Source organism: Ziziphus jujuba, chromosome 12 (genome assembly GCF_031755915.1).
Source record: "Ziziphus jujuba cultivar Dongzao chromosome 12, ASM3175591v1".
Classification (NCBI taxonomy): Eukaryota; Viridiplantae; Streptophyta; class Magnoliopsida; order Rosales; family Rhamnaceae; genus Ziziphus; species Ziziphus jujuba.
This window is the reverse complement of record NC_083390.1, coordinates 5,647,593-5,788,775: the sequence shown is the minus strand read 5'-3', so window position 1 is coordinate 5,788,775 and position 141,183 is coordinate 5,647,593. Positions and strand designations below refer to the sequence as shown.

The 141,183-nt window shown below is 32.9% G+C and overlaps 15 protein-coding genes and 1 pseudogene across 23 annotated transcripts; 11 read left to right on the top strand and 5 right to left on the bottom strand.

Annotated features, from left to right (window-relative positions):
• The first annotated feature begins 3,791 nt into the window (after positions 1 to 3,791).
• On the top strand, positions 3,792 to 9,956 carry LOC107428568 (uncharacterized). Of its 2 annotated transcripts, none has more exons than XM_016039120.4 (13): positions 3,792 to 3,980; positions 4,287 to 4,427; positions 4,534 to 4,666; positions 4,894 to 4,978; positions 5,084 to 5,180; positions 5,898 to 6,000; positions 6,145 to 6,278; positions 7,098 to 7,275; positions 7,504 to 7,658; positions 8,297 to 8,506; positions 8,703 to 9,050; positions 9,149 to 9,275; positions 9,507 to 9,956. In XM_016039120.4, exons 2-13 carry the CDS (start codon positions 4,287 to 4,289, stop codon positions 9,656 to 9,658), a joined length of 1,863 nt encoding a protein of 620 aa, XP_015894606.3. In that variant the 5' UTR covers positions 3,792 to 3,980; the 3' UTR covers positions 9,659 to 9,956. The 2 variants fall into 2 exon arrangements, with proteins under 2 accessions (XP_015894606.3, XP_015894605.3); XM_016039119.4 differs by having other exon boundaries at positions 3,793 to 3,980; positions 4,282 to 4,427.
• A 5,310-nt stretch (positions 9,957 to 15,266) lies between these two features.
• On the top strand, positions 15,267 to 19,373 carry LOC107428571 (2-carboxy-1,4-naphthoquinone phytyltransferase, chloroplastic). 4 transcript variants are annotated; one of them, XM_025077887.3, is made up of 12 exons: positions 15,269 to 15,454; positions 15,600 to 15,706; positions 16,340 to 16,586; positions 16,871 to 16,974; positions 17,252 to 17,323; positions 17,409 to 17,547; positions 17,809 to 17,915; positions 17,999 to 18,098; positions 18,215 to 18,253; positions 18,348 to 18,458; positions 18,544 to 18,609; positions 19,069 to 19,373. In XM_025077887.3, exons 2-12 carry the CDS (start codon positions 15,621 to 15,623, stop codon positions 19,201 to 19,203), a joined length of 1,206 nt encoding a protein of 401 aa, XP_024933655.3. In that variant the 5' UTR covers positions 15,269 to 15,454; positions 15,600 to 15,620; the 3' UTR covers positions 19,204 to 19,373. The 4 variants fall into 4 exon arrangements, with proteins under 4 accessions (XP_048319305.2, XP_024933655.3, XP_015894608.3 ...); XM_016039122.4 differs by having other exon boundaries at positions 15,269 to 15,498; XM_025077886.3 differs by having other exon boundaries at positions 15,270 to 15,471.
• Positions 19,374 to 22,916: 3,543 nt separating this feature from the next.
• On the top strand, positions 22,917 to 25,663 carry LOC107428577 (2-phytyl-1,4-beta-naphthoquinone methyltransferase, chloroplastic). Its single transcript, XM_016039133.4, has 8 exons — positions 22,917 to 23,088; positions 23,208 to 23,272; positions 23,432 to 23,522; positions 23,889 to 23,977; positions 24,192 to 24,325; positions 24,415 to 24,476; positions 24,873 to 24,972; positions 25,421 to 25,663. The coding sequence occupies exons 1-8, from the start codon at positions 22,960 to 22,962 to the stop codon at positions 25,519 to 25,521; spliced, it is 771 nt and encodes a 256-aa protein (XP_015894619.3). The 5' UTR covers positions 22,917 to 22,959; the 3' UTR covers positions 25,522 to 25,663.
• Positions 25,664 to 25,673: 10 nt separating this feature from the next.
• On the bottom strand, positions 25,674 to 30,795 carry LOC107428576 (cysteine-rich receptor-like protein kinase 2). Of its 3 annotated transcripts, none has more exons than XM_048462472.2 (9): positions 30,599 to 30,795; positions 29,398 to 30,184; positions 28,301 to 29,156; positions 28,075 to 28,188; positions 27,759 to 27,898; positions 27,394 to 27,604; positions 27,077 to 27,311; positions 26,737 to 26,887; positions 25,674 to 26,578 (listed from the first exon to the last, which is right to left on the bottom strand). In XM_048462472.2, the coding sequence occupies exons 3-9, from the start codon at positions 29,064 to 29,066 to the stop codon at positions 26,237 to 26,239; spliced, it is 1,959 nt and encodes a 652-aa protein (XP_048318429.2). In that variant the 5' UTR covers positions 29,067 to 29,156; positions 29,398 to 30,184; positions 30,599 to 30,795; the 3' UTR covers positions 25,674 to 26,236. The 3 variants fall into 3 exon arrangements, with proteins under 3 accessions (XP_048318429.2, XP_015894614.2, XP_015894616.2); XM_016039128.4 differs by having other exon boundaries at positions 30,090 to 30,184; XM_016039130.4 differs by lacking the exon at positions 29,398 to 30,184.
• Positions 30,796 to 33,814: 3,019 nt separating this feature from the next.
• Positions 33,815 to 37,424, bottom strand: LOC107428567 (cysteine-rich receptor-like protein kinase 3). The gene is made up of 7 exons (XM_016039118.4): positions 36,543 to 37,424; positions 35,872 to 35,985; positions 35,649 to 35,788; positions 35,331 to 35,544; positions 34,992 to 35,223; positions 34,653 to 34,797; positions 33,815 to 34,534 (listed from the first exon to the last, which is right to left on the bottom strand). Exons 1-7 carry the CDS (start codon positions 37,309 to 37,311, stop codon positions 34,205 to 34,207), a joined length of 1,944 nt encoding a protein of 647 aa, XP_015894604.3. The 5' UTR covers positions 37,312 to 37,424; the 3' UTR covers positions 33,815 to 34,204.
• Positions 37,425 to 44,652: 7,228 nt separating this feature from the next.
• Positions 44,653 to 47,675, top strand: LOC107428574 (polygalacturonase At1g48100). The gene is made up of 8 exons (XM_060813707.1): positions 44,653 to 44,969; positions 45,067 to 45,195; positions 45,290 to 45,441; positions 45,544 to 45,595; positions 45,682 to 45,889; positions 46,362 to 46,443; positions 46,918 to 47,026; positions 47,146 to 47,675. Exons 1-8 carry the CDS (start codon positions 44,700 to 44,702, stop codon positions 47,545 to 47,547), a joined length of 1,404 nt encoding a protein of 467 aa, XP_060669690.1. The 5' UTR covers positions 44,653 to 44,699; the 3' UTR covers positions 47,548 to 47,675.
• Positions 47,676 to 50,970: 3,295 nt separating this feature from the next.
• Positions 50,971 to 53,847, bottom strand: LOC107428580 (high affinity nitrate transporter 2.5). The gene is made up of 2 exons (XM_016039140.4): positions 52,246 to 53,847; positions 50,971 to 51,503 (listed from the first exon to the last, which is right to left on the bottom strand). Exons 1-2 carry the CDS (start codon positions 53,388 to 53,390, stop codon positions 51,140 to 51,142), a joined length of 1,509 nt encoding a protein of 502 aa, XP_015894626.1. The 5' UTR covers positions 53,391 to 53,847; the 3' UTR covers positions 50,971 to 51,139.
• Positions 53,848 to 63,931: 10,084 nt separating this feature from the next.
• Positions 63,932 to 64,995, top strand: LOC107428573 (putative invertase inhibitor). The gene has a single exon (XM_016039126.4). It carries the CDS (start codon positions 64,065 to 64,067, stop codon positions 64,569 to 64,571), a length of 507 nt encoding a protein of 168 aa, XP_015894612.1. The 5' UTR covers positions 63,932 to 64,064; the 3' UTR covers positions 64,572 to 64,995.
• An 835-nt stretch (positions 64,996 to 65,830) lies between these two features.
• On the top strand, positions 65,831 to 66,889 carry LOC112493073 (uncharacterized). The gene has a single exon (XM_025077921.3). It carries the CDS (start codon positions 66,084 to 66,086, stop codon positions 66,576 to 66,578), a length of 495 nt encoding a protein of 164 aa, XP_024933689.2. The 5' UTR covers positions 65,831 to 66,083; the 3' UTR covers positions 66,579 to 66,889.
• A 3,493-nt stretch (positions 66,890 to 70,382) lies between these two features.
• On the top strand, positions 70,383 to 83,402 carry LOC107428564 (alpha-glucan water dikinase, chloroplastic). Of its 3 annotated transcripts, none has more exons than XM_048462207.2 (34): positions 70,383 to 70,565; positions 71,133 to 71,410; positions 72,091 to 72,132; positions 72,290 to 72,399; positions 72,518 to 72,596; positions 72,717 to 72,808; positions 72,901 to 73,054; positions 73,849 to 74,070; positions 74,253 to 74,591; positions 74,675 to 74,785; positions 74,947 to 75,036; positions 75,146 to 75,286; positions 75,406 to 75,494; positions 75,817 to 75,951; positions 76,244 to 76,406; positions 76,524 to 76,613; positions 76,689 to 76,874; positions 77,146 to 77,208; positions 77,290 to 77,352; positions 77,440 to 77,499; positions 77,587 to 77,739; positions 77,963 to 78,046; positions 78,377 to 78,553; positions 78,641 to 78,747; positions 78,973 to 79,186; positions 79,274 to 79,377; positions 79,604 to 79,739; positions 79,958 to 80,083; positions 80,237 to 80,347; positions 80,751 to 80,849; positions 81,437 to 81,610; positions 81,722 to 81,814; positions 82,064 to 82,179; positions 82,653 to 83,402. In XM_048462207.2, the coding sequence occupies exons 2-34, from the start codon at positions 71,156 to 71,158 to the stop codon at positions 82,855 to 82,857; spliced, it is 4,383 nt and encodes a 1,460-aa protein (XP_048318164.2). In that variant the 5' UTR covers positions 70,383 to 70,565; positions 71,133 to 71,155; the 3' UTR covers positions 82,858 to 83,402. The 3 variants fall into 3 exon arrangements, with proteins under 3 accessions (XP_048318164.2, XP_048318163.2, XP_048318165.2); XM_048462206.2 differs by having other exon boundaries at positions 70,384 to 70,582; XM_048462208.2 differs by lacking the exon at positions 70,383 to 70,565 and having other exon boundaries at positions 71,112 to 71,410.
• On the bottom strand, positions 82,778 to 84,865 carry LOC107428572 (uncharacterized). Its single transcript, XM_016039123.4, has 2 exons — positions 84,605 to 84,865; positions 82,778 to 84,209 (listed from the first exon to the last, which is right to left on the bottom strand). Exons 1-2 carry the CDS (start codon positions 84,820 to 84,822, stop codon positions 83,771 to 83,773), a joined length of 657 nt encoding a protein of 218 aa, XP_015894609.3. The 5' UTR covers positions 84,823 to 84,865; the 3' UTR covers positions 82,778 to 83,770.
• Positions 84,866 to 99,078: 14,213 nt separating this feature from the next.
• On the top strand, positions 99,079 to 100,856 carry LOC112493074 (linoleate 13S-lipoxygenase 2-1, chloroplastic-like; annotated as a pseudogene).
• An 8,282-nt stretch (positions 100,857 to 109,138) lies between these two features.
• LOC107428566 (protein neprosin) lies at positions 109,139 to 114,087 on the top strand. Its single transcript, XM_016039117.4, has 7 exons — positions 109,139 to 110,097; positions 110,244 to 110,330; positions 110,435 to 110,650; positions 111,327 to 111,491; positions 112,337 to 112,390; positions 112,533 to 112,679; positions 113,376 to 114,087. Exons 1-7 carry the CDS (start codon positions 109,723 to 109,725, stop codon positions 113,751 to 113,753), a joined length of 1,422 nt encoding a protein of 473 aa, XP_015894603.3. The 5' UTR covers positions 109,139 to 109,722; the 3' UTR covers positions 113,754 to 114,087.
• Positions 114,088 to 115,989: 1,902 nt separating this feature from the next.
• Positions 115,990 to 117,006, top strand: LOC107428565 (uncharacterized protein At4g02000-like). Its single transcript, XM_016039116.3, has 2 exons — positions 115,990 to 116,419; positions 116,678 to 117,006. Exons 1-2 carry the CDS (start codon positions 115,990 to 115,992, stop codon positions 117,004 to 117,006), a joined length of 759 nt encoding a protein of 252 aa, XP_015894602.3.
• Positions 117,007 to 123,921: 6,915 nt separating this feature from the next.
• On the bottom strand, positions 123,922 to 126,411 carry LOC107407484 (large ribosomal subunit protein mL101 (rPPR4)). The gene is made up of 2 exons (XM_016014768.4): positions 125,719 to 126,411; positions 123,922 to 125,353 (listed from the first exon to the last, which is right to left on the bottom strand). The coding sequence occupies exons 1-2, from the start codon at positions 125,941 to 125,943 to the stop codon at positions 124,109 to 124,111; spliced, it is 1,470 nt and encodes a 489-aa protein (XP_015870254.3). The 5' UTR covers positions 125,944 to 126,411; the 3' UTR covers positions 123,922 to 124,108.
• Positions 126,412 to 129,321: 2,910 nt separating this feature from the next.
• Positions 129,322 to 132,968, top strand: LOC107407485 (uncharacterized). The gene is made up of 8 exons (XM_016014769.4): positions 129,322 to 129,980; positions 130,134 to 130,228; positions 130,373 to 130,476; positions 130,589 to 130,689; positions 130,777 to 130,880; positions 131,230 to 131,667; positions 131,756 to 131,887; positions 132,495 to 132,968. Exons 1-8 carry the CDS (start codon positions 129,729 to 129,731, stop codon positions 132,652 to 132,654), a joined length of 1,386 nt encoding a protein of 461 aa, XP_015870255.1. The 5' UTR covers positions 129,322 to 129,728; the 3' UTR covers positions 132,655 to 132,968.
• The last annotated feature ends 8,215 nt before the right edge of the window (positions 132,969 to 141,183 follow it).

Sequence of the window (141,183 nt, the reverse complement as noted above, 5' to 3'; positions counted from 1 at the left end):
AGATAAAGTGAAATATTGAAATGACTGGAGAGGAAGTAGTCAATTCACCCAAAAAGAAAAACAAGAAAGTGAAGTATAGAGATGGAAAACTACATAGAAGCTACGCAACAGATAGATTGTTATAAGCCAATCAAAAGTAGTCCTTAGACTATATATATACATATCATATTCATGTTATATTTAATTATTTCTTAACATACAATATATGTCTAAAAAATGTGCATAGAAAGTTGCAGACTATAATATGAACATATAGGTTAAGTTGAACTACAACATGTCCACCATTTCTATATGAGTATGTCAACTAATATAGCTACATCTCTTCCCCATACTGCTTGTGTTTAACCTGATTTGGTTATAAAAGCTCAAACCTACTGACACCTATATATGCTATACAAATCATTCACTTTATATTTATTTTATCTGTATAATTAGTTTAGGGTCAAGGATTTATCTGTATACAAATAATAAAAGAAAAATAATTAGTTTCTTAAGGGTCAAGTACATTTTTATAAAAATTCTTCTTTTCAACCCACAAAAGTAGTTTTCTAGACAGAGTTTGAGTATCATTTACTAGTGAGATAACACCTTTAACTTTAGGATTTATACTTCGATCAGGGTAAAAATCCTTATATCCCTAAGTTGTAACAAATATATATATACATATATTATGTTTATTTATTACAAACTAATATTATTCTTTATCAAATTCATTGATTTCCCTGCCTTCATCCTTTATTTATTTTCCATGCTCAGGGATGTCGATGGAACCAAAAAAAAAAAAAAATTAAAAATTTAAAAAATTAAAAAACGACTTGTCGTTTGGGTGTCGTTCCTCCCAGATGGCATGTCGTTCGCTCCATCTTCAACCTTTAGCCAAGTTGACCCGAACCCGCTTGAATAGGTCCCGATCCGATTTTTGACCCGGTTATTTCTCCCACCTCTGGCCACTGTTTAAGGCCAAACCGGTCTCCTTTTTTTCATCTCTTCATTTCCTACTGATACCCAGTATCAATCTATCCTAAAACCTAGGTTATAATCTCTTCCATACAAAAACCTAAATTTCAAATAAATTTCAAAAATTTCACATTTTTAACCGGTTCTAAACACAAATCAAAAGTTTCAATGTATCAGATCGTACTAAATTTGTAAGTATTTAATGGTAAGGCAACAAATAAACACAAAAAAAAAAAAACCCACACAAATCCACGGCAAGGCAACAAATAAACACAAAAACAAATTCACAGGGTCACGGCAAGGCAAAAAATTAACACAAAAACAAACCCACACCAGTCCACGGCAACAAATAAACAAAAATATTAAAACAATTACCTCAAACGTTCAAGGGTGCTGAGATGAGATGAAGTTTTATTTTTTTGTTTTTTCTTTGTATTTTTAAGAGTGCTGAGATGAAGCTTCCTTTGTTTTTTCCACGGCAAATTTTGTTTTTTTGTATTTTTGTGTATTCTTATAAAAACAATTACTTTATGTACTTTGTTTTTTTTTTTTTTTTATAAAAAGTAGATTTTTGTTCTTTGTTTGTTTAAAACATAAAAGGATCTGAGTTTTTTTTTTTTTTTTGTTTTAAGCAAAACCAATGTGGAGTGGAATTGATTGATACCCAAGTCATTTTTTATTGTTTTAAAATTAAAATAGATATTGAAGGATAGAAAAAAAATAATAGCAAATGAAGGAACAAATATCATTAAGGTCATCCTGAAAGGGATATTGGGCCAAATTCCCCTTTCCTAAATGCAATGTTCATGGCTCCCAAGCACAGGAACATCCAACTCAACGGCTTCATGACTTACAGTCAAGCAGTACCATTACATGTTTGTAATTTCTAGAATTTTAATATAAAACATAATAAAATTAAATATTTTAATTATAATTTATTATCTAAAATGGATGTGATCATTGTCATATATTTAGGTATATATATGGTTTTCATAAATTTTTTCACATCTCCTCCAAATTATCACGTTGTGCCATTTTATTCCAATCAAGTATTTTTAATGGATGAATTTGATGAAATTAATTTAACTGGAAGAATTTGATGAGATTAACTTAACTCTTGTACCTTCGTTTATAAACAATTTTGTTATATTTTACTTTTGCGTAGCGTGTTTGATTATTTTGGCCTAATTTACTAGAGAAAATTGCATATATTAAAACAAAAAGTGATAAAAAACAATAATACAGAGACATTGTAAGGAAAAATCTATAATTTAAGGACAAATTGAAAAATATATCATAGAACTAAGATTTTGCAAAATGCAGCTGCCATTAATACCCAATGCGATATTATCTACGAGAAGCAAACAATTAAGTTTTAATCCTATTGCAAAACATCTAAATTTTGAAGAAACTTGCACAAACATTGTCAAAGAAAAAGTAAAGCACCAAAATATATTAGCCATAATTTATAGAAGGGCACAAATTCGAAGGAATTTGATCTGAGTCTGTCAATTGAGCAACAACAATTATGCACAAAATTAGTCATAATTTTTAGCAACTGAGGTTATGATAGGCCATATGACATTATCACTTCAATACCTTCTTTCCGTTTAAGGAAAAAAACAAAAATAAATAATAAAAATTATTTTTCAAATATTAGTAAGGGGTGTTAGGCTTTGTTTTTACTAGAAAAACTTTTGAAAAATAAGTTGTTTTATGATTCCAAAAATAGAAAAATAGCATAAAAGTTGCTTTTCTGCAGAGCTGTTTTCAATTACTCTGAACAATTTGTTATTAGAGTATCTCTCATGCTTGAATTACTAAAGGTGTGCTTGGAAATGCTTTTTAATAAGTATTTATTTTTGAAAGCACTTATTTTTGTAAGATTTTTACTGATAAAACTTCATAAAATAAATAGTACAATGTTTAACTATGCATAATGAAAAATATTTTTAAATTAATTTTTGATATTTTTATGTTTTAATTAATGCATTTAATGTTTATTTTTTTAAATCCTAAGCATTCATTTGAAAAAGTACCATTGTGCTTCTACTTAATTTTTTTGGCAGGAAGTACTTTTCATTATTTTTTGTCAAATATGATCACATGTATTTTTTTTTTTTTTTTTTTTTTGGCGGCTCTTGAAAGCACTTGTTGGAACTCTAAAAACACATTATTTTTTCCCACATAAAAAATATGGAAAAAGGCTTGTAGAAGCATACAGCATTTTGGCCAATCTTAGAAGGTTAAATAATTTTTTTTTAAAAAAAAAGTCCTAAGATGCTATATAAATTCATAAAACTATAAAAAAAAAATGTTCTTCATTATCTATCTTTCAAGGAATGAAAACAGTAACTTATAGTTTCATTCCTTTTAAGTTACTGTCAATCCAATTTCATTAGAATTTTATGGAAAAACTTGTATGGCGATCTACATTTTGGATGACACATTTTATTTAAATAAAATTTTAAAATTTTTGTTTTAAAAGTAAATTCCAAATAAAAGAAAAGCCTATCCATAAAATTTATAATAATATTTTAGTGGTTGATTGAAGGGGGGAAAACAAATATTGAAATTTCTTTTCCAACCTTATTCGTTGGTTATAATTGACATAAATTTTATGTCGATTATAGATAGTGCAAAAATAAAATTTGCAACTCTGTGATTTGGGATTGGCCCCTTGAGAAATTTGCTTAACTATCTGTAGAAACATGCTTTTTTTCTTTTTTCTTTTTTCTTTTTTTTTGAATTTTGTTGCTGGTGATCAGTAATATTCATTATTTATATAAAACGAAACTTCGTCTTGTTCATTTTTTCGTAATACTGTCTCTCTCACTACCCAACCCAAGTTTATATTATATTTGTAATTGACCTTCATTTTGACTTTTTAGACCCTCACAGCGCCGCATAAAAGCCTTTGGTTCGTTTATCAAACTTCGGGTACTCACCGACTCTGATTCTCATTCACCCACTCACTCCCTTTGTCTCGGACGAGCTCTCTCTTCAACGGTGACGTTTTTCAGGTATTTCTCCATTTCTCTTACACCCCTGTGTATCTTTCTTTCACTCATTCATTTTAACAGGCACTTAATCTCTCATACTCTCATTTTCAAAAAAGTTTGGATGTTCGGAATAGATACTAAGATTAAAAATCCTCTTTTAAGAACTTTATTCAGTTTTATTGTAATATTGGAACCCCAATTTATTATTGATATGGTAAAGAAATCCAGGACTATTTTTAAGGTATTAATTCAATCTTTGCTGAAATGAACTTGTATGTTTTCTTTTTGGTTATGGTGAATAAACATAATTTGCTCAACAAAGAAAAGATGCTTGGTTTGACGGCTGCTCATGGGACCAACTTAGTTAAGACTAGACATTCTTTTACTCGGAAGACAGAGACTGACCTGTTGCTCTTCTCTGAAAACCAAGGAAGGCCCAATTGTTTTTGTTCTTCTTATACTTTTGCGGTAATTTCCTATCTATATTCACCCTTTTTTCAATCCCTTCTCTTTTACATCTGTTGTTCATGTATTTTTATCATTTAAGGTTTATGTTCTTGTTTATGGCATGTAGTCTTGCTCAGTTAAGTACACATCGTTGATACCTTCAAGTAGTTGTTCAATCAAAAGTATGGATGCTAAGGCCGCAGCAGCAGCAGCAGAGACTCATTTTGCTCCGAAGCCTGACTCTGAATCCCCATCCTCTAGTATGACTTGTTGTCTTGGATTTACAGTTTTCCATATTGATACACGCTTTTGTTTAAAAAAAAAAAAAATGAAAGTTGATATTTTCCCCCATGTTGTGGTGCCAAATAATAGCTAATTGTTCCATGTTTTGGACCACATGAACGAGCTTCTCATTAATTTTAAACATCTATTTTCCTCACCGTTTAAATAGTTTCACTGGTTTACACAATTTTGTTCTTCATTTCAGGTAATAAGCCTAATAAGCAGGTACTAATATCAGTATCAGACAAGAAAGATCTCCTTTTCTTGGGAAAAGGGCTTCAAGAATTGGGGTAAGTTTGCATGCATAATTTTTATTGTCAAAATGCTAACATCTCATCTAAATTAACATAGGAGGATCACTAGATAACTACAGTACATTATCTGTTATCCTGTAGATATAATATTATTTCAACTGGAGGAACAGCTTCTGCTTTGGAAAGTGCTGGAATATCTGTTACTAAAGTGGAACAACTTACCGGTTTTCCAGAGATGGTAAGTTCATCTTTTTATCTATTGTAGCGTGGTGTCCTTAGATCTTTATAATTTACAGAAAGCACCAGTCCATAGATGCTTTCATGACTTGTTTTTATCAAGCTAAATCGTAGCATATTTTGACAATCATAACCCTGAAAAGTTTATTATAACATTTTCAAAAATATGGACTTTATTTCTCTATGAAGTCTCAAATACTTCTGTTATTAAGTGGAAGAGTTTTGATCTTCATTTTTATTGTCACTGCATTAAAAGCTACGATTTACCCACCTGCTGTTTTATATGTAGCCAATTTTGCATGCACTTCTTTGACTGTTTTGGTGTCGATGTGTAAATCAAATCTGATTAATATTCATGTTGCAGCCTCCTTAGAGTAGTTCATTAAATCTCGTCACTATTCCCCCATGTACAGTTAAATAGATTCTTCAAATCTTGTGTATTTAATAATTTACATTATTGGATTATCCAATTTTTGGTTAATGTAAAATTTTTAGGTTAAAGCATTTTAAAATATAGTAGCTAGTTTTGGATAGTCTGAAGTCTTATGATGAGATACATTTTTAGTCCCTTCACCTCCAAATAGCCCCATCCCCTAAGAGAGGTAGAGAGAAGGCAGGATTTTTCTCTGCTGGATAAACTCTTATAAAGAAACCTTGAGATTCAGCTTATTAGCTCTATTCCGTGAATTATAAACATAATTTGGTTGTTTTACTGCAGCTTGATGGTCGTGTAAAAACTTTACATCCTCACATACATGGTGGTATTTTGGCTGAAAGAGACAAAAAGCATCACATTGATGCTCTTAATGAGCATGGAATTGGTGAGCTATGCGATAAACTCTTTTAGCATGTTGCATGAATCTCTTTTTCGTCTTCTTCCCTCCCTGTTCCTGTATCCTTCCTTCCCTATTTCTTGCAGTGAGTAAACATGTTCTATAGCTGACTTTGTTAAAATAAATGTACAGGTACATTTGACGTCGTGGTTGCAAATTTGTACCCTTTTTACAATAAAGTTACTTCAACTGAAGGAATTGAGTTTGAAGATGGAATTGAGAACATTGATATTGGTGGTCCTGCCATGATAAGAGCTGCTGCAAAGGTATCTGCCAGCACTGCTGTTGTACTGTTGCTCAGCTAATTCTAGAATCAATAGGGTTCTTTGAACATATGGCATATAGGCACTAGTTTTCCTCAATCATCATTGAAACTAGTAGTTACAAAAACATCTTTTGGCTGATCTTTCGATTTTGAGGGGGAAACAACACAAAAAGCCGGATATTGGACCTGTTTGGTTTAAAAACAGTTTTTGAAAATCATGAAATGTGAGAACATGGTGAAAATACACTACAAAACTAGTTTTCTAAGGAAGGAATAGAAAAATCAAAATCAAGCTGGAAATTATGAAATATTAGTGTGACGTTTTCAATTTTTCCTTTCTGCTATCAATAAATAAATTATGGAAAAACTGGAAGACAATGTATTTGTTTCTTTTTCAGCTATTGGGATTGAAGAAAGGTTAGACATATTCATTTTACTTTACTCCTATATTTTTGCACCATTATTTTTATTTTCTGCTTGTATGTGTGCATGTTGTGCTCCTGCTTCTGTTAGTCTTTTTTTACAAGTACTTATTACTCATCCGAAAAAAGAAGAAGCAATTTTTAGTTTATTTCAAGCTTTATTTTGAACTGCATTTGGCTTTGTCAAGAATATAAGACAATTTACTGAATATGGCTTCCTTTGCGAATTGTGTTGTACTGCATATAGCATGATTAAGAAACTTGAAGCTTTTTGAATTGTTGTCGAATCCTGTGGAATAAGGCTACCCATTAGTGCATAAGCCACAGTGTTCTGAAAGGCATCACAACCAAACAAATTACTATACTCATATTACAACTGAAATATAGTTTTCAAACAGAATCACAAGGATGTCCTGGTGGTTGTTGATCCAGAAGATTATCCTGCAGTCCTAGAATTTCTTAAAGGAAACCAAGATGATAAAAAAATTCGTAGAAAACTTGCATCAAAGGCCTATCAACTTTCTACTTTCTATGATTCTGCAGTTTCGGAGTGGTTGTGGAAGCAAACTGAGGGAGGTATGCATTTACTATAACTACATATTAATATATTATGGGAATGTAGTAGTCTAAGAATGCCAAGGAATGGTGTAGATTATGCAGTCTTTTGAATAACCATTTTGATGTTTAAGGAATGGAAAGGGTGACCAAGAGGGATTCTTAAAAAATTAAAATTACTTTATGTGTGTTCCTAGCACTTTTATTATGATGAGCTCTTAGATTAACTGCCTACTTGTCTGTTGGTAGACGAATTCCCTCCAAGATTAACAGTGCCTCTGACAATAAAAAGTCCCCTGCGTTACGGTGAAAATCCTCATCAAAAGGCTGCTGTTTATGTTGATAAGAGACTTGCTGAGTTCAATGCTGGTGGTATTGCAAATGCCATCCAACACCATGGAAAAGTGAGTAATGTTTCAAACTGAAATTTATGTTCATTGGTTTGCTATTCAGAATTCAATTTGTTTATTGTTTGTGGAGGATATTTTCCTTTGGCTATTGGATTTGACTGGAATTTAGGTTTTCTTGGGGATAAGCATCTATCTTTGTTTTTATATATGTAGTGACTTGGTGTATCTTGTATTGTAATGAAGAAACTTTAATTTTTGTATTGGAAATATAAAAGTTGAAATGCTTTGGATCACAAATTATTGTGTTTGGACCTGTCTCGTGGCATGTTTACCAAGTAAACGGGGGAATAAATGATGCCTGCAAGTGTCAAAGGGACCTGCAATCTCAAATCATATTATTACCTCCAATAAACTTCCTACTCAGAAATTACTTGTGCCTTGTTTTAGCATTTTTAGTTTGAAGTTGATCTTTAATTAATACAATGTTAATTATCTAAACTTTTTTTAAGGAAAAAAAAAAGTTTGGCTATCTTTTATCTATTGGGATTGGTTGGTATTCATGAATTGCATTTGCACATCAAATGAATGTATTAATTTCTGTGTTACGTTAACAAATAAACTTTCTTTGTTGGTATATACATCAGCTAAACCAAATTGTTCTTTTCTGTTGCACTTTTGCTTTTTGAGTGCAGGAGATGTCGTATAATAACTACTTGGATGCTGATGCAGCTTGGAATTGTGTTTCAGAGTTTAAAAATCCTACATGTGTGATCGTAAAGCATACAAATCCCTGTGGTGTAGCTTCACGTGATGATGTACTTCAAGCATATAGGCTTGCTGTGAAAGCAGACCCAGTGAGTGCATTTGGTGGTATTGTAGCCTTCAATGTAGAGGTTGATGAGGTGAGTTGTTGGAGATTTTCGAAAGCCATCTTTGATATCTTTGATGAGTTCAGTTTTAGGGAGTACTCATTAAATAATGTTCAAGTGTTTTGAGCATTTACTCTGCTTTTCATTTTTTTTTTTTTTTTTTCCTTTCTCCCTAAAAAAAGAAGGAAAAGAAAATTGAAATTGATGGTTACATTTTTGGCTTTCGTAGGCTCTTGCTAAAGAAATCAGAGAGTTTAGAAGCCCAACAGATGGTGAAACTAGAATGTTTTATGAGATTGTGGTTGCTCCTAAGTACTCGAAGAAAGGGCTTGAGATCCTCCGTGGAAAATCAAAGTCATTAAGAATCCTTGAAGCCCAAAAACATAAGAAAGGAAAGTCTTCATTTACACAGATTGGTGGTGGGTTTCTAATGCAGGAATCGGATGAATTGACTCCTGAAGATATCAAATTTAATGTTGTTTCTGACAAGGCCCCACAAGAAAGTGAGCTTCGCGATGCAGAGTTTGCATGGTTGTGTGTTAAGCATATCAAGAGTAACTCTATTGTAATAGCCAAGGTTGTTTTCCTTAATTTCTTTTTCCATATTATATATAATATTATTTCAATAATTGATTCATTTTCTGGAAAATGACCTGATCTTTGTCATTTGGACAGAATAACTGTATGTTGGGTATGGGAAGTGGGCAGCCAAACCGCCGGGAGAGTTTAAGGATAGCCTTGAGGAAAGCTGGAGATGAAGCAAAGGGAGCAGCTTTGGCTAGTGATGCCTTCTTCCCATTCGGTAATTACAAACCTATAATGCATGCATCTTTGTATATTCCTTATGCAACTTCAATTTTATATACTTAGCATGGTAGTATTTGGAGATGAAATCTAAAAATTACATTTCACCGGTTTTTGATCCTCAATGTTAAAGACCTTGAGTTGTTTTGAGTTTTCAGTCTTATAAATTGCAATTGCTCAATAGGTAATAGAGCCTTTACATTAATAATGATAATTGTTTTGAGATCAGCTTGGAAAGATGCTGTGGAAGAAGCATGTGAGAGTGGAATTGGTACTATTGCAGAGCCTGGAGGGAGCATCAGAGATGGGGATGCCATAGACTGCTGCAACAAGTATGGAGTTTCACTTCTTTTCACAAATGTGAGGCACTTTAAGCATTGATGTGCAATTTTCGATGCATTTTTCTTGGAGATTTAAGACTCGGCGTTGTGCCTTCGCGTTAGCTCTAGAGGTGGAATGAGAATAACTTGAAGGTTGAAAAATGAGTGTTCCTTTATTATTAGTGTTTTGTCTTTCGGTAGTCATGTTTTATGTTGGTTTGAACTATAGATTGAGACAATACGATTTCGAATATTTTTTCAATGGTATGATTTAGATGTTTAGTTTAAAAATTTTGTGTTAATTTTGAAGTATTTGGATATAGTTTTCATTTAATTTATTATAAATGTCATTTTTTTTTTTTTTGGTGGTTTCTGTTACAATATTAAGTCGTGTCAAAAAAAACAAAATAAAGAAAAAAAGAAAAAAAAAAAGGAAAAAACTAATTAGCACATATCCGACATAAAATTGTACGTGTATGATAATTTGTTACCAATTTGTGTTAACGATTATTTAACCCCCAAAAAAAAAATTGTGTTAATGAGATTTTACATTAATTTAGTAAATATGTTTGAGATTAGTATTTCAATTGATTAGCTGAATAAGTCGTATTTGGATTGAAAAAAATGAAAGAATTTCAACACGATCAAGATTAAGGTTTAAAAAATTGAAACTATTAAGGTTTAAAAAATCAAAACTATCTTTGATATATTTGTTTTTTTGTGGAATAAAAACGAAATTTAAGTTTCAAATAAAAATGAAATAATATTTCCATAATATGCATTGAAATTTTTGAAATTTATTTATAATTTTTATGAAAATTTTGATTAAAATATCCATATCAAATTTTTAATAATTTGATTAAAAGATCTATAATTTCCATGAAAATTTTTATCGAAATGCCAAAAATATCCATGGAATTTTTAAATTTTATTGAATTTTTTCAAAAATATATATAAATATTATTGATATTTAGTAAAAAATTTTATCAAATTAATTTCATTGATAGTTTTTTTAATCTTTTAATTACCTTTTAAACATTTAGTTATATAAACAAAATAAAATGAATTAAATTGAATAACATTAATAAGTTATATTTATTGAATATTGATAAAGTAAAAATATGACTTGAAGAAGAAAATCATTAAGACTTGGATCCAATAATAATATTTGAAACTATAATGGAAGATGATGATGAAGAGGGCAACCAAATGTACCAATGGATTAGAGATATTTATTTAGATGATCATGAAGGGAATTCTAATCCAAAAATTGCTCAATAAATTGAAAAAAAGTTAATAAATGTTCAAAAAGTAATTGTTGAAAAATTAAATTCTAACAGTGGTTATTCATTTCAGAGGCTTGTGAGATAGTCAACTAGAACTACTAGTGCTTGAGCTTGATAAGGTGATACGCATTCACAATTTGAGACTCTTAGTCACTCTAGCTTAAGTGGTGATAAGAGAATTTCAATAAATTATCTAGATTAGAAGTTTGAAAAGGTAGTGGTCAAAAGGAATTACTAAGTTGAGAAGTTTGATGAAGCCCATTTACTGGTGAATAATATTACACACATGCAACACAAGATGAAGATCATGGGAGTAGAGATGTAGGTCAAGAAATCGATGCTGTTGAAAAAAATTATATACGTAAAGAGAAATCTATAATGCAAATGTCACAACAAGAAGATGATTTGATTTCTATGAATTTTGAATCAATGAGGGTTGGAAGTCATTTTCATAACCCTTAATCAATGGATAATTATGAAATGTCATTAAGTAGCAACTCATGTGTACCATCTCAAATTTACCCATCAGATAGTAGTAGTTATGCATATAGTCAACCAATAATGTAAGATCCATATAGTTGATATATTAATAATTATATACAAAATTATCAGGGAGATACATCTTTTTATAAGTATTTTTCATATTTCACATTTCAAAATCAAAATGAGGAAGAGACCGATGATTTTCAACCACCCAGAAGTACTATGTGGTATTAAGATGATATTTATAAAATACAATGTAATTGTAATAATTTTTTTATATATTTTAGTTAATAAATAATTTTATCAAATATATATTTTTGACATATTTTTATTAATAATAATTTATCTATGGTTCTTAATTATTATTATAAATCAATTAACTAAGAAGAATATTATATCCATTTAATATTTTAGCAAGTTTTATAATCAATTTGATAATTGATAGATTAAATAAGCTAATTCTAAAGTTTAAATAAAAAATTTTATTTTTTAAAATAATTTTCATTATTTTTTATAATTTTTTTATCGATATTCAATATTTTTCGATATTTTCATGAAAATTTTTATATTTTAAATTCTGGATATTTTTCATCGATATCAATTTTTTGAACCTTTATCATGATACAATATAAATTCGTTTCCATGCAAAATGCCATTAGGCTTAGAAAAGTACACTTGTATAGGTCTAGCAACGTATCGTGTTAAATCGTGTTCGTGGCGTATTGTGTAGTATTCGTGTGGAATTAAATTAAATCAAATACAATTCGTTAAGTTTTCGTGTGAAAATAGATAGATCCGAACCCATTCGATAAATTATCGTGTAACCCGTTACCCAACCTGTTAACCTATTAACGATAAATATAAATTTAAAAATTTAAATTTCACTTAATTTTGAAATAATAAGATAATATTTTTTAAAAAAATTACAAAAATTCTTGATTGTTTTGAGATTTTTTAAAAATTAAACTAAAAAAAAAAACAAATTAATACATATTTAATAATAAATAAAGTAATTTTAATATTATAAAACTTATATAATTATCAAAATATTCTTCTTTAATGATCTAATAGGTTTATCGTATTTCGTATATTAAAAATATTAATTTATTAAATTTTATTGGATAATATTGATATAAACATAATATGTTGTCAATCTAAATTTATAAATTATCGTATGAATTTGTGTCGTGTAAAATTTTACTATGCCTACACTTGTACCTTCTCGATTTTGTGATTTTTGTACTTCTGCCTTTATAAGTGTAGAAAACTACGATTCCCAAGATTGCAGTATTTCGTTTTGATTTCGGCATTTTAGACAATTTTATTTCTTTTGTAATATTCGACATTTCTACTTTGTACACGGTTCTTAAAATTTTTTACATGGAGAGTTTCATATTTCGATATAAATACTATCAATCAATCTGTAATTAAGCAAATATATATTATATATATATACATATTAAAACGGTAAATATAAGAAATACTATTTATCATCGTTTAGAGCATTGATAAAAAAAAAAAAAATCTTTTTTTAATCATTAATAATAGAGCATAGTGATTTAACAATTTAATTGACTTTAATTGACTGACAGAGTATATTAATTTCACATGCCATTTCATAATTTAATTAAGTAATAATTAAACTTATTTATTTCACAGATTCAGATCATATTCTTTTATTTATTACTTATTTTTTTCTTTAATGACTATTGGTGGATTCCCTTCTTTGTGGAAGATATGAAGGTATAAACACAATTTAATTTTTCTTTTCAATAAAGTTTCATCCAAATTATTAATTCTGTTACCAATTGAAAACAATAATAATTCTATCAATTTTTTACACCTCACTAAAATTCAGGTTTTTGAAAAAGAAAGATCAAATGGTTACTATAGAGCTAGTGCATTTGTGACAGGAAACACATTTTCAGCCTTGCCATAAATGCTAGTCATTTCAATTGATTCCTGGATCATTATCGTATTACGTTCATGGGCTTCAAAAGGGATATCAACATTTCTGATACTTTGTTTGTGTGTTATTTGCTTGAATGATGTTGGTTGAGAGCTTGATGATGATTATAGCTAGTCTTGTGCCAGATTTTCTTATGGAAATAATAGCAGGAGCTGTGGAGTTCAAGCACTTATGATTTTGGGTGGTAGATTTTTCAGATTGCCAAAAGATCTTCCTGATATCTTTTGGAGATATCCTCTGTTTTACAGGGCTTTCCACAAGCATGCCTACCAAGGAATGTTCAAAAATGAGTTTGAAGGTTTAGTAAACCTTAATGATCATGTTGGATCAGGACAAACTACTATAAGTGGTGAAGAAATTTTGAATAATAAATGGCAAGTGGAACAGAGTCAACTCAAAGTTGACCTTGCTATTTTGCATGGGATGGTTCTTTTATATAGAATTTTGTTTTTGATGATCATTAAGATAAAGGAGAAAATCAAGACCGGTAGAATGACTTTCAGGGCAGTTACTCCTAAGCCAGACCGTACAGGTTATGGAGAATCCCATTGCTATAGAGATTAAACAATGGAAATAACATTATTATATAAAGGGAATGTATGTAATACATAAATTAAGCAGTGAAAAGTTTAGTTATTACTTATAATATATCAAATATGGAATGTAATATATAGGATAGTGCTTATGGTTCTGTCGATAACTCAATATCTATTTTCAAAATTGAGTTGTATTAAGGTTATTAAACCAAAAAGAACACACTACTGTGCAGGCCAAATTTTCTTGTTTGAACATAAAATTTACATGCTTTATAATGCCTTTGAAGTCTTATAAACATTATTTTGAATCTAAGTAAATTACAAATGGATATTCTTATATAATATTGATAAGTTTAAGAAATGTGTGTAACCCTTTTGTAGGTCCAGAAAGATAATATGATAATGCCTTATGAATTTTGTCACTGTTCATAAAATTCAAGAAACTGATGCTCCCAAAAAAAAAAAAAAATTAAGTGCAAATTCTATAAAAATTTTAAAATGATATTAGATAAATAATAATAATAATAAAACAGCTAGTTCTGAAAAAGTTACAGTACATATCAATATTCTACTAAAAAAAAAAAAAAATCTATTTCTTAAAAAAAAGATGAAATATTATAGAAAATCTTGAATCACTTTTTAATAATGTTCTAAAAAACGTTGTCTAACCTAAATATACTGCGTCTAGATAAAGTCTTGCATGATAATAAAATTAAAAAAAAAACTGTCAATATTGTGTTGATTGCTTAATGAGTGCCAAGGAGCCAAAAGGCACAAGTCTTTTTTTCAATTTTTATAAAAAAATTTTAAGATTATTTTTTTAGAGAAAAGTAAAAATTCATAAAAAAATTAGAAAAAAAAATAAAAAATAAAAAATAATGTTAGAAATGGAAACTGGAATCCAATAAAAAATTAAACAAGAATTATTTGGATTATATATATATATATATATATATATATTAATTAATTAGACTACAATGATAACTAAAATATATATTAATCTAAAGTATTTATTAATTTAAAATTTATTAAATAATTATAAAATTATAATATATACTGTTAAAATTAATTTCTGTTGAAAACTTATACTTGTTAATTTGTATTTATTGAACATATAATAGCGGTATAAGTTTATACATATTTTAATATTCAAACTATAAATTATTTTGTTTTTTTAATAGTTATATAATAATTAAAATTATAATATAATAGTAAAATGCATTTCTTATGCCTGGGTTTAGACTTTAGATAAACACGTAGACTCATAAGATTTATTATTAACCTCCCCGACTTGCGACAGCTTGGGATGCGGGACCCATGATCATGTTATGTGGCATCTCATATGAGGAAACACATCTTATCTAAAAACTGTTCGGACAGAGAGAGAGAGACACTTGCACAACGAAGTAGAGTTTTCACTGAAAAAAAAAAAAAAAAAAATGAATATCAACCATGGCGAAGAGTTATGATTCATTTTGCCTTAACCCACCACCACTCTCATATTCTTCTTCTTCTTGTTTTAGCATATAATTGTTGTCACTGTTCACAGGCACAGATGAATTTCTTCGTTTTTGTGCTCTTCAGTTATGACTAATTTGGGGTGCTTCTTCACTTTTTCATTGACAATGTTTGCTCAATTTTTTTATTTTTATTATTATTTTTGGAGTTTTTAAGTGTCAATACCTTATGTTCACGCCAGGTTTAAACCTTTTTCTTGGTTTCTTGTAGATAATATTGTATTTGATATCAATGGCTGCTGCAATCTGCGCTCTTAGTTCAGGTTCTGGCCTGAAGAAACTGGATGAGTTCCTCCTGAAGCAGAGTATTTTAACAAGGCAAGCTGAAGTTCCCATTATTTTTTTCTATGTTTCCAACATTACCGGTATATGGGTTTTTGTTCTGGTTTTCATAATGGGGTTTAACAAAAATTTGAGAAATTTGGCAATTTTTACTTTTTCATTTCTTGCTAAATGGTGAAGGTCCTCTTTTGAGTTGGAATTTTTAGTTTCTGAACACACATGATCGTTGTTTTTATTTCTGAAGGAATCAACAATACGTATATACGAGTTCAATTTCCATTTTGGCATTATTGATTTCGGTCATATAATGTTTACTAATATGAAATAGATATTTGGTCCAATAAGCGTTTCTTGGACAGTATTAACTTATGCAGAAAATTCATAAGGGTTATAAAAGTGTTACAATTCAGTATTAAATTCTTTGATATGTTTGGTTAATCGTCGAGCCAAAGCACACTAACAAATGAAAATCATTGTCAAGCTTCAAATTCTGTCAAAAAATGGTACTGCAATCGAATCATCGTTGAAGCTGAAGTTATGTTGCCTTCTTGTCCAATTTGGTGTTGATTTATAACAACAATTTGCCTTACTTTTGGTGTGATTATGAAGACGGAAAAAGAAAATAAATGGTCTGTTCTTCTGAAATTACTGCCGCTTTTTGTCCCCCAGGCCTTATCTTGGCTCAAAACCCTCATCGTGTCTTTGCAATTATGCTCAACATGGTCTTAGTAGCACATATAGAAGACAACTAGAGGTCAAGCAATGGAACCCTGGCCGACGAGTTTGTTATGTTAGTAACGAGACAGATTATTCTGATACTATTCAGGAGGACAAAGAGGAGGATATTTCTAAGGTGACCTTGATATGGAGGGCGATTAAATTGCCAATATACTCCGTTGCATTGATTCCTCTCACAGTGAGTATATTGTATTTTCTAAATGTTTCTACCAAAATTGTTTGAGAATTCTCATTCTGTTATGAAAAGATCATTGTTAACCTCATAAAGGATGGTGAATCTTATTTGTTTTTCTTCTAAGCATACAAGCTTTGTAACTTTTAATCTTGAACTTCAACTGTATTGGATTTCAATTGTGGTTTTCCTTTTTAGTTTAAGTTAATGGATGGCATACAAACATTCTCTCTGTGTTCACTGATTTACAGTTCTTTTGTAACTTACACTTCAAAAGTTTTGATAATCAGGTAGGTAGTGCAGCTGCTTATTTGCAGACAGGCATATTTTCAGCTGGGCGTTACATTTTTGTTCTTATTTCATCCGTTCTTATTATTACATGGCTAAATTTAAGGTAAAAATTATGCCTAATTTTGTTCTTATGTACATGCTGAATCTGAGAAACCCAAGTGAAGATCTTTTATATAGTGACTTTATGTGTAGAAGATTGATTACTCCCTTTATTTTTTTCGTTTTTCTGGATTCCTTTCTGCTTTAGATTTCCTTTAGTATCTAATTTCGCCATTTGAAGACTATTCAAATTTGTTAATCCCTGCTGCTATCCGTTGAATCATTAAAATTCTTTTGTGCTGTCTAAAACCTGAAAACTCTTATATGTTGTCCACTTGCAGCAATGATGTCTACGATTTTGATACAGGAGCAGATAAGAATAAAAAAGAATCAGTTGTAAACCTTGTTGGCAGGTAAGTTTAATTCCTATCTCAATTTTCTGTATTCATAATTCGTTTTATTTCTACTTTTTTATTTGTGTTATTTGTATTTTATAAGCCGTACAGGGACCTTTGTAGCTGCCTACTCATTCCTTGCTCTTGGCTTCATATTGCTCATTCGGGCGTCCATTGAGGCAGGAAATAAACGTGCAATATTATTACTTGCATGTGCAATCATTTCTGGTTATATATATCAGGTAAGAGGAATGAACTTTCTTTCTTGTTCGGTTTGCTTTAGAATCTAAAATTTTGAACTTGCTTTCTTGACAAAGTCATTTGGTTAGCCTACGTTACTATGAGAATCACTGCTAGAGGATGCAACCCACTTTCCAATAGAGTTTAAGCCGAAAGGCTCAGTCACAATAACATTGAATTTATATTGTGCGAAAAATAAATTTACCTATCCTGGTTTTCATGGGAAATACTGTGTTTAATATCTGTTCTAATGCTAAGTGCAGTGCCCACCATTCCGGTTAAGTTATCAAGGATTGGGAGAGCCTCTATGTTTTGCAGCATTTGGTCCATTTGCAACAACAGCTTTTTACTTATTGCAGGGCAGCTCGAGGTGAAATAAGCTGATTGAACTATTGCACTAGTTTTATATTTCAGTTTTCTAAGTACAGCATTTAATTCCTATTATTTCAACAGTGGGACGAACAATCTTCCCTTGAGCGGTTCAATTCTTTCTGCATCTTTCCTTGTTGGCCTCACAACATCCTTAATTCTTTTCTGTAGTCACTTTCATCAGGTAGATTTGTTATTTATCCTTTTCTTATATTGTGTGAGTGTTAACATACAACAATTTTAGCTATTCTAGATCAATGTGTATCCGTGTGTCAACTAATACAAATGTTTGCAACTCAGATTGAAGGAGATAAGGCTGTCGGGAAAATGTCTCCTTTGGTAAATAAATATGCTTGGCCAAGCTCTTAAGTTGTTTAAACTTAACCAGAAAAGACTGATACAGTTGTTTTATTTGTCTTTGATTGGAATGTAGGTTAGAATTGGTACACAAAGAGGTTCAGGTGTAGTGAAGTTGGCAGTCATAGCACTATATATTCTTTTGTTTACTTGTGGTCTATTCAGCGCTCTTCCTCTTACATGCATGGTAAGTCATTCACAAATGTTGAAGTTGATGCTGTTGATGAATTAGACTTATTTCCATTCTCTATTTTGATTTTTATTTACTTCAGTTTCTCTGCGCACTGACCATGCCCATGGCAAAATTGGCGGTTAGCTTTGTTGAAGAGAACCACAAGGTTAGTATTAGACCTCTGTATGATAGATGCCTCAGCATTGCTTTTTCCTTTTGTTCATATCAAGTTAATAATATTTGATAACATGGCTCATGACTCATGAAACGAGATAGGTCCACTTTTTACTCCGAAGTGCAATGAAATGTATCTGAAAAAAGAATAATTTCTTGAAGTATTGTGTAACTAGTAATAATCCTGCAATTAGGTCCGCTGTTTCTAACAGCAAAATGGTTTTTCAAATTGATAAAATTAAACATTTTATATTAACGATAGCGGAAACTGATGAATTTTCAATACATGTAATTATGCCAAAAATTAAGGAGGTCAATGATATTTTTTTCCCTACGAAAAATAAACAGAGAAACTTGAAATTACTGGAAATTCAGATTCTAATCTTTTTGCATGCATTAGTATTTCTACATACTGTTTTCTAACCTTGCCTGTTGATGATTTACTTGACAGGACAAGCAGAAGATTTTTATGGCAAAGTATTACTGTGTTAGACTGCATACTTTGTTTGGAGCAGCATTGGCTGCTGGACTTGTGGTAGCTAGATTGGTTCCTCAAAGATATATGCCACAGACTATATTTTCTTAGAATTTATCTCCACGGATGACCAAATATTGGGTAATTATTAGAAAGATTTAGAATGTAGAGAAAGGGATACATAAATAAAACTAGTGAATTAAATGCATGCTATGGCACTGAAGCATGGCATAAGTTATAATTCTGTGGATCTTGAAAAAAAAAGATCACCTTTGGTTGTCTGGAATGGAGTGGAACATACAAATGAAATTAATGTTGGAATGCAAAAGCACAATCTATCAAACCAAACTTTTAGACAACAAACCACTAACGACTTTATTTGCGTTTTTATTTTTTGTTTATTTTAATGAAAACTGAAAGCGAAAAGCCGAACAGCTCAAAATTTTTTTTTTTTTAACGAAAGCAAATTTATTTTCTAGTTTCCAAAAAGGCTGAAGAACAAAACCTTAAAACCTTGAAACCAAAACCAAAAACAACACAACCAAATGGGAATTTTAACAGATATAACATAATTTATTCAGTTTACTGCTTTGCACATCTTCTCTGGTTTGTCCCTATTTATCCATGTAAAAGAAAATTGGATTCCGAATTTTAAATCCAAAAATGTTTTAAAAAGGGGGAAAAAGAAAAATCCAATACTGATAGCACTAAAATATATTTGTATACACCTAATTTTATAATAGATATAAATATATTTATATATGGTAAACCAAGGCTCCCATTTAAAAGGTTTACAAATGATTATTAGAAGTATTTTAAAATAAAAAATGAAAGTAATAACATTTATGTGAGTTTTTTAATATTAATTTATTTTTATCTTTTTTAATAAGGTTAATATTTATATGATTTGATGAAATAGATTTATAGATGATGAAATTTGGTGGATTAATTTCAACAAGTCCTGAAAAAATAAAATTGCAATAAACGCATTAATGGTTTGTCCAACCTAATTTGTTGGCAAATAATTGTTAATGACTTTAATGTATTTTCCAGTTTTTCCTTTAATAATTAAGAATATATATTTTCATTAAAAAAAAACAAATTGATATCTCTTTTTCTTTTGATGTAACATGAAAAATACTTCTGAAAATTAAAAAAATCTTCATTATATTCAAAGGTTTTTTTTTTTAAATATTATATTCAAAATAAATTGAGAATTTAATATATTGCATTGTAGTCTTTTTTATTTTTTCTCTCAACTTCTGATATGAATTATAATTTTATTTTATATATTTTTATAAAATATTTAATGTATAATTATTTTTTTAATAAATATTTTAATGTTAAACACTAAAACAACATTGAGTATAAAAATAAACTTTATATGAGTTGATGAAATAGATTTATAAATAATAAATTGGTGGATTAATTTCAACAAGTCTTGAAAAAATAAAATTGCAATAAATGCATTAATAATTTGTGCAATCTAATTTGTTGGCAAATAATTGTTAATTACTTTAATGCATTTTTCAATTTTTTCTTGAATAATTAAGAATATATATTTTCATTAAAAAAAACAAATTGGTATCTCTTTCTTTTTTGATGTAACATAAAAAATACTTCTAAAAATTAAAAAAAAAAAAAAACCTTCATTATATTCAAAAAAAATTTTTTTAAAAAAACAAAATATTATATTCAAAATAAATTGAGAATTTAATATATTACATTATAGTATTTTCTATTTCTTCTCTCATTTTCTGAAATAGAATTATAATTTTATTTTATATATTTTTATAAGATATTTAATGTATATTTGTTTTTTTGAATAAACACTTTAGTGTTAAATACTAAAACAACATTGAGTATAAAAATAAACAATACATATATATATATATATATACACGAATTCCTATGAGGCCCTATCTTCCTTTCTTGCCAAAGGCCCCATGTAAGCGTCAGCCAGCCCTGAACATGACTCTCTGTCGAGGAAAACAATGAACTTTGCCCAATATTCAAAGGAATATATGTCACATATCTATAAATTGGTTAATATCAATATCTAAAGGATAAGATTTTCCAAATTAATAATGTTTAATAAATCGAACAAGTCACGTGCCAAAAAAAAAGAAAAAAAAAAGAAAAAAAAAGGGGAGATAGGCACTTTTTTGACCTTCGAGAATTGAGATGACCCTTTTGCCTCAACCGATTGATTACATTGTTTGGCTTCGGATATTATTTACATATACACATATACATATATACAGAAATTCTATGGTGAGGACGGTCAGTATAAGGACAGCAGTATTAGTGATGATTTTTTATAGTATTAACGACGGTTTTTTAAAAAATCGTCATCAATACTATGAAAAACCGTCACAATACTGTAGTCCGCATGAGAACCGTCCGCACTATGAACGAACTGTACATATATATATATATATGAGTATTTTTATAATATACGCTATGTATATTATATATGTTGTATATATTATACAGTAAAAATCAATGTTCTTTTTGTAAAAGCTTTAGTTTAAGTATGATCTGCACTATAAAATATTTTTATATATATATTTTTTTTGCTCGAATTTTATTTCTAAAGATTGTTTATGGCTAAAGTCATCGATTCAGTCACATTCTTTTGTCGTCTGCAATATTATCCTCCATGTATTTTTAAAACTAGGTAGTCAACCTGCTTTCTTATTTTTTTATCTGTTTTTTCTTTCTTTTTATTTATTTATCATTTTTTGGTCAACCTTTTCTTTTTTCTTTTTCTTTTTTATTTTACCTGGGATCTTTTTTTATTTTGAACGTTAAGGATTTAGACAGTTTGGTCCCTGACATCTTCTAAGGATTGGTAGTATGATTTTTATTTTAATCACAAGGGAAAAGTTCATCTATACTTTTCGGTGGTCTATGACATCATCTAAGGATTAGTAGTTTGATTTCATTTTATTCACAAGGGAAAATTCCATCTATAGTTCAAGATTTGATAAAATTCATCGACACTTTTGAAATCTAAAAGATCATCTTTTACATTTTGAAATTTGAAAAAAATCATCATTTACCATCTTTAAAGTTGATTTTTAAGAAAAAATCATTTATGCAAATTCTATTTTGCCACTTAATTTAAAGATAAACATCAAAACTTTATTTTATAATCTTTTTTTATATGGTAATATATATTAAAAATTATAATTTATTTATCATATTTTAATTATATCAATAAGGTTAGACTTATGAAATGTTCACCAATTATATTATATAAATGAAATTTATGGTAGCTGATAATTTTTAATAAACCCTATTATAAAAGTAAAAGATAAAACAATAATGTAATATTTATTTTGACACATAAATATAAAATAGACTTTCTATAAATTAAATTTTATCAGAAATCAACTTCTAGGGTGGTAAGTGATAATTGCACAAGATTAAACGATGATTTTTTAAACCTGATGTATAAATGAATTTTCATCAAACCTCCAAAGTATAGAGTAATCACAAAAATACTATTTACTATTATTAATAACAAAATAATTGAAATTTAATTTTTAATTTTCTCTGATGGTACCTGAAAATATTTAGAAGGGTTGGAATATGCTGATATAATTTATATATATTTATATTTATATGAGGAAAATTAATCGTTGGGATGGGAGTAGGGAGGAAAGAGCCGAAAGCTAAAAAAGCCCATGGGTTTGATATGGGTCGTAGAGATAGATAGTATTGGATCGGACTCCATCGGGTTAATAATACTTGTTTGGGTATTTGGGCCAAAGAGGGAAAACCCATTTACAATGTGGCATCGTGGCGCTATGTTCATTATTACAGTCATCTGTAGGCAGTGGGATAGAGCCAGTGGCTTCAATGGAGCTTTCTCTTACATTATCATACGCTCTACCACGTCGACCAACTTACCGGTTCATTCACCGGCCGGTTCAATGCTCTACCCAACGCCGTGACCTCTTTAACCGCATTGCTCCTATTTACGATAACGTCGGCCTCGCCTCCCACTTCATTTTTTTTTTCTTTTTTTTCCATATTTGAATTTTTAGTCTCCACTTTAAACTCAGCTGAATCTTAATTTTACATTTTCTTTTTTATGGGTATTAAAGTTAAATGATCTGTTAAGCTTGGGTCAGCATCGAGTATGGAAAAGAATGGCAGTGTCATGGAGTGGGTATGTCAGCTGCTTCTACTTTTTTTTTTTTTTTTTGGTCTTTTTCTTTTTTTTCCCCTCTCTAATCCTTGAAATTTCTAAATTTTTGGGTTTTTTTTTTTTTAATATTTTATTTTATGAGTGGGCTATTCATATTTGATGTTTTAAACTGTGGAACAGAGCAAAAATGGGAGATTGTGTACTGGATTTGTGTTGTGGAAGTGGGGATTTGGCGTTTCTTTTGTCTGAGAAAGTTGGATCTCAGGGCAAGGTTTGTTCTGTCTTTCTCTTATAACTATGCTGTATTGTCTTTTTTTTTGTTTGTATTTTTTTTTTTTTTTTTTTAAGGATTTGTACTCGTTTAGTGCAGTAGTGGTATAATTGGAGAATGTGTTAGACTATAGTTATGGACTTGAAGTTACTCATACAACAATATGGTCTTCAAGTATGATGTTTTAAACCATAAAGGAACCATTTTATAAATGAACCAAGCTAGTTATTAGTTTGGTTCTCCAACAAAATAATTTTTCAGTGTGTATTAAACTCTAGCATACTAAAGTCATAATGTTCGTATTTGTTTTAACAAAGAAATTTAGTGGTGTTTTATTTTATTCAATTTTTTGGTCACAATTTGCAGGTGACGGGTCTAGATTTCTCAAAGGAGCCGTTGTCAATTGCATCATCGAGGCAACAATTGCTCTTTAAACCGTGTTACAAGAATATTGAGTGAGCATTGGTAAATCTTGTGGTTAATTTACTGCGTATTTTAATACTCCAATTGTGAATGAAAATTTTTTCTCTTGTCGTTTATTGTAGAAGTGCTCCTTAAAATTTTCACCATGCATTTTGTTGATTCATTTATCATATGCTCCTTGGTATCCTGGGAAACTAGTTATAACCAACATTTTAATGGCAATGGCTCAATTGTATTGCATTGAAGGTGGGTTGAAGGCGATGCACTTGATTTACCATTTTCTGATGGTTACTTTGATGCCATCACTATGGGTTATGGACTGAGAAACGTAGTAGATAAGCGTAAGGCCATGCAGGAAATCTTTAGAGTTCTGAAAGAAGGTTCCTTGATCTGTCTCTCTTAATAACTCTTGTGGTTTTATGTTGTTGTAAATGTACTTTGCTCATAGTTTCCTGTATTTCTTGTTCAGGTTCTAGAGTATCTATCCTTGACTTTAATAAAAGCACTGTACCATTTACTGCCTTAGTTCAGGTACTAAGTGATATTCTGATTTCTAATATGTTTGGAACTTTTTTTTTTTTTTTGGTTTAATACTTCTGTTCGTACTTAGAGCTTGTTATGTTTAAAGAAATCTAGTTTTCTAGAGGTGGTCCTGGGGTGAAGGGATAAAAGAACCATGAAATTTTAATTCACAGGTTACCAATCATTCTGTATTTGTTTTTTACATGGAAAATATGTTCTTTTGTCTTGGTTTTCATTAGCACTTGAACTTTAAGTGCTGCTCTTGTCCTTTATTTAGTTGAATACCAGTCCAACAATATTAGTTGATGTCTTATCTCACTACTGTATGACATAATCTCTAAAATTGTTTTATATATGTTGCAAACATGAGAATTTAAAAGTTTTGACCGACTCCACTTTCTCTAGGAATGGATGATTGACAATGTTGTCGTCCCAGTGGCTGCTAGTTATGGCCTTGCAGACGAGTACAGATATTTGAAAAGCTCAATCAATGAATTTTTAACAGGTTTGTTCTCCTAAATTAACTTATATTGGTTCATGCTTTTCTCAGCAGATTGATTGAGCATATTCTAGAATAAAAAATCAGGAAATCGATTTTAATCAACCTTGTTGAGAATTGCAAGTGCATGTTTTATATGGTTATTGCTTTTACACTATAAAGAATAAAAGGACTTTCAAATATTAGGTTTCCATAGGTAAATTCTGGTTGTATGTAGATTTATGTCTTACAAATGGAAGCCAACGAATATTCTGGAAAAGCTTCACCATTTTTATGTTGTCTTGTTAATGGATTATGATTCAGATTAATTTTAAAATATTTGTTAGATGGAAGGATGGCACCAGTATTAAAGGACTGGTTTTGGAATAGGGCAGAAGCAGTATGTAATGCTGCCCTAGACTTTTCTTTCTTTTTCTTTTTTGAGTTGGTGATCACAAATGTTATTTCTGTACAGGTAAGGAACTGGAGAGGCTTGCTTTGGAAGTAGGTTTCTCTAAAGCCAGACATTATGAGATTAGCGGTGGACTCATGGGAAACTTAGTAGCCACACGCTAAAATTCCGCTTATTATTTTCTTTGCAAGTTTCAAATTTTCTAAAGGAGTAGGAAGAATGTTCTAGAGATATGAAGGGCTGATATAATCAACAACCTAACATCTCCCCTCTTTTCTCTTCTTTAATAAATACACTTTGGCATCCCACCTGTAGATTAGTAATTAAATTAATAAATATATTGAACTTATGAAGATCGATTCACATAAAAAAATTGTCATACTAGAAAGTAAAAATATTCACAGAGACTAGCCAACAATTTTAAGAAATGAAATGGCATGGGGTTTATGCTTTTGCTCTGATGCCATAGAAGCTTAGACATTGGCTTGACTGCCCTGAGAAACATATATTGAACTTATGAAGATTAATGCACATTAAAAAAACTGCCATACTAGACAATAAAAATATTCACAGACTAGCCAACGATTTGAAGAAATGAAATGGCATGGGTTTATTCTTTTCATCTGAAGCCATAGAATCTGAGACATTGGCTCAACTGCCCTCAGAAACATATCTTCGAATCCCTACATGCCTTTCTGACTTATTCTCAGCTCTTCAAAAGTTCAAAACACCCATCATAAAATGGCTGTGAAACGCCTGCAATAGCGGAAGCAAGGTTGTGGAAAGATGAGTATGCTCATTTGCCAGAAAACCATACTGCATACCCAGCACCAGATTTTCTACAAAACTTTTCTTTTTCTACTTTTTTGGCCCCTGTGGTCATCTGGGATAGAAAGAACTGTGAGTGACATTGGCAATGGAAGCAAAAGTATCTCCATCGAGGGGGTAACATGGATCCTCGCACGTGTCATTGAGTTCCATTGTCCTTTCATCTATGAAAGGTGGGTTGGTTGGTGCGGGGAGGGTCTCTTCCTTCTTTGTTAGCATCTGGAGTGCCTTTGACATTGTTGGTCGCAATGAGGCAATTTCTTGGGTGCACAGAAGTCCTATATGCACCACTCTCAAAATTTCGTTCTTTATGTAATTGTCTTTCTGGTTCTGCAACATTAGGTTTGGATCAAACAGTTCTTCCACAGTCCTTGATTGAAAATGCTTCCATGTCTGTTTTGGAACAGGAACACAGGAAAAAGGGCAAAGAAAGAAGATAAGTAAAGAAAAAAAAAATAAAACAAGATGCTGCATTCTTCTGTAAATAAGATTAGTTCAGAATGAAGCTTAAATTATGAGAAACTCAAACAAGAGTTTCTTTCAGAACTTACAATTGTGACTAGGCTGTCTGAGTACTCTGAAGCTTTGCTTCTGTTGTTCTGTCTTCCAGTTACTATCTCTAATATGAGCACACCAAAACTATAGACATCAGCTTTTTCCGTTAATTGGCCATGAGCTAGGTACTCTGGAGCCATGTATCCCCTATGGGTAAATCAAAGGGAATCGTTGCTTAGTCTAATATCACATCATCGTCGATATAATAAGTAATCTATTTAGAAATAACCATGTTGTGATTTGGCTAATATTTTGCTGAAATCCCCTTTGTAATGTTTCTTCAAACAGTTTTTTTTTTTTTTTTTTTTAAATTAAATTCAGCGAGATTAAACTTACAATGTTCCTGCAATGGCCGTGCTGATGTGACTCTTATCTTCCTGGAAAGATCTGGCCAATCCAAAATCTGCAATTTTGGCACGAAGCCTAGAATCTAACAGGATATTGCTGGCCTTTATGTCTCTATGGATAATCCTGATATTTGAGTTTTCATGAAGATAAACTAAACCTTCTGCAGTTCCAATGATTATATCGTATCTCTTTTCCCAGTTTAGTGCTTTACCTCTTGTTTGATCTGCCAAATGTGTTAAAGGAAATGAAAAATTGTTCACAAAATTATATCTGTAGTATTGCTTGAAGAAGAATCTCGTAATTACCAAAGATGAAGCGATCGAGACTCTTATTTGGCAGGTATTCATAGATAAGAAGGCTTTCAGGTCCTGAACAACTGCAACCAAGCAACCTGACTAAGTTTTTGTGTTCCACACTGCTTATCATGTTGACTTCATTGTAGAAATCTGCCGCTCTATGTCTATTGTTGAAGAAAAGCCTCTTCACGGCAATCTCTCTTCCATCAGGTAGAACTCCCTGTAATGGAGGTAACTAATTAATTTTTGCAAAAATATAATCATCACACGCACACAGGGACAGAGATCAATGGCCAAGGCTATGTTTCTCAAATGTTTATTCTTACATGAAAATGGTTATTTGAAAAAAATAAAGCAAAATGGAGAGAGATTACCTTGTAAACAGTACCAAATCCTCCTTGACCAAGCTTGTTGGAACTGTCAAAAGCTCCGGTAGCCTTTTCAATGGTAGAGTACTTGAATTTCAAGCTACTGTCATTCAGCATCTTGGACAACTTTTCTGCATCATTTGAACCTGCAAAACCATAGTAACATAAGCGAAAATTCAACACTTCATATTTGTTGTTAAATTCTGTATGTTCCCATCCTCTACAAGCTTCAGAATGCCAAATTTAGAGGCTCCACGAAGCATCTACATCCAAGAAACTCGAAAGACTTGTATAAAGCAAAAAACTAGTATGAGCCCTTTACCTTTTCGCTTCTTCTGTATATATCTGTTCTTCCAAATGTGGTGTCCAATAACTGCCCCAACTACCAGAACAACCACGGAACTCGCAACTGAGACTGCAATCACTATTTTTGTAGCTGTGGAAAATGTCAAAACAATGCACGATCAAGCCAAGCTTAAATTATAGTTATTATTTTATCCCTAAAACATAACATTGAAGCAAGACTAGAAGAAAAATACATGTCTCACCTCGTGAATTCCCATTTCCTGGTTTCTTGTTGAGGAAGTCTCTATCTGAGTACCTCATGAAGCAACCAGTGTTTAAAGCCCGTCCTTCCGACCAAGGCAAGCATCCCAATATAGAAGCAGAAGCATTCTGCAAACAAGCACTGCAAGAGCTTTGATTCAAATTCCTCCAACAATTAGCCAGAACATAAACTGATTCATTACTCATCCCCGCCACAACCATTTGAGCCCTGGCATAGCCTTCATTGCTTGGTGCAGCACCAACGGCACGGTTCACAGCTTGCCTAGCAGCTTCTTGGAACCCCGAGCTCTTCTGGGTTGTGTTCCCACAAATTGCCCTGTCACCGGGTCCTTTATACTCGTCATAAAAGCTATAGTTTTCAGCTCTCATGAAGCAACCATCCAGGTAAATTCGACCACTGTTGAAAGGGAAGCATTGAGGAAGAACTGTACGTGCCTCGGCATAGCATAACACACAGTCAAGCAGTGAGAGATCACCATAGCATTGTGCTAAGCCATAGTTGGTGTCAGCTCCTTCACCTATGGCTGCCATTCCAAAACCAGAAGTTCGCATCTGTTCGCTGATGTTTTCCATGGTAGCAACAAAGTTTGGAACGAAGATGGTTGTATTGTGCTCAAGCTGACGACCACAAGTAATTTGGACTGTGTGCGCTCTTGGATCTCCAATTGCGGTTTCTAGCAATAGCAGAATCTTTAGGAGAAGTAAATAGTGAGAAAGGACTAATGGGTTGCAATTGCGGATCTTCATTTTTTTTTTTTTTTTTACTTTTTTAAGGTGAAAGGGAGAAATGCAGATTATCCATTAGCTAAGCTCCATCTCTGGGATTTGATTATTTGGCTGTTCAACAAGAGATGTAAGAAATCATTCAGCAAAAGATGTGAATTATAGTGTAAAAGATTAGAATATGGAAGAGAACTCGTGGGAAAGATATATAAAAAAGAAAAAGAAAAAAGGCAACCAACGAATTAACAAAACAACATTCACAGTTTTCAGTAAAATGAATATTTTTCTCTTGGATTTACTCCTATAAATGGTGGAAATCCAGATCAACAGCTTTTAAGTTACAAGAAATTAATACCAAAGAGGGTTTTGGGGGTAGGAGAAATGAAGACAGAACACAACAAGAATGTGAAACCGCAAATACATCGAAAAGCAGATAATAGCATTCTTATTCAGAAACCGTCTTGTCAAGTTTTAAGAAGAAAAGATTGGTTCATTTTTGTGCATTCCCAAAGTCAAGAAGGCAAAAAGGCAGTTCCTGGATTGGTACTATCAATGGGTTTTTTTTGGTCTCTGTGTTCACACTAGCCGTCTTTCAGACAGAGAGAGAGAGAGAGAGAGAGAGACAAAGGAAATGATTATATGGTGGCGTCCACAGATGGAATACTAACAACATCAACAGACATACATACAAGATCAACTGGATTTTTGAATCATGTTTAGTTATAGGAATGGACCATCAATATGTGTCTTCTGATCCAAACATGAGCTTTCGCATTCAGATGATTAAAAGTGGTAATTAAGGTGTTTTCTCCAGCACTTTCGAACTGGATATGCAACGACAAACTCAACTAAATTGTGAGATACAACCCCACTGGGCACTGGCCCATATAAATTCATTTTTTTTATTTTTTATCTTTATTTTTTCACAGAAAACTTTTCTAGAAAATATTGTCGGCATTTGAATCATCATGAATGACTTGGCAGTGGGCAAACCACCAAAACCGCACTTATTGCCTATTCAAAGAGATTAGGCCCTACGGCCCCTACCTTCACCCACCATAGACGCCAGACAAGCCCAGCAGCCCAGCCCACCATCTTCCACCGCCGCCACCAGAGGAGATATTCATGCTTCCCTCAGGCAACTGAAATCAAGATAAAAACATTCTCTAAGCTTCTGAACATGGTGGTCTATTCCATATTTCTTGATCTTTCTTTTTCATGGAAGGCAGAGAGGGAATGAAATTTGACAAACAGTTTGTGATCAAAAACCAAAAACTGCTCCTACCCATCAAACAAACAATCAATTCTCACCTATTTTACACACAATTCAAGCTTTCCCAATTCAGTATTGAGCTCATGAACATTGGATTATAAGGATATATATGTTTATTAGTCTTTTAGGATCATATATTTATAGAAAACAATGTTAGATTCAGTTTCATAAAAGCTCTGAGCTTCATGAATCAGAGACATATTCTTCGATGGAATATCAAAACAAAAAACAAAAAGCACCTGCAAAAAATGGAAAGCTGATGGGATTGGATTAAAAATTGTACCTTTATTTTAATGCATATTGGATGAAGGCGAAGAGGAGTTTGGCTCCGCTGTCCGTTACTGAAAGATGCAACTGGGCTTTGGAAATGGAAAGAGTTTTTGCAGTTTTGGAATATACTTTTGGACCATAAAAAGGTAATTAGAAAAGTCAAAGTGAGGGATGGTCTGACACAATTTTTTTTTTTCTCTGCTTTAAATTCAAAGCTCCTTTTTTGAGTTTGGAGTTCAATGAAAAATAATTATCGAGGTTTGTAAAAAACGCGGTTTCGTGCACTTAACGTTTGTGGAAAAACTGTCACAACAAAGTTTGCTATTTCTTACTAATATTTTTAAACCTATGTTTTACCCCAAAAAAGAGAAAAATACATAAATAAGACAATTTTGACATAAACATAGTAGATTCCATGAGTAAAAAATCATGTGGTTCCAAGATCTAAAATTTTTCAGATACAAAAATATATGGATCCCATATATAGAATCCACATAACGTAAATTTTCTTGTGTTTAAGATTTAGAAGTTTTCGGCACCATGCAATTTTTATTTGATTTGGTATAATCATGTCTGCTTGCATTAGATATCCTTATAGCAAAATTGTATACATATAAATTGGTTAAAACTGTTCCTTTTTATTCCTTAGAAGTTTGAATCTCCATGTCATAAAAACAAAGAAGAACATTTTATTTGTAATTTAGAAAACATAATTCAAGAAAAACTTTTTTTTTCCTTATTTTTTTCTTTGTTTTGTTCCCATCTCATAAGCCGTCTTTGGTTGGTCTATTGTCAAAAAAGAGGTGCGGAAACAGAATAACTGTTTGACTTTTAAGTGCAATAAATAGTTCTATTATTATAGTTTTTTTTTTTTTTGCTTTTTTTTATGATTAGAGTTATATTATTGTAGTTAAAATAATTATTATGCATTCAAATCTGTGTTTTTCCCCCCTCAAATTTCAAACTTATTGTTAGATAGAATTTCTTTGAAGAATATGAGAATAGCCCCTTGGAATCCCAAAAAAGGGACGTAGGATAAGGAATTTAACAAGCATAAACCAAAATTACAATTCTCTTTCGGAATTTGTTTTTAAGCATACATAACTCAAGAAATCACTCAAATAACTTAAAATAAAATAATATATATCCCAATAAAAATACAACGGGACAATAACTTTCGTACAAGATTTACCAAGTTGTTTAATAATAATACAATTTTATATAAATATTTACTTTAAAATATATGATGTTTCCAAACTCGGAGCAATACAGACAAGTTTTATTGCGGTTTCCATGAAATAATTTGATTACTCCATCTTGATAAGAAAAGTCATGAGCTGTTGGCCAATGGCTATGTATTCATTCAGAAAATATGCAGAAATTGTTCACCCACTTTTTTAAAAAAACAATATTCAAGATTGTAATAATAATATATACTATTTAAACATTATCAATATTTTATTATATGTCTATTATATATAATCTGTATGTCTATGATATTTTCAATAATGTCAACTCTAAACTTCTATTGGAGAACTTTGCGAAAAAAAACAAAAAAAGGAAAAAAAAAGAAAAAAAGTTTCTATAGGAGAAAACAAGATCTTTGCCTTAAAACTAATATTTAAAGGAATACATGTCAGATATCTATATATATTGGTTAAAATCAGTATTCAAAGGTATAAGATTTTCCAAATTGATAATGTTTAATAAATCGAACAAGTCCAAACAAAATTCAAGTGGGTGAAAAAAAGAATGAAAAGACCACATGTGGGCAGATAGACACTTTGACCTTTGAGAATTGAGACGACACTTTTGCCTCACCCAATTGCCATGTCGTTGTCCTCTGTTTAGCTTAGGATATAATCATTATATATTTTTATTTCTAAAGATTATTTGTGGCTAGTCATCTAATATTTTTAGTCATATTATTTTGTCGTCTGCATCATTATTTTCCATATATTTTGAAACTAGGTGTTCAACTCTTAGGTGGTAAACGATAATTTTAGAGATAAATGATGATTTTTCAAAATTTGAAAGTATAAATGAAATTTTCGTCAAACCTTTAAACCTTCAAAACATAGATGAAAATTTTCATAATCACAAAAAATACTATTTATTATTACCATTAATTAAAAATAAAATTACTGAACTTTAATTATTTATTTTTCTCTGATGGTACGTCTATACAATTAAAAGAAATAAAAATGAAAAAGAAAAAAGGAAAAAAATGGATAACCTCATCCCAATCCACCTTGATCGCATTCTCGCCTTCTTGTGTTCTATTGTTACTTGTACCGTTTAAAATGAGAAAATCTTCGGTGCATGGTACCAGTTCATTTGGTACCATTTTCAATGCATTGCTGACATATAGTAAAAAAAATCTCATTATTATTTTTTATTATTATTTAAAATATTAAATATTAAAAACATTAAATATGGAAAGAGAAAATATAAAATATAAAAGATAATAATGGGATTCTTTTTTTACTATCTGTCAGCAATGCATTGGAAGTGGTACCAGATGAGCTGGTACCACCGATACATTGAAAATTTTCTCGTTTAAAATACGACACAACTATGTATCATTTCTGGGTAATAAACTAACAAATGTTCAAAAAACTGGCAAACAAATAATCTAACAGTCAGGATAAACCAAAATAGAAAAATTGAAAATCATTAATCCATTATAACAAAATCTAGTTTCTTTATAACTGGGAAAGCTAGTTTCATATATATAGAAGCTACCAAACAAAATCAATATATATTATATTGTTATATATTATATATTCTTTTGTTAACTTGCAATAAGGACAGAAGTGATTTCATGGAAAATAATGTGATACGCGTTAGGTGTCTCAACAAATTAATTTTAGACCCCTCTGCACGGCTAAACCAAATAACACTCTCTCTCTCAATAATCAAATTCAATAAGGTCAAGTGTCCAAATGAACAAGGAATGATTCCAAGAGCAGCAAGAATACAACCAAACAAGCATTTAGAATCTTTGATTTTCCCTCCAAGTTGAGCATCTTATTAGAAGAATACAACAGCTAAACGCTACAAGTCTTAGCAAAGAAACACCTTTAATAATATTTACCAGGAAAAAAAAAAAAAAAACACCTTGAATAATATGCAATATGTAAAATCAATTTCAATGCTCAGTATGTATACAGTATATATAATTACAAAAAAAAAAAGAAGAAAAAAAAGAAAAAAAAAAAAGAAGGTATACAGTATATACTACTGCTTGCCTGAGTGGAAAGCTGATTTTTATAATTTAAATTTTCTAGTACAACATGTATTATTAGTACATTCTCAAATTTACTATAAAAGAATATTTCTTTACAGGGAACTGTATTTTCAAAGTAATATGAATTATACACAAAATTTTACCAAATGGTACAGACTCATCAAGAGATGGATCATTCTGTATGCTGCTTTGTGATTTAAACTAGCTCAGCTTGTAGTGTCTTCTCAGTTTGACAAAATGGGATTTTGCTCACCAACTGAACTAGAAACAATGGGAAAGAAAATCCCGGAAAATGTTGGGGTTCAAGTCTGAATCTTCATGGATATGAAAGTAATGAACAAGATAATATGGTTTCAGAAGAAAATTGGTTCATCTAGGCTCAATCCAGCTTTCAGTTATCCTATTCCCCGAAGATTGTGTGTTTGAATCCGGCTGAGAATGGTAACCTTCCGAGGGAATTCGAGGGCTGATTTCCGTACTACTGGAATTCATAAATGGTGGTTGTGTTGGATGCAGAATTTCATGATTACCGGTGAGCATTTTAACAACGGTTGACATCGATGGACGCAGTTCTGCAGAGGCTTGAGCACAAAGTAGCCCGATTTGGAGCAACCGAGAAGCCTCTTCAACTCTATAATTACCATTTAGGATTGGATCAACAGCTTCAGATAACCTACCAGTTCCATAAAGGTTCCAAACCTTTATGAAATGAGAAGGAATAGAAAAAGTTTAAAACACAAAACTTTTGGTAAATCTAGCAGCTTGACAATGGAGGAGATAATATATTTCTTTAATAAGAGAATAGAAGTTAAATTACCATCTGTAGGATAGAAGATGAATTTTGAGAGAAGGAAGTATTCCTTTTTCCACATACAACTTCAATGACAACTACTCCGAAACTGTAAACATCTGCTTTCTCAGTCAACTTGCCTTGAACAATATACTCAGGAGCCATGTAGCCACTGCATAACCACATTTGGATGTACTTTTGAGAAAAAATAGAAATAGCAATTGTGATCGATAAAAGCAATTGATTATATGCTAAAAAAGTTATGATTATTAATGCCAAAGTGGGAACAGAGCTGAAGAAAGAATGCTTACTACTTTCGTTTACAAACAACAAAAATTAAATTCAATAGTTTCTGAAAAAACTTACACTGTGCCTGCAACGGCAGTGGTAATGTGAGTTTTATCTTCTGGAAATAATCGAGCAAGTCCAAAGTCAGCTATTTTTGGTGAGAAATCTTTGTCAAGCAGAATGTTACTCAGTTTTATATCTCTGTGAATGATTCGTAATTTTGATTCCTCGTGAAGATAGGCCAATCCCTCGGCTGTACCCAATATGATATTATACCTCAAGTCCCAGCTCAAGGGCTCATTCTTCCTAGCTAAATACAACCAAAAAACAAAAACAAAAAAATAAAAATAAAAATAAACCAATAAGTTAACATATGGATGAGAAAAAACAAAATTCAGACTTCAGAGATTAGAATACCTCCAAAAAAGTAATCATTAAGGCTTTGATTTGTCACATATTCATAAACAAGGAGACTCTCAGGGCCTGTAATGCTGCATCCCAATAGTTTTACGAGATTTCTGTGATCGATTTCGCTGATCAAATTGACTTCATTGAAGAAATGATCCACCCATTGTGTTGTATTGAAGAAAAGCCTCTTTATAGCAACAGCCTTTCCATCTGATAGAATTCCCTATTATTGGACATAAAGAAAGTAATAAACTAATTAATCAATCTCATGCAGAAAAAGTCTGATTCTCTTATAGGAATAGAATGTGGAAAATCAGCCATTATTACTTTATAAACTGAACCAGATCCTCCTTGTCCAAGCTTATTTGAACTATGAAAATAATTGGTTGCTCTTTCAAGAACTTCATATGAAAAGTTGAGCTTGGACTTGGTCACGGTGGACAATAAAGCACCCAATTGCTTTTTTTCTGAAGCAATAAAGCAACAAAGTTACTAGAATGCAAAGTTATAGAAATCTCATAACATTGCAGAATATCAAATTCAAAGTTACCTCTTCTCTTTTTCAATACTTTCTTCCTTACAAAGAAAAGTACTGCTGCAGAAGTAAGCAGAACAGCAATAACAGCAGATACTACGGCCAAAATTATGGCTAATGTGCGGTTTCCTGAAAGAACATTAGCATACAAATGTTACCAGTAGGAATGGATAAAGCACTTATTGGTGAAATCAACAAGTCATGAGGTATTAATTACTTAGGATTATGGTGAATTTTCGTGAAAACATCTAACTATAAACCTTCACAGTTTACGAACTCATCAAGATTTAACTTTTAGGCGTCAATTTGCCTTCGAAATTAACAAACTACCACCATATACAATATCCACATACTCAAAACTTATTTGTATTTGTACTTTTTTTTCTTTTATAAAAGGACTAGATAAAATTCATTTATTTGTACTGAAATGAATGAGTGCTTTGAATTGAAATTAGCAATGTAAACAGGACACTCAGGAATGTATGAGGGAAAAAAATATAATAATAATAATTCAGACTAATTCATATACAGTGCTTGGATTGAAATCAAACAAAAATGTCAAAAATATCCACTTCTAAGAAAAAACACCGTATTCAAAATCTTCGAAATGGATGGAATGGACTGCTATTGAATTAGTTCAGACGAAAAAAAAAAAGAAAAAAAAGAAGAAGAAACAGGGAACTCACCTCCGTTTCCAGGATTACCAATTGTAGAATTGTAATAGAACTTCTGCGGTGAAAATCTCAAATAACAACCAGCGTTCAAAACCCTCCCTTCCTGTTTCGAAGAACACGAACTGATTTCTTTAACAGCATCAGCCAAACACTCTTCACAAAAAGACCCATTCACAAGCTCCCAACACTGAGCCAATCCATAAACACTAACATTTCTCAGATTCACCAACCCAACAGAGAACCCATCATTCTTCGGAGCTACCAAGCTCAAATTCCTCACCAATTCCATAACATTAGCCTTCCAAACAGTCAGATTCCCACCAAAATCATCGTTTGCACAAACAGTTTTATCCTGCAGACTCAGACTCTGATTGAAGAAATCATGATCATCGTACCTGAGGTAACACCCATCGTAGAAAAGCCTACCACCTCGAGTACCTTTCTGAAAGGGAAGACATCTGAGAATCTGGGTTTTGCACTGTGCGAAACAGAGATTACAATCCGATTGAGAAAGATCCTTCATGCACTCACCAAACGAATAAACTGTTGTATTCCCCGTTCCGTTCACAACAGCTGCATATCCTCTTCCGCCAATTAAAGGGGTCAATACGTCCATGGTTGCCAAGAAATTTGCTACAAAGATTTGTCTCTCTTGCGTTGAAGCTGTGTTGTTGCTGCATATTAGAGCTGCTTCTGTGGCTCTGGGATCGGAAACGACATGGTGAAGCAGCAAAAACAGAGAAAGAAGCAGAACAAGTAGTATATTGGGCATTGAAAACATCCCCAAGAAAGTTGAAAGAGCTTTGAGAGAGAGAGAGACAGGCGTGAGCGAATAGAATAGAAAGTAGAGCGGAGATGGTGACCAGAGCGGAGATGGAAGGCTTGCACTGAAAATCATAATCAAACCAAATCTAAGAAATTGGAAATGCCGAGTAAAGGACAGTGGGGTCCACAGTTTGCGTTCACAAATGTTAAAAAATTGATGGTGATGAATGTGACGTGGCGTCTGGGATTTGAAACGACGGCCGCGTTCTAAAATTATTAAAGGGAGAGAACGACAGGTCGTACAGAATGTGAAAGTGTAAACTGTCTTTTTTCGTTGTCGACAAAATCCAGCAAGTTTTAACGCGCTTTATGATCTTGGGTTCAACAAGATCCTCCTCCTCAATTACAAGTTGATTTTTTTTTTTTTTCATTTTTTTTAACACCGAATGAAGAAAAAGAGATAATTACTTTTTTTATTGGATGTGTAATTGTAAAAGGTAAATTTTTAGTATTTTTTTAATATTTATATTTCTTTTTTGTTTTTTTAAGTTGTAGTGGGTAACAAAATGTGGCCGTAAAGTTAGACTAAATTATAGAGACAGTATTCAGACCACAAGCATTAACAAAAAAAATGATATTAGAGCCAACTAATGTAACATTTTATACTCGTTTTTTTCTCTTTTTGTCGATTGTGGGAAGTTTAAGCTCTGTGATCAATTTTTGAAGAAAAAAAGCTTCAGCACATGAAATCTATACATCTTTGTTTATATATAGATGTACGAATTCCATCCAATGTATCAAAGTTTTTTTGGTTTTTAAGAGCTCGACAATTTGATGTATGACTTATAATGTCAACAGGATAAACACAATTTAAAGCACACGAGTGGATCAACCACCATAACCATGTGAACTAGGATTGACCCGTCGTAATTAGTGTGGGGAAAGTCAAAAATCATCAACTGCTTTTCACATAAATTGAACGAAAACATTATTGTATTTGTAGCGTGTTGCTATGAGAGGATTACGAGTGGAATCCACTATTTTCATAACCAAAAAAATAAAATAAAAAATATTAAGGTTTGGGATAAATAAAACAATGATATTAGAGCCAACTAATTTTAAATTTTAAATTTTTTTTTAATTGTTTTGGAAATATTTCATTTATGAGATAAATACAAAAATATCCCTTAAGTACCTAATAAATCATCCACATTCATTGGTGATAATGTAATTATCCTTGTACCCTTAGTAACATTGATTTGCGTTTAAAAGTTATATTCTTCTTCTTCTTTTTTTCTTCTTTTTTTGTAATAATTAATTTGAAGACATCAAAGTTTCTTTTTTTATATTTTAATTAAATTTTATTTACTTGATGTAATATACGGGTAATATATATATATATTTAAAAAAAAGGTTTTATAATTGTTTTTTTTAAAAGAAAAGAAAAAAATAGAGTTTTTATCATAGTAGATTTGATATTTCAATTTTATTAAGAAATTGAAAAAAAAAAAGGTATTTAATCTATTTTTGGTTTTATAAAAAGGAAGAAAAAAAATACATTTTACCTTTACTTTGTTTTCAACTTTGCACCGCTAGAGTATCAGGTAAGTCTTCTTCTTCTTTTTATTTCTTTTTTTCTTCTAGTCCTAAAAGCTATTAGGGTTAATATTAAGGGCTTCCGATCTTAATTTAGGATTTTGGTATCCATTTAAGATTATTAGATATCCAGTATTTTTGGAGATTCCGATTCCTGATCAAGTTTTGGAGCATAGGAAGGTAGATCCTAAATCTTTGAGGTTGATCAAGATTGGTTTTTTTTTTTTTAATCCTTTTATGTTATATGAGATTTTTTGAGATATTTTGGGGTTATTGAAGCATTGATTAAGGCTAATTCGAAATATTATTGTTGAAATCCTAATCTGGAATTTATATGGAGATCTGTATAGAGTGATTGTTTGAATTTATTTAAAATATTTAAAAGTTTATTTTGGGATTACAATTTATATGAATGAAAATAGACATGTTTATGAATCCGTAGAAATTTATGTGGGTTGATTTGGATCTATTTTCAATTTATTACAAAATTTTGAATTTATGCATTCTGTCTGGTTTTTCTGTGCAATTTCAGTATGGTTCATATGTAAAAATTTCAAAATAGATCTAAACGAAATTATTTTTATTTGAAAATTTGTATACTTTATTATATATATGTCTAATATTATTATAAAAATAATTAGCTCCAAATTCTTTATATTGTGGCAGTGGTGATTTTCTGAGTTACCTACATCCAGCTGCCTGAATTTATTTTCTAGTCCATTTAGTAAAGAATAAAATTCAATTGAAAATAGTTTTCGACGTTTAGTTGACCTAATAATTTTTATATATAATTATTACTATATAGAGTTAAACTCTATAAAATATTACTGTTTTTTTAATTATATTTTATTTTCAATGAATTTTTATGTAGAACGGACTCCCTGTAAAATGCTGATTTTCAGTTTCGGTCAATTAGATACTAAATTTAATTTTACCATGTTTTCTACCTTTTTTTGGCTTTTAAAATTTTATAGGAGTATATAAAGTGTCTAGTTTTAATCTGTAATATTTCAAATAAATACAAAATTTCTTAAAAGAGAAACAAATTGAACATTAATTGAAGGTTTTTGAAAATCTAATAGTATCAGTATTTTCTTTGTTAATTTTTCAATGAGTTTAGAATGGTTTTTCATTATTATTTTATGAAATTGTTTTAATCACAGTTACTTATGCATATGTACAGTATCCTTATAATTTTTCATATTTAGATGTTATCATTTGAATAAAGAATTGAATTATTGTTTAGAGACTGTTTATGGATTAATAGGTTTTTATTCGGCTTTTGGTGATTTGATCTTGTTCTAAGCTTATGATTTTAAGATTTGGGGTTTAGGCTATGATGATTTTATGGTATCAACTCTTATTCATTTAGTTTGAATTTAAGCTTGATTATGGGATTTATACGTAAGATAATTATGGTATATGATGGATCCGCTTTATACTTATGAAAGATTGTTGGTTCTATCCATACGTTGTTTAACTTTTGTGGATTGTGCTCTATCACATAGTTTAAATAAAATTAGTTAAAATATAAATTTCAAATTTTCAAATTAATTTTTGCAAAATCATTAAAAAAATAATTTTTACAAAAAAGAAAAAGAAGAATAAAACATTTAAAGGTAATATAACAGAGTATAAGGGTTATTTATATTGCCATAAGAAGATGTAGATAATTTATTGGAAGGATAAAGAATGTTTTTGAATTTAATCTAGACTTTAAAGGGTATAAATGAAATAATATCTTTTTTGGGCCACCATTTGTGTGAGGTTTAAACTCCTTGAGCAGTTTTTGAGAAGAAAAGCTTCAATACACCATGCATAATTTTTATTATTATTATTATTATTTTCATATAGGTGTGTGGATTCCATCCAAAAGTTTATATATATATATATATATATATATAGATTTTTAAGAGATCTACAATTTGATATTTGACTTTCAGTGTCAACAGCATAAACACAATTTAAACCCACCGAGTTGATCCACCCCTGCAACCATGTGAAATTGGGATGATGAGTGTGGGGAAAGTCTAAGTCATCAACTGCCCGTCGCACAAAACTGGACAAAAATATTATTTGTATTTATAGTGTATTGGTATGAGAGGATTACGAGTAAAAAATGGAATCTACTATTTACATGACGGTAACGAAGCAATGTTTTGCACGATTTTTCAAATGCTTTTAAATCTCAAAAATAGATTTTTAGAGTGAAAGTTTTTTAGAAGAGCTTGTAACTCATGAAAAGATAGAAGCAAAAGTTATTTAGGCTTTAATTTATTTGATTAATTTTTTTTTTCGTTTTTTTACTTTTTAGAAGTAAAAACCTACATTCATAAGTAAATCCACAGTCAATTACATTGTCATTTTTTTTTAATTCAATTTAATTGTTATTATAAACATATATGACCTTATTATTCATCATCGCTGCTTGTGTTACAAATAGTGTTATTTTAATTTGTTTTTCTTTATTATGAAATACAAATTTATTTATTTTAATTTTTTATTTTCTTTTGAGTATTTTATTATTTCATTTTGTTTTTGTTGGCATCAGCTAGACACTCCCGCACATCAATACGGTGTTTGACCTCTAGATGTCCTATTATGATCCAATTTGATAATTTTATATTAGATAATCTTAAGAGTATCAAACGAATTAACAAAACTTTAAGTACTAAATGATATGACAACTAAATTGTTAAAAATTTTGATATGATGCCGAATATTATTTGGTATTAAAAATTTTGTTAAATGAAATTGGTTGGGAAGTCATTCATAATTATTTAGATTGTAACTTTAAAATATCAAAACAAAGAAGAAAATTATTGTAGATAATAAAAAAAATATTAGTATTAAAAGTTTAACAAATTCATATGTTACTTTCCTTGTGAGTTTGACTAGATTTCATGAATGGAAGGGAGATATCCTAGTAAGTAAAAATACTAGATCTAAATTATTACCAAAGAAGTACCTACATCTAAAGAGGGGCTTGGGGCTGGTGAGATAACAAAGCTAACGATTTTCGCCGAAAAGATGCAAAGACAATGTTTGAAAGATTAGGCCGCCATGATAACGATAAGCCACACCACCAACTTTATAAATTATATGGGGCTCAGGTTTTAGATGTCAAATATAATCTGGCCCATTTACAGTTAGGATCTGTAAGGCCGCTCTAAAATCTTCTGGGCCATGAAGAACCAACAAGAAATTTGGGCAAACCCCGGATTCTTCAACTCAGCAAACCATGATGGTTTTCAAGGGGTTCCATCGATTTCCAAGAAGAGGTGATTAACATTTGCATGGAATTTTGTCTGTAAACATTCTCTGTGGACTTTGATCAAAATTTAATGGCAAAATATACTAATAGGGATAGTACTAAAAATAAATTAGAAATTTCAAGCTAATTAATCTTTTAATGAGCAACTTAGATCTCTAGTATTAACCAACATCATTAGTTGGATTAGGTTTGTGTATAGCACTGAGAAACTGGTGTACATTTTGTCCAATCTTAAAATACAAAGGGCAGCAATTCCATCTTAAAAAATAATAATTACTTAAAGCCAAGCACTAGTAAAACAGCCATTCATGGAGTTTTCTGTCTTATTCTGTTCCAATTTCTAATCAAGAAAAGCAGAATATGTAAACCCTGAACCAAGTTGGAATTCATATATAAGAGAGCTTGGTGTGAGACACAGAGAGAGAGAGAGATAGGGGGGGCTAGATCAGAGTTACCAACCGAGTTCCATTAGAGAGAGAGAGAGCAGTGCCAGCGGAATAATAGCACCGACCGGTCCCACAAGTGGCCCACGGCGTGCTAACAACAAGACACAGACAGGCTTATACTCTTTTTAGCATTTTTTGCTGCCCCTTTTACAACTATTGAACTATAATCACTGTACAAAGCGCTTTCACTTTTGTCTCTCTTTTCGCTTTTCATTTCTTTTTGCAGATGAACGTGTTAACCACCTTCTGTGATTTATCATAAAGCTATTTCCACAGGAATCTCTAACTGGGTTTCCAACAATTAATTTGCTTTGAAAAAAACAAGAAAAAAAAAAGCTGTGATTCTGTTATATTTAATGTTAATAATTTAAGGGTGATACAAAGTTCTTTCTTTCTTTCTTTCTGCCCTTTTTTTTTTTTTTTTTTTGGCATATAAATTTGCAACTTCTTGTCCTTTTTCCATCATTCCTTTTGACTATAGGTTTGGTTTGTAGGAAATCCTCTGCATTCAAAACCCTACGAAAAAGTTTGGTATAAACATAATGAAAAGCCTAAAACATGCCCCTCACTTGGTGACTGGTCTAAATGCCCAACTCTATATTTCTCTGGAACTTGAAACCTATCACCGCCTACCCTCTTTTTACCTTTGGAATCATATTTGGAAAACAAGCACTTGTGATGTGGACACATTTTCACTTCAACATATATATATATATAATATTTATCTACTAGCATCCCGATTACATATAATTAGTAATATATCTCATTAATTACGTATAATCAAAATTGGTATTGAGGGTTTTATTAATAGGATCATTATAATGACCTTATTAACCTGATCATAAAATGTGGTCAGATGTATATATATATATGTATATACGTATGTGTAATTGAATCATAACATGAAATGGCAATTCTAGCCCTCCAGATTAGTATACTGTAATAAGGTAATAACAAAGACTAAAACTGTCTTTTCTCAAGGCAAGTAGGAATCCAGATCATTACGCTTAAAATTTCAGGCAGTTTCCTTATAATGCGAAATGAAGGATTAAAAAAAGTTATCCAATTCATTTTCTAATAGAAATTTTCTAATCCATTTATCACCAAACAAGTTAATGGATAGCCCTTAAAAGACAATAATTTTCGATGATGAGAAATAAATCATAAACAAACAGACTAAATGGTATATACCAACCCATCAATGATTTATGCAATTTAGCTATCAGTTTCTTTTATATATATATATATATATATATATATGCTATGAAATGTCATCTTATACTGTCCTATTGCACCTTATAATAGCCCCCCAAAAAAGGAAAACAAACAATCATACAGAATATTATAGACTTTAATTGGTTTGGATTTAGACCTACATCCAAATGCAAGTAATATCATATGCATTAGATTAAGAATATTGTAATGTGGTTTAGAAATAAAACGACAAACAAAAAACTTTCATTTAAGGTTTTAACTAGACTTAAAGTAGAATTATTTGGAATCTAATTTCTAATTCTGCAAATTGCCAAAACCAAACGAAAAAAAAAAGAAAAAAAGTAGAATTATTTATAAATTGTTATGACTAAAATGAAAAATTAAACATCATAATAGATTTCATAAATAAAGTTAAAAGCATAGATTTAAAAGTAACAAGATGGATGTTAATTATGACTCATTCCCCATTGGACTCATGAAGAAAAACATAAACAAGGCTGTGATTATTTCAAGGATCGAATTGCTTAATCTAACTTTAAATGAGTATCTTAAAAAAGAACTAAGTTGCTACATATACGCTGTACATTATCCAACACACAAAAATATTAAATATGTCCATAGTGCAAGTCCACCTTTGTACTTTTAGAACAAGAGGTACGTATTTGAAAGTGGTATAGATGCCTAAAAAAGCAATATAATTCAAGGGTATGAATGAAATTTTGGACACAAACAAAGGCTATTTGGGTAAATGAAAGCAAAGTGAACTGTTTATAACTACCTTACTTCCCCTGCTCAAAACAGAGTACTGCTTGTTGAAACTCTTCTAGATTAGAGAGTCTCTCTGTTGAAGAAGAGTTTGAAAACTTTATAGAGATGAAAAGAAACAGGAATTTCTCCCTTCTGCTTTTTGTAGTCTTTTTGGGAATATTGTTCATCACATTTTCCGTAATTTCAGTGGAGGCAAGAAAGTACAGAGTCAAAAAGAGCAAGCCACACAAGCACCAGAATGATAGGAATGGCAATGGAAATCGGAATAGTCCTGGACCTGCACCGGCTCCACTTCCTCATTATCCGACCCGGTCCACCATTTTCGATGTCATGTCTTTCGGGGCTAAAGGCGATGGAGTTTCCGACGATTCCAAGGTAATAATAGTACAATGGCAAGGGACTTTTGCATGCAAATGTTTTGGTTTAGTATTTTTGTAGAGCTCTAATTGTTTTGAGAAAATGTCAAAACCAGGCAATTATAGCAGCATGGAAAGCTGCCTGCAAAGTTTCTGGTGCTACTATAGAAATACCATCAAATTTTCAGTTCTTTCTTAAGCCAATAACCCTTCAAGGACCATGCATGCCAAACCTTGTTCTTCAGGTTTCTAGCTTTCTCTTATTTATTTATTTATTTTTAATTGATTTGTTATTCATATAATTGGAGCTGAGTTTTCAGTATACTGACTCTGAAACAGATAGATGGTACTCTATTAGCTCCACCAAACGTAGGCTCTTGGCCAAAATCAAGTTTATTTCAATGGATCAACTTCAAATGGGTCCAAAACTTCACCATTAAAGGAACTGGTATTGTTGATGGCCAAGGCTACAGTTGGTGGAAATACTCCTCTCAGCAAATTTACAAAGTTCAGGTAATTAGTCCCATGACATTATATAAACTTATTTTCTTCTACGGCTTTAAATTTTCTCTTCTTTCTGACCTGTGAAAATGCATTTATTTTTTGCAGAAGAACTCCAAGCACATCCCTGACATGAAACCCACTGTAAAGCTCCATTGGACTTTCATAAACTTTCTGATTTATAGAAACTAATGTGAATGATATTAAATTCTGTACATTTTCTTTTTCAGGCTTTGAGATTCTACTCAAGCTATGATGTTACAGTTCGAGATATTAAAATCACAAATAGCCCTCAGTGCCATCTGAAATTTGACAGTTCCAGAGGGATTAAAGTTGACAACATTACCATATCTTCCCCAGAGAGCAGTCCAAACACAGATGGCATTCATTTGCAGAATACCCAAGATGTTGAAATTCACAACTCCAATTTTGGATGTGGTGAGATTATTAAAGCTGTATGTTAAACTAAAAGAAAATAGTGAGGGCATTAAATTGCTGCAAACTATTTGTTTATTTTTTTCAATGGCTTTGCCTGAAAATAGTCAGGGCCTATATTGGTGCATTACGCACTTATATAGTTTACAGCAAAGTATAGCAGTTCAAGAAAAAATATTTTTTTAAAAAGAGACAAAAAGGAAAAAATAGTTGGCTCGAAGTCTCTCAAAACGGTAAACTGTCACCAAACTAACTTTTGAAACGGGCACGAACAAAAAGTAGGAATACAAACTAACTTTTTTCACTGGTGACTCTGTGGGCCTGGCATTAAGTATTAATTAGACCAAGAACTAGATGCGAATATTTATTAGCCACATATGTTAGTACTAGATGCGAATATTTATTGGCCACAAATTATATTATTCTTATATATTTAGTATTAATTTTCGGTATTTGGGCTTTTCTCTTTTATCAGGAGATGACTGTGTTTCCATACAAACTGGTTGCTCAAATGTTCATATCCATCATATTAATTGTGGCCCAGGACATGGTATCAGGTATATATATACATATATATATATATATATATACACCTAATCAATATTATCTTATAATATAAAATACTAAGAATGATTTACCAAATCTAATATGTCATTTGGTAATGTTTGTCTTTTGGGTTTTATATTTTCAATTTTCAGTTTTTCTTAAAGGTTTTAGTTAATTGGACTTCACATTTTGCTACGAGCTTGAAGCAAAAGAAAAACATAAACATTAAATTGAAACCATTTCAAACTGTTTATAAAATAAGGTTCATTTTGATAAAGTTTGTTTTCTTTTTTCTTTTTTTGTCATTATAAGTAGCTATTATAGTTGTCATTTATTATTCATGTACGCTTAATTTTCCCTCCCCAAAAAAAAAAATAAATAAATAAAAAAGTTATCAAACGAATCCTTAATTTTTAGCGTTTCTTTTGCTTTGTTTTGAAAACTTTCCAAGAGACTTAATCCTGGTTTGAACTTGTTTGGTACAGCATAGGAGGCCTAGGAAAAGACAAAACTGTTGCATGTGTTTCCAATATCATAGTAGAGGACATCTCAATTCAAAACTCTCTAACAGGAGTAAGGATCAAGACCTGGCAGGTAACAAAATTATGAATACTATTGAATATGATCAGACCAAGTAACTTCAATTTAGTATTTATTATTTTTTTTTTTTTAACGTCATACCATAATTGTTTTAATTACTTCATTTTTTATAGGGGGGCATTGGATCTGTGAAGAATGTGTCATTTCTCAATGTCCAAGTTTCAGATGTGAAGATTCCAATTATGATAGACCAGTTCTATTGTGACAAGAAGTTTTGCAAGAACCAAACAGGGGCCGTGGGAATAAGAGGTGTGAAATATGATAGAATAATTGGGACTTATTCAGTGCAGCCAATTCACCTTGTCTGTAGCAATGAAATTCCATGCACAGATGTTGATCTTATTGATATTCAGCTCAAACCCTCACCTGGGTATCGAGGATTTCATCAAGCTTTGTGTTGGAATACTTATGGGAAGTCACAGGCCCCTTTACTTCCTTCAAGCATTGACTATTGCTTGGGAAAAAATGGTGATCCAGTAAAGAGAATAGAAAAGTCACATGAACATGTTTGTTAAGTTGTCTAGATTATGATTCAAGGTTGTAGTGGCTTCGTTATATTTCCTCCTTCTAGGAGCTTCCCTTCTGCAATTTTTTTTTTTCCACTGTGGGAAGGTGATGATGTGTAAATTTTTGTTTTATTCTTATGGGCTTTTCAGTTAGTGTTTCGAATAAAAAAATGTTTATTGTTGTTCTGATTTGTGAATTTAGAAGTTTGTTAGTTGCAAGTTGTAATTAAGAACAAAAAGAAAAAGTTTAAACTGTACTAGGTTTAGTGGACTGTACTAGTCTGTAGAGCGGCTTAATAGGGATGTGGAAAGCAGAGTCTTCAATTCATTCCCTAATTAAAAAAGTTAGAAAAGAAAGAAATTAGAAAGCAAAAAGCTTCCCAAAGTTACAGCACAAGCTTGAGCTATTTTAGTCAAAGAATGAACCATGACACTGACTTTGAGGTAGGGGACTGAATGATGCCCATATTGTGAGATTGTGCACTTTTAACAAGAATCATTAGTTTTTTAATTTGTGAAAAGGTTTTATAGACTCTGTTCCATCTTTAACCGTATATTTGAATTTTAAAATTCACGGATTAGAGTCCATTATTTAACAAAAAGAAAAGAGAAGATCAATCAAATTTCTAAACATATATATATTAACAAGGATTGATTACATTTTTCATACCTTCGACATCATAAACATATATACTAACACGATCAATTATATTTTTCATACTTTCAAATTTTAGAGTTTTGTATTTTAGATTCTTAATTTTTTTAATTTAACAATTTAGATATTTTTTTAGTTTATTACAATTTTAACTTTGTTTACTTTTGATTTATAGAGTTTAAAAACCATTTTAAATGATTGATATTAAATTGTATCAAATTTTAAAATAAAAAATATTAAAAATATAAAATTTTAAAATTAATTTTAAAAATTTAAATTCTTAATATCTTCTAATTTGAAATTTGATATAATTTAATATTATAATCATTTTAACATTTTATTTTTTATTTTTTTAACAAACGGTAGATATTAAAATGTAAAATATTAAAAATAGTTTTAATATTTTATAGTTTGAAAATTAATATAACAAATATTAGTTAAATTCTGTAGTTAAAAGTCAAATAAAATTCAAATTATAACAAATTAAAAAAATCAAAGCTTGAATTGTTAAATCAAAAAATTAAGAATATTAAATTATAAAATCATGAAAAGTTGAAAATATCCAAGTATAGTTATCACTATTAACAATGTAAACAACTTCCTAGGATATTATATATAAAATAATTTTCTTGCCCAGATTCTTTGTTTATTTAAATGAGGATAAATACTTAGCCATTGGATGCATCTATAATTGTCATCTGTATTTAACAATCGTCACTTGTACGAATCGATGATTTTATTGGATGTAGCCTTTTAAACAACAATTTTATGTAAAGAAACAAGGTACTTTGACCATTTTATGACTTGTACTTATATTGAACATTTATGAAAGTTGTGTGTCAAAAATATTATCTTTATATATGAATTTTAATATATTTCAGGAGTACATGAACTTCGACAATCAAATTGAAAGTATCTTGGATCAGAAAATAGTAATAAAAACCATACTAAAGCGAATGTCTCTCAAAAGTCAAAAGTAATACCTGCAAACTGAATGCGAGCATTCATCCCGCACCAACCATATGGTTCACTCAATTGTTAAAAGCATTATTCCCTTCATTCATGACAGAGCATGCTGTAAAAAACTCTAGCTAATGGCTATTAGCAAGTATTAATCATTCACGAGCAAACCATTTTTTTAAATATATACATATACAATTTTGTTATGGTGGTCTTGGCATGCGTGCCCATAATACTAATTACATATAATCTATATGAAAATTTTAATATTTTTCCGGGGAGAGACACTGTCTATATTTGTATACATGTAAATTCACTATATACCAAAATTATTTGTACATATAAATATACAGAATACAGTTTGGAGACAGACCCAATTGGAATGGGTGCAACCCCCATCTTTTTGAGTTAGGTGGAAGTGTCAAAAGGTGCTTGTGATGGTGGTGGTGGCTGTGACGGTGGTTAAGGTACAGGGGTAGTGTTGGGATATGCTGGGTGCGTGCACCGACCACCGCATCCTAATCCTTTTTAAGGGTCTAGATGCGCACGCCTACTCCTGAAAATTAAAAAACAAATAAAACCCAATTCATAAAAAAGCTTAATGAGTTGTGAAATTGAGTTAGTGTCTCTCTCTGCAAACCTTTTTGATTTCTCTCTTTCTGTCTCAGAAAGCTTATTTCTGTAACACCTTTTATACAAGTGTTCGTAATGTAGAGCCATTTCAATAATTATGTACATTAGAGAAAAAAGTGAAAAATTTCTGTTTCTACGTATATTACTTACTTTAGATTAGATACTGAGCTAGGCCCGATTCAACAACCATTCTCAACTCCAAAATAACATGGCCCGTGCCAGAACTAAACCCGAAAACCAACATGGATGAGCTTTTTTTCTTTTTTTTTTTTTAAACAAGAAAAAAACCTTGAATTGGATTTTTGTTTTTGTTATTTATTAATATGGTTGATATTCTAAATTCCTTGTAGTTTTTTTGGTTCAATTGTGGAGGTTTCTGATAAAGCAGCAAAATATTCCTCAATGGGCTGTCTGGGAGCTGGAACACGAGGGTTTATCTATGATTATGGATTTGATTAGCACGAGGCATGTTGCATGTGCAAAGCCATGTGTCAACTTTACTTGCATTCTCGTTAATTTTAGAGAAGCTTAGGATTTTTTTTTCTTTTTTTTTTTTTTTTTTCATTGTTATCATTTTGTTTTTGTTTCTGAAATTTGTATCTACTGTGTTTTCTGTGCCAAAAATGGGTTTTACTTTGTTGAACAACCAGCGAGAAATCAAAAAGCCCATCCACCGTCCAAAATTACAACCATCTTCTATGTTTGGTATTGCTATTAGTATAATCTTGTATTGGAATCATTAGCCCATCAAAGAAATTTCACTTGATAAATTATATTTTTGGCCACATTTACTCGAAAGCTTTCATGTTTTTTGAAAATTATCGGTATGCATAGGAGCAATGTAAATGCCTCAAGTAATAAAAAAACATGAAAGCTTTCAAGTAAGCGTGGCCAAAAATATAAAATTTTAAGTGAAATTGCTTTGATGGCTAATTTTTCTCTTACTTCTCAGGACAAAGAAGACCTTTCAGTTCAGCCCAATTAACTAGAGGCTTACTGGCCTAATGTGTGGTTGTTGAGATGATTATTCTTGGAAAGCAATATAATGAGCAATATTGTTCAACATTTCATATCTTTATAAATACACATTAATTCTACTAGCTTAGAAACTAAATGCCACACATATATGGATGCTTTTACTTACAGGAGAGGTGGGGAGAGGTTTGATTTGACAACTTGCAATCTTCAACACCATTATGAATAGTTTCATAAAGTTAAAGAAGGTCTGAATTCAAAAGCTATATATAAACATACATTGATTCAAAAGCTATATATAAACATATATTGCTTGCATAATGAGAAAGTGGGGTTTGTAGAAAGTTTAGCCCGTTCATGAACTAGTTAAAAACAAACTTAAGGTAAGGCCTCATCGGGCCTGGTTACGGAATCCACCTTCCTGCCTCTTTCACTTCTGCTGTTCTCAGAAAATTTCATGCTTGCCTCATGAAAACCTTTCTCTCTTTCCTTTGCAGTCCATTCAGACATGTAATACTCCTCTTCTGTGGTTTTCTTTTCAGATGATGGACCACAAATCATCCCACCCCATTGCGGGAAGTATATAAGAGCTATTGGGAGGCTACAGAATATGATCATAATACCCATCAGAGTTATACCTCTTTCTTTTGAGTATCTGGATCCTTTGAAGAAGATTAGTTGGGTCAGAACTGCTCCTACATTTCCTCCACCGCCTGTCATACCAGATATCACCCCCAGTGACCTGAAAAATGGAAAAATATATTGATGAAACAGGTAAAAATTAAATACTTTGGGTAATATATATATTTCATGAAGTATGAATATGTTTGACCAACTCTTGTGTGTATGTATGGTTACGTGATTCCTAATAAGCAAATGCTAAAAAACATTGTAAGTTTTTTAGAAATTATATAGACTTTGGGCTTCATCCTTCAGATGACATCCATGTAACAAATTAAAAGTTAAATGACTAGAATTTTTAGCTTTTCATCCGGACTTAGAGAAACCAAAATTGTTAATCAAATGAACATTAACTCAACTCATGATTTGGTTGCATATACTGTTAATCATCTCTTTGGACATTAATATCGTTGACCTCTTCAAATTGGAATAGTTTTAGGTTGCTTGTTTTTGTACTTTGTCTATTCCATACATGTCGCTTTCTAATTGTAAAAGTTTAAGAGTATGGGGTTCTTTTTGAGTAACAAATCATCTTAGCTACTGAATGCCTTATTGGAAAGTACAATAATCCTAAATAACAGACTACATAATATTGCTTTGCCCTTTTTTTTTTTTCTTTTTTTTTTTTTTTTTTTTTGGGACACAGTTCTTTAAGAATTGGTTGTGTGTTCGAAGATGCACTTGTAATTTTGCAAGATAGAAGACTTTTAACAAATTTTGTCCCGGAAAAAAGAACTAGAAAACAGAACAGCAATGATTTATCAAAAACTTAGCCAAGCAAAAAGTAATTGTAGGGTATGTACCTTCGAGAGACAAAAGGAACCACCCCAAAAGTAAGTCCACAGGCAGCTTGGACAAACATAGAGAATAAAATCATCACCACAATCGATGCACTTAACGATCCCACCAGTCCAAGAATCACACAGAGCACACCTCCTATAGTTTGCACAAGCCACAAAGCCCACAATCGTCCCCTCATCCCGAACCTCTTAGCGACTAGATCCGAGAGAATGCCTCCACCAGGTCTTGAAACCACATTTGCTAACCCAAAACTCGCCGCTATCATTCCAGCAGTATGAAGGTTCAAATTGAATCTGTCATAGAAGTACTCCGCTATTATGTTGTCAATTGTCAGCTCTACCCCAAAGCAGTATCCATAAGTCAGTGCTAGAATCCACCCTCTGTAGTTTGTGACACCATGGTAAAATACATTTGAGAATTTGTCTTTCGGTTTGTCTCCAGATTTCTTCAGGCCATAGAAGTTCCCATCCGGCATATCCTGGCCGAAGATCAATATGGTAAATGCTGATAACATTTGAAAAAGGGCAGGTATGAAAAACGCAATCCTCCAAGCTGTAAATTTGACAGCTCCAACGTCACGGATGACGGAAAATACAACCGGCATGATCAGCTGCGTTGCGCCACCGCCTAGATTGCCCCATCCACCCGCAACACCATTGGCAGTGCCGACTACAGGAGCAGAAAACATAGAGCTCATCCAGAACTGGGTCGACACGAAAGTGGCCAGTGAGAAGCCTGTGAAAAACCTCACGAGGAGGAAACTGACGGGAGAAGAAGCCATTGCAGTGAAGTAAACTGCAGGAGCAGTGAGGAGGATGAGTGAAGCAGAGGCCAGACGTGGTCCAAACAGGTCGCAGGCAGTCCCCATGGCAACTCGGGCAAAGACTGCACCTGACACCGATGCAATCCCTGCATTGCCAATATCTGTTGCTGTGAGATTAAGGTTATCACGTATGATTGGAATGAGGGGAGGTGCGGCAAAAGTGGAGACGAAGCATGAAAAGAATGAAACCCAAGACAGATGGAATGCACGCATATGGGGTTTGGCCACCGAGAATAATCTGAATTCAGTGGCCTTGTGTTCCGAGTCCACCGGAAGAGCAAACTTTTGACTCTCAGTTTCTTTGGTAGTGCTTTCCACTTCCATATTGGATGGTTGAAGATGAAGAATTTAGATATCAGATTTGGAGAAGCACTAAATACGGTTTACCCCGTAGTAGTATTCAGGGTCTCTCTAGACTAATGCCTCCAGTTCATACCTTCCCCACTCTTTTATGGCAGAAAAAACAAAGATGGGTTGTCGAAGATGTTTTTGGCTGAACTTATATAATGCCAAAAAGTTGTCTAAATTAAAACTCTTTTTTTTTTTTTTTTAACCCTTTTTTTTGCGTGGAATTTTCTTCTAGACTAGGATATAGTATAAAATTATTGGGAAGGTTTATGAAGCAATACAGGATGATCTAAGATGCAAATAAAAGTTAAATAAAAAAAAAAGAGTTATTTTGTTTCGTATTTTTGACTGTGACTTGGAGAACTGTAATCGCCATAGGTTGCCCTTTGCATATTAAAAAAGGCATGTTTTTGAGCTTCTGATTTTCATATCTCTGTACATCCGCCGAGTCTTTGCCCTTTCACTGCGGCTACTGGGCTTAGAGGAGTGGAATTTAAGGACGTGGAAGGTTAAAGTTTTTGGCGGCAAGTGATTTTTACAAGCGAAAGTTTCAACGTTTGGTGGCATGAATGAATGGCCAACAAGTTGTGCAAAATAGCATTGACTTTCGAGTTGGAGGTGTCGTCCAGTGTGCTCAAACTGGGGGTATTTTTTTCCCCATTGCTTGGACTTGGTAAAAGATTCTTGATTCTTCAGCAAAGTTTCTTAGAGTTAAATTACCATTATGTCCTTCCTAATCATCTCAGCTATCAATAATCATTTGGTATTTTTGAACCATAGCTGGCTTAACTCAGAGACTTTCATATATTGTTGAGGAATTATATGTAAAATGTTATGTATATATAGGTTTAGCAACAAAAAAAAAAAATAATAAAAAAATATTATTATGTATATATAGAAAACAAAATCTATATACAAATGTCATGTATCACTGCTTTTCAAAATTATCTATAGCCGAACAGCGTAAGCAATATTTTCCTAATGACTTTGGGTTGGATTGGAATTGTAGAATATACGTACAAATTAATAATAGCTTTTTTCTGATAAGGACCTAAGAGCCGGGTAAAGATAGAAGAATAATTGGCACAGACAATTTTGACCAAACTCAAAAAGGTCGGTTCATTAATTCATTTAGTGGAATTGGTAAGAGAGAGGCATTTTGGTAAATTCAGTACACGTTCCCCAAAATTGTTGGCGAATGAATCGGTGGGCGAATATTCAGTGAGGACTATGGAATCACTTCGATGATTCTGAGGGTCCGAAAATGATTCCGATGCTCCCACGTATTTGTATTTTATTCCCAAATTGTGCCACGTCGATACTTTCATCGGGAAAGTCAACCCACGTGCCTTTCATAACTTCCACTGATATTTTTCATGTTTTCCACGTAGGGGTAGTAGTGTACTGTATAGTTGGAGAGAAAGTTATTTGCCGTTGAGTTGGGTGGGATGAAATATTGGGTTTGCTGTCAATTTCACCTTCAAAATAAAATATCACTCCATTCATTTATTTATTTATTTATTTATTTTGTGTTTTACACCAAAATATTAAAAAAAAAGGTCTTCATTTGACATTTTCCAATCTTTTTTTATAAAAAAAAAAAAGCATGGTTTAGACATTCGAGGTAGTTGAATAATTGGAATAAAGTATAATAGTTTATTGAATCTCTTTGTTTCCAAACACAATTTTCCATGGTAAATGAAATCGTAATTCAATGTTCAAAACATGTCATTGTCTCCTTCCAGAAAACAATATATATATATATATATATATTAGTGGTTTTTTTTTTTTTTAATCATATCAAGTCTATTTAGTTTTAAAAGATAAATTCAATCCAATTAAACAAATTTTTAAAAAAAAAAATGCATGATAACGACTATACTGTATATGTTATTATATTGATGAGTTTGTGGTTGATAAGAATAATGGATGCAATGAGAATTTAGATGTGATTCACTTGGAGAAGCAGGAGAATTTTAGCGATGGTGAAAGTTTCCATTGATCCTTACCCATATGAATTTTTAATATTCAATCAAAACATGGAGGATATAAAAATGATAAGAACATAACCATGTTATATCTATCCACATAGTTGCATAATTTATCTTCGGTTTTTGTTATTTGTTTGACTTTAATCTTAATTTGTTTAAAGAGCAAAGAGGATATTTTGGTTATTTCAGCTCACCATTATTGGCCTTTGTATTAAACAAGGAATATATATATGTAGATGAATATTCAGTTACCATATAATACTCATTTCGATGTTACCTAATTATATTATATTTTAATTCTAAATTAAAAATAAAGATATTCTTTGCCAGTTATATAAAATACTAATTCCCAAATTGCAAATTGATTTCTCTTTGAGTGTTTGTGAGCCTTTGTTTTCATCTTCCTCTGTATTTTATTGTGCCATGTGGATAAGTTCAGCGAAGTCAGGTTGGCATTGCAAGTAACCACAGATCTCTCTATGCTCTTGAACAAAAAAACAAAAAACAAATTACACCTTGTTTGATTTATGTCCACAAATTATTTCCCAACTAAAAGAAAACGAAAAAAAATTATTAAAATTGAAACAGTTTTTTGGTACACTACAAACAAGGTCTTTTTCAGGTATTATGATGATTAGCTATATATTGGAGAATTGGACGGAGGTCTTTAGCTCTTTGCTCCTTTCAAATGTAGCAAACTGGACCCACACAAGCACAAGTGACTGAATGGGGAAAACCAGTTCTTGTGGGATGGTCTGGTGGCAATAATCATTATTTTTTCGGAGAATGATTTAAATTCAAGTCTTTCATATTCAATAATAAATAAATAAAACATTTAAAAAGGCAAAACAAATATTTTCTTACCACTTTACCAGAAAAATCAAATTAATATTTCATTTAAATATTTTATAATTTTTATTTGATAGGTCAGGTGATACAATATTTTGGTATTTTTTTCGGTGGAATTAATTGGCACTTTCTAAATATTAGCAAAACGCACAACTCCTACTTTCCAAAAGTTAAAGAGGCAAAATAATTAATAAAAAATGCACGGTGTTGTTTCTTGACAAAGATCTACCTTTTCACACACCCAGAAGAAAATAGAAAAGAAAAAAAAAATCTTAAATAGCTTTCAAGAATCACTTTGATTCCTTATGAAAGCAATCAAATGTTAAACAATAGGTTGAAGATTTGGCTGTCTCAATTATTATATGAAGATTTGTTCAAAAAATATAATTATATAAGAAAAACAAATGGGATTGTGTTGGAAATTTACCTGGGAAAAGTTTGAACTTACTGATTTACCACAAGTCCGATATGGATCAAAAGTCATTTCTCTCATCACTGGCCGGTTAGGTGTGTTTAATTAATTAATTAATTATTATATTTTTTTTACGTTTCCAAATCTGCCCCTAATTTCTACCGCTAACTATGCGTTCATGCTGGAAAGTTGTAGAGACCCACTACATCAGACTTTAAAAGGGTTTATTACTGGCCTAGTTTTATGGAGGATGAAAAATATGAAGAATAGGGTTATCACCATTGGTGGTGGGGAAGCAAATTAAATGACACAACATGAGTTGAATCGGTCCCATTACTGCAGTGGAAGTTGACTATAACAAGCAAACGCCAAAAGTCTCAATCTTTAATACTCATTTACAAAAGCATTGATTTCTGTATATATCTACAAGAAAAAGTACGGGATTCTAAAATAGTGTAGATATTTTTCTATATGAGACATGAGAGCATCCGAGAAGCATTAGGACTATTTGGTAGCCTCATTATCCAAATTCAATGAATAACAACAAGAATTTGTTATCCATACGATATATATTTGTAACTTGTAACGTATTTTCTAAGTAATTTGTGTAAGCAAAGTGTACTTTTTTTTTTTTTTTGTTCTCTAGCTAATATTGGAGTGAGGTATTTAATCATGGAATATTGTTTTAGTAAAATTAGGTTTTACCTTCTTTTTTTTTTTTTTTTTTTGGGGGGGGGGTGGTTGTGTTTAAAAAACATAGTTCATTGAAGTAAAACGAAGAGAGCCTTTAGAAAGGAAGTTACAATCCTAAGAGCATCTCCAATGATTTTCTCCATTGAAGCTTATGTGTTAAGAGATTTGGAAGGTGTTGAAACTTAGTGATATAATATCTATTAATGAACAATATCTATTTAAATTTTTTTTTCCAATGGATCCTATTTAAAATTTAAAATGGATTGAGTTGGTATATGGAGAGAGAAAAAAGTTATGAATTGATGAGGAGAGAGAGGAACTTCTACAAATAGAGCGTTTGTTAGATAGCTTCTTTTTTTTTTCTTTTTTCTTTTTTTTTTTGTCACTCACCTTAATAAATCTTTTGCACATCATCATTCATTGGAAAAGATTTTTTTTTTTTAAACTGATTGTTTATCTATCTAATATGGTAAAAGATTTTTTACAATGACAGAACTAATGAACATTCTGCTGGAGATGCTCTAACCTGCATCTAAATATCTCAGAAGCCAAAACATCCAATAAATCCCTTGGAAGGAAATCAAAACAGGAGCTATTTAAATCAAAACACAACTTTGCATGGAGGGCTTGCTTGGCTACACAGCCAGTCCAACTACTAGACTCCCTAGAATTCTAAAACAAAATCCAATTATTAAACACAAAATGTAATCATGTCTGGTATCCCACTCTGATGGATCTTCAAAGCGCGTAATACTCTCAACCACCTTGACTGAACCTAATGACCATTCAATCTTATCCCACTTCCATTCTGCTGCCTCACACATTGCCCACAAGATTTTGAGCTCAGCTTCCATCAGAGAATTACAACAGATACGTTTTGAGGCTAGAAAAAGTAGATTTCCTCTATAGTCTCTGATGACGAAAGCAAGACCAGCTTGACCATTTTGAAAGCGGCATCTATGTTAATCTTCCACTAACCTTCAGGGAGCGGCTTCCAAAATTCTAGACTCCTTAGAATTCCAAAGCAAAATTCGATTGTTTTCAAAAAAACACAGAACGTAGGAAGAGAAGATCATATTTGGTATCCCATTCTGATGGGTCTTTACAGCTTGTGATACTCTCAACCACCTTGACTGAATCTGTTGACCATTCAATCTTATCCCACTTCCATTCCGTTGCCTCACACGCCACCCACATCAAGGTTTTGAGCTCAACTTCCATCGGAGAACTACAACAGATATGTTTTAAGGCTCGAAAAAGCATATTTCCTCTATAGTCTTTGACGACGAAAGCAAGACCAGCTTGACCATTGGAGCAAGCGGTATCTGTGTTGATCTTCCACCAACCTTTAGGGGGCGGCTTCCAAAATTTCTTAGCTTTCAGAATGAAGACTTTAGTGTCAGGACCCGTCTAGAATTCCTTCCCCGGAACCCTAGACAAGCCCTGATCCCAAGGAAATACCACCGAACCTTCCAACGGAAAATCCGGCAGCATCTCCCCTAAGGGTAGGACTAACTAAAAATTACCTGCACTAAAAACACACTTCTATAATCACCCCTTATTCCTCCCACAAAACTACAAGTTATTCCACAAATTACAACACTTCACAACAATAACAGCAGCCCAATGCATAAATAAAACATAAGAGTGTCCAAATAGTATACAGAGCTTTATGAAGTGCTAGTCAACAGAAATACAACAAAGATGAAAGAAATAATACACTGAATGAATGAGTACAAAGGTACTTCTCGAAACACGATAGCAGCGGAAAATTGGTTCGCTCCTGAAGAACGTCTACCACCTCTTGCACCTAAGGGAACGGAACTTAAAAACGTGAGAAGCTATCATCTCAATGAGTGACCCTAACTACTGAACACTTTTAATGATAATAATAATGATAATATAACAAATAAGGGAATTGAATAAATACCAACAATTAGTAAATAAATAATAACAGTTAGAAATAATAATTTCCCTCAAAACTCTCACCAATCACCCCGTTGGAAATGTTCCCCCTTTTAAAACAATTTCACAAAACCCGATATACGTACTTCCCGAAAACCAAGGGATTAAACCATTTGATAAACAATAAATAAATAATACATACCCCAATATATAATTAAAACGTAATAAATTATAATAAAATAATTTTTGAACACCTTTGGGGTTTGAAACTTTATTTGAAAATTACACTTGACGCACCACACCATATACCAGTGATGCCCTCCGATACCCAGCGTCCCAAGCACCGACTGGCGGGGAGGTTAAAGAGATAAACTTGCAAACGGCACTTCGGCGTCCCGACGGTACCGCCGCTGAAACCATCATCCCGGCCAAGGAGGGGGGCGGCTGTGGCCAATAACAAACTTGCCTGCCCACGGTCCAATGGCAACTACGGGAGAAATAATACTTGCGCGCTAAACCACATAATACTTGCGCGCTACCACGTGTCCATACACCAGAACACCAATACTGTATGAGTGCGTCTAAAAATAATTATTATTAAACCAACCGTACCGCTTTCCAAAATTACCATGGGAAATATATTAAATTTTCACACTTACCATCCCACATATCTTTACTTAACAAATCGGTACGAACATCGATAACAAATGAACCACAATTTTTTCGAAGTACGAGGTCCAACAATAAAAATACCGCGGACATAATTTATAAAATTTAAACAAATATTTCATAAAATATTTAACCCAATTATGCCCGAAAATAATACTTAAAACCACGTACGATTATTACCGAAATATACTTTGCTCATGCATAATAAATAAATTAAAACACAATAAAACCATAACCAAATTGTACCACATGAGCATAATTTAAATACCAATTAAACATAATTAATTGCCCAAAATATTTTTTGAAGGTGGGTCACTCACCTTAAGCGCGTAAATCAGCTAAGATCCTCCGCAGGATCAACTCCACTACTCGTACGCGCACCTAAAACATCCACAGTATACCAACCAATATATTAATATTTTATTCGGATAATTCCCAAATGGGTACCCAGGGAGTGAACACAACCGACATCTGAAAGTTACGAGTTATATACCGAATCGAAGCTCGAGTGATGAGGATCACAAAATCGGACCCGAGGTGGTCGGAATCTCGCCGGAAAGCTTTCGGATTTTGACTCCGCAATTCTCCCAAACCATCGCGAATTGGCAGAAACGGTTGCCGGATTCAGGTTCAGGAGGTCGAACACAGTGGACAAGGGCTGGCGGTGAGACTGGGTACTCGTCGGAACAGTAACTTCCGGCGAGCCGTCGCGGTCACCAGCAACCGTCGCCGGCGGCGGCACGTGCGGTGGCCGTTGGCTGAGATTTTTTGCAGATTTGTAGATCGAGGGGAGAGGAATTCAACGGGACCGACGGTGAGGCAAACGGAGGCCGGACGGCGGAGAAATCGGGGTTTGAAGAATTTCGGCCCCTCGCCGGAAAAAGCTCCGATCCCGATCCATCGGAGGTCCGGTGGCCGTGAAATTTGGTGGGTAGGCCGGACTTGAGGAGGTGGTGAGGGATGGCTGGCGCGTGTGGCCTGAAAATGGCCGGAAAGGGGTCAATCGGCGGTGGCCGGCGGTGGAGGGAAAAATCGCCGCAGATCTTCGCCGCCTCGATCCGGGCGCGTCCGGCGGCCAATGGCCGTGAAACTTTGGGGTTTTGCCGGAAATGGGGAGAGGATTCTGTCTGGCCGGCGCGTGTAAGGTGAATCGGCCGGAAAATTTAAAAAGTCCGGCGGCCGGTCGGTCTCTCTCTCTCTCTCTCTTTCCCGAGATTTTTGTCAAATAAAAGCCACCGTGTGACACTGTTCATTCCACGTGGACCAATCAGGTGATGACACGTGGCATTACTATGCACTTAAGCCAGATATAATAAAATATTACGGTATCTAGCGAATTTCAAACGTTCATAACTTTTTAACAAAACGTCCGATTCAAGCGTGCCACTAGTCTATTAACTCGTATCGACGAGTACTTTACAACTATACAGGAGTCAAAACAAAATTACACCACAAGAAAAAGTCAACTCCCGGCACCTTTTGGACTGTTTGCACCTCAACTTGTTTTGCCCATAACTTTCAAACCGTAGCTCCATTTTCGACGTGCTACTAGTCTACGAACTCGGGGCATCATGCACTTCTCCACGGTACCCTGGTCAACTAGAAATTCCAACTGGGACAAAAAGTCAACTTTTGACCCGCTCGGTTAACGGTCAACCTCGGTCAACGTGCATGGATTCCGGTGCGATTTGGGATGGGGTGTTACATTAGGGTCATGAGTTATTGTCAAAAATGTTACAAATAAATTAGGAAAAATAAAATAAATAAATAATTTCAGAACCTGTATGAAATTGAGTGAGAAATCCGAATTGATTCGAGGCCTATATGATACCACAATATTCTTAAAACGAATTTTGCCACATTGGTGCAGATGGTTTTGTGACATTCGCCTACCAAAATACAATAGATGACTAAGATTTTGGACACAACACCACCAAAATTTTTCTATGCGAACTATATGTACCTAAGCTTTACCTCATTGACACAATGCAAAACGATTCCTCAAAATTTCTCTGTTTCAAAAGAGAACTCATTAAAGGGAATTTTTTTTTCCTTTCTTTTTTATTGTTTTTCATTCAAAATTCTTCAAAAGCCCATGTCCCTCAAACCAAACGTAAGGAAGATTAATAAACAAGCCATCAATTCCCATTAAAACCCATAAAACACTCATTGATGTCAAATCCTTCAACTCCATTTATTAAAAACATGAAAAAAAAACTCCTTCACCGTGCGGTTAAGGCGAAAAACATCATCTTAGACAGAACCAGCACTTGAGAATACTTTCTCATTTCTAAATTTCTATGCAAATTACATCAAAAATGAGATAAAGATTGTTATATATCTACTATTCATATTTTGGAAGCAAACATCAGGCTTAGGATTAATGCAAAAATCCACAAACTCCTCAATGTTTGAAACCATCCAGCAATCTAGTTTACGCCCTCATTTGGTAGCAAAGGCTAGTCTTTTAATGTTATGATAGTCTTTGAAATATGGAAGGTCGTTCCACTTTAGCACCACACATCACACAGTTGTGATCTCCTTTTTCAATTCTACTGCTTACCAATTCTTATGTGGGAATGACATTGGAACGGACTCTCCAAAGGAAAAGCTTTAGTCAATCATGTATTTTTAGTTTTCAAAGTTTTTTTCAAATTCCATTTCCATTACTTGCTCGAGGGTTCCTAAACACCATACCATAGCAACTTTTTACAAAATTTTCTATTAGGTTTTCTCCATAAAAGTGCGCGCGCACACACCCACACACACACGCACATATATATATATATATATATGTATTTATAGACACACATAGACACTTTGAAAGTATGATTTTAACAAAAATTTATTGTCCTTTATGACATGAGAGACAACATCATTCATCCTGAGAACATAGCAATGACCCTGGGTTGGTCACCGACAGAGCATTAAATCTATATCATTGGGCTCATAGCCCAAGTAAGTTTAAATATTATTAAGCCGAGGAAGATGGAAGAAGCCCATAATTGCTATGGGCTTTAGCCACCTTGCTCACCATTCTCTTCCACCACTTTCCCTTTTTTTATTTTTTATTTTTAATTTTTTTGTCTTTTTTTTTTTTTTTTTTGGTGGTGAATCTTGCCCCTTCTTGCCTAAGAATAAATGAAAAAAAAATCAAATAATAACAGATCATAAATAAAAAGAACAATTAATCTCGCATAACATTCGGATATCAAAAAAAAAAAAAAAAAATTATTTTATTATTTATTTATTTTTTTTTTTTTGGGTGAGTCTTGCCCCTTCTTCCCACCATTCTCTTCCACCCCTCTGCCCCTCACTTTTTGTTTTTTGGTTTTTTTTTTTTTTTGGGGTGAATCTCGCCCCGTGTTCCCTAAGAATAAATGAAAAAAAATATAAATCAAACAATCAGGAATCGTAAATAAAAAGAACAAGTAATCTCGCATAACATTCAGATATTTAAAACCAAAAAAAAAAAAAAAAAAAAAAAAAAACTTATGCTTTATGAGATATTTTGCCAAGTTATGCTTAATGTTTAGCACTTGTACTAATTATATTTAAGACTTGAAAAAAGTGCACAATAAAACATCCGCCAAATTAAAAAAAATCATTTAATGAAAAATCATCCGATTCTAAGACCACGTCCAAATGGGTTAGAAAATTCATACTGGCCAAAATTAATATGTATATATATATATATATATATATATATATATCAGAGGCAGATTAAATCGCATACTCGGTGGCTTACATGGCTAAAAATGCATGCATGTACAAAACATTAAGCTATAAAGCCTTCAATCAATATAAACCTCACAATACCGAACAATCCGAACTCTTACAATTTAGTGAAATAGTCAATGTAAATATAAACGTAATGTCAAACTCATGATGGATTTAGAAAGAAAAAAAAAAGAATAATATCATCCACTCACAAAAATAGCACTATTCCCTAATTCTGTACCAAAACTTTCATATAAAACAAAACCCAAAACCATTAGTAGCAAATAGCCCCTCTCTGGTCCCAACAAAAAAAGCCCCATATGCAAGAGAGGTGCTAAGAAAGAAAGTTAATCAACTACAAAATTTTCAGAACACCAATTGAAAAAATAAAAAAGAAAAAAAAAAATCGCAATGGCATTCAAGCATTACGTATCTTTCTCTCTCGTCTTTCTAGCAACAGCCTCTATTTTCCTGGCAAATGAAGCCCAAGCCCACGCCGGAGTCAACAACAACAATGACCTTTGCTGCAAGTCCGATTACCCGGCTCTGTGCCGCTCGCTGATCAAGGGCCAGACTAACCCATTTGGTGCCGCCCAAACTGTTGTGAACCACTTGATCATGGAGACCCAGCGTGCCAAAAAACATGTTGCCCGGTTTGGATCTTCTCAATCGCAGGTGATCGGGATCTGCCAAGACAGTTACGATGATGCCCTTGACAACCTCCATACCTGCCTTGGTAATCTTAAAGGCAATGACAAAGGTAGCTTCAACAGCAACTTGTCAGCTGCTTTGTCCGATTTTGAAGTGTGCAACGATGGGTTTAATGAACTTGGTGAGTCATCTCCTGTTAAGGACGTTAACAGTTTGCTTGAAAATATTGCTGACACAGGTTTATATTTGGAATCTTTGGTTCACTAAGAAAATAATAAATAAATAAAATGGAAATGGAATTGGAGAGTGGCTTTGCAGGCCAAAAAAAAAAAAAAAATGGTTGCTTTATAAAAAAATTTAAAAAAAGAAAAGAAAAGAGAATGTATTACTGTGTACGTAAATTTTATGGGGTTTTGTTTGGTTGTGATTAAAAAAAAAAAAAAAAAAGGATATTGATCTATCATGAAGATCAAAAAAGGGAAGAAAGGGGGAAGGCAATGTTTTGTAGTTGGTTTACTGTTCTCTTTCTTGCTTCATTTTATGCTAGTGCCATTGTGATGAATGCGATTTGTTTACAAACAAAATCATTTTTTTATTCTAAATGTATAATTTAATCCCATTTATCACCAGGTTAAATATAATTTATTATATAACATAGAAATTAATAAATAGTTTTATATGGTTTGTCCAAGCTTTTGTGGTATATAGCATTTTAAATGTTAAAGCTTTTATTTCGACCAGCCGATGGTTTCAAATTCAAATTTCCACATCTTAATATCAAAATTAATAATAATAATCCAAAACTATAATTAATAGTCAATACTTTTTCTTTTCTTTGACATAAAAAATATAGAATAAGCAGTAGATTCTAGCTCCAGAGCCGTTCAACACTAGAGTTTAAAATCAACATCAAAGTCATTGCTATTTGCGCCCAAATGTACAAGTAGATCGATAGACAAGAGGCTTCCAACATGTCAAAGACCATAAATTTAACAAATTTTGATAGGGTATTCCACCAACGCAGAAAGTGTTCTTGTTTGAGCTGATTGTATAAAGTTTGGGGACTGGACTAACGATGGTGTATATTGAATGGTGCAAGGCACCTGTATAACCCATTGGGCTTTAGGCCCATAGTAAGATTTAAGTGTTAGCCAGCCTTATAGCCATGTAATTCTAACATTCTATATAATTTCAAACAATTAGACTTTGGAACGAGGTGATTGTTAAGAATCTGTACTGTTAATTAATTTTTGAGTTTACAGAGTACATAACAGAATCCTTGTCAAATTGAAAAATTAATGTAAAAAAAAAAAAATAGTGATCAGATCATCCAAATTCGGTAACCAAATTCATACCCAAAAAAGCCGGCTTACGTGGATGGCTAAAAATGTACAAAAAAAAGTTCAGTTTCAAAGCCTATAATGAATGCAAACCTCACAAATCCAACAATCTAAATCCTGGTAGTTAGTGAAACAGTCAATGTAGACAGTTGCAATATTTAGAAACTGAAAGAAAAAATTACCCCAATTCACAAAAATAGCCTAAAGATGAGAGAAAACAACCACTCCCTAATTTTGTACCAAAAAACTTGCATATAAAACCAGAAGCACCTCATAGTTTGAAAAAAAAGGCCCCCCTCCGTCCAAAAAAAACAACGAAACACCCATATTCACAGAAGAGAGGAACCAGTATAATCAACTACAAAATAAAATTTTTTAAAAATCAAAAACCCATTTAAACCCCAAAAAAAAAAAAAAAAAAGTCTCAAAAACGATCACAATGGCAATCAAGCATTGCAAATGTCTCTCACTGCTTCTCTTTCTAGCAATGTTTTCAATTTTTCTTGCCGGCATTGCCGAATCTCGCCCTGTAAACCTTTGCGGTGGAGCCGATTACAAACGACTGTGCCAGAAGATCGTAAAGGGGCAGAACAGTCCATTAGGTGCGACATATGAGGTAGTTCACCAGCTGATAAGTGAGACAAAGCGTGCGAAGAGGATGCTATCGCAGTCTGCTTCTTCGAAATCCCAAGCGGCTCAAATTTGCAAAGAGAATTTCGACGATGCCCTTTTTGATCTCCATGTCTGCATTACCAACCAAAACAACCACGATAAAGGAAGCTTCAACAGCAACCTCTCGGCGGTTGTGGCCGATTACGTCGCATGCGACGATGCTTATACAGAAGCAGGGCAGATTTCTCCTGTCGATAAGCTTAACAAGAAGTTGCAAAACATGGCGGATATTGGTTTGTATTTGGAAACCTTGGTTCATTAAGTGGACAAAAGTAAAAAAAAAGATAAAAAAAATTAAAGAGGCTAATTAAGAGAAAGAGATCGTTCAGTGAGATTAATTGGGCTTTGAATTAATTGCATGGACATAATTTATGGCTATGCATAATTTTATAAGGGATAATATATATGAAGTGGGGGTTTTAATTTATTTTTTTATTTTTTTATTTTTGTGATGAATATGATGAAGATGATGATCAACTGAAAGGGTAAGGAATGTGGGAATGAGTCGCTTTCTTTTGTAGTTGGTGTACTGGATCTTCCTTCATATAATGCAATGCTCGTGCCATTGTGATCGTACTTGGTTCATTAAAAAAAAAAAAAAAAAAAAGCGTTTTATATCATTTTCTTATGTGTATAAATTTGATAGTACTATTAATTAATTATGTTGGAAACATTAATTTAGCGAGGTGGTTTGCATGGTTACTAATGGATCTTATAGTAATGGGTTAGCATTTTGGATTTGAGAAAAGTTTGAAACCAAAACAATGACTTACCTAATTAAATGGTAAGAGTAACAGTTTTCATCATAATTTACTTACAGGAAAGATAGATAAAGTTGTCACGAAGATAGCCCATTCGTAATTCCATTTTTTCATCACGAAGATAGCTCATTCGTAAAATCTATTTTTTTTATTGTCAATGATTATAAATTTGAATTTTTAAATCCCAATATTATTAAAAAAAAAAAAAAAAAAGGTTTCACAACAATACAGAGAAATAATTTACGACATAACCTGTTGCTAGTTGTCTAGCAATTCACTATGACACAATTTAATCGGCAAAGGCTGTGAGTTCATTTTAGATTTTAGTTTCAAATAAAGCCAATTAATAAATTATTGCTGCATCAGTTGCAATTTCACTAGTAAAGATATAATGGTAATAAATAGGAAAATTCAAATTTAAATTTTCGTGAGTAAACCTTTATGTAGTAGTTCATAGATGCTAGTCCACAAATAATAGATATAACCAGCAAGGGGGATTTTATGTTTAGGTCCAATAAGCCTTTGATTAATATATAATTGGTTCATGCTTTAAGAACAATTCTATATGGTTTATTAAATTTAAAAGAAGTTTACAATGGTGATTAATAAAATTTATACATATATATACATGATGATATATAATATAAAAACAATCGGTTTCAAATATATAAAAACATATATATGTAAAAAATTATTATATATTTGAATAATATGGCAAATTTTTTTAAAAAAAAAAAAAGGCACACACACACTCGCACACACATAGGTAAAGAAAAAAAAAAAAAAAATTTGAAATGATCTCCAAACAAATGTCAACCACATACATGGAGTATGGAACTGAAAACCAGATTTGAATTCTTGAAATATCTCTGCTGTACACAACTTGCTAGCATGAATGTCCTGCCTATTTTCATCGTTGGTCTATACATGGCCTCAATTTTGGAATCGATTCTTGGCTTTATATTAATATTTTGTTTCTTTGCAATTTTTTTGGTACCAAAACAAGAGATTATAATCAGGGATTTCTTGATCTCTGCACCAGGAGATATCTGCTCACGAGGGCCTTGAAACTTTAACAAAGCAAACTTAAAAATTATTTTCTTACGAGTTTGAAAAGACAACGAAGTCTACTTTGACGGCTGTAAAAACTTTGTTCTTATTCAGATAGCTAGGTTTTCCATCGGATCAAAGCTTGATAGCTGATAATCCATGATTAAAAAACATGAGCATCAAGATAAATCTGGACCATTCTTGACCATTTCTTTTCTTTTTAATTATTATTATTATTATTATTATTTTTTGGAAAAAGTAAGCAGATTATTATAATCTAGCTAATTAAACTTGCACAGCAAATCTAAAAGTGATAAAGGATTATTACAATCTAGCTAATTAAACTTGCACATCTGATCAAAGCTTGATAGCTGATAATCCATGATTAAAAACGTGAGCATCAAGATAAATCTGGACCATTCTTGACCATTTCTTTTCTTTTTAATTATTATTATTATTATTTTTTTGGAAAAAGTAAGCAGATTATTACAATCTAGCTAATTAAACTTGCACAGCAAATCTAAAAGTGATAAAGGATGGCTTTGCGTGTTTGGTTAATTGTCTCACCCAATTCTTCTTCGTTTTCATGTGGCCAAACTCAGACCGTCCATCCTCAACTTTCCCTTTTGTTTTGTAGCTCGTGAATTCTCAAAAGCTTGTGGATTTTCATCAAATCCCTTTCGTTATCCTCATATTTTACATGGTGGTCTATGTGAATTTCTCTCTTTCCAATCCAAATATATAATTCTGATCCCTTTCTTATATCTGGGTTATGGTTTTTTTTTCCTTTTTTTTTTTTTTTTTAAAGAAAGATATTTTTTTCCCCTTGTGTCATTGATCAGATTCGTATGAGTAAATGTGATGCTAAGTATTATATAAATATTTTTTTTTTTGGAAATAGAAATATTATATAATAAAGAAAACAGGCGGACCCTCATTAAAAATAATTGGATCTAAGATATTATATATTTTACATCATCTCTCGAGGAGTACATTAACGTATGTGAAATTGTGGAGGATTGAATATAGAATCTAGTAATGTCTCTTGGATCTATCAATGAGTGCAATAGGATGCATCTATACATAGGTGAATTTACGTAAACGGTACTCATGCTACATGACAGAGTGGCGCGGTCCCGAGTTTATGATATGAGAAAATTTTGTCGAAATTATTACAAAATTATAGTGTTTATTTATTTTTTGTCATCCACGTCTTCTATAATTGACAAAAAATTCTAATTATACATGTCGCACCTAAATTTGTGAAACATTTCTTTTTAGATTAAAATAAATTAGAATTATAGTATAACTTGACAATTATTCAATACAGTGATAAATAAGATTTGATTTAATAGCAAATTTTTCACATCCCTATATTTTGAAGATATGAATTTAAATCACTTCTTTAATACTCTTTGAATTAGAATATTATTGTAACAATGACATATATATATATATATATGTATAATTTTTTTACTGGCTTTAATTTATACAATTTATAGGGATTTTTTTTTTTTTTTTGTGACCCTCTATCCATCCAAAGTTAACATGTCGGTGTCTTTTTGAAAATAGTAGAAATGACTATGATTTTTAAAAGTTAAATTTTGGATTCACTTTCACTTATACATGTGATTAAAATCACTTTTCTCTAAATTTTCTTTACCGGATCCTCCTTTATTTTTATTTTTTCTAATAATATTAAGAAATGTGAAGATTTGAATTTAAAAAACATTATCTTGGAAAAATGGCAATGCCGGGTAGTGACTTCTTTTCTCTAATTTTGAGAAATGGTGAATTATCAGAGTCAACTGCAGTGTACATATATTATAAGAAATATATCATCTTGCCCTTTTCTTTATTTTTCCTATGTTTATTAAATGGGGCAATTTTTCTGTGCCCCCCCAAAAAAAAAAAAAAAAATAAATACATAACGCCATTACAGGTCACTTTCAAGTTTCAAGAAAAGCAATTGCAAAGCAGCCCACAAATATCATAAGGAAAGTGTTGTTTTTTGTTTTTTTTTTTTTTTTGGGTTCATAAATATCATAATGAGGAAAGGTTAGTTATGAAAATTCACACTAACTTCACTTAAATATCATACTTTCTCGGATATCCATACCGCTGCCCACCCCCAACATTTCGCACGTGACAAAGTCACATTCGTGAGCTTCTTTACCACGTGGCCTTATAAAGATGTGCCACGACTCCAAAGATGTTGATAAAGCGCCATGTCATTTACGTAATTTTGTCCCCGATTTCAATTTCAAAAAATCGGAGAGGAAATCCAACGAATCAAGCATAGCGGAGTGACTGACAGCTTCCAGCTTCGAGCTCTCTCTCTCTGTCTCTCTCAGGGTCACTGCCTTCTTAGTTTTCTCTCAGACGTTTTCGTGAATCTGATCGTATATTCTCTCTCCATACCTGAACTTGAATCAGAGGTCTCTTCGACAATTCAGTATGTGTTTTCTGTTAAAATTTTGATCGATTCTAAATATTATTAGTGTTTTTTTTCTGCTCGAGTTTGATGAATTTTAAAGGCGTTTTACTATTCGGAATTTTTTTGATTTTCTTTTGGGTTATTAAAAAAAATGATTTTCTTACTGAAATGATGAACTGTTAGTGTTGTTCTGGCTATCTATGTTAGATTCTGTTTGGTTGCTAAGAAAATGTAGAGAGAAAGTAAAATGATTCTGACTTTCGAATTTTCGATGTGGTATGCAAAATCAATGTAATTGAATTTAAGCGCACCTTTTTAACGATTTTCTGAGCATTTAGAAAGTTTTATTCGCATTAATACCAATAATAGACTCGCGTATATCATATGGTTAATATTAAAAAAAAAAAATATTATGTGAAGTCAACATCAGAACCTCATATTTCTTGGTAATGTAAAAGTTCTGTTTAGAATCGCTTGGCAGTTTAACACTACTTAGTTTTCGCTATATTCCTTTCTTCTTTATTCTTTTTTATTTATATGCTGCAAGTTTTTTGATCCATTTCTTCAGATTCAAGAAGCGTATCGACAAATATGAGCAGTTCGGTAGGCTATAAATTGCTGAACCAGGGTCTCCTGCAAAGCAAACTCAATTCTTCCGGCATTCCTGCAAATACATTGTTTCAAGCCGTGTGCATCAATCAAGTGTCTGCTCAGACACGAAAGTCGACCTCCAAGAAATTTTCTGGTAACGGTTTGATAATCCGGAAATCGAACTTTGCAATGGGATCACGTCGCCCTGTCACAGTTTTTCCACATGCTGTATTAACCACGGATAGGGATTCTGGGGTAATATATACTTGCTAATGATTTATAATCATACATCAGAACCAGATTAGTGGATATGCACGGAAGTTATGTAGATTTTAATTTATTGAATTTAAACTGCTCGCGAAATGTTGTGGAAAGTGGATAAGTATGGTTAATACCAAGGAGCTGGTGAAAAAAAAAGTGTAGTGAGTCCCAATTCGATCATATTTACAATTTGTCAATTTAAGCTGGGTTAAAGGTTTAATTGATAAATTAGTTGCTCAGTATATTGTTTTTCATATTTAGAATTAAATTTTCCATAAACTGTTTTTTTGGGTCAATATGTCTTATGTTAGATGCTTTGATTCACTAATTTCTTTGTTGTTAAATTGATGTTTTATGTGTTAGAAGAATAATGTCTCAAAGCATTCTCCTTGAATTTTTTATTATTGAATTTCAACATTTTATGTTCAACTCCTTTAGAGTCTTGAATATTTGTATAATGCATAAAATATTTTTAAAGCAACACTTGCTTGTTGCTGCTCTCAAACATATGCTGATCCAACATTCAGAATGAAGTGCCACTTGAGTAATACTTGTTATTCATCATAGCATCGAAATTCAAGATCATGTTGATTTATCTTAAGAAGTCAGTGAAAAGTGTTTGAGGAATTGTTTTGGACATGGTTCTATGTTGACCAACTTTTTCTTTCTGACAGCTTACAGCAAAATTCAATCTTGATGAGGGCATTGAATTGCAGGTACATATAGTGTAAGTCTTAGGTAATAAGTACCAATACCATTTGGAACTTGAATAGGCATTGTTAGGTTGAGTCATCAGAGGTACTTTTGGTTGAACATAATTTTAAACCTGATTCAGGGGACTTATAGTAACAGAAGCTTTACTTGAATTGGCAGATTAATATTACTACTCCCTCTTCAGGGTCTGCCACTCAAATAGATTTTCAGACCACTTATATTAGTGACTCTTTGCTTCTTCACTGGGGAGGAATTCGAGATGGAAGAGAGTAAGTTAAGCTTTATTTTGTTAAGCTTTATTTTCCTTTTAATTTGTGTCAAATTTAAACTTTCGTCCCTTATAATTTGAGAAATTTTCTTTTCTCATTTCAATTGTACTACATCTAGGAAATGGGTGCTTCCTTCACGTCATCCAGATGGAACCAAAGTGCATAAGAACAGAGCACTTAGAACTCCTTTCTCAAAGGTAAGTGCTTCAGATGCTCCATAGCAGCATATAATTAGTTCACTAAATGTCTTGTCATTCAATAAATCTAATGATCCTTCTGACTAATCTGAATTTCATTTGGTTATCCTTTGTTTGTAGTCTGGCTCCAATTCCTTCCTTAAAATTGAAGTTGAAGATCCTGCAATAGAAGCTATAGAGTTTCTCATATTTGATGAAAGCCATAATAGATGGTGAGATTTCCTTTTTATGTACTAGGTCTAATAATTCTTATTTAAGCAGATGAAGATGAGCTTAATTTCTTACTTAAATTTCTCATTTGCAGGTTTAAAAATAATGGCAACAACTTTCGTGTTAACTTAGCTACAAAAGAGAGGTTTATTTCAAATGCGTCAGTTCCTGAAGATCTTGTGCAGGTTCAAGCATATATGAGGTGGGAAAGAAAGGGTAAACAGATGTATACACCAGAGCAAGAGAAGGCATGTGAAATATGCTATCTATTTTTTCAAAATAATTATTATCATGTTAACTCCAGCTTGTACTGTATTCTTTTTTACCTTTTTTAAATTTCTTCCTTAGCAGAGAAAGAAATTTCTTTGCAGGTCCTCTTTTCATTGCATTTAATTCATCTTCATTGTTATACAGTTCATTAATTCTGTCTTTTTCTTCTACTCATTATTGTTTGAAAGAAAGCAATACTTTCATTTGTTTTGGGGAGTATGAGAAAAACAAAACCATGTTCTTTTTTTTATGTTGTATATCTTAATATTTGGGTTGATATATGAAGCCATATTTTCTTGTCAAGATATTAGCTAGCGGTTGCTGTATGAACAAAAAATGAGTCCTATATTGTATTCTAGATAATGGGGAACAGGGTTCTGCCTATTCAGTGTGGAAATGGGGAGATCCTGTTAAAGTTGGTAGTTATCTGCCAACAAGTTTTTTATATCATATATTCAGACTTGGAACCGCTGATATTTTATGTGCATTGTATATCCTAAATATTGAGAGTTCTTTAGTATGGTTTCCTTTGGATTATAGGGAACATAATTCCTTGTAGGTAAAGTAAACTTCAAAAATACTGTTCTACTTAATGTGCAGATTAGGGGTTTATCTGTGTATAAAATCTTATACTAAAAGAGTCTATTTCCAATCCAAATTCATCAGGGCTTTTCTTGCCAGTGCTTAACAGGAGAAATTTGGTCATTTGATTTACAAAATTTGTGTTTATACTATTCTGTTAACTCACAACAAACACATTTATATATGATAGGAGGAATATGAAGCAGCCCGAACTGAGCTATTGGAAGAAGTAGCGAGGGGTACTTCCATACAAGAATTACGAGCAAGGCTTACTAAGAAAAGTGATACTAATGACAGAAAGGAGCCGTCTCATCTTGATTCAAAGAGAATTCCTGATGATCTTGTACAAATACAAGCTTATATACGATGGGAGAAAGCTGGGAAACCCAACTATTCACCTGATCAACAACTCGTAATTCCAAATCTCCTTGTCCTTTTGGAAAATTTTCGCTCGAGAACTTTCCTTGGAGTGTATATTCTAATTGTTTGCTCAATTAGTCAGCATATTCAGTGAGCTGCATTCCAATTGTTGTTAGCTGCATCTTTCTTTTTGCTTGAAATTGTTCTTGATCACTGCAATGCTTTCAAAAACAGAGGGAATTTGAGGCAGCAAGACAAGATTTGCAGATGGAACTACAGAAAGGAGCCTCTCTTGATGACATAAGGAAGAAGATTACCAAAGGAGAGATACAAACTACGGTTGCCAAACAATTGCAGAGTAAAAAGTATTTTAGAACTGAAAGGATTCAGCGCAAGAAGTGGGACTTAATGCAGATTATCAATAAATATGAGGCTCAGTCTGTTTATGCAGAACAACCAATCACACCAAAAGCCTTGACAGCAGTTGAGCTTTTTGCCAAGGCAAAGGAAGAGCAAGACGGTAGTCCTGTTCTGAATCGAAGTATCTATAAGATCAATGATAAGGAACTTTTGGTGAGAAATTACATGTTGATACTTTTATCTGCAGAAAGATTTCCATGTGGGGATTATTCTAAAATTCTGAAACATATATCAAGGTACATGTGACAAAGCCTGCTGGAAAGACAAAGGTTCATCTGGCTACAGATTTTGCAGAGCCAATTACCCTTCATTGGGCTTTATCTAAAAATCAGGCTGGAGAGTGGGTGGTAATGTCCTTGATCTGATAATTGAAGAGATGGCCTAAAAGAATATATTGAACATTTGACCTGATAACTGTTTTGATTTTGCTGTCATTTTCATGCGTTACTAGTTTCAATTTATGTAATCCAACATAAAAGAGTTATGTTAGGTAAATTGACATTTACAGGAGCCACCTCCGCACGTGATACCTCCAGGTTCAGTTTCTCTTCATGGGTCTGTTGACACAGAGTTTACTTTGGCTGATTCTACTCATAAGGTATTATGTGACAAAATATTTTTTAATCCTATTTTGGAATATCAAGTCTTACTGGTAAAGTAACTTAACTTTTATAGAAATAGTCTGAAAATTAAGTTACAACTTACAGGTTCAATCTTTAGAAATAGAGATTGAGGAAGATAGTTTTAGAGGAATGCCATTTGTCCTACATTCTGCTGGAAATTGGATTAAGAACAAAGGCTCAGACTTCTATATTGACTTTGTTGCAAAATCCAAGCAAGTCCAGAAGGTTTCTCCCTGCTCTTGGTTATGATGTGTATATGTTGTGAATGGCTTATGTAGGTCTTTTTCCTACTCCAAGTTTTATTATTTTCACGGGTTTTAATGACTAAACTTTTCCCAATCAAGGATGCTGGCGATGGCAAAGGTACTGCAAGGGCTTTGTTGGATAAAATAGCAGATATGGAGAGTGAGGCGCAAAAATCCTTTATGCATCGGTTAGTTTTTTCTCAGGGTTTAACAAATTGTTTTTTTTTTTTTCCCTCCCTCTGTTTACTTAGAAATCTTATTTTTCCATATTTTAATTTTACAGTCAAGCAAGTATATTTAGGAATTTTAAGTGGAATCAATGCTTTAATTTTAAATAAGCACAAAGCTTCAGGAAGGGGATTGGATGGTCTAATCTCACAACCCCAGTAAAATTAATTTACAGATTTTTGTGTTTAGTTTCATGCCTAACTTATTAAAGCTTTTGACTCAAAAGTTGATCATAAATCTTATTGTTTTCTAGTTGGTCACATTTGTTTTTTCTCCCCTCAGATTTAACATTGCCGCAGACTTGATAGATCAAGCCAAAGATGCTGGAGAATTAGGTCTTGCAGGTATTTTGGTGTGGATGAGGTTTATGGCTACAAGGCAGCTCATTTGGAATAAAAATTACAATGTCAAACCACGGTAAAATTTCTTTAAGCTTCAGAATTGAGCTCTTTATACTTTTTTTTGTTTTCTTGGATGGGCATTTGAACCTTGATATATCTGATTTCTTATTTTAAATGGCTCGTGTAGTGTATTGTTAACAATTGGTCAAACTCTTATTTCCCACATTGTTTTTGTCTTCTCATCTCACATACCTTAGCCAGTCTTACTCTTCATGAAAAAGAATAGTTGGCTTTTCATTAATGTTCTGTGTCTTATGTGTGGTCATACACTAAATCCAACAATAACTCCTAATCTCCAAATGGTGCAGTGAGATCAGTAAAGCACAGGACAGACTCACTGATATTCTCCAGAATATTTATACAACTCATCTGCAGTATCGGGAACTTATTCAGATGATTCTGTCTACTGTTGGTCGTGGAGGTGAAGGGGATGTGGGACAGCGAATTCGAGATGAAATCCTGGTCATTCAGGTGGAAATCATTTAATATTTATATTTTTTTCATTTCCTTCAGTGAAGTCTAATATTGAATTGTGTTGTGTATGTACACATATGGGAGTAATATGAATTAATTGTCGGTCGATATCAGAGAAATAATGAGTGCAAAGGCGGAATGATGGAGGAATGGCATCAAAAACTGCATAATAATACTAGTCCCGATGATGTTGTCATCTGTCAGGTATTGTAGTGGTTAATATTTCAGACTTAATGTCTTCAGTGGTTTTCTCTTTTCTCACTTGTATGTTTGTTCCAGGCTCTAATCGATTATATCAAAAATGATTTTGATATTGGTGCTTACTGGAAAACTTTGAATGCTAATGGAATAACAAAGGAGCGCCTTCTAAGCTACGATCGTGCAATTCATTCTGAACCAAATTTCAGGAGAGATCAGAAAGATAGTTTATTGCGGGATCTGGGAAATTACATGAGAACTTTGAAGGTTGGCTTTGTAAACCTTTGAGTTCTTATGTTTTGTTAAAATTCATACTGATGATAACTCTCTGCACAATATGGAACTTGTACCTGTTTTAGATACCATCTAACAGATTTTTGTTGTGTCAATGATAAATTACCATGCATTTTCATGCACTTGCTGCTTGATTGTGCATTGAACTATTTTGTAGCATAAATTATTGTGAAGCTCAATGCTTGCTTCCTATCACGATGCAACTGAATGTATCAAATCTTGGCCCACTGTGATTTGTATGCAGGCAGTTCATTCTGGTGCAGATTTGGAGTCTGCCATTTCAAATTGTATGGGTTATAGATCGGAGGTAATTTCAGTAACTAGCTGGAGTTTCTCAAGTCACTTGATTGTCTTTGTCAGTATCTGATAGACTTTTAATTCTCTTCAGGGTCAAGGATTCATGGTTGGAGTAAAAATAAATCCTATATCTGGCTTGCCGTCGGGATTTCCCGTAATATATTCAACTTTATTTTTGAATTTTTTGCTGTTTTTAAAATATAAACTATGGCATAGTTACATTGGTGTATCTGTCGAGCAGAACTTGCTAGAATTTGTTCTTGAACATGTTGAAGACAAGAATGTAGAAGCCCTTCTTGAGGTTTGTGAAATTTTTACATAGTCAATTATCTTTCTTGCTTCCAATATACTCTAGTTTTAAATATCACATTCCTTACTTGTGATGAAGGGTTTGCTAGAGGCCCGCCAGGAGCTTCGGCCAGTGCTTTCTAAATCCAGTAATCGCCTGAAGGATCTTTTATTTTTGGACATTGCCCTTGATTCTACTGTTAGGACTGCAATTGAAAGAGGATATGAAGAACTGAATAATGCTGGACCTGAGGTAAATCCTTGGTCTGAGCCAATCTCTATAATGCTCATTGTCAATCCCTCTATATTCCTTCTTTGTTTTTATTTTTTTATCAACGTTGATCAATACTGTCTGATATGTGAAATTTAAGTTTTATAGTAAGTATATGTAAATCCATATTATATATTTGGATATAGTAATATATATTTTGGATATAGTAATATATATTTTTGATCAGCCAATTTTGGTATCACAGAAAATTATGTACTTCATCACTATGGTTCTAGAAAACCTGGCGCTGTCTTCAGATGATAATGAGGATCTTATCTATTGTTTGAAGGTAAAGATCTGATCCTAATTCTAGTTAAAACTATGTCAACTCTTTCTCCTTTCTAACTTGATCCGACAGAATTTATAATTATGTCGGTTTCAAACAACTGTGCTCCAAGCCTATGTTTGAATATAATTTTTTCTAAACAAAACTGTTATCAGATCACGGCTAACTGTTGTAGTGCCATTGATTTTATGCCAGTGAATAACTAATCTAAGCAATTCCCCATTTCTCTTCCATGGGACAAATTAAGTGTAGAATGTATACAAATCACGTACAGATTTGTGTTGTAGAAGATAGAAACTTCCAGTATTTGATTTTCTTCCATTTCTTATGAAGGGATGGAATTCTGCTTTAAGCATGCTAAAGAGTCAAAATAATCAGTGGGCATTATATGCAAAATCAGTCCTTGACAGAACACGCCTTGCACTTGCAAACAAGGCAGAATATTATCACAGAGTTTTGCAGCCATCCGCAGGGTACCTTGGAGCACGGCTTGGAGTGGACCAGTGGGCTGTATGTTACTATTTTTAAAATCAAATATTATGTCTTGTTTAATTTAGCTGCCTAACTTGTTTCTGTCCTCTCAACTGCTTCCTGCAGGTGAATATATTTACTGAAGAAATTATTCGCGCTGGATCTGCTGCCTCTTTATCCTCGCTTCTTAATCGACTTGACCCCGTTCTTCGAAAGACTGCTCACTTAGGAAGGTTAGTAAGATACTATTGCCACTATTTTGTTTTATTTTTTCCTATAACTACGTCCTGTTAAAAATTAACACAATGGATTATTGGACACTTGAAGATCATAATTTAAATGTATTGGTTTAAATGCATAATAATGTGTTTTAAATTGTAGTTTTAGATCACAAGGTTTGATTGTTTTCACCACTTCCGTGGTTTTATAACTTTCTTCTGCGTCTTTGGCTAGAACAGTTGGCAGCTTATCAGCCCAGTTGAAGCTGTTGGCTATGTTGTTGTTGTGGACGAGTTGCTTGCAGTTCAGAATAAATCTTATGGGCAGCCAACAATTTTGGTTGCAAAAAGTGTTAAAGGAGAGGAAGAAATTCCCGATGGTACTGTTGCAGTGCTTACACCTGATATGCCAGATGTCCTATCTCATGTTTCTGTGCGAGCAAGAAATAGCAAGGTAAAAATTCATCATTTCATTGTTTGTTTACATGTATGTTTCACATGTTACACATGGGTACTTAAAATGACAACTTATTATTGTTAGGTCTGCTTTGCTACATGCTTTGATCCCAGTATACTGTCTGACCTACAAGCCAAGGAAGGGAGGTTATTGCGCTTGAAGCCAACATCTGCTGATGTTATCTATAGGTACTTTGATCTCTTCATGTCAACATTACAAATCCTTGTAAGACGATGCAGTAATCATGAGCATGACAAATGGTGTGCTTGGTGTCATAACTATTCTTAAATGCAAAATTTTGATTATATGATCGGTTTCATTATTTAGATTACCAATTTTCCTATAGAGTTTGATGAAAAAAAAATTACTGAACTAAAACTGTTCTTTATACTTCCTTATCTTACATAATTGAAGTGAGGTAAGGGAAGATGAGCTAGCAGGTGCAAGTCAAACTCTTCTAAACAAAGTTGCTCCTTCAACCCTTAAGTTGGTCAGAAAACAGTTTCGTGGTAGATATGCCATTTCTTCCGAGGAGTTCACAAGTGAAATGGTATTGCTCAGAATGACTTATTTGTGACCATCATTTAAGGGATTATTTAATCTATTATTCCTTCTATCTTATTTGATATTTGAGCATTATTTATTTATTTATTTTTTAATGGAACATTTTAGCATTCTTATGTTGGTGAAAATGATACATTTGCTTAGTTCTTTGAATTTCTTATTCATTAAGCTTGTTAACTTATGTTGCGATGGAAATCATGTTAGGTTGGAGCTAAATCACGTAACATATCCTACCTGAAAGGAAAAGTTCCATCTTGGATAGGCATTCCTACATCAGTTGCTTTACCATTTGGAGTGTTTGAGAAGGTTCTTTCAGATAATCTTAATAAGGTCTTCCTCGGCTCAAATCTTATTTAGTCTTTTCATTCACATATAATAAGTCGCTTTTTTTTTTAAATTATTATTTCTTTACTTTTTTATTTTTTAGCTGCTTTCAATTTGTGGATGAGTAGTAAAATGTTTGTCTTTGTGTTTGATAAATAGGAAGTGGCAAAAAATCTGGAAAATTTGAAGAAGAAGTTAAAAAAAGAAGATTTTGGTTCCCTCAAGGAGATTCGTGAGACACTTTTGCATCTGGAAGCACCACCCCAATTGGTACGTCTTTTCTACTGGTAGGCTTTGAGGTTAATTTATGTTGAACAGATAAAACATGTGTGGTGTGGTTGTGGGGCAGTATCAGTATGTCACCACTCTCTGAATTTTTCCAATCTAAGTGTCTATGGTCATGCATTTTATGTACCCTTCCAAGTTTGAGTTGCAAATAAGAGGTTACCCATAAATTGAATTCCCATAGTGAAGTGAATTCTTGCTCTCAAAAACTTATCCCTCTCTCTCTTTATTTTTTTAATTTTTTTCCCTTCTCTTTTGTTAACTAAATAGTAAATATTACATTAATCTGGTACATGTTTCTTGTCAGTCAAATAACTTTATATAAGCTTCCAGATAGTCATTTAGTTAAACTCAAAGCTGCTAACTTACATGAAAGAGTTACTTTCAGGTGCAAGAGCTGAGAACTAAAATGAAAAGTTCAGGAATGCCTTGGCCTGGTGATGAAGGTGAAGATCGTTGGAAGCAAGCATGGATGGCTATAAAAAAGGTAGGACTTCTTTCCATATAGCCAGAAAGTAACACTGTGAGGTTAGTGATAAAGAGTTATAATTATTTTATTTTATATTTTCCTCTACTTTCTAGTTTCTACATTCTATTGATATATAGCATGTTTCTCATTCTTTGCTACTCCCTTATCAGTGTATTGGGCCAGAATGTATATTCTCTTTGTTTTCGGTCCATGCTGCCGTTATGAGAGAAAATTCTGATGCCTAAACAGTGTTATGTGGCACATTACTAAACAGTGTTGTGATGCCTAATATATACCCATATATCTATTAAGATATTTAGTATATTGTATATTATAATATTATATTATATATATATATATATACTGGCTAGCATAAGTAGATTGGATATAATGAATTATAGATATATGCATTGAGGTTGAGCTTTTCCATGTTGAAAGCATCATTTTGGTGCATTCTTACTTAAATACTTGTTTTTCTTTTTTTTCTTCTAAGAAGTAAATATTGTGTATGATCCTCAATGTTACTTTAGTACGAGCTTTTAGTGCTTATCAAAGCAAGTCTCCTTATGATTTTCTTATCTCTTGTGCGTCTCATTCATTTCTAGGTCTGGGCTTCAAAGTGGAATGAGAGGGCATACTTCAGCACTAGAAAAGTGAAATTAGATCACGATTTGCTTTGCATGGCTGTACTTGTTCAGGAAATAATAAATGCTGACTATGCATTTGTTATTCACACAACTAATCCATCTTCAGGAGACTCATCTGAAATATATGCGGAGGTAATGGGAACTCCTATTATTCCTTTTTTTTTTTTTTTTTTTTTTTCTTTTTTAATTTTTATTTTTGATAAGCTGTTCAGAGACACTGATTTAGTTCCATTACTGGGATAGGTTGTTAAGGGACTTGGAGAAACTCTAGTTGGAGCCTATCCTGGACGTGCTTTAAGTTTTATTAGCAAGAAAAATGATTTGGGTTCACCTCAGGTAATAATTTCACTTAATTTCCTGCTCATCTTATTATATATGGTGTCACAAGGAGGGCAGTGAATATGTAAACTATTCCTCATTTTGTTATTTATTAGCAAGTTAATTATGAATGAATCACACAATTGTAATACCAATCATCAAATTCCTCAGGTAATAATTGCTTATGTGTACAATCATGTAAAGAAAGGTACTTTGTTCATTGAAACAGCCATTGTATAAGCTCATGGTTTTCTGAACATATTTCAGGTCTTGGGTTACCCAAGTAAACCCATTGGCCTCTTTATTAGACGGTCTATAATCTTTCGATCAGACTCCAATGGTGAAGATCTTGAAGGATATGCTGGTGCTGGCCTTTATGATAGGTACACCCTTGAATCTCTTGCATACTGATGATGATACATCAATTGTAATTAAATGATCAATACTTTCTGTGCCTCGTTTAACTTTAATGATTTCCAGAGTGATCTTTGTACTTGTCTATGTTTCGGATGTTGTATTTACTAATTTTGCCATTTTGTTTATACAATATAACAATAAAAAATCTACCTTTTCAACTTAAAATTAGCAACTCCCCTGAATTTTATGAACCATTGTGTAGTTTTATGGTTTTAGCTAGGATGTTCTTGAACACTTCATTCATTTTTCTTACAATCTGTTTGTTTTGAGAGACTCGGACAACTAGGATGGAAGTTTCTAACTAATTTCAAAAACCAAACTTATGCTATAAAACGTGTGTTGATTCACTCCATTGATCATACGAAAATGTAAACTTGATTTAATTTCTTGTGTTACTATCCTATATGATTATGCTAATACTATGACTACTTTTGGATAGTGTACCTATAGACGAGGAAGAGAAAGTGGTGCTTGACTACTCATCTGATCCATTGATCGTTGATGGCAAATTTCGCCAATCAATCCTCTCTAGCATTGCTCGTGCAGGAAGTGCGATAGAGGAGCTTTATGGATCACCACAAGACATTGAAGGTGTGATTAGGGATGGGAAAATCTACGTTGTCCAGACAAGACCCCAAATGTGATTGTGATCTTTTCTTCATGGCATCTCTCATGATCTGTTCAACAAGAAAACTTCCATGCCTGCTTCTTACAGAAGGGAAAAGAAGATTATTTCAAGAAAAAAGGGTAATACTGGAAATTTATACAATTAATATTTGTACTTGTATTATTATGGTATATTTAACCCGTTTACTGGACATAAATGTTGCAATATATGTACCTCCATCCTATATGCTTAAATGCATCCATATTCAGAGCAGGATCTTCTCTCTGCTTGCCTACTTAACTCCATAGTTGTTAAATAAAGATGTATAGGTGTTAGAAGGTCTCCAAATAATGCCACGTCTATACCTAAGACTTCATGCTACATATACGAGCCTCAGAGCACTACATTCTTTAGTGATACATTTGTATTATTCTTCTACACGTGACGATTAGTTCTGAACTTCAATTTTTGTTGCTTTTAGAATACTTGGTCTGGAAAGGTAGCAAAAATATTTGTATCGGATATAAGTGTTGACATTGAAGTTCCTTCTTGTTCCTCAATATATTTTTCTATTATTCTGAATATGCTCTCTATTGCCTAACGTTCAGATTCCACAGTTTTCTACTTTTCCATCAATTGGCACATGGAAAATTCATAATATGCTAAAGTAAATAAGTCATGCTATGAGTTTGATCAAGGCCTTGATATGTAAAAGAGAAACATATTATTTGCAACGCCTAATTGGAAGTTATTTCTGTTCCTGTTTGAGTAGAAATTTCTTTCATAGTTCAAAACAAGAAGAAGATAGTGTGCTTCTCAAATGACAGTCCTGCTATGGAAGTTGCACAAAGAAATAGTGAAATTACGGAGAGAAGCTATTTCTTATTCGATAAAACGCCCTTCCCTGATGCTGCAAAGCATCATAAATACAAAAGCCAAATTAATGTTTTCTATTTATGGTTCAGACATCCTTCTGCAGCAGAACCTGAAACATTAATCCAAACTTCATTCAACCGCTCGGTAGGTTCTCGTGAAGAATTGTACTGAGCAATGGAGTAGGAACTCTTATCTTCCACCATCGATGTTTTCCCATCCACTTGCTTGTTTAGGCTGTTCTTAAGAGCTTCAAGTTCTTTATTAATATTATCATCCTTGGCAAACCCAGAGAACTCTCTGACTGCAATGCAATGACTCTTCCACTTAAAAAGTTGCAGATTCAATTCAGGAGAAGGTAGAGGTGGTTTTTCATATATAGCAGACAGAAAAAGTCTCACATAATATTCTGACCCCCCTTCATTAGGTGATGAAGCATTAATGGTTGTTAAAACGGGAGCACTTATCGGAATTATAGAAGAGTTAAGGTTAGACCCATGAATGTATTTGTACAACCTGATTAAAAAAACATCAAAACACAAAACGAAAGAAAAGCGCATGTTCAGTTCCCACAGGATATATATATATATATATAGTCAAGTTTCTCATTAAAATACTCTTGACGCAATTTGGTACAGACTTGTAATCATACAACATGTTGCGTGATGTTGAGAAATTGCGAGTCTGCTCCAAATTCCATCGGAGTGTCCTAATGAGAGATGAATTGCATAAAGAAACTCGCTTATCCAGTATTTTGGAAGTCAAAGAGCCGAATGAAAACTGGATAATAGGCGCATATAAGTGCATGTAGGCTGATCTAGATGTTGTTGAACTCTAGCGTTGGACCAGGATCATGTCTAATAGGATTTTCATATATGTACATATATTGTTATTAAAGAGAGTTGCGAAACCTGTGAAATCCATCTTTGGTTGCCTTTTTGAAGGAAGATGTCCCTTGAACAGGAGCAGAAATCCACGAGGTTTCTCTGTAGAGTCTGACTTCGAAATCTGATTCTGAGAGCACCACAGTGTACTGTGGGGATTCAATAGCGTTTCCACCACCCAAATAAAACATTAGTATTAGCAAATGTACTATGACAAGGAAGCTTGACATTAATGGTGTCTCCATCTGCGCTTACTTGATATTGCAAGTTTGATAGGCTTTTGGTCTGGTTCACTGGGTTTATATAAGCTGAACTATTTCTCATGGTAATCGTCATTTTTTTCAATGGTTGTTGTTTTTTTCGGTTTTTTTTTTTTGCTTTTTTTAATCCTATCTCTACTTTTTTGCCACTCCTTTTGTGTTCCCTTTGTGGGTGTTTGTATACCGTACGAACCACCAAAAGGAACATTGGTTTAATGGTGCTTTCTAGGTGGCATTAATGGTTTGGAGAGATTCATTTATTGGAACGAAATCTATGTGATATGGTGAGCTTCATTTGGTCACGAGTAAGGTTATATCAAAGGTAAAATAATGGATGACGCATTCATTGCGTGACACCTAAATGGGAGCATAAACCATTTTCACTGGCTGGAAACCATGAAAAGCATAAGGTGATACTCCAAAAAAGACATGAAAAAGAGATAATTAATAAGAGAATAAGGTCTTTGCATGTAGTGTAAAGACAAAATCGCCATCCTAATTCTCTTTCTAAGTTCAAAAGATAGAATTGGTACCAGTACCAAAGCAAGTTGATGTTCATGGGTTTTCTTCCAAATCCACGAGCTAAAAACGAAATGGTTTTCATGTTTTGAGTTTGGTGCCTAATCAAAATAAATGCTTTTATCTCGCTATCATTTTGGTCTAGTTATTGCCAATTTGGCAATTTCTGTATAAAATTTGAATCAAATTAAACAAATATGTTTGTGGCATTCCATGATATATATAAAAAATCAGGTTTCGCCGCTTACCTACCCCGAAATCTGACTTTGTAATCAAAAGTGGGCCTAATATAAAGACACTGAAACGATTCGCTTTTCGATATAAAACTTGAATCATTTATGCCCCACTTGAGTTTTCTGCTATATCTCTTGGACAAGGACAGCAAGTCAAAGATTCAGGAAACATAGGATATCATGAAATATTGAAAATTTTGGTTTATCCTAGATAGTGGACGATAATGGGCTGGCGGCCAAGATGGGAAAATAGCAAACTTCATGTCTCCGCTACCTTTTTCGCTTTTTCCTTGAAGAACTAAGATTTTTATTTTAAAATAAATAAATAAGGTGGTTTTTCAATCAATAGATGCTCAAACAACCACAAAGCCAAGAATATGGTAAATCCTACTGCGTCTTTGCTCATAACTGTACCCTTCATCCCCATAATCAACAAGCAGTTTCCTAACTTCTTTCAAACTCAATGGTTATATCATCATTCTTTTCTCTTTGAAAGAGAATAAAACGTACAAGAGTGAAACGGGACAATTGTAGAGGAGTCCAAAGACACGCTCAGAAGTCAGAAGGGCTTCCTAAGCAATTGAGCTGTAACTTTAAGCTCACCACCATCAGTGGTGATCTTAGGTGAATCAAATATCCAAATTAGTATCAATATTGGTTTCCTTTTAAGTCCTTCGTACGTATTCTTCGACGTTTACAGGCTGCTCTGCCAAAACAGCATAATATCGCAGGTCCTTCGTTGTAGGGTACATTGCATGAACTCCCCTTTTAGTTTCAGGTTTTTACATATACATTTTTCATTTTTTAAAAATTGCACATATTTCGTTTGGTGGTCAACAAACTTTAAATTTTTTATAAAGACAAAAATACCTTTAATATAAAATATTAAAGTTAAAAATTCAGTGGGATTTTTATAATTTGCTCTTAAATTAACATATACGAATAAAGATATTTTAAAAATAAACAAATTTTTATAGTTTATTTTAATTTTTTGACAAATAAATTTATTTATAGAAGGGATAATATCATCAAAAGTACTTAAACTATATGCTATGTGATATTTTAGTTCCCAAACCATTTTTTGTGACAATTAAAAATTTCCAACTTTTTAAAACAATATAGCGTTGGTTGTAAATTCAAATTCTATTCAAATACTTAACAGCATTTGCACATGCATCTCATATGCCAATTTTATGAAAGTGTCAAAGGTCATTTCTACTCAATAACCATGTGTATGTCCTTTCCGGAACATCTTTTCAGTTTTCATCAGGCCAAACTCCATCGCTCTTGGGGCTATAACGTTTGATATTGCACCGGTTATGGGTATTTTTTTGGTAAATACTGGTTATGGCTACTTGTCTAGTGTGATCATCGGTACACTAAAGACTTCATCAAAGGCAAAAAGGCTACTAAACCTAGGATACACTCAAGCTCCATGTCGACTTCAACTCCAGATGCCATGGGGTCGCTGGGAAGCAGGTGGTGGAGAGATATGCATCCATATAAGGAGGATATTGTGAATTTTGAAAAGTTGATTTTTGATGGATGATAAATATTAGGAGAGAGAAGAAATGGATTTGTAGGTTTTATCCTTTTTGTTAGGCAATTTATTGCATTGGATATTAATTTGGAGAAATTTGATATATTTTTAAAGAGTACATTTGGTTTTTTTTTTTTTAAAAAAAGGATTAAATTTGATTTTTTTTTTGGGGGGGGAATTGATTAAATTTGATATCTAATATCTTTATTTTTATCCAATTCTGTTAATTAATTTGAATTTGAATATTGAGTTATCTGTATTTTTTTATTGCAACATTATATGATGAAGTTGCATAAAAGTAGTTTTGAATTTTTTCTATTTTGTAAATTAATAGAATGTTTTGAATTAATGAGATCTTTAGAATTGAAATTTTTTTTTTCAATCCATGGTTATGAATTTCAAAACTACGATTGCGGAGTTCATGATCTACGACTGTTCTTCATGATCTATGACGGTGATAGAGATACAAAGGATTGCTAAATTAAAATGACTTTAACGCCTTCATAAAATTGGTACATGAGAAACATGTGTATATTCTATTAAATATTCAGATAAAATTTATATTTAGGATCAACGGTGCATTGTTTTAAAGAGTTTAAGATGCAATTATTACAAAAAATAATTTAGAGATTAAAATGTCACATACAATATAATTTAAAGACTTGATAATATTATCCCTTTATACAATAATTGAAAAAGAGATTGGAATAATTATTTTATTTTTTATATTACTTTGAGGGCAATTTTGTTATTATAAAACCATGTTAACCATCATATTTTAAAGTTTGATAAAAGAAATGATAATTTGTTGAGGGAAAAAAAAAAACTTGAAAGAAAAGGAATTTATGTAATTTATCTGAAAAATAACTTCAAAAGAGACTGAAGTAATTATTTTTTAGGCTAAATTGCATTTTAGTGCTTTATTTTCATTAACTTATACATAGGCTGCAAAATTTTTTTTAACACTTATTACCATTTCTGTCAAAACCACATAGATTCCGTCTATAAAGTTATCACATACCCACGTGATCAATTATTTGATTTTTTAAAATTTTTTTTCAATTTCTGGAATTGTTTTGATGGAAAAAAAAAAATCAAAACTCACCGTTTAATTCTTCTTGTCCGCTCCTTCTTCTGCGTCTTCTTGCTTCTTCTGCAGCCACCCAATCTATTCTCACTGTTTAATTCTTCTTCTCCGTCTTCTTGCTTCTTCTGCGACCACCCAATCTATTCACCACCGTCTGATCGTCTCGATCTTAACCTCCAAAGCAACAACGCGGGGATCGTCAGAGTAGCTTCGCAAACTATGGCGGCGTTGTAGTCATCACTGATAATGATGGTTTTAGACAGCACTAAGTGGGTGTGAAAGATGAGGCATTGATGGACAAAGATGAGATTTGTCGTGGGTTTGCATCTTTTTTTGAAATGGGTTGGATGAATAGGCTTCTGCGTCTTCTCAATATGATATACTCTGTAAATGTTGAAGCCTCTAGTATGATTTCTAGAGAGAGAAGAAGAAAAAGAAGAAAAGAGAGAAATTTTCAATAAGCTCCTCTGTTCTCAAAGCATCAAGCAGAGCCATAGGAAGGCCTACACTAACGTAGTAGGAAAAATTAAGATTACAATTAGAATACCATCCGATTCACAATATTTTTACTGAATTTTTCTACCTCAACTTTTGTGTTCAGCATTGGTTTATTATACAGAAAAAAAATACATCAATTTAGGTATTTCTTTGGTATTGTTTTGCTTAATTTACCTATCTTAATGTTTTTTTTTTTTTTTTTAATTTATTTCTTTCCTCTCTGGATTACATGGTGGATTTTCATCTAATATATGTATGGTCTACCAAGATGGAGAAAAGCTATAATCACTATTTAACGAAGGTGGAGGAAATTAAGCAATGTTGCTGTAGATTGAGAAAGAAGTTGGGCACAAATTAAGAGACCAAAATTGAATGGATTGTCTGGGTCCAGCTACAATGTTGCTGATCCACCATTGTCATGAAAAGTGAGAGAGTAGGATTTAACATGGTGGTGGAGCTATGCATAATTCAATTAGAGGTGGATAAAATTCAATCCAACTCGTAGTGCGCCTTCCCTCCTTCTCTCATTTCGGAAAGATTTAGTAGTATTTTTTTATGATGACCTGGTCGAGAGAGTACGATACATTGGTGTAAAAGATTGAGTGGGATCTGTGAGGCTGGTTATAGTAAGGCCTGGCCAGAAAGTGTTCGTTCTTGCCTCTATCATTAGCTCGGGTTTCGCTTTCAGTTGTGGACGATCTTTGAGGTAGCAGTATTTGAGGTTGTTGATGGGGGCCTTCGAAGCTAGCGCTTCTACGGTCGGGTCTCGCAATGAGTTTTCACGTAGCTCCGGTCAAATTAAGCAGCTCCCGCTAAGGGCGCAGGATCTGATTTAATTCATTTTTAGTGGTTTGGATTAGATTTTTACATAAATTGGATTTTATTAAGTTCAAAATATCAAAAATTATTTGAATTGGATTGATTTAGGATTGGAGATATAAACTCAATCAAATCCAATCCAATCAAATCCATACCATATATAATATAATTAAAAATTTTTATATTTTTTTATTCTTATATATTAATTTTTAATATTTTTTTAACATATTAATTTTTAATATTTTTTTTATATGTTACATATCCCCAATTCAATGAAACCCTAAACATGCCTTGCCTTGCCGCTGCCCCCACCACCATAGGTCCATAACCAACCATTAACCAAGTTCATTCTCTGCTTTTCAAGACTCGGCACCACCGCACCAGTTGTTGCTTGTATCAAAACTCGGCACCACCACCACCACACCAGTTGCTGCTTGTATCAAAACTCGGCACCACCGCACCAGTTGCTGCTTCAAAACTCACAAGTCATGGACTCACGGCATCTGCTTCTACAACAAAGTTCAGATTTGTCAATTTCTTCTCTTAATAACATTTTGATGATGATAATGATGAAGAGTGTTGCTTATGATCCATGTGAGAACGTTAATCACGGGTAACAGCATCATTGCTTGTGGTCAATTAGGATTCTATTTCAGGTTTTTGTCTTTGTTTATTACTAAAATTGGTGTTTTATCCTTCATAGTTTTCTATCTCTTCATTTATGTAACATTTAGTTCATTACTGGTGTGGGATTTTGAAAATTGATGTTGTTGAGGAGAGGAATATAGTGGTGGCTTGTAAAGATTGGAATGGTGATGAATCACTTTCGCCAGACCAACTTGAATGTGTCACCATCGATGTTTATCCTATTTACAAAATTGCCTCCAAGCTTTTGAATTAATTTTCTATCGGTTTGATTAGAAATGGTTTTGGATTTTGGATTTTTGATTTTTATTGAATTTGTGTTTGTTACAATTTCTTTCTTTCTTTTTTCTGTTATATGATATGAAAATTTTAATCCGCACTTATAAAATGGTTCAAGGCACCGCATTCCCTTCTTTCTTATATTAAAAATTATTATAACAATAACTTTAGGACGACAACGCCCATGATAATGTATCATATGTAATGAAGTCATTTATCAAATTGTGTGTTGAAGAATGTTTTTTTGTTTTTTTTGTTTTAATATTGACGAGTGTTACTGGATATTATAGATTGCAATTTTATATTTTATTTTATATTGGATTATTCTTCTAAATGTATTTTATGTTTGGATAATTATAATTTATTATTTATATTTTATGTTTGGAATATTTTTAATTTGTATTATATATTTATAGACTAGTAAGTTTCAAACCGATTAAGCAATACAAATCAAACAAATCATAAATGAATTGGTTTGATTTGGATTTAAAGTTTCAATGGTTTGAATTGGATTCTCTATCATGTAAACCGAACAGTATGAATTGAATTATATTTTGGTCAAAAATTGAACCAATTCAATCCATGCCCACCCCTATGCATAACAATGAAAGCCGTGAGTGAAAGATGGAGGGGCATGGGTTATGTCAAAGGACTAAAATTCAATGTTAAATTTTCAACCATTGTGCGGCCTAAGGGTCTCTTCCTTAGTCAGCCTACTAAAACACTCACTCACGATTGAGGTTCTCACACACACGCGCAAGAGTCTCAAAGCAATCACAAAGCAATAGCAATACAATGCACACACAATATTTACGGGGTCACCCCCAACCTTTTCTTTACTCAATAAGAACAAGGAAACCGGCCTAGAACCATGCAAGGATCACCACATAATTCTCTCTTGGTGTCTTAAGCATAACTCCAGTAATACAAACACCAAAACTTGTAGTTAACAACCCTAACTGCCTTGGGTATGCTGGACCAGCCAAATTAAGCCACCTGGCCTTGCAGTTGCCTCCCTCAATTGCCCATGGCATGCTGTGATATGCCACCATGTGCCACCTCTAGGGACAGGATCTCCAACACCCTTGGATGTATGCCACCAAGACACCCAGCAGGTCTAACTGCCCATAACTGCTGGAAACCGCTCATCCAAGTCAGCCAAGACACACATACACAACCGTTTCGGAGCCTGCCTGCATGCACGCCATGCAGCCACCAGCTCCCGCACAAGTAAGGCTGCACGCCAACACTTCGCTCCCTCGGGCAGGCGCGCCAACACTAGCCCGCGCATGTGTCAGGCGCTGCCCTTGTTCGTGCCACCCACATCCGCACGCGCGCCCAACATGCTCCGCACGCCTGCATCAGGTGCTGCCCGTGCGCCTGACACTCATCTCTGTGTGCGCGCCCAACATGCTCCGCACACCTGTTCGAAGCCACATAGCTGCATGATCCTTTGCACACGCACACATGCATGTTAGCCCTTGCTGTGTGCGTGGGCCATGTTGTACCCTAGCACTACTCCGTACCAGCACTTAGCCAACCCGCACATCTGCCATGCACCGCCAACATGCCATCCACTAAGGCACGCTGGGCATCAACCCATGCCATGCCTTGCTGTGCACCAACACAGCACATCACCATGCCTTACTTGTCAAGGTTGTGCCCATCACAGACACACCCACTCTCGCCTTGGCATGGTGTAAGACCAACCATGCCTTGGCCATGTCGAAAGGCTAAGGGCCTGACAAACCTGCCCCACGTGAAACAGACGATGTCCTCATCGAGTTTAGCTTCAGGTACTCCCCAATCTGCTTCTCAAACTGCCACAATGTTGCATCTCTCTCCCAAGTAGCATCAGCCTCTGACTCTCCCCTCCAATGTATAAGAAAATCTGTCCTCCATGTCTTCTTGCTATACCCCTTGGTTCTATGAGCAAGGATCTTCTCCACATCCTTGTCAAACTGTTTCCTCACCACAGGAGGGGCTCTCTTTGCTTGCACTCTATCTGGATGATCAACATCCTCATGAAATGGCTTCAGGAAACTCACATGAAAAGTTGGATGAATCTTCATCCTATCTGGCAACAACAATCGATAAACCACATTCCCAACCTTCTTCATTATCTCAAATGGCCCTTCATATTTGTGCACCAATGCTCGATGCACACCAGTACCAATAAGTTGCTTTTGAATTTGTGGGGTCAATTTTAACAACACTTTCTCCCCCACCTGGAAGTCAACAAGTCTTCTCTTGGAGTCTGCATACTTTTTCATCTGCCTAGAAGCCTTTGCCAAGCTGTCCCGAGCTTGTTCCAACAAATCCTGCTTCTCATATATAAACCGATAGGCTGCTGGATATGCATCGTTACGCTTCTGCCTCACCACTGCTTGAGGCGTCATTGGCTGTCTTCCAAATATCAACTCTGCAGGGCTTAAACCTGTAGAAGATGATCTTTGTACATTATAGCTGAATTGGGCAACATCAAGTAAACCTACCCAATTCTTCTGACTTGCAGTCACAAAGTGCCTTAAGTAGTCTTCTAGCAAAGCATTCACACGTTCCATCTGTCCATTGGTTTGGGGATGGCTTGCAGTAGAGAACTTCAATTCCGACCCCAACAACTTGAACAACACAGTTCAAAACCTTCCAGTAAAACGGGCATCCCGGTCACTGATTATATCCTCCGGTATACCAAAGTATTTCACCAAATGCTTGTGAAACAATTCAACAGCAACATCGACAGGGCATGCATGTGGTGCAGCAATGAACAGGGCATATTTAGAGAACCTATCCACTACCACCAGTATTTATCTCATCCCTCAACCTTTGGTAATCCCACAATGAAGTCCATAGAGATAGACTGGAAAGGTTTCTCTGGAATGGGTAATGGCTGTAACAGACCAGCTGCCTTCTTATTCTTCAATTTGTCTTGTTGACACACCAGACAAGTTCATACATATGCTTCCACATCCTGCTCTATCTTAGGCCAATAATAGGACCTGGCCAGCAACGCCACCATGCGTTCCACACCTGGATGGCCAGCCTAAAGAGAGTCATGAGTCTCACGCAGCAACTCTCGCCTTATACTACCACCAGCAGGGACAAACAATCTACCACCCTTGGCATAAATAAGATCCCTCTCAAGCCAATATCTCTGTACCAAGCCCTCTTAGATTTCCTTAGCAAGCTTGATATATGCAGCATCCTTCAAGCTTTGCTCCTTAATCCGCTCCAGAAAATCTGATTCGACATGGGAAATTGCAGCAACATATGCATGCACTTCCTTCCTACTCAAGGCATCTGCAACCTAATTTTGCCTTCCGAGATGATGTACCCAATCAAAATCAAATTCACCAAGATATTCCTACCATCGTGCCTGTTTTGGGATCAACTTCTTCTGTGTTTTGAAATGTGTTGGCCACATTATCAGTCACCACAGTAAACTTGGTACCCAGTAGGTAATGCCTCCAAACATCAAGACAATGAACCACCACTGTCATTTCTTTCTCATGTGCTGAATATCGCTGCTCTACTTTTTTAAGCTTCCGACTCTCAATTGCAATTGGGTGATCACGCTGCACCAGCACGCCACCAATTGCCCTATCCGAAGCATCTATATGCATTTCAAACGGCATACTAAAATCAGGCAACTTCAAAACAGGTTCTGTAGAGATAGCCTATTTGATCTTCTCAAAGCACTTCTGGCACCTCTCATCCCATACCCATTTAGCATCCTTCTTCAGCAAATTTGTAAGAGGGCTCAACTTCTTGGAATAACCTTCAATAAACCGACGATAATAGGTAGTTAGTCCCAAGAAAGACAGCAAATCAGCAACTTTTGTTTGAGGAACCCACTCCATGATTGCTTGCACCTTCTTGCTATCCATTCGAATTTGTCCTTGGCCAATCCAGTGACCAAGGAACATTACTTCTAAGCAACAGAACTCACATTTCTCCTTCTTCACATACAGTTGATGTTGCCTCATCCTAGCAAACACCATCCTCAAATGCTCAATGTGAGAGGCTTTCACTGTATATGACAATATCGTCCAGATAAACCACCACAAATTGATCCAGGAACTCATACAATACATCATTCATAAAGTTACAGAATGTGGCGGGGGCATTGGTGACACCAAAGGGCATCACAAGGAACTCATACGAGCCATACCTTGTCACACATGCTGTCTTTTGTTCATCATCTTCCGCAATCCGCACCTGCCAATAATCTGACCGCAAGTCTAACTTTGTAAAAACAGAAGCTTTGGACAACCGATCAAACAAATCCTGGACATTAGGTATCGGGTACTTGTTCTTCACAGTTATCTTGTTCAAAGCCCTGTAATCTACACACATCCTCAATGAACCATCCTGTTTCTTTTGGAATAAAACAGGAGCACCGTACGAGGCCTTGGATGGTTGAATTCAACCGGCATCAATCAACTCATCCAATTGCCTTCGCAGCTCAACCAATTCCGATGGATCCATTTGACAAGGAGCACGAGCAGGGGGTCTTGCACCAGGTTCCAAATCGATCTTATGATCAAATGCTTGGCGTGGTGGAAGTTTCTTTGGCAATTGAGGAGGCATCACATCCGCAAACTCCTCTAATATGCCAACCACTGCATTTGGCACTTCCACATTCTGGTCAGGTTTGACCTCCACTAACGCTACCACAAAGGTATCCACACCTTTCTTCAAACCATTCTCCAACTGCAGGGCAAAAATCATCTTTTGCTGCTTCTTCCCATGCACTTTCCCAGCCAAAGTGCATTCCACAAAGCATGGACACATACCACCAGAAATAACAATTCCTTTCTTATAAGGCATCAAGGTCACCTTTGCATTGCCCAATATCACATCAAAATCATCTAGGGGAACCACCATGAAACTGCACTCACTATCCCAACTACTAATCTTCAAATTTGCTACCGTCATGCCACACACAGGTTGTGCAGTGGAGTTAAGGGCCTTGATCCGACTTGAGTGTTGGGTAACACTCAAACCTAGATTTTTGAATCTCTTCTGTGCTACAAAATTATGTGTAGCACCCGTATCCATCACCTCCTTTCCATTAATCTTTTACAACATAGAAAAGTCCATGCTGCAACTTCGATTCCTTGACGGTCACCACGTTCATTAATTGAAGAGGGGCAACTCTCAAAGGAGTAGATTCACTAACATCGCTATTTCCATCCTCAGCTACTAGAGCATTAGTCTTCTCCTTCTTTGGACAATCACGTGCTCTATAGGGTATGAAGTAGCCAACATTATTCTTGGTGTTGTTCTTTGATTTCCCACCAAACTGATTCGTTTTCTTGGATTTGGATGACTCATCATCCTTTTGCTTCCTCCATCGATTTCCATTTTTGCCTCCTTTGGATTTCTTGCCATCACCATTCTTCTTTTTGTTATTTTCATTAGAGGATGATGATGAACCCATGTATTTGAGATCCAACAAACCATCTGTGGCAGCAAAGGCAGCGGGTAAAGTTTTACCCTTTGCCTTCTCAACTCCGCTTGTGCCCATCCTTGTAAGCCAGAAAAGAAATTAAAGAGTTTATCTTCCTCCAACATGTTCTTAATATCCAACATCAACGAACTGAATTCCTTCACATAGTCCCGAATACTGCCAATATGTTTGAGTTTCTTCAAGGATTCCCTAGCAACCCAAGCCGTGTTGTAAGGCAGGAATTGATCCTTCAATTCCTTCTTCAAGACCTCCCACATCTGTATCTTTGGTCTGTTTGCATTGTCATCATCTTGCAAACGTGTCCTCCACCAAAGTTTAGCATCTCCTGTCAAATACATGCTAGTCTCCATCACTCTCTCGTGGTCTTGGCAATGGGCAGCATTGAAATATTGCTCCATGTCCCACAGAAAGTTCTCCAGTTCCTTCGCATCTCTAGCCCCATTAAAAGGCTTTGGATCAGGAACTTTAATCTTCGAGGGAAGGGTCTCAATCGACAAAGAAGAAGGTGTGCTATGTGCAGATCTATGAAACACAACAAATTCTTCTTCCATGGCCTGCAACTGGACCTTCATAGCACCTGTGAAAGTCTCCATATCCTCCATTAAGGCCGATTGCTTCTCATGCGTCTTCGTAATGAAAGAAGCAACACTCTGAGAAAGGGACTCCAAATTCGCAGCAAATTGTTCCATCTGCACCGAGATACTCACCGATGCATCAGATGGGGGGGCACTGAGATAGTTCTCCAGGCGTGCCACCCTCTCACGCAGGGCCTCCACCGCCGCGCCACCAGCCATAACCAGGCTCTGATACCAAATGTCACAGGACTAAAATTCAATGTTAAATTTTCAATCACTGTGCGGCCGAAGAGTCTCTTCCTTAGTTAGCCTACTCGAACACTCACTCACGATTGAGGTTATCACACACACGCACAAGAGTCTCAAAGCAATCACAAAGCAATAGCAATACAATGCACACACAATATTTATGGGGTCACCCCCAACCTTTTCTTTACTCAATAAGAACAAGGAAACCGGCCTAGAACCATGCAAGGATCACCACATAATTCTCTCTTGGTGTCTCAAGCATAGCTCCAGCAATACAAACACCAAAACTTGCAGTTAACAACCCTACCTGCCTTGGGTATGCTGGACCAGCCAAATTAAGCCACCTGGCCTTGCAGTTGCCTCCCTCAATTGCCCATGGCATGCTGTGACATGCCACCATATGCCACCTCTAGGGATAGGATCTCCAACACCCTTGGATGTATGCCACCAAGACACCCAGCAGGTCTAACCGCCCATAACTGCTGGAAACCGCTCATCCAAGTCAGTCAAGACACACACACACAACCGTTCCACAGCCTGCCTGCATGCACGCCACATAGCCACCAGCCCGCACCCAAGCAAGGCTGCGCGCCAACACTTCGCGCCCCTGCATAGGCGCGCCAACACCAGCCCGCGTATGTGTCAGACACTGCCCGTGCACCTGCCACCCACGTCCGTGCTCGTGCCCAATATGCTCGGCATGCCTGCATTAGGAGCTGCCCGTCTGCCTGACATTCATATATGTGTGTGCGCCCAACATGCTCCGCACACCTGCCCGAAGCCACACAGCTGCACGATCCCTTGCACACGCACACATGCATGTTAGCCCTTGTTGTGTGGGTGGGCCACGCTGTACCCTGGCACCACTCCGTGCCAACACTTAGCCAACCCGCACATCTGCCATGCACCACCAACATGCCATCCACTAAGGCATGCTGGGCATCAACCCATCCTGTGCCTTACTGTGCACCAACACAGCACATCATCATGCCTTGCTTGCCAAGGTTGTGCCCATCACAAACACACCCACTCTCGCCTTGGCATGGTGCAAGACCAACCAAGCCTTGGCCATGTCGAGGAGCTAAAGGCCTGACAGGTTACCAGTGGGCAGTCAGCCAAGATCAGTGGAGGTATTGTTTTGTTTAAAATGGTGAGTTTCCTTAGCTTTTGTTTTTTATTAATTTATTTTTTTATGGGAAAAATGAAAAGATAAAATAATTAAAAAAAAAACTCAATTTTTAGGGATAATTCATGTCATGTGAGTAGCACGTGACCATTTTAACGAATTCTGTTAGAATTGAACAGATTTGGATATAAGTGTAAGTTTTTTAAATTTAACATATTTGGACTAAAGTGTAAGTTTTTCAAACTTAGGGTATTAAATGTTAAAAGAAAAAACTTATGGACTCCAAAATGAAAACAAGGTAAAAATGGATGGTATTAAAATGCAATTTAACCTAATTTTTATTTTTCTTAACTTATATTGAGGGTAATTTTTTTTTTTTTTTTGGATAGAATATACTGAGGGTAATTTTGTTATTATTAAACCATAGTAACCATCATATTCCAAAGTTTGATTAAAGAAATGGTACTTTATGAAAGAAAATTGAAATTATGAGAGAGCATTTTGTAAGATCTATAAATCTAAAGGATGCAGGATCAAAAGGGCAAGTTTAATGAACAATATACTATAGTAGATTTTGACGATAAAAATAAACCAATTTGATACTGTCAGGATAAGTGTAAGTAGGTGTAGATTATTTGTAGCTACCTATTGACAAAAACTACTTGGTGTCTAATCCACATTGCCTAAATATAGAACAGTAATAGATTAAAGATAAAATTGTCACTTTCTTAACAACTAAAGCTTTTTAAAAATAGTTAGCTTTAAAATTCAAAAAAAAAATTGATATTAAGCATGCTCCAATGAAAGAAATCTTATGATAGGTGATCTATTGTGAAATCTAAACAAAAAAACTCATACACTCTAGAGTATGATATCTTATACACTCTGAAGTGCGGTAATTAATAATTTTATGATGAATGACTTCTGAAAAAATATGACTAAAAAACTTCAAGCATTTTACATTATAAAATATGGTGATTAAATTAGAGATGATATCAATAGAACAAGAGGGAAAAAAAAAAAAAAAAAAGTGAAATGGCAATGGACAAGATAAGACAAGATAAGTATGTGCAATTTTTTTAAAAAAAGAAGGTGTGTATGAAAAAATTTGAAACTAAGAAAGGAATTGTGTAATTTACCTAATAGGGCTTATTGATAATTTTTCCTTAAAAAAAAAAAAAAGTAAAATAAAATAAGGATGGGTTTTCGTATTCTATATATGAGACTTCGCTTTGCAGCTTTGTCTCTGGCCTTCTCTGTTTATAATGGCACTGTTCAGTAACAAACATATATGTCCTTTCTAAAAAGCTGGACCCTCATGGACCATTCCCAATCTGAACTTTATGGTCCAATTGGACAACTATCGAGTCACCTGGGCTATTTTTAAAGCTTTTAAAGGGCAGGGAAGTCTCTGTAGCCCAATTTGGATCATAGCCCAGTGCTCATGGTTAGCACTATCTTATCTATAGATTTTTGGGGAATTCATACTTTTTTTATTTACCCTTCTATACTTATTTTGTCCCTAATAAAAATTTAAAATAACTTGAGTGTCCTTGTTTTTTTTTTGCCCTGTTTTTTCTACGAGAGACCCACGCCAGTTCCCAATTCCTGCACTCTTTCTTCCATCGTTCCACAGATAATCCCTCCCATTGAAAATAAGAAAACCTCTGCTTTCTTCATTTAGCTTTCTTCTTTTAGCTTTCTTCCTTCTCCATGAAAAAGCATCCCCACCTTAGTTATATGTGTATTTTTTTTAATTGGTTTATTTGCCCCCCCCAAAAAAAAAAAAAAAAAAAAAGGCTTGATACATGGATATTGCTGTGTATATTATAGATATTGCTGTGGATATTGTTCTGTTGCCTATGACAACTAGTGGTAGTTCGATATCCAAACCTTGTCAGCTGACTTTATCAGCAGGTGATTAATTTTTTTATTAATCAATTATAAAAATCTTGAATCTTGATAATTAAATTAAATATTTATGATGGGTATTATTAGTTAATTAATTAATTGGGATTCTTTGGCAGGGGATTGGCCGTAGAAGATCCAATTGCTCCACACGGTCTCAAGCTAACAATTGAAGACTACCCTTTTGCCCACGACGGTTTGATCCTATGGGATTCCATCAAACAATGGGTCTTCGACTACTTTAACCACTACTACTCCTACAACGCCCAAATCCGGACGAAGAGCTTCAAGCATGGTGGATGGAGATCCGAACCGTAGGTCACGCGGACAAGAAGGATGAACCGTGGTGGCCGGAGTTGAACACCCCTCAGGACCTGATAGACATCATCACCATCATCGTTTGAGTGACGTTGGGTCACCATGCAGCAGTCAACTTCGGACGGTACGGGTACGTAGGCTACTTCCCAAATCGCCCCATGATCGCAAGGACCAACATGCCCACAAGGGACACTCGAACGAAGTTTGGCAAAAGTTCGTGAAGAGACCCGAAGAGGCGCTTCTGCAGTGCTTCCCTTCTCAGAACCAAGCGGTTTTGGATATTCTGTCGAACCATTCCCATGATGAAGAGTACCTTGGCGATCAGTCGGAGGCTACTTGGGATGAAGATCCTGTTATAAAGGCCGCCTTCGAACGCTTCAATGGCAGGTTGAGGAGTTTGAAGGCATCGTTGACGAAAGGAATGCTAACAACGGTTTGAAGAACCAAAGTGGAGCTGATATTTTTACCTGATTTTATATGAAATAAGGATAATTTAGGAGTATTAAAAAGTTGATGGTAAAACAAAAATTATTCGTGTGCAGAGGGTATATTTCATCAGGCCTTCTAAAAGAGGATCGTTGGGCCAAATTCCCCTAGATTTTTCATGTCAACAAAGGCGGGAATAACACCCTACATATGATTAGGAGGAACAAAGGAAGAAAAAAGAAAAACACAACAACCCATGAAATTCTATGGGCTTTAACAACCCTTGCATAAGATGTTCTAAATCCACCTTAAAACCCATATAAACTCTCTCCTCATTCGAGCCGACAGTAGTAGAATTAGTCGAAACAATTTTGAGGACGCTTCTAAAACTACAAAAGAGACATCAAAATTAAATTTTGAAAATAAATATATACTTTTAGTTTTTGACCAAGGAATAAAGATCAGTAAGTTTACTTCAAAATCAAATATAAAGAAATGAAGAATCTCGGTGGAGAAAGTTTTGTTTAGTAATTAGGATCCTTTGGCTTTTAGAATTAATGGAGGTATATTTAAAAATGTTCGTAAAAGTACATAGGACTATGAATTTATTAAATGGGGTTATTTAGAAAAATTGAATTGATGGATTAAAAATTTAAAACACCTTTTAAAGAATTTGAATTAGTCATATCATATCCAGTTTAAGCCATATATTCAAAACATTGTTTTATATTCATAATATATATATATATATATATATAGAGAGAGAGAGAGAGAGAGAGATGGGCTCCTAACTCAGAAGAATATTACAAATTATTTTTAATGCTAGACCACCCATTTCATAAGCGGCCCCCAAAATTCAAAATTATTATTATTTTTTCCTTTTTTGCCATTATTTTCTTCTTAGATTGCGAATTTAGGTGCTACCTAGTAGCTAGTTAGAGTTTATTACAAAATAAATGGTTTATACTTTCTATATACATAAAAAATGGAATATATATATCGAATGGTTGATCTTGGGCCGCTCATTTCATATATATCTTCAATGACTGAGCCATCCTGATTCCTGCAGCAAGACTTTCTGAGACTAAATTTATATATATTTATGAGAAGGGGATGATCTAAGCTCTATGAGGATGCTGATGATGCTCAAGCTACATGTGGAGGTGATAAATCAAAAATATCATTAATCATCATCATCATGTACTCTCCATAACAAGCAATTCAAAGAGACTCACCTATTCAGATTATGTACTTGGTTTAAGTAACATTATTATGATGCACATGATGATGTTATTTAGAGAAATGGCCGCATGAGAAGATGATGCCCTAAGCATGCCACACCAAACACACCCAAAAAAGGCCATGTTTGGTAGAGGGGAAAAAAAAGCCAAAAAATTGCTTTTATTTATTTATTTTTCTCCAACAATACCAACTCTCCCAAATCATGGTCTAAAGGGTCAGTCAGCGACATTCTGCAATGGCAATGTCCCTTAATTTGCAAACCCTTTTTTAGGATTTGATTTTCTTTGCCCTTCTCTAACTAGGAAAGCTGGCCATGCCCCTCTTGGACAAAATCATTGCTAAGCATCACTGTTCCACGCTTGGAAGCCCTTTGATAAACTTCTTTTTTATTCCCTACTTTTCAAGAAACTTTTGCGATTTGAAATATCATTCACTCATAGAGGAATAAAGAGTATCAAAATAAATAGTGCTTTGTGTGAAAAAAACACTTCTAAGGTTGAAAAAACCAGAGAGAATTTTGCTTCAATGAGCTATTACACCTTTTTCAGAAAATGTTGGTTATATCTATCTGTCTATCATATATATCTATCTGTCTATAACACTACTATTATAACCATTTATTTTGAATTTTTTTTCCTGTGGTTCTACATTCATGATTATAACACTATAAACTATTGCCATTCTTTTCTGATCATGATTCTATTCTTTTCTTTTCATGTGGGTCTAAAGAAGAATTTCACCCTTTACTATTATTCCACTTTTATAAAACCAAAATTGTAAGTTTTAGACGTTTGATGCTATTCTAAGAATAAATCCGATGTCCAGGTATCTCTAATCCAAGAGAATATCAGCCAGTTTCTAGGAAAATGCAGGGAAATAAAGGAAATAATTTTATAGAATCTACCGTTTCAAATTTCAAAAGTGATTTATACTTGAGCTCTTTTTATTTTATTTTACCTTTGACATTATATTCTTAGCGACCGCGTAAAGCATTTCATACATATAGCACTAGTTCATTTCCTTACCTTAAAAAAAATTTCACATCGATCTTTAATTAAAGTGGAATGGGGGATAATTATGCTCAAGTCTTTCAAGATTAACCTTTTAGACTTTGAATTGTAGAATTCCACTCAGTTGGCTGACCAAAATCAGGCTCAAACGAAACAGCAAGTCAAGGATTCACAAAGATATCATCATGACCAACTATTCTTAAAATTCTTTGACAAAAGAGAGTTTATGAAAACAAGCCCACATCCCACAAAATACGGTAATATAATAATACTACAAACATAATATATATATATAGATATATATATATATGAAACTTATAATCTTTTCCACATGTTTGCTCCTTATCTTTCTCTCAAGGTTTCAAGGAATCGAGACTCAAAAAGCTTATCTTTGGTTCTTGTGGGGTTCTCAAACCCATCGGATCAACTAATGGGTCATAGTCATTTTCATGCATGCTTTGTCTAAACCAATTCAACCAAGCTTTTGATTATAAGTAATGGGTCTTTGGTCAATTAGATCTCTCCATTTTCTTTCTTTTTCTTTTTGGGTGGGCATCCGGACAGTGTTGTCTTCGAAAAGGATGGGTCTTCAAAAAGAAATTTTATTTTCTCTAGAGGTAGCAATTTGGACCATAACTCGAAAATGAAATACGGAATAAATGAATTTGAGTTTATTATAAATGGATTCAGATCATAAATCGACTCCATTAGTTTAATACGATTATTAATCATTCGGATTAATCTATTTAATTCAAAATTGATACGTTATGACCCATTTATTAAAAGTGTCAGTTTTAACCTAATATGATTATACACCTATTACAATCCATTTAAATTTAATTTTAAATTATGATTTTATTTACCCATAATATGTTATTTAATAAGTTAAAAATTTATAAATTAAAAAACTTTATAAAAGTAATTTTTTATTATTAATTTTTTAAAGACAAAAAAAATGTTTAATAAAACAAAAATAAAAACATAAAAAATACTCATATCAAAACTCCTCTTCACCACACGATCAAAATTCAGATAAAAAAATATCTATACTTTATTTTGTATTTGAGAATTATGTACTGTAGATTAGGATTTGCAAATATAATTAGAAGATATATTACTATAAAATTTAAATATTGTATCTTAACTTTTTAGTGTTTAAATTATTTTTATGTTGTTTTTTAATTATTATTTTTAAATAATTTTCAAATAAGAAGCTTGATTTTCAAGTTAGTAGAATAGATATATTAACAAACAAGTTAATTTTCAATAAATAGATTAATTTTGAATTAATAGGTTAATTTTTAATAAATAAGTTAATTTTTAGGTTAATAGGTCAACACAACCTATTAAAGTAATTGTGTTAAATGGGTCGTGTTGGGTTGATCTATTTATAAATAAGTCGGATTAATGTTTTAGATACCTGACACGATTAATAAACGAGTTAAGCATTTTAAAATGATAATTAAATAGGTTGATACGAACTCAGACATATGAACACGAATTGCCATCTTTAATTTTCTTGTTGCATGATTAGAGAGTTTAAACAATAAATGTGCATATTAATTACAAATATAAGTTTTTTTTTTTCTTTTCTGAAAAAAAAAAAGAGTATAAAATTGAAGATGTTAGCAGCAGTAATTTCCATCTAAAAAGGGAATTAAATTGAAAAAGACCTTGAAGTGAGTTTACATGAAACTCAAACTCATCTTCTAGAGTCAACGTTAAAATGTCAAAAAAGTAGTCCTTTGGCTCCAATATATTTGTATCGATTAATATATGCGCCATATTGTGGACCTGCAGTGACTAAACATTCTCTTTTTCTTTTTCCAGATTCCTCAAGCTCCAAACCTATCTTATTGCTTCCTCATGGAGACACTATGATTACATCTACCAGTACATATATAACATTTATAATATATGTATCTATATATATATATAGAGAGAGAGAGAGAGAGAGTTAAGGCTTGAATTATATATTATTTTATTAGCATTCGAATTGCTGTGAAGAATAAAAATTTTAAAATCAATTAGTAATTTAACATGTATTTAATTAAATATTAAAATTATATTTATAAAAAGTGAATCTCAACTATGAATGCGATGAAATAGTTAATAATAAAAATTATAATGGTAAAATCATTAAACCGAGTTTATTTAAGTCTGAATATATATATATATATATATGTATAGTTAAATCGACCTGATAGTACTATATTAAAAATCAATAAATTCTATCATTTGAATTTAATTTTAAAAATAAACACAATCCAATAAAGCATACCCAACGGTTGCGATTCAAAATCTTGGCATATTATTATAAGGTTTATTTGATAAGATATTTTATATATAACTTTATTTTTGTTCGGTGGATGATTACGTGAGAGTGTATACATATATATATATATATATATATATATACATACATAATTTAAATTAAAATGAATTGTAGGGGACCCTGAGCTGCAGCCAAAATTAATATGTGTGAATACATTTTTTTTCCTTTTTCTATTTTCTTCGGGTAGAAGGTATAATTAAAGCTTTTCCTTCTAAGCAAATAATTGATCTGGCTAACCATGCACGGTCCACCTCCTCAAATAGCACTGCAAAACCTTTGCATAGGACGACCCAATAAAATATATATGTCAAAATTTGAGGCTACATTGTATTGACTCCGTTTGATTTTGTTTACACATATCTTTCAGGCATTCACAGTACTTGTATAATTTCAGCTTTTCTTCTGTAATTCAGACTGTATCATCCACCAGGCCCCTTCTTTCTCGAAAAAGGACATTTTATTATGCATATGAATTTAAGCTCCCAAAGTTAATAATTTTTCTTAACCCAATGAAAGTTTTTACATAAATAACTAATAAATTGGAAGCTTTTTTTTTTTTTTTTTTAAAAGATGTTGAAGAAATCTAAGCACACATATTATATATATATATATATATATAATCGTATACTTTAAAGTTGTTGCAAGGATTCACTGCTTCTTAAAAGTATTATATAAATGTTTGGAGCAAAGCGTTCTTTTCAATTGAAAAGCATTGTTTGGAATATATCTACTTGTACACAGATTTTACAATATTAATTAATGTCATTTGAAAACCACACGTCGCCATGCAAAATCTCTGCGTGCGCTTATACCAAATTAATCTGTAATTTGTTCGAAATAAAGGTAATTAATTATATTAATTTGGTCACTGAATTAAGTACACAGCTTTTGCTAAATATATGTAATATATAAATTACAAGTAATAGTGATTAGCCAACAAAGGCACATGCATATGCTCAAGCACATACACACGCATTGCCTGGTGATTTTGATTACTATTGGTGGCTTTGTTTTTGTTTTTGTGTTATTTTGTATTCCTTTAGACTAATAATGTGTCACCTAATGATGAACCCCAACCTTTTCCTTTTCAAATGTTTTGGCATTGTCTCCCTTTAAAGGCAACTATATCTTTGCTTTAGCAGCCTTTCAACTATCAACTTTTAGTTTTAAAAGAATTTTTAACATTGTTTGATTTTTATTTTTTTTTAGGGCATAAAATTTAAGAAAATATAGGTTTTTTGCAAGACTTTAACAGTGTACAAGCCGCAGTCACCACGTTTGTCATGAAATTAACTATAGGTTTTTAGCAGACTTTTAACATCGTTTGATTTGTTTTTTTTTTTTGGGGCATAAAATTTAAGAAAATATAGGTTTTTTGCAAGACTTCAAGTCCCAGTCACCACGTTTGTCATGAAATTAACAATAGGTTTTTAGCAGATTTTTAACATCGTTTGATTTTTTTTTTTTATTTTGGGCATAAAATTTAAGAAAATATAGATTTTTTGCAAGACTTTAACGGTGTACAAGCCCCAGTCACCACATTTGTCATGAAATTAACTATAGTGATTTCTTTTTCGTTCTTTCTTTATTTATTTATTTATTTATTTTTTTGTAAATAAGAAAAATTGTTTTGATTTGTGACAATAATTTAAACCCAAGATAAACTCTTAAAAGAAAGATTTACCACTAGGTTTTGTCGGCTAGCACTAAAAAGTTGGAATTTTTTTTCATAATATTTTTCTCAGAAAATAAAAAAGTCAACATTATATGTATAAATGTTTAGTCAAAGCATATAAGAAATTTGTTAAATTACAGAGTTTTGGGTCGTCACAATTCACCAGTAAGCCTTATCATTTGGTTGTAAGCTAATAAGGCCAGGGTACAATTAAACCACCCCCTCCAATTTCTTATTTATTCATTTATTATTACAGCATTATATATATATATATATATATTTGGAGGTTTAAATCTTCCAAGCAATTGGATTCCACCTATCTGCTACTGCATTGTAGCCAACATTCTAGCATGGTAATTACTAATTAAAGAAGGCGTCGTAATAATTTGCCAAGTGGCGGATTTCAATTGGAAGAGATTTTAAACCATTGACAGGAAAAGAAATTTAAAACTATAATATTAATTAGAGTTATCCTATTCGAATTAGCAGTGGACAACCATGACGGAGATTATAGATCATCCACAGCTAAAGGACAACCCCATCAAATCCACTGAGATATCTTTTCTAATTGTAACTGCTTATAATTTGTGATGAGAGAGAGATGGTGAGAGAGGGTGGGCCAATTATATATATATATATATATATCTATAAATATATATTCCTGGATGGCTTTCTTGTATTTTATAAGTTGCGGAGGTTGGTAAGTGTAAATTTAGTTTACCAGAAGGAGTAGAGAATTTAAAAGGTTTTGATTAAAAAATGCAAATTAGGCAATAAAGCCACTGCTATGGCAGTGGTAAGCATCATTGCCAGACCCTAAAAAGAGACGTAGGGAACTCTGGGAAAGGCACGTCTCCCTTGCTGCTTTCACCACACCAACTTTTTATTTTTTTATTTTTTTTATTATTAAATTTTGTTATAAATTAATAAAATACTCCTTAAATTTTCTTTTCTTTTTAATTCTAATAATAGCCAGGACTTCTTCTTCTTCATTTTATTTTTTTTTAAATTGGAATGAGTAATAATTGATGGAATTTACCAAACCAAAACTCATTTTGCACATAAATCTAATTGACAGAAATATTTTAATTTCAAAAGACAAATTTAACAAATTATAAATTTCTAAGCAGTAGAAGTAATAATATTATAAGAAGTCAATAAATTTTATTGTAAAAAAAAAAAATACAAATCATTATTTTAGAACACAAATACAGAGTATTGTCATGGTCCAAAATGTATATATATTTAATTATTCTTTCCTTCATATAAAATTTTCTACATAGCGAATACGACATCATTTCTGCTTAACTTTAAAATGCAGCTATAAAATAGAAAGAAGAAAATTTCAAATTTGCAAAGTACTAGTAAAGAAAAAAAAAAGATATACAGAAATAAATGAAAGTAGATGGGAGATAGCTTTCGAATCGATTTATCCTCTCACATGTGGATCAGTGGAAGTTGAGTAGTCACTGTTAGTATACATATCAATTTCTTATAAACCTCATTTCATTTCGGTCCTACGAAACATAAGCGGTATCAGGAACAATTAATTGTTTTGGTTCATTAATTAATGAAACATAGATTAAATCAACAACTACTTTTAATCTAGGAAAATCTCTCTTAATGCCAACCCTCAATCTATCATTAATTAATCTAACAAGTTGTTAATTTATTCACAAGAAGAAGACAAATATTAATAAATCAAATAAAACCGAAGTAGCAAACACTTCTATTTTTTCTGTGTCAAACTTGGAATTGCAACAAAAAACCGATTATGTGTCCAAATGTACCTCAGTTTTTTTTTTTTTTTTTTGTTGGGTAATGAAAAATAGCAAATAAAATCAAGATTGAGCCCCATGATGCGCATGAAAATGCATGGGTTTTGGCATTAAGCATGCAGATAGCAAGTGCATATGACCAGGTGCGCGTGACAAAACTGCCAGCAAGGCATTTCCAACATATTTGAGAAAATTGCCTCACTCCTAGAAAATGACATCTTTAAAAGGTGTGGCACACTTGGACTTACGTGGTATATATATATATATATAGATTAATTAGGAATTAATTAAGTTTGTATTTGTTTGATTTTGATTTCTCCTATTGTTCTAGCTTTTCAATGTAAAATTCTAGTACAGGGAACAGTCTAATCTTTTACTACTTGTCAAATAATTATCAAAATTAAATGAATAATATTTTGATAGTATGGAAGAATTAAAAAATTGAAGGAAATGAAAGTCGGTTGGCTTTATTTTGTTACAAATTTTACTTTAATTAAGATATATATATATATATATATAATAAAAAATAAAATAATAATAATAATAATAACAGAGTAGCTGACACAAAGAACATCTAGGGAAGTGAGAAAGAGAAGAGGCTCAAAGCAAAGAACTTTGGAAACCCAGACTCAAGTGTAATTCCTATCTGTCCTCATAACCAAAGTAAAGAATAACAGAAATCAGTACCATTTTGCCCTATAAAATTTTACACAAAAGCTAAAGTTTCAGTCTTTGTATTGGAGACTGGAAACACAATCTCTCTCTCCTCTCCCTCCCCTATTCTCTCTCTCTCTCTCCTCCCCCAACAGTCTTTTTTTTTTCTTTTTTTTTTCCTTTTCAAATAAAATAATATCTATGAGCATGATTTCATCACTACCCAGTATTTATAACTCCATACCCACATGGCCAAAACTTTAAGAAAATCCAACCAACCCATTTTCAATGTTTATTTTAATCAGCTCGTGCCAAGAAGTTCAACTTGTCAGAAAATAAAAACCCAAGGTATATTAGAAGCTTGAAGAGCCAAAGAGAAAGAGAAAGAGAGGGCTAGAGCCTAGAAAGAAGAAGAATTATTCCGAAGTTCGACGGCTTATTGGAAATGGTGAGAGAGTAATTGTGGGTTTTCTTAGATATTGGTGGCCAATTTTGGATGATGGATTTGTTACTGGGAAGTGCATTTTCTTCATGTACAAAACCTTGGAATAAATGGTATTATTATTTCGATCCCAGAAAAAGACAACCCAAATGCGCACAAAAAAATTCAGATTCAAGAAAAAAAACAAACCCACGAAATTCCTCAAATATGGCTTCTAGCTGGTGTAAGATCTCACCGACAATCATTCCCTCCCTTCTTGTATTCTTTCTCATTGTTTCTTCTTCAGTCTCTCAATCCCATGCATCATCAGAATCCAGTGATTTCCATGCAACCAATCAGACTCTTCGGCCAGAGAAAGAGTTACAGAAGCTCAAGTTCATCAAATCCCGTCTCAGAAAGATCAACAAGCCTGCTGTCAAGACAATTCAGGCATAACCAAAACCCTGTTCTATAAAAAATAAAAATTAAAAAAATTAAAAAATTAAAAAATATGACTTTCTTATTTCCTCTGTTTCTTGCTCTGTTTTTGGTCTGTTTTTTTACTTTACTCTTTTTTTTTTTTTTTGTTTTTGCAGAGTTCTGATGGTGATCTTATAGATTGTGTATTTTCACATCTTCAACCAGCTTTTGATCATCCTCTATTGAAAGGACAAAAGCCATTGGTAATGTATACTTAGGTCTGAATTGTAGTTTTTAAGCTAAGAAAGTTGAGTTTATGATAGTTTTTTAAACTTTGGAAAACTTTTGTTGGTTGAAATTTTTTCAGGATCCTCCAGAGAGACCAAAAGGACATAAGCAACATTCTGGAATGGTTGCAGAAGATTTCCAGCTATGGAGGATGTCTGGTGAATCGTGTCCTGAAGGAACAGTACCAATCAGGAGAACAACTGAGCAAGACATGCTAAGAGCAAGCTCTGTTCGAAGATTTGGAAGAAAAGTCAGGAGGCATGTCAGAAGAGATTCATCCAGCAATGGACATGAGGTGAATAGAAAGAACCCATAAATTTTTTTTATTAGAATTTAATCCAAGTTTATTAGATTTTTCAAACAAAACCATTCTAATAAATAAAATAAAATAAAATAAAAAAAGAGCATAGGTACAGACTTGCACCAAATTGCTTTTTTATTCTTTCAAGGTTTTTTTTTTTTTTTTTTTTTTTCTTTTACCTCTCAAAATATATATGAGATGAGACCGGTAGAGTCAGTGATTACAGCTTTTGTCCTGTTATTGCTTTTTTTTTCTTTTTTTTTTCTTTTTTTTTCTTTTTTTTTCTTTTTTCCTTGGACATCCTGTTAGATTTTTATAAATTGTGTATTGTTTTTAATTTGAACAAGTTTCTATGCTATGACTGAGCATGACCAAGTAAAGCAAGTGTTTAGAGTTCCACCTTTCAAAGCAGAATAAGAGATATAGGAAGCTGGGTTTTTGGGTTCCCATTTTCAGTAAGATTACAAACTTCCATGGAAGCTCTGGTTCATTTTAATTGCATAATTTGAGACTTGATTATCCACTCCACATTGCATTGATGAAACCTAAGATCTTTTTAGAAATTAGAAGAATAAAAATCTCAGAAAAAAATGAAATTTGTTGGTTAAAAATTCTTGTGAAAGTAACGTATCAAAGAGTTATATTAATGGGGGTATCTTTTGGTTGACAGCATGCGGTTGGATATGTGAGTGGAGAAGAGTACTATGGAGCAAAAGCCAGCATAAATGTGTGGGCTCCACGCGTTGATAATCAATATGAATTCAGTCTCTCCCAAATGTGGGTTATCTCTGGTTCTTTTGGTGACGACCTCAACACAATTGAAGCTGGTTGGCAGGCATGTCTCCAATTTCCGCCACCCCCCTATTTTCTAAATTATATTTTCGTTCTTCTTTCATAATTTTGTTCTCAAACAAAGAAAATTTGAAGTTTTTTTTTTTTATTTCATATTTAAATATAACAAAAAATAGGGGTGAGGGAGAAAAAAGTTAAATTATGTTAATATTACATATTAATTGAAATCATGCTTTCAAAACTACATATTAAATTGATACCCATGTCTAGAAAATGGACCACAAATCTGCATATGAAAGACATAAGAAATTGTTTTAATTCAGTGATCAATTAGTTTGGGAAAGAGTTTCTATTAATGAAAGTGTCAAATGGAAAATTTATTATGAGATGCATGGAAGTGTTATATTATATATGAGTAGTAGTACTGTAGTTGCTTAAAGAATAAAGACTCCACTTGAGTATTTTATTTATGAAAGCAACTCTCAGACGCGCAAAAACCATTGTGGTTGTCAAAAATATTAATTAAATTCACTACATTGAATACCCACTGCCTATTGTAACATTCAAAGCACTTGTCGCAGCCCAACAACCTCTCATTCTCATTTAATATACTTATATATATATATATATATATATACAACCAATTTAGATTAAGGATTGATAATTCTACGGTTCGAAATTTCTTTATCAATTTTTTATCAAGTCAAAAAAGAGTAATATATGCAGATCCATTATTCATATGAGTTTACTTTATCTACATAAAATTATAGTAATTCGCTAAATTTAGGTGCATCATTAATTCATTTATATGTACATATATAAAAATATATTATTTTTTTGACTTGTATTTATAGCAGTGGAGGCTAATTTTCATTTAATTTTGTGCAGGTTAGTCCTGAGCTGTACGGGGATAATTATCCCAGATTCTTTACTTACTGGACTGTAAGTAATCAAAACACATACCCTTACTTCAACTTCAAGCATAAGATATATATATATATATATATATATATTGTGTATGGTAATTATTTCTTTTTGCCAAGAAAAATAATGATTTTTTTTCTTTTCTACTTTTGATTTACAGACGGATGCATATCAAGCAACTGGGTGTTATAATTTGCTATGTTCAGGCTTTGTTCAGACCAATAATAAGATTGCCATTGGGGCTGCAATCTCTCCAACTTCTTCCTACGGTGGAGGACAGTTTGATATTAGCTTGTTGGTTTGGAAGGTAAATTTCTCTTCCATTTTTTTCTCATTGACTTTTTCTTTTTCTCTTATAGTGCTATCTAAAAACCGTGAACAAAAAAATGGAAAAATTAGGGAGATTATAAAAATGAAAGCAAGGGCTTGTTGTGAATATAGTGGCAATCCAATATCTACATCCAAGACTTCTCTTTGGTCCCACACTACTAGGAGATAAAGACATTAAAAAGCACTTTTGATGATAGATGAGCCGTGACCGTGTGATATGTATACTTTCCTATAATCATGAAAAAGTTAAAGAAAGTCTTCAAATTTGATGGTGATTGATGGACGCTACTCTCAAAATATAGAAGTTTCACTTGTACTCTAGTTTTCTAGATAACTATGTTTAACTGATCTTAAGGTTAGTTAATTCTGACACAGAAACAATATTTGGAAAAATACCCCCTGCATTCAGCCTAGGTTTGTAATTTTCTTTCTGATGCTTTTTTCTGCTTTGGAACCAAAAAACAAAAAGATTCGCTTCTTTACCAAGCAGAACATATTATAGACTTTACTCTTTTTTATTTTTTTTTGGCCCAATTTTTCATCCGGTGCTTTTCCACATACACATGGGTTGTATAAATGAGAAATGAAAGAGTAAAGTAGAAGAAACGTAACTAAAGTTGAAATACAATGATGGGTAATTTTTTTTTTCTTTTTTTGTTTTATGTTTTTTCAGGATCCAAAGCATGGGAACTGGTGGCTAGAGTTCGGGTCCGGAATTCTAGTTGGGTATTGGCCATCATTCTTATTCACTCACCTCAGAGACCACGCAAGTATGGTGCAATTTGGTGGAGAAGTAGTAAATTCAAGGCCTTCTGGTACTCATACATCAACACAAATGGGAAGTGGACATTTTGCTGGAGAAGGATTTGGAAAAGCTTCATATTTTAGAAATTTGCAAGTAGTTGATTGGGATAATAGCTTAATACCATTGTCCAATCTTAAAGTCTTGGCTGATCATCCAAATTGCTATGACATACAAGGAGGGATTAATAACGTTTGGGGTAATTACTTTTACTATGGTGGACCTGGAAGAAATGTAAGGTGTCCCTAAGGGAAAATTAAGGTGGGAAAAAAAAAAAAAAAAAGGTATAGATATGTGGATTTTTTTTCTTCTTTTTTGTTATTTTTTACATATAATTTTCTTTTTTTTTTCTTGTTGGGGTGAATTGGGTTTCTTCTCGAGATCGATAAGGGCAAGTTTGGGGTATTCTTATATTTATTTTCTTTGTTAATCCAATTTTTTTTTTCTCTCTCCCTCTCTCTCTTTTTTGGCAACTAACATGTGATCCATTGTGTGTGAAAAGAACATATGTGATCCATTAATTTTAGGGACTTCTGTATATTTGGAAAAAAGAAATAGTGAATATACTATAGTTTGTGATTTTTGTTTTTTATTTTTTCCTTTTCTAATCTTATAGTACTTTGGTTCAGAAACTTCCCAAAAAAAAGAAAAAAAAGAAAAAAGCAAAGTTGGAATTCAATTTTATAATACCAAATTACCAATTTTGGGACCACTAAATTGACCAAAATCTAACCCATACCATTATGTTAGAAAGATATATAAATGCACAAACAAATGAATTGCCTACCCCGTTGGTGGAAAATATATTAATATATTCTATATGTATTTCGCCCACAATTTCTTCGAAAATCTTTAAATATGTATATGCGCTTCAGACATACCTAACTCTCTGTTTGACAAAACTACACAGAGAGCAAAAACATTATTTGAGGAGACAATGTTTGTAGACCTAAAATAGTGATAACATAATACGTATCTTGTCTAGATACATAATTAGGATGTGGGTCCAAACTATTAATATATGAGACATATCTATCATGAAAAAACATTACCACAACAGACTCGCCGTGGAGCTCAAGTGGCAGAGCTTTCACATCCTAGCCTGTGTGTGCTCGGGATCCAGTCTTAGGGGGGGAAGGGGAGCCAGGGGGGGACCCAACCACACTAGCCCCAAAAAATAAAAAAACAAAAAAAATTACCATAACACAAAATAGTAACACTTGCTTGCCTTGGAAGACATTATATAATCGAATAATAAATTTAGTGTCATTATAAGAAAAATGTTATAAATAAAGAATACAAAACATGATTAAGTAGAGAGTTGATGACAACACCATTAGCCGCTAATTAGGGCAATTGATATAAGCATTATTTAACTCACTATAATAGGATATAGAGATTACATTGTTTTGCGTTCCCAAATGAATATGTTTTATATATGCATAATTTGCCAACAATCTTTTGCTTAAAGTCTACTTATATTTTGTTGCGCTGATCAATGGTTATAATTTTGATAATAAGGAAAAAAGGTGTCGACATTATCATACAACTCAGATTCGTTTTTTGAGACATACCACTCTAATGACCACTTCCAATTGCTACTAGATATCCTATTTGCACGTCTCCAAGTGCCTTTTATATATGTTTTTTTCATAATTAATAAATTAATAATTTGATTTAAAAAATTATTAAAATTAGAAATTTGAGGGGGGGAAAAAAAAAAGCAAATTAGTGCAGGAATGGCTTGGAGGCCAAGTTGCAAAAAGTTGTTCAAAAGAGCTTAGGTGATACATTTATCTTATTTACACAAGTATTTTACACGTGGTGATAGAGTGTGACTGACAGGCCCTATTAGAGGATAACACGTGGGATTTCATTACTTCATGATCGAAAGAGTGGGACCCACATATTGATATCTCCCATAGGTAGGTTTGTAGGGACTGAACGTGCGCATGATCACTCAGTGTATGGCAAACATTTTAAAGGGGAATTCTACGACGAAGACAAAGGGCTTCCGCGTGATTATTCACCAAAAAAAAAAAAAAAAAAAATAGAGCAGCTACAACGTGCATATATAATGGTGGTACTAAATCATCATCATCAATTATTATGTAAATTTAAAAATAAATTTTCTCTCTACATGGAGAGGTTTTCTCTCATGCACTCCTGCTCATGAGGTTTCTGTCTCCTTCTAATTCAGTGAGGAGTTTTTATTTCTTTTGTTTCTTTCAATCATGAACAAAATTACTATTATTTTTCAGAAACAGTACGTTTAATATTAAATGAATTTTCAAGTTTGATTATTAACGATGCACACCATCTTAATGTGAGTACTCTACAACAATGCTTACTGGTGCAGGTCCATACAAAAACTCGTTTTAATAAGTGGACTTTTATGGACATAATGCAAAATTTATGGGGCAATTCATGTTCTGTGCATTTTAAGGAGTTGAACAATACAACATTTTTATGTTGTTTTATCAGTATGGCAGATAAGGAGAGGGTAATTGATGGAGCGCCATGGCACTTTGAACGTGCTTTGGTTCTGACTGAAGAAATATCTGGATCCATAACTCCTCATTCAACCAACATCCATACTGCGTATTTTTGGATCCATGTTCATAATGTTCCACTCCAATCTATGACCAAAAGCACGGGAGAGGCAATTGGTTCACATTTGGGTGAATGTGTGATGGTCAACTCTGATGAAGAAGGCCTCTGCTTTGGTAAATTTATGCGTGTTCGCATAAAGCTGGACATTCGTCGGCCTTTACGTACGGGCATGAAGGTTGATTTGGGTGATAAACACCAATTTTGGGTGGAATTTCAATACGAAAAATTATTTGATTTCTGCTTCCAATGTGGATTGCTTGGACATACCCAGAAGGATTGTTTTTCTGTTGCTGATGCTCAAGGTGAACAGTATGGTGCATGGCTTCGTGATTTATCCTTAGGAAGAAAACCCGTACGACATTCATAACCTCAATCTAAAGGTTCAGCAGATGAAAATTTTGTCAATTCACTTCCACCTAAGGACAATGGGGATGGATAATGTTTTTCCGGCATCATTAGAACAGGTGTCACCGACTAATCAGTTACAGGCAATAGCAGTTACGAATATAGTTTTCCAAAAAAAAATAAAACACAAACTGCACCATTACAACTGCTTCCAGCAACTGCTGCTGATGTGGACAATGTAACTGCTATGGTGTTTTCCGATATGCATGATGTGGATGTACAACTTTCTATGGATTTGCCACCTACTAATCCTGTTGACCCCAGCCTTAAGGAAAAACTGAAGAGCATCCCTTGCTCCACAGATTCTTGTTCTTTGGCAGGGCCTTTAGTACAACCTAAATGCTCTGGCATTAAGCGGGGCAGACGTAGTAATGTGAAAACTAATCCTTTAAGCAAACGATTTAAGGTTTCATCTTACAAAGAAGGGGATGTTCCTTCTTCTCAAGTGGTGGGGTCTGTTGATCAACCCCACCACGAGCCATGAAAATCCTAGGTTGGAATGCCCGAGGCGTGGGGAATCCTCGGACATTCAAAGCATTTTCTGAAAATGCTCTGAACACATGACCCTGATATTGTTTTCATCATGGAAATAAAGCTATCATTATGCCAACTGGAGATGTTTCAGATTAGATGTAAAATGGATGGATGCTTTGGTGTGCCACGTGTTGGTTTGGGTGGGGGTTTGGCACTTCTTTGGAAATCCTCTATTCCTCTATCTATTATGTTTTTCTCAAATGGTCACATAGACTCCATTGTGATCCATCCTACTAAAGGTTCTTTTCGATTAATTGGTTTTTATGGTAACCTTGATCCAGCTTCAAGGCTTTTCTCATGGCAATTATTGGAAAGATTAAGCTTATTATCAAGCATGTCTTGGTTCATTCTTGGAGACTTCAATGAAATTTTGACACATTCTGATAAAAAGGGTGGACGAACTCGGCCAGGATATCAAATTGATCACTTACGAAGCACAATTGATAATTGTTCTTTACGTTCTGTTCCTTTTGTTGGGTATAAATTCACTTGGTCAAATAGATGTGTTGGTGATGCTCATGTGAAAGAATACATAGATCGCTGTTTTGCTACTGTTCCAGGACAGCTACTATTTCCTCAAGCAACTATGCAACAAATTAATAGTTCCGCTTCAGATCATAATGCTATTTGTTTGTTTCTGGAAGGCTTTACTAATCATGGTCTCTGTTCAGGTAAACGTTTCCATTTTGAATCCGTTTGATTGGGGGATGCAGATTGTGAAAAAATTATTGAGGAAGAATGGCATGCATTAGATGCAACAACAATCTTAATGCATGATATTACAACTGGGATGTCAAAGTGTGCACGTAACCTTCAACAGTGGAATAAATTTTCTTTCAATCATATAAAGTTACGTCCTAAGAACTGCTACCAACTTCTTTCTAAACTTCAAACAAAATGTCCTACGGCAGACACTATTTAATTAGTCTTTTCACAAGGTAGACGGTGAGATTAATTACCTGTTGGACAAGGAGGAAACACATTGGAAATAGAGGTCTAGGCTTTCTTGGTTATGAGAAGGAGACCGCAATACCAAATATTTTCATAACCGTGCAACCAAGCGGCATCGTCAGAATTTAATCAGTGGTCTCATGGATTCAACTGGTCAATGGGTAACAAATCAACATCAAATTATTGACAATTTTTTGCAATACTTCCAAACAATATTTACTTCCATGGGATCGAATCCTACTACCAGCCTCAGCTATGGTGTTCAAGGAAGGGTGACACCATCTATGAATGAAAGACTATGCAATCCATTTACCGCAGATGAAATCAAGACTAGTTTGTTTCAAATGAATCCCTCCAAGGCTCCTGGTTTTGATGGACTCCCTGCTTTCTTTTTTCAACATTACTAGTCCACGGTTGGTGAAAAGTTGACAACAGCTTGTTTACGGGTTCTTAATGAAGGTGCGGATATGGGTGACGTTAACCATATCCTTATTGCTTTAGTTCCGAAAATAAAAGAGCCTGTACTTGTTAATGATTTTAGGCCTATTAGTCTTTGTACAGTTGTGTATAAGATACTATCAAAAACACTAGCAAATAGGCTTAAGAACCTTTTACCTGATCTAATCTCAGATGAGCAGAGTGCCTTCGTCCCTGGTAGGCAAATTTCAGATAATGTCTTAGTTGCTTTTGAGCATATGCATATCTTAGCAACAACAAAAAAATGGTTCAGAAGGCTTAATGGCTATTAAGTTGGATATGAGCAAGGCATATGATCGTGTTGAATGGGATTTTTTGTGCTGGATGATGCAGGAGATGGGCTTTGCTACAAACTGGATCAATTTGGTAGTGCGTTGCATATCTAATATTTCATACTTGGTAAGCAGTGTTGATTTTTTCGCCCCAGTAGGGGTCCGCACCAGGGTGATCCATTATCCCCCTATTTGTTTCTTATTTGTTCTAAAGGGTTATCTTGTTTGTTTCGACATTCAATTTGTTCGGATACTCTTGCTGGTATTAAAATTGCTCCTACCTCTCCTACTATTTGCCAATTGTTTTTTGCTGATGATACACTTCTATTTACCAAAGCAACTCTGAATGATTGCCAAAGGATTCTAGAAGTTTTACGTGAATATGAGGAGGCTTCTAGTCAGAGTATTAACTTGCAGAAGACTAAGATCTCTTTTAGTCCAAATAGCTCACAATCTATTCGGGACTCAATTAGTCGCTACTTTCATATACAAAAGGGTATTGGGCACCATAAATATCTTGGTTTGCCTTCTATTATTGGAAGAAAGAAAATAAAAGTTTTTCAATCTATTAAAATAAGAGTGTGGAAAATGTTGGAAAATTGGAATGGACAATTGCTTTCATGTGGTGGGAAAGAAGTTCTCATAAAACCTATGGCACAAGCTATACCAACATATACTATGTCTTGTTTTAAATTGCCAAAACGTGTAGTTCATGATCTGATGAGTTTAATGCATCGTTTATGGTGGGGTTCATTGGGGGGTAAAAGGGGTGTGCCCTGGATTAGTTGGGCTAAGTCAACACAACCTAAGGCTATGGAAGGTTTGGGTTTTCGATCAATTAAAGAGTTTAATAGAGCTCTCTTGGCTAAACAATGTTGGAGGATTATACATTATCCAACTTCACTTGTTTCTAGAGTTTTGAAAGCTAAATATTTTCCTTGATACTTTTTCTAGGAAAGTAATGTTGGCCGAAGACCATCTCATATATGGAGGCGTCTTTTGTGGGGACAACTGATGTTGGAACGGGATGGGATTTGGAGTGTGGGTGATGGTCATACTATCCGCCTCCATAAGGATCCTTGGCTACCACGTTTGAGATCCTCTTACGTGTTATTGCCATGAGTTTTGGATCAAGATTCTAGAGTAGCGTGCTTGCTAACTCCTTCGGGTCATTGTAATGTAGATCTTATTCAAAATATTTTTTCGATTGATGAGGCTGCACTTATACAATCCATACCTATTGGTGGAATGAATTGTCAGGATTGGTTTGCATCGAAATATTCAACAATTGGTGTGTACTATGTTAAATTAGGATATTGGGAAGCTAGGAAGATTGGTGTAGGTGGAAAAATTGCAGGACCAAGCGATTCTCAATCTCTATCGTGGTGGCGACGTCTTTGGAAAATAAAAGTGCCAAATAAAGTTAAGATATTTCTTTGGCGTTCTTGTCATGAAGCCATACCGTGTTTGCACTCTTTGGCATCAAGACATGTTGCAGAATCTAGTCTGTGTCCGATTTGTCAAACTGCAGATGAAACGGTTCTACATGCATTATGGAGATGTGGAACTGTCAAACATATGTGGAAGGAATTTGATTTCACCTCAACTTTCAAGCATGGAAATTTTGACTCGTTTGTAGATTTGTGCTCTTCTGTTTTCACTCAATTATCGACTCTATACTGTGAGAAATTTGCATGGATTTGCTGGTGTCTATGGAATAACAGAAATGCTTTTCTACATGGGAGTTTTGTTAAGTCAAAATTGCAAATTCTGGATATAGTGGCTCGACTACATGTTGAATATAAGGAGGCACTGGGGCCTGCTACGGTGAGAAAGCAAGAGAGAGTCAAGCAGTTTGGTCTCCTTCGTAAGGTAATAATTTGAAGGTAAATGTTGATGCTTCCATTAGGGCAAGTGTTTAGAGAGATGGAATTGGTGTGGTTGTAAGGAATGCTGCTGGAATTGATGGGGGCTCTAGCAAAACCATTTGTGGCTTCTTGGTCAATGCTCCATACTGAACTGATTGCTATCCATGAGGCCATTATTTTTTGTTTGGAGGTCGGCTTCAATTGTGGGGAAATTGTTAGTGATTATTCTCGTGCAGTTCAATTACTGAATGATGGATGCTGTGACAATCATTTGGATCCTTCGTGTTATCAGGTTGAGGACATTAAAAAGATGCTCTCTATTAATTCTGGATTTACTTGCTCTTTCGACTACAGAGGGAGTAATACTGTTGCCCACTCAATTGCTAATTATGCTGAGGGTTTATGTATGTATGAATCTTGGCTTGAGGTTGGCCCATTGTGGCTGAGTTATGCTCTTCAAGCTGACCTTTGTATCTCTCATTTTAATCAATGAATTATCCCTTTGGGTTTCAAAAAAAAAAAAATATATATTATTATGTAAATTTTAAATTCAATAATCTATAATTATATTATGTCAACATAAAATATTTTGATCTATAAAATATTTATAAGTGTCTGATTATTTTATTCATTTATTGTATTATATTATCCATAAAATAGTTGTATGCAAGTTTTTTCAACATGCTAGGGCAGGGGCACCATGCAAGATTTTAAATATTTGAAATCGAAATGTTTTTAAAATTTTTTTTTCAAGGGTTGAAAAAAATTTAGATCCCAAATAAAAACGGATAGAATTTTCATAATATTCATTAAAATTTCTAAACTTTAATTAAAATTTTTATAGAAATTTTCATCAAAATATCAATATCAAATCTTTAACAATTTGGTTAAAAAATTCATAATATTCATCAAAATTTTGGAAATTTTTATGTAAATTTTTGAAATTTTCATAAAATTTTGGGAAATATCTATGAAATTCTTTTAATTTTATTTTTATAAAAACCATTGATGTTTAGTAAACTATTTTACCAAATTAACTTTAGTAATATTTTTTTTTAATATTTAAATTATCTTTTAAATATTTAATGATATAAATAAAATAGAGTGAATTAAATTGAATAACTTTAATAAATTCTATTTATTGATAATATATATATATATATATATACTTGCTATACATTTTGTATAAGATTGATTCATTAAAATCTCATAATTACAAACTAATAGTTGATTATATAAGAATGGGAAATAATACATAAAATAACAATATGAAAATACAATATTATATATAATTGATATTGATAGTACTTAAATTAATAATATTAAGCAAATAAAAATAAAAAGATGATATAATATATTATACTAAACATAAAAAACAACTTTATTTAACACAAAATTTTTATGGTTAACACATTAATAATTTCATAAAAATTATTAAGGAGATATATATTTTAATAATTACCTTTTATATTTTCCATCTCATAATAAAAATTAAAAAGAGACCAACAATTTTCAACTACCTAAAAATTCTATGAGTATTTAGATAATATTTATAAAATATAATGTAATATAATAATTATTTTATTTTAAATAAATAAATAATTTTTATTAAATATATATTTTTTTGCACGTTTTCATTAATAATAGTTTATTTATAATTATTATCGTTTACTATAAATTAATTAAGAAAAATATAATATCTATTTAATATTTTTAAAAATTTTACAATTAATTTGATAATTAATTAATTAATTAAATTATTCTAAAATTTTAACCAAAAAAAAATATTTTTTAAAATAAATTTTTATTATTTTTATAAATTTTTATTCATATTTTTTAATATTTTCATAAAAAATTTCCTATTTTAAACTTGTACGATAGAGGTGATCATACTTGGCTTGATCCCCAATAAAGAAATTTAGGAAGAACAGACATGGCTCCATAAGAGAAAAAGTCGAAAAGAAATTTTTGCAGATTCAAAGACTTTGACTGCTTCTTCTTCGTCCATTCAACGCTGTGCTTATATTTACACCCAACTTTGACTACTTTTAGACATAACTTTTAACATGATTTATGAGTATTTTTTTTTTTTTTGTTTCGAATGGATATGTTCAATTTTTATCAATGGTATGTTTATTTTATTGTATTTTATAATAAACAAATCTTATGCATATTTCTGGTTAAACTTAAAATTTTGGACGAAATAGATTAGTTTAAGTGGTTGAGTACCCCTATTTGTGCTCATAAAAACACGAGTTCAAATCATACGGGAGGCAAGAATTTGAATAGTTTGTAATTTAGGTAATTTCTTCAAAACTTAAAATTTTAACCTTACAATTTTATATGGTTGATACATTAAGGTATAATTTCATATAAAATATAATGAATTGCAAAAGAATGGTTTAAGGTGGTTTCATGCCATCACCTTTGTGCCATTCTATTTTGTCTAATTTCATCTGTTTCTTTTATTTTCAACAAATTTTGAATTATATAATTATTAATTCATCAAAAGAATAGTGTATTTATCTATCATTTTAGTAAAATAAATGTAAGAGGAGTTTCCCAAAAAAAAAAAAAATGTAAAAGAAAGAAAACAAATAAAATAAAATTATGACTATGAAACTCAAGCCACTAAATCACTATTCATTTGACTTCTAAACTGAAAAAGAATAACCACAAGATTCTAAAGTACATATAACTCTTATTTTTATGCCAAAAATATGATTTGAGGACACTTTTGAACCACCCATCCAGTCACCAGAACCCAATATTGGCAATGTATTTCTATCTTGCCGGACATGAACTAGGCTCAGCCCATTATAAATGACCTCTTGCAAACTCAAGCCACCCCAAAAAAGAAAAAAAAAAACAAACAAACCTACACTGCTAAATCTTCAATTCTCAAAAGGATGTGGAATGTGGATGGAGCTAAACTTGGCCGACCCTTCCACCATTCCATCCTGAAAGTACTAAACGAGAAAGCCCTACATGCATTGCAAACAACAAATTCCTGTCGACAATTATGAGCGTTAAATAACCCTTCAGAATTTCAGTAAAGATGAAAGTATAGTACAAATGAATTAGCATTTGCTTCTATTTACTTTTCAGAAGTACAAGAGTTGGAGTCCTTACCATTCGTCCAGTATTGCAACTCCAACTACTAAAATATTCCTGTGATTACTAGTTATGAACTAGAGAAATTGAGGAGCATTAAAAGCAGCCAAAAAATGAATCATTATCTTCAAAATAGCCGTGACAAACAGTTAAACCAAATTTATAACTCCTATGCAAATCAAATTATATCAGCGAAGGAGTCATCCTCAATTGAATAGTTCAAAGGCCTTCCTTGTCGGCTATATTATTCATCAATTCACAAAACTAGCACATTTTACTGCAAAAATGGAATCAAATACAGACCATTTAAAATAACTTTTACCAGAAGTTGAAACCCCTGAGATGAAAAGTAGGAAGAAATAAACAAAACTCACTCCACGCATATAGTCTCAAGCAACTTTTTACTGGCATCACTCACCTCGGCATTTTCCATTTTCAATCGGCGATGCAGTATGGGGCTTTTCCTTCCAGCAGCAGCATAAGTTCTTATTAATGATTCAAGCACCTCCACTTCTAAGGTATCTACAGCCTTTTTCAAAATATCCAGAAAGCCTTCAGCGCCATCTACATCTTTGTTTTGCTCAAAATGCTCCATAAAGGTGTTGACAATTTCTTGTGGCGGAATCCACTTCCCACCATCCCCCCTGCCAGTAGATACTGCATTGGAAACACAATCAACGGCCAATCCCAATTCTCCATTCTTCAAATAATAATGAAGAAAGATTTCCCATGTTTTCGCATTGGGTTTGGCCCCTCTTCTGCGGGCCCGTTCCTTGAGTTCCTCAGCCTTCTCTAGCAAACTCTCTCTAACATAAGCTCCAATGAGAACATTAGCAACCCGAATATCATAAATAGAGCACTGAGATTCCCATTCCCTGAAACATTTCTCTGCACCTGGCAGATCTTTCAAGTTAACCAACACCTGCATCATATTTAGATAGCTTATGTTTGCAGTTTTAGGAAATGCTAATCTTAAAGAACGCCATATCCGGTAAACTTCAAGCAGGTTCCCTGTTCGGCCATACAATGTGATTAGGAACTGAAAAGCAGACAGATCTCTGCAGGAATTTCTATTCTCCAATTCCTTGAGTGCAGTTTCTGCCTTCTCAAACATGCCAGCATCGACATAAATTGATGCTAAGTTGCTATAAGTGGTCCAATCTCTGGTAACTCGACCATCCCTCTTCATCTCGTTGATAATCCTTTCAACCCCAGATATGTTATTAACAGCAGCAAGAGCCCGCATCCAGACATTGTAAGTATAAGAATCCAGCATAATATTGCTGGCCTTCATTTCTTGTATGATGGCCGGGATCTTTTCTGATTGCCCGGTTTTTGAATAAAGTGTCATAATGCTGTTATAAGGCATGGAGCTTAAAGGAAGATTGAGTTCCTTCATCTTTTCCATAAGAGCTTCAGCTTCTTCAGTCATCAATTCCTTGCAGTAACAGTTGAGTAGAGCCCCATAACAGAGATGATTTTTCAAAGATTCAGGAAGACCAATGAAATAATTTTCGGCAGCGGGAATACCACGTGCTTTGGCAATTAGATCAAGATGTATAGCCTGATCACTAACTGTCTTGTTCATTCCCCTTTTAGCCATAGTCTCTGAAAGCTGTAGTATAAAATTTCATAAAGAGCCAACAAAGGATTCAGAACCCAAACTGGATTTTTATTCTAACTAGTAAATTGTATTACCCACGTCTACATGAAAGCGGAGTTAAATCCAACGAATATTTACAATAGCAACTTGTTAAACCAAATTCGAACAATGCTTGAAAAATCTCATCAAATTCACAACGAAATGCCGATCTTCATCATTAATTTGCGCCCCCCCCCCCCCCCCCAAAAAAAAAAAAAAAAAAAAAAAAAAAACCACATAATTACGTTTTCCTCTATCAGCTATAGAATTAGCAATAACACATTTCGACAATGAATAGAGTAATAGACATTAGGAGGAAATGTAGGGCAGAGACAGACCTTGAGAGCAGGATAGTAGAGCTTGCGATCGCGAAGCTTCTTGAGGGTGTCCCCGACCTCCCATTTGTAGACTCGTTTGCGGCTTTTGATGAACTGATTGAGCTGATGCCGAACGGTCACCTCGGAGCTACCATCCTTGAACAGCCTCTTGTACAGTGCTTCTTCCAAGTACTTCTTCGACCGCTTCGTCACGCTCTTGCTGCGACCAAACTGCTGTAGCGCCATTTTCCGCAATATGAATTCGCTCTCCGAAATTAGGGTTTTTCTTCTTCTGCTGGATATGAATCATTAAGCAAAAACCCTAGTGTTGCGAAGGAGGGAGATGACAGATCCAACATCGCGGGAGTGAACTGGATGGTTAAGGTTGGGCTTGCTTCTGGGCCCAGTTTCAATGTGGGTCTAATTTGGGCTGAAGTTTCCTGTAACCTTTGAGCCCGTCTTAAGGATCTAAACTCGCTAGTAGACTAACAAAAACAGCTTTTTTATTTTTTAGGTTGCAATATCATGGTTTTATTGGTTGGGCTTGAAAAATAATAATAAAAAATTGATATGAGGTAAGTTTAGTAATAACCTGACAACTAATGTTACATGAACTACAATAATATATTGCAACTTAATATAATTAAAAAAAATGAGTATTTGGTGACTCTACGCTTTACTGTTGGTTATATACCAGTGCTCAATCCCATACATTATTGTCAACCAAAACAATAAAAAATGTGTATTTTCCACTGAAATATCTATTTGAACTCCATTGCATTATCTGAAAAGAATTGTAATAATAAGTAATAAATAATAATGAAAAAGTGCTGATATATTGTAGCGGGAAAATAAATAAATATATATATATATATATATATCAACGAGCTGGCATACACATATTAAAGATAAGAAGATCATTACCAAAAAAATAATATATTAAAGATAAGAAGAAGAATGGAGGTGGAGGGTATGTATAATGAATGAAACAGTGATCGACCCCAAGATTTAAATGCTGATGTCTGCTTGTTGCTACCAGAAATTTAAAACATAAGAGACGCCCACCAGCTTTCTGATTGCATCATCCATTGAAGTTCAACACCATGATTGGGCCAAACGGTCTTTAATTTTGAAAAGCCGGAATTGTTTTGGGAATTGTGGGGCCCATTTTATGTGGGACTCCAGTAGATTTAATATTCGGTTTGGTAGGATCCAAAAACAAAAAAAGAGTAGAACAAAGCAAAAAGTGTAGCAGAAGAACCAGAAGCAGCTTTGATAAAGTAGGCTCTAGTGGGCACAAATTCAAATTAAAACATGGATGGGGAAAATTTGTGGCTGGTCCTGTTGGGCCACCCAACAGAACCTTCTAGTTATACAGGAGGTTCACCGCATCTTGCTTTTTGAACGCATTCATTCCGCATTACAAAGAAAAAGAAAAAGAAAGAAAGTAAGCAAATGCCAAATTTTTGTTTGTTTTAGTAGTTGGTCGTCGTCTTTGAGCTCCAGAAGTTTCCAAATGGTAAAAAAAAATTAAAAAATAAACAAAAAAAGGTCCATTATTTTTTATTCTCAAATAATATGCCCCACACCTATTCTAGATTCTGCCTCGACAGTTTCACATGGCCAACGTGTCTTTTACCACAAAACGTGCCTGTCGCTTTCCCTATAGCCCAATTTTTTATATTAAAAAAATTTAAAATTAGACAAAATCAAATAATTATATTTGTATATGGATTAACGCATATGATTAATCCTATGGTAATTCTTTTTGTTAAGAAGGGACACGTGAAGAATTAAAATCAAATCAAAGCAATCTTTTAGACGGAGAATTAGAGGAGTTTGGGGGATTAGGCAGCAAGCAAAAGAAATTAACGAGTTGAAAGAAACGACATTAACAAAAAGGAAAAAAAAAAAAAAAGAAAGCGCCGCTCAACAAACACAATTATTTGTTTTCAGTGTTAACGACGACCTGCCCAATAGCAACAGCTAGCTACCTAGAAATTCCTTTTTTTTTTTTTTTTTTTTTTGAATTATGTAAAATTTGGTATTTAATTTATTTATTGAATGATTGTAGGGGACACGTAATGTGCATGTGCGACCCACTCACCGGTAACCACGAAATTTTCGTTTTTCTTGTAAAATCGGATTGGATTGAATTTTAGACAAATTGAATTTGTATATTTTATTATATTTAATTTAATATAATTGGATAAAAGTTTTAATAGGCCAATCCACTTCCATAAAATTTTCCAGATAATCCCCACTCTGCTTTTGTTATGCGTGTATGTGCATGTGTAAACCTATCTGTGTACCTTCCACCTTTTCCCTTCATTTATTTCACATGACATTTTATCATGGCATTTTTATTTTAACATATAGTGTTGAGCTTTTTTCTTTTAAAAAAATTTATATTATTGAGGTTGAGATTTGTTGTGGGTAGCAAATTTGTTGACCAACTCTCACCTTTAGCATTCGTTTTATTCTTTATATATATATATATATATTTAAAACCTTATTCCCAAACTATAATTAAGAATATGAATAAGTACCATTATCTTTCCTATATATTTATAAAAGAATATAAACCAATTTTTTGTTGATAATTATGTATGTTCCTATACATCTTAATCTACACATAGTTGATTTTAAACTATTTCTATTATGATCTATTAAGCGTTGTTGGTTATGGGAAAGATGAAACTACTAAACTAAATGTTATCTCTATTATCATTATTATTATTGATCTAGATCCTGTTTAATTTATGGTAAAGTTTAAAAAGGAAAACAATTCTCATTTCTTTTGCATGTTTGGCTGTGATGAAAAGATAGTTGAGTTAATTATAAATGGTTAACATCTCAAAGAATAGAAATTAAACCCATGATGGATCTTACGTCAGATAATATAGTTCGTAAAAAAGTTCAATACCATTTCCTTAGTCCCCAGCTATGATTTTTTTTTTTTTTGTTGGGAAAAATTAGTCCCTACTATGTTCTTTTGCTTTTTGGGTAAATTTACATAGTCACCCGACTATGTTTCTTGCAAGTAATTAATTACTTAGCATTGTCAGGAATCAACAACATTATTGAAGCGTGAAATGAACGATAAATAGGGGCTCGAGGTGTGGCATTATAATAAAAAAAAATTGAAATTTTGAGAAGACAAAATGATGACATTGGATAAGCCAGGGTAGGGTAAGATGGTACTGTTGGACAGTTGGCAGTGGGGTTGAGCTTTTACCTCCTGCCAGCACACAAATACCTGGAAAGAAACACCTAGATTTCATAAATAAAAAAAATAGTAAAAATTCCTATCTAGAAAACTTTGAAATCTATTACCCAAAAAAAAAAAAAAAAAACACTTTGAAATCCATTTTTTTGTTTTATCGCCTAATTACCCGTGTCTATTTCTGAATCAGAGATTCAGAGGCAAATTTTTTTGGATTTTATTTCAGTGGTTAAGCGTTTGTAAAACACCGTGTGGGTCCCTTTTCAAGATTACAAAATTTTTGGAGCGATTTTCTCTATGACACGTGTCACAACCCAAACCAGCCTTTTTTTCTTTTAAATTTTATTTTTTCATTGTTAATTGGTTTTCTTGTCTGCCTCCGCAAACAGACAAACGAATGGAAGAACAGTGGGCTTTTTGATTGGCTACGACTCTGGCGAGAGTTAGACGACGAGAAAATTGTGGGAAAACTATTTTTTCAAAGTCTCCGAGCTTTAAAAAATTACCTGCCCATTTTTTTCTCTATAAGAAGGGTGTTCCAGAAACCCATGTATTTTCCCCTTCTTTGTTTATGAAAAAGATAAGAGAAGGGGGGGTTTTTGATTAATCTTTGGAGGGTTTTGTTTTCATGGGAGAGTTTTGACCTTTTCTTTTTGAAGAAAGAGCCTTCTTGACATATATATATATATTTTTTATTTTTTACTTTTATTTTTATCTGGTTAGAGAAGGCTCTGGTTTGGGTGAAAAGAAGAAAATCCTTTTGTGTTTTCTTGGGTTTTTTTTTTTTTTTTTTTCTTTTGATAGAATGATCAGATTGTGGATATTAGCACTGCAATTTGCGGAGCTGTTTTTGAGTTCTGTGGTTCATTTGCTATATGGGTTTTACATATTCAGCTCAGCTGTGGCCGGTGATCTTTCTCAGACTCTGAATGAAATGTTTTTCAAGCCTAATATAATTATGGAGGTGAAAGAGGATGTTCCTAAAGACAAAGCAACCAATGTTGACGATCTGCCTCCTATTGTTTTGGTCCACGGAATTTTTGGATTTGGCAAAGGGGTATGTAATAAATCCCCTGTATGTTTCTCAAATGGGTTCGGGTTTGTTTCATCCATCGTGCGCATCATTTCGGGTTGTTATATTTTGTTTTTATCTCCATTTTTTCAACTGGGTTTTTGATCTTTTTTTCTTTTTCTTTTCTCTGGTTTACAGAAATTGGGAGGTTTGTCGTATTTCGCTGGGGCAGAGAAAAAAGACGAAAGGGTTCTCGTGCCTGATTTGGGGTCTTTAACCAGTATTTATGATAGGTATTTGCTTAAATCTTCTTGGCTTTCTTTATCAATGGCTGTTCTTGTTCCATACCATGTTGAGCAAGCTAAGTGTTAATGGCTGTTCTTGTTCCATACCATGTTGAGCAAACTAAGTGTTAAAACTGTATTTTGAGGTTTCAGGGCTCGTGAATTATTTTATTATTTAAAAGGTGGGCAAGTGGATTATGGAGAAGAACACAGCAAAGCTTTTGGGCATTCACAGTTCGGCCGGGTTTACGAACAAGGTTAAAAAAATACTCTGCTTTGAATTGTTTTCCATTTCTGTTCATTTTTCTTTTTTTATTGTATGGGATTTGTTTGTAAAAAGTCTAAATCTTTGCTTTAATTGGAATATAGGGCACTACCCTGAATGGGATGAGGATCACCCTATTCACTTCGTTGGGCATTCGGCTGGAGCACAGGTTGTACGTGTGCTGCAGCAAATGCTTGCCGATAAGGTTAGTCTAAATTGTAAATTGTCTCAGCGTAGAACTGAAGAATCTCCTAAATTGGGATGCTTATATTTTTATATGTTTGCTTTGTAGGCATTCAAAGGCTATGAGAACACCAATGAAAACTGGGTATTGAGCATAACTTCCTTATCCGGAGCATTCAATGGGACTACGAGAACCTACTTAGATGGCATGCAGTGAGTTCTGTTTCAACTTAACTCTCTTTTTCTCCCGTCGTTCACGTATAAATTAAATTTAGGGAAAATAAATGGTTAATGTTTTCAGCTGTTAAATATGGAAATTCAATTTTTGGCAACAAAAATTTAGTAAATAAATCTGATTATTAAATTAGGAGGCCCCAAAATCCCAGTTGAAAAAGGAGTTCCATTTGACATGATAATCTTGAGGAATTATAGAATTTTGTAACTTGATAAAATTGAGGACTTACAGAATTTTGTATCTCGTCAACTGTTCCTGTTCTTGTCTTTCTTATGCTAATTAAGTTATGAAATGATAAATTCATCACTATGGTTCTACTTGTTGCAGTCCAGAAGATGGGAGAACTATGAAGTCTATATGTCTGCTGCAGCTGTGCCGCCTTGGTGTGATAATTTATGATTGGTTCGACATTTCCTGGCTGAAGGCGTATTACAACTTCGGTTTCGACCACTTTAACATGTCTTGGAAGAAAGCCGGTATATGGGGTCTTCTTGATTGCTTAATGGGAAATGCAGGTCCATTCGCTTCAGGAGATTGGATCCTCCCAGACCTTACAATTCAAGGGTCCATCGGACTGAACACTCATCTTCGTACATTTCCCAACACCTACTATTTCAGCTATGCTACCAAGCGTACTAGGAAGATTTTGGGTGTCACAGTTCCTTCTGGTCTATTTGGAATCCATCCGTTGCTTTTCATTAGGGTACTACAGATGAGCCAATGGCGTCATCCTCCAGATGTATCTCCTCCTTATAAAGGCTACAGGTGCATTTTAAAATGCACATTATGTTGCATTTACTGCTTTTTAAGTTTTAAAATTATAAGCAAAATGACACAAGACTTGTGTATACAGGGATGAAGACTGGCAGGACAATGATGGAGCACTCAATACCATATCTATGACTCATCCTCGTCTCCCATTTGAACACCCTAGCCGCTTTGTTAAAAATGATTCAGACTGCCAACCCTTGGAACCGGGTATCTGGTTAGTTAATTTCCCATATCTTTTACATTTATCAGATAGCAACAAACATGCAAGTTGTCTTTCTTCTTTTAATTTAGGCGTAGCTACCAAGTGATGTCTTTTTCTGTAATAAATATGTCATGCAAGTAGCAAAATTTCAAAAGGTTTCACACTTTGAATTCAGAAATTAAGACAAAAGAAGAAAACAATCATTCCATGTCATTTACCGGCCAATTTGGCACAATATGAACTTTTCAATGGGTAAATTTCCTTAGAAGTCATCGCTTTGAAGCAGAACTTATTTTCACTTTAAAGACAATTCGGAGTATGGTGATCTATTCTAGTGAATTATAATGTCAAATCAAGGTCGAAGTAGCGTATTGGGATCAATATGGCTACTATAGGCAACCAGACTCCATTAAGAAATGGTTGCGTTTACATGCCTTTCTGCTTATTTGCAAACTGATTTTTGTTATATCTGGAAATTCATGTCTAGGTTCTTGTGTGCGGTACTTCTCATTCAAACAATACATGGTTTTCAGTGATCAGTTCATGTGGGAATCGCTGTTTTCTATCATGAATACATATTCTATAAGGTAAACTAAAGTTGGAACTTGATTGAATGCAGGTACTACAAGATTGTGGAAGGTGATCACATACTATTCATTGTAAATCGAGAGAGAGCAGGAGTCCAATTTGATCTTATATACGACAGCATTTTTGAACGCTGCAGAAAACATGTATTTAGGAAAACTCCACCGACATTACCCAATCAAACCCTCCAGTAGCTTAGCATCTGCTTCATCTCGCTTACACCCAACAACTAGAATTGTGATTTGAAAAAAAAAAGCAAATTAAATTGCGATATGACACGTCCATCCTCGATGTAAATATTGATTATTGATACCCTTTTCCTTGTTTTTCTTCTCTCTTTATCTTGCCTCCTACCCCCTCAGCTATCACAAGTCTAGTTTTAGCCTTCAGAGAGATATAGAGGCTTAGCTTTGATAGCGTTATACATGATCAGGCCCCTTTTAGGTTTTAAGAAAAAGTTTAAAGGATGTATTTTGTAAAACAGAAAATATCATTTTATGTTCCTCTTTATAGTGTCTCAAGTCTCCGTTATTTTTCTATTGCTTTCAGTAAGAAGTGTTGTTAACCTTCCAAGTTCCACCTCAAAAGATGTGTGGTTTTAAAAATAATGAATCCCAGATACCAAAAAATTCCTGTAACTTAACTGGGTCGGAATTAAGAACAAGTGAGTGCACCATGTTTCTTGACAATGGAGAAGGGACTTGGACCTCAACTCGAGAGAGATCTTTACCGTTTATCTTATTGTCCAAAATTGTTTCAACATTCTCCTAAAAAGGCTTAAAAGTGTGTATTTTAGCAGTGCAGAAAGAGGGGATTCCACACTACTATTATTATTATTTTGGTTTTTCATTTTCATTTTTTTTTTTTTTCAGTTTTCTAATAGAATCAACATGTTGGGGGGTGGGAAAGGTCAGTAATACAGGCTATTTGTATGAAAATGCATATACTACTGCTACCTAACAAACCCAGTGTGGTTTTAGCATTCAAGTCTTATGGAGAAACCGTTTGAACATACAAAATTTGTGAAAAGCAGTCATTCCCCTTTTCTGTATTTTATATATGAGTTCTGATGCGCACATTCATTCATATATATATATATATATAATTACATATTACATATATATTTGGTGGAAATTAAATGGTAGTAATAAAGAAAAGGATGATCTGACCTGAGCTCAATAGTGAAAACATGAATCACCAAGCAATCAGCAGCATATCCCAGTACAACTTTGTTAAACTGGCAACATTCTTTTTGTTTCCAATTTCCAAGCCCTATTATTATTAGTGGTTTGAATGGGAAGCACAAATTACATTTGAAACCAACCCATCAATATCATCATGAAAATCAGATGTTGTTTCTGCTAGAGTTACGCGGTTAAGTTTTAACGTAGGATGTATGGGAATCCCTTTGCGCAAGGCTTGTCGCTTTTTGGTAATTAATCTCATCTGTAAACTCTGTTAGTGTTTTCCAGAAAATCTGGGATTTTCTAACTTCCATAGTATATACAACACCCATAGCATTTCTACATTATAATTCTATCAATAATACAGATATATATATATATATATATATATATTTATGTAGATTTTATCTTTAACTTACTGTGAATAAGGTGCATTATCAAAAAAAAAAAAAAAATGTTAATTGTAATCATTGGTTAAAGACTATTAATGAGATCTATCGTTATTATTAAAATTTTATTTTTAAAATTTTAGTATAAAAATAATAAAATTAAATATTTCGATTAAAATTTATCGTATAAATTGATGATCAATGATGATAAATAATAAAACTCTTACCAAAATAAATAATTACACTATCTTCTGATTTTAAGATATTATATATTTTTTTTTACCTTTGTTTATATAATATAGGTGTGTTATGTTTGTATTTTATTAGGATCTACTACTGGCACTCCAAATTAAACTCGTAGGATCAAAAATTGCATAATAATTTTGGCCCTTCCTCTACATAGGCCACACTTGGGTTAATTGGATTAGCAAAACTTCCGACTTGCTTACCATGTTTTAATTAAAAATTTTTACTATGACAAAATTTATTTGTTGAATTAAAACCTCTAATTAAGGGACCGACTGAGAGACGATCAAGAAGTCGTATAACTTTGATCATCTTAATTTGTTTCCCCTATTTTATTTATTTATTTAATGATTTTTTGGGAAATATATTTTGAATTGCTGGTGGGATTTTTATTTTATTTTATTTTTTTTTCAATCTCCAAACATGATGAAACCAAGGATATGATGGTTAGTAAAATAATTAATACAAAGATATTCAAATGAATATCATGGGAAAAAAAAAGAAACAAAAAAAAAATGATTAAAAAAAAAGTCTGAATATAATGGTAGCACATGTGTTATGGGCAATTAGCAGATGCATCATTAATTATCATTGGTGGCACATGAGATCCACGCAGACAGAGACCCAAAAACTTCATTTTTAAATTGCTAAGCTAATCAATAAATGCTTTCAGCAAAATATATTAAATATAAAATCTAAAGTGATGATAAGCAATATAATTAAATTTAACTTCAATATGTACATGAAGAATCTGCTGAAAGGTAGCATTATTTCTGCAGATGCATATCATCAGCATCATATTAAAAAATAATAATAATAAAAAAATATTAAAAAAAACTATATAGAACGCCTTATAGAGGTGAGGCGGCGAAAGTGTGTTGAGCACCAAAAATCAGATGTTATTTCTACTTATCCCAAATGTATGAATGAATCCATAAAATAAAGATTATATCTTGATGATTAAGCCTTTCTCTTGCTTTCTTTAATTAAATTTACATATATATCTCCAAAAAAAAAATAATAATAATAAAATAAAAAATAAAAAACAACAACAACGATATATGCATATGAGTCAAGAATAAAACTAGACGAACAAATCAATCTGTATTATTTGAAGTCATTATATATATAAATATATATATTTGAGCTACCATAACAGACACTAAGAATTTTTATCTGCTAAGGAGAACGTTAACACAAAGGTAAAGAAATACCAAACCAGATTCTTAATTTGATTATATATGTGGTTGTAGTCGTAAGTTAGTATCAATTTGTAATATCAAATCTATACAATACTATAGTCCTTGTGTATATCATTTATAAGAGAAAACAAAATGGAATTTATATATACAATGAGGTTCAATTGAGAATATACTCAACATTTTAAGTTGAGTGTAAATAGATTCACTTATTTAGAATTATTAAATTACATTTCATATTATTGAATTACATTTCATTCAACCGGGTTACATGCAATTCATATGCATGACATGTAATCTAATAATTCCAAATAATTATTGATAATTTAACCAACAAAAATTATAAACATATTCATTTGAATCAATTGTATACATACATATAGGATTTTGGTATGATAAAAGACTTATAAAGAGAGATTATAAAAGACGGCCATTTATAGCTATTAAATTCAAAAATCATTTAGATTTGACAACTAGGATGTTATCCCTCACAGTTCTTTTCTATAAGTCTTTATCATATTATTTCTGCATATATATATATATATATATATGCAATTCTGGTATAGTGTACCTAGTCTCGTATGATAAGGGATGCATCATCATCATCTTGTTAACAATAAGCTCAAATATCTAGTCTATTGTTGATAAAAAATTGGTGGTGTGGGCAGGCTCAAATCAAGTTTTTTATCTTTACATCGCATCAATGATTGAAATTTAAAATTTTATTTATTATTTAATAGATTCCGATATAGCTTGTTATATCTAATTAGGATTTTTAAATTTTAAATTCTAAATTTTGATGTAATATATAACCATTGAGAGGGGTAGCTTAATGAAAGAAAATGGATTGAATTGTCATGCTCATAAATTCAAGAATTGTGATTCGAATTTTGGTATTGGCTTGATGCCGGCTTAAAGGTAAGGCAAGTGAGGCTTGTGCCTAGGGCCCCGCAATAAAAAGAAGCCCCTCTAAAAAAAATTTCCTTATCAACTATACGTATTCTTTACATAAAAAAATTATTTGTTATGTGAAATATTGTAGTTTTGTTTTTATTTTTTAATTTGGAAACACAGAGACATGTTAATTTCCAAAAAACGTGTCAACTTCTAATTTTTTTTTTAATTTAATCTCTCTAATATTCTAAATATTGTAAATGTACGCTAATTTCATTCCACCAAAATTGTTCTTTCTTGTGAACATTCTCCAAACTCTTATTATTTTACAATTTTTATATGAAGGGATATGATAATAACTGTCATTCTACCATTTTAGCTAGCAATTTTTCCTAAATAAAAAAAAAAAAAAAACCACACACACAAACAAAACAAGACAAATTTTGAATACTTATTTATTTATTTATTTATTACCACTTGCCATTTTAATTGTTGCTTTAGATCCCAAAATTGGTTGAGCTGGTCCAAATTGGCTTATTATTGTTTCGGAAGATCCCACAGTACCGCATGGCACATGATCATTGGCTTGAGGTTCATGATACAATGAGAAGATCTCTTTTTATTCAGGAAAAAAAGAAAAAGAAAAAGAAGAGATCAACTGGCTAATATATATAGCTTTCTCAACAAACTAAGTAAATAAATAAATAAAAAGTTTTAGTTAGGGTTAGGTACGAAGCTTGACAATATGTACAATACAAAGTTTTATAATATATATATATATATAAGTACCAAAATTGTATAATTTTCTTGGCATAGTTACAATACTTGGTTGTTTTTTTTTTTTTTTTTTTAAAAATTTTAATTTATTAGTTGCAATATTTGGTAGCAATTCAAACTTAGTGGAGAAATATGAAAATAAGCATATGTATTAGTTTAAACGTTGGCGCATCACTTTAACATTACATATGCTTGCGATTTCAGTATATAAAGCTAACACTATTACTACCATTATAGGACAACAAATTAGCATTTATTTGGCAAAGTGTTTTTTGGATCCAAAGCTCTATATGAAGATCAAAAAATAAAAATGTTTGATAAAAATCAATAAGTACTTGTTGAAAATAAAAAATAAAAAATTGTTTTAGAGAAATCCAAATTTTATGTTTTTTTTTAAAAAAAATCTTTTTTTTTTAGCTTATATGGAAACTTAATAAGTATTAAATACAATTTTTTAACTTATATGAAAATTCATTGAGCATTTAATACAGTTTTTATTTATTTACAGTAACAACCTTATTAACTTTTTAATAAAAATTTTTTTTCAAAAAAATCTATTATAGAAAACTCTACATACTAAAATTCTATTTTCATTAAATATACCAAATAAATTATTACTCTCACAAACTTTTTAGAAAGTACTTTAAGCAAAAAAAAAAAAAAAAAAAAAAAAAATCCTTTTAGGAAGTACTGTAAAATTAAGGAATTGAACCTTCAATTATTCCGATAGCTCTCCATGCATGTACATATAAATTGAGACGTACAGGTACAGTCTCATTTAATTTCCCAAAGGTAACAAGTAGAATTTAATTTATTGAAATCTATCAAATATCTACCATGTTCACTCAATAAAGCTCAACTTATGTATCAATATGTTAATTATATTAAGTAGCTTCATATTTTATTATCTTGCTTTCTTCTTGATAAGTAAATATTTTATTTTCTTAAAAAGGTGGGAATGATCATTTGATTAATGCTTCGTATTAATTTATAGTTCTTAGAAAAAATTATTCAAACATTCTAAAGCACAAACAACCCACATATTAAAATGAGTTACATATATTTTACACGTTAATCTTCATATAAATATAACATATCTTTTAATTTGAATGATAACACCCAATTCCTAAACACGAAATAATTATTTGCAGCAATATGTATGATTGTGAATATTTAGGCCATGTCTGGTATAATTTTTAAAAAAGTTGTTTTTGATTATTAAAATTCAAAGTCATTTATGAAAGTATTTAGATAATTTTGTTGAAAAGGCTTTTGGTTTCAAAAAGAGCTTCTGCTTCTAATCAAAATTAATGAAGTGTAGCTTCTCAATAAATTTCTATAAAAAAGCTAAAACTTTAAAGAAAAGAAAACAAAATTATCTTAAACAACATCTTAGAGCATCTTCAATGCATCCTTTTTCTGTATTTTATATATGAGTTCTGATGCAGACATTCATTCATGTATATATATATATATATATACATATATATTGGTTGAAATTAAATTTGTAGTGATAAAGAGAAGGATGATCTGACCTGAGCTCAACTGTGAAAACATGAATCAGCAAGCAAGCAGCAGCATATCCCTGTACCACTTTGTTAATTGTCAGCATTCTTTCTTTTTCCAATTTCCAAGCCCTATTATTATCTGTGGTTTGAATGGGAAACACAAATAACATTTGAAACCAACCCATCCATATCATCATGAAAATCAAACGCTGTTTCTGCTAGTGTTAACGCCATTAAGTTTTAACGTAGGATATATGGAAATCACTTTGCTTGCGGCTTGTCATTTGTGGTGGCTAATCTCATCTGTAAAACTCTGCTACTATTTTTCGGAAAATCTGGCATTGGGATTTTCTAGCTTCCATAGTATATACAACACCATAGCATTTCTACATTATAATTTTATCAACAATACAGATATTTTTTTTTAATTAGATTTCATCTTTAATTTACTGTGAATAATGTATGTTACCAAAAGAAAAATGCTATTTGTCATCGTTGAAAGATTATTAATAGGACTTACATACTATAGAACAATTTAAAAGGTTATCATTAAAATTTTATTTTTAGAATTTTAATATAAAAAATAATAAAATTAGATATTTCAATTAAAATTTAATACATAAACTGATGATCATTATCAATCGTGATAAATACTCTTATCCAAAAAAATAATTATACTGTCTCCTAATTTTTTAAGATATTATATATATTTTTTTCTACCTTTGTTTATATAATATGGGTGCATTATGTTTGTATTTTATTAGGATCTACTACTGGCACTCCAAATTAAACTCACATGGTCAAAAATTGCATAGTAATTTGGCCCTTCCTCTGCATAGGCCACACTTGGGTTAATTGGATTAGCAAAACTTCCCACCTGCTACCATGTTTTTAATTAAACTTTTTCACTATGACAAAATTTATTTGTTGAATTAAAACCTTTAATTAAGGGACTGACTGAGAGACGATCAAGAAGTCGTATAACTTATTAACCAAGAAAAAAAGTTGTATAACTTTGATTATCTTAATTTGTTTCCCCTATTTTATTTATTTATTTATTTAATGATTTTTGGAAATATATTTTGAATTGCTGGTGGGATTTTTATTTTTTTATTTTTTTTCAATCTCCAAACATGATGAAACCAAGGATATGATGGTTAGTAAAATAATTAATACAAAGATATTCAAATAAATATCATGGGGAAAAAGAAAGAAAGAAAGAAAGAAAGAAAGAAAGAAACCAAGGATATGATGGTAAGTAAAATAATTAATACAAAGATATTAAAATGAATATCATGGGAAAAAAAAGGAAACAAAAAAGAAAATGATTAAAAACAAAGTCTGAATATATTGGTAGCACATGCGTTATGGGCAATTAGCAGATGCACCATTAATTATAATTGGTGACACATGAGATCCACGCAGACAGAGACTCAAAAACCACTTACATATTTGTATGTCCGTTTTGTTGGCAAGATATTCGTCGGCACTAAAACTTCATTTTTAAATTGCTAAGCTAATCCATACATACTGTCAGCAAAATATATAAAATATAAAATCTAAAGTGATGATAAGCAATATAATTAAATGTACATGAAGAATCTGAAAGGTAGCATTACTTCTCCAGATATATATATATATATATATATAGATAAGTTAGCTGACCCAAAAAGCAAGCAGAAGCATATCATCATCATCATCATCAAAATAAATAAATAAATAACTGTGTACAACGCCTTATAGAGGTGATGTGGCAAAAGTGTGTTGAGAATAAAATTAGACTAACAAATTAATCTGTATTATTTGAAGTCATTATATATATATATATATATATTTAAATATATATTTAAGCTAATATAACAGGTACTAAGAATTTTTATCTGCTAAAGAGAACTTTAACACAAAGGTAAAGAAATACCAAACCAGATTCTTAATTTACTTATATATGTGGTCATAGTCGTAAGTTAGTATCAAGTTGTAATATCAAATCTATATAATACTATAGTCCTTGCAGATTATAAAAAAAAAAAAAAAAAAAAAAAAAGTAAAAAAGAAATAGTTGATAAAAAAAAAGAGGTTAATTTCAATTACACCCTCTAAATTTTATCTCTATTTCAAAAATACCTTTATCATTAAGAATATTTCATTAAATTTAATTGAAAAATAATAAAATAATAATTAAGTAGTCTTAAAAATATGAAAAGCTGATATCTTTATTAGACATGTATCCACAATCGAAATATATTATATAATAATAAAAATAATACATAAAAATAGAAAAGAAAATCTAAATAAATATAAATTACATTTTATAAAAAGTTTGAAAAAAAAAAAGTCTCGAGAAAATCAAATCCTGCTCCTTTTCTTTTACTGCTGCGTGGCTGGGTGTTGTTCTTCTAATGGTTTCCTCTTTTCTTCCTTTACTTCTTTTATTTTGGGTTTTGTTTTATTTTATTTTATTTTATTTCTTTTCTAGTTTCCTCTTTTTCCTTTTCTTCTTCCTTCACTCAATTTATATCCAAAGCT

What these genes read in the sequence shown, in the direction of transcription:
- LOC107428568 (XM_016039120.4), top strand. Translation starts at nt 4,287, where the DNA reads ATGCTTGGTTTGACGGCTGCTCATGGGACCAACTTAGTTAAGACTAGA. An exon ending in GTTCTTCTTATACTTTTGCG is followed by an intron (nt 4,428 to 4,533) that starts GTAATTTCCTAT and finishes TATGGCATGTAG; the next exon opens with TCTTGCTCAGTTAAGTACAC. An exon ending in AAAGGGCTTCAAGAATTGGG is followed by an intron (nt 4,979 to 5,083) that starts GTAAGTTTGCAT and finishes GTTATCCTGTAG; the next exon opens with ATATAATATTATTTCAACTG.
- LOC107428571 (XM_025077887.3), top strand. Translation starts at nt 15,621, where the DNA reads ATGGCTGCTGCAATCTGCGCTCTTAGTTCAGGTTCTGGCCTGAAGAAA. An exon ending in GTTGTAAACCTTGTTGGCAG is followed by an intron (nt 17,324 to 17,408) that starts GTAAGTTTAATT and finishes GTATTTTATAAG; the next exon opens with CCGTACAGGGACCTTTGTAG. An exon ending in CTCTTCCTCTTACATGCATG is followed by an intron (nt 18,459 to 18,543) that starts GTAAGTCATTCA and finishes TATTTACTTCAG; the next exon opens with TTTCTCTGCGCACTGACCAT.
- LOC107428577 (XM_016039133.4), top strand. Translation starts at nt 22,960, where the DNA reads ATGGAGCTTTCTCTTACATTATCATACGCTCTACCACGTCGACCAACT. An exon ending in TTGCTCCTATTTACGATAAC is followed by an intron (nt 23,089 to 23,207) that starts GTCGGCCTCGCC and finishes TGGGTATTAAAG; the next exon opens with TTAAATGATCTGTTAAGCTT. An exon ending in CATTTACTGCCTTAGTTCAG is followed by an intron (nt 24,477 to 24,872) that starts GTACTAAGTGAT and finishes CACTTTCTCTAG; the next exon opens with GAATGGATGATTGACAATGT.
- LOC107428576 (XM_048462472.2), bottom strand. Translation starts at nt 29,066, where the DNA reads ATGAAGATCCGCAATTGCAACCCATTAGTCCTTTCTCACTATTTACTT. An exon ending in AGGAAATGGGAATTCACGAG is followed by an intron (nt 28,189 to 28,300) that starts GTGAGACATGTA and finishes CATTTTCCACAG; the next exon opens with CTACAAAAATAGTGATTGCA. An exon ending in ACGGCCATTGCAGGAACATT is followed by an intron (nt 26,888 to 27,076) that starts GTAAGTTTAATC and finishes ATTTACCCATAG; the next exon opens with GGGATACATGGCTCCAGAGT.
- LOC107428567 (XM_016039118.4), bottom strand. Translation starts at nt 37,311, where the DNA reads ATGTTTTCAATGCCCAATATACTACTTGTTCTGCTTCTTTCTCTGTTT. An exon ending in TAATGATTACTTTTTTGGAG is followed by an intron (nt 35,224 to 35,330) that starts GTATTCTAATCT and finishes GGTTGTATTTAG; the next exon opens with CTAGGAAGAATGAGCCCTTG. An exon ending in CATCTTCTATCCTACAGATG is followed by an intron (nt 34,535 to 34,652) that starts GTAATTTAACTT and finishes CATTTCATAAAG; the next exon opens with GTTTGGAACCTTTATGGAAC.
- LOC107428574 (XM_060813707.1), top strand. Translation starts at nt 44,700, where the DNA reads ATGAAAAGAAACAGGAATTTCTCCCTTCTGCTTTTTGTAGTCTTTTTG. An exon ending in TGCCAAACCTTGTTCTTCAG is followed by an intron (nt 45,196 to 45,289) that starts GTTTCTAGCTTT and finishes ACTCTGAAACAG; the next exon opens with ATAGATGGTACTCTATTAGC. An exon ending in GGCCCAGGACATGGTATCAG is followed by an intron (nt 46,444 to 46,917) that starts GTATATATATAC and finishes TGTTTGGTACAG; the next exon opens with CATAGGAGGCCTAGGAAAAG.
- LOC107428580 (XM_016039140.4), bottom strand. Translation starts at nt 53,390, where the DNA reads ATGGAAGTGGAAAGCACTACCAAAGAAACTGAGAGTCAAAAGTTTGCT. An exon ending in GTTCCTTTTGTCTCTCGAAG is followed by an intron (nt 51,504 to 52,245) that starts GTACATACCCTA and finishes TCCATTTTTCAG; the next exon opens with GTCACTGGGGGTGATATCTG.
- LOC107428573 (XM_016039126.4), top strand. Translation starts at nt 64,065, where the DNA reads ATGGCATTCAAGCATTACGTATCTTTCTCTCTCGTCTTTCTAGCAACA.
- LOC112493073 (XM_025077921.3), top strand. Translation starts at nt 66,084, where the DNA reads ATGGCAATCAAGCATTGCAAATGTCTCTCACTGCTTCTCTTTCTAGCA.
- LOC107428564 (XM_048462207.2), top strand. Translation starts at nt 71,156, where the DNA reads ATGAGCAGTTCGGTAGGCTATAAATTGCTGAACCAGGGTCTCCTGCAA. An exon ending in ATACACCAGAGCAAGAGAAG is followed by an intron (nt 73,055 to 73,848) that starts GCATGTGAAATA and finishes TATATATGATAG; the next exon opens with GAGGAATATGAAGCAGCCCG. An exon ending in TTTCAGATAATCTTAATAAG is followed by an intron (nt 80,084 to 80,236) that starts GTCTTCCTCGGC and finishes TTTGATAAATAG; the next exon opens with GAAGTGGCAAAAAATCTGGA.
- LOC107428572 (XM_016039123.4), bottom strand. Translation starts at nt 84,822, where the DNA reads ATGGAGACACCATTAATGTCAAGCTTCCTTGTCATAGTACATTTGCTA. An exon ending in ACCAAAGATGGATTTCACAG is followed by an intron (nt 84,210 to 84,604) that starts GTTTCGCAACTC and finishes TTTTTTAATCAG; the next exon opens with GTTGTACAAATACATTCATG.
- LOC107428566 (XM_016039117.4), top strand. Translation starts at nt 109,723, where the DNA reads ATGATGGATTTGTTACTGGGAAGTGCATTTTCTTCATGTACAAAACCT. An exon ending in TGAAAGGACAAAAGCCATTG is followed by an intron (nt 110,331 to 110,434) that starts GTAATGTATACT and finishes AAATTTTTTCAG; the next exon opens with GATCCTCCAGAGAGACCAAA. An exon ending in TTAGCTTGTTGGTTTGGAAG is followed by an intron (nt 112,680 to 113,375) that starts GTAAATTTCTCT and finishes ATGTTTTTTCAG; the next exon opens with GATCCAAAGCATGGGAACTG.
- LOC107428565 (XM_016039116.3), top strand. Translation starts at nt 115,990, where the DNA reads ATGGCAGATAAGGAGAGGGTAATTGATGGAGCGCCATGGCACTTTGAA. An exon ending in TTCTGTTGCTGATGCTCAAG is followed by an intron (nt 116,420 to 116,677) that starts GTGAACAGTATG and finishes AACTGCTTCCAG; the next exon opens with CAACTGCTGCTGATGTGGAC.
- LOC107407484 (XM_016014768.4), bottom strand. Translation starts at nt 125,943, where the DNA reads ATGGCGCTACAGCAGTTTGGTCGCAGCAAGAGCGTGACGAAGCGGTCG. An exon ending in TCTACTATCCTGCTCTCAAG is followed by an intron (nt 125,354 to 125,718) that starts GTCTGTCTCTGC and finishes TTTATACTACAG; the next exon opens with CTTTCAGAGACTATGGCTAA.
- LOC107407485 (XM_016014769.4), top strand. Translation starts at nt 129,729, where the DNA reads ATGATCAGATTGTGGATATTAGCACTGCAATTTGCGGAGCTGTTTTTG. An exon ending in TTTTTGGATTTGGCAAAGGG is followed by an intron (nt 129,981 to 130,133) that starts GTATGTAATAAA and finishes TCTGGTTTACAG; the next exon opens with AAATTGGGAGGTTTGTCGTA. An exon ending in CCCTTGGAACCGGGTATCTG is followed by an intron (nt 131,888 to 132,494) that starts GTTAGTTAATTT and finishes GATTGAATGCAG; the next exon opens with GTACTACAAGATTGTGGAAG.